This window comes from Oncorhynchus keta, chromosome 28, assembly GCF_023373465.1.
Source record: "Oncorhynchus keta strain PuntledgeMale-10-30-2019 chromosome 28, Oket_V2, whole genome shotgun sequence".
Taxonomy (NCBI): domain Eukaryota; kingdom Metazoa; phylum Chordata; class Actinopteri; order Salmoniformes; family Salmonidae; genus Oncorhynchus; species Oncorhynchus keta.
In genome coordinates this window covers 38,822,038-38,966,216 of record NC_068448.1, presented here as the reverse complement: position 1 = coordinate 38,966,216, position 144,179 = coordinate 38,822,038, and the positions used below count along the sequence as shown (strand labels likewise).

The window sequence follows — 144,179 nt, the reverse complement described above, 5'->3', positions numbered from 1 at the left end:
AATTTTGGATTGGAGATGCTTAATGTGAGTCTGGAAGGAGAGTTTACAGTCCAGCCAGACACCTAGGTATTTGTAGTTACCCACATATTCTAAGTCAGAGCCGTCCAGAGTAGTGATGCTGGATGGGCGGGCAGGTGCGGGCAGCGATCGGTTGAAGAGCATGCATTTAGTTTTACTTGCATTTAAGAGCAGTTGGAGGCCACGGAAGGAGTGTTGTATGGCATTGAAGCTCGTCTGGAGGTTAGTTAACAGTGTCCAACGAAGGGCCAGAAGTATACAGAATGGTGTCGTCTGCGTAGAGGTGGATCAGAGAATCACCAGCAGCAAGAGCGACATCATTGATGTATACAGAGAAGGGAGTCGGCCAGAGAATTGAACCGTGGCACCCCCATAGAGACTGCCAGAGGTCCGGACAACAGGTCCTCCGATTTGACACACTGAACTCTATCAGAGAAGTAGTTGGTAAACCAGGCAAGGCAATCATTTGATAAACCAAGGCTGTTGAGTCTGCCAATAAGAATGTGGTGATTGACAGAGTCGAAAGCCTTGTCCAGGTCGATGAATACGGCTGCACAGTAATGTCTCTTATCGATGGCGGTTATGATATCATAGGGGACCTTGAGTGTGGCTGAGGTGCACCCATAACCAGCTCTGAAACCAGATTGCATAGCGGAGAAGGTACGGTGGGATTCGAAATGGTCCGTAATCTGTTTGTTAACTTGGCATTCGAAGACCTTAGAAAGGCAGGGTAGGATAGATATAGGTCTGTAGCAGTTTGTGTCTAGAGTGTCTCCCCCTTTGAAGAGGGGGATGACTGCTGCAGCTGTCCAATCTTTGGGAATCTCAGACGATACGAAAGAGAGGTTGAACAGGCTAGTGATAGGGGTTGCAACAATTTTGGCAGATCATTTTAGAAAGAGAGGGTCCAGATTGTCTAGCCCGGCTGATTTGTAGGGGTCCAGATTTTGCAGCTCTTTCAGAACATCAGCTATCTGGATTTGGGTGAAGGTGAAATCGGGGAGGCTTGGGTGAGTTGCTGTGGGGAAGGCAGGGCTGTTGACCGGGGTAGGGGTAAGCCATGTAGAAAGAATGGCCAGCCGTAGAAAAATGCTTATTGAAATTCTCAATTATAGTGGATTTATCGGTGATGACAGTAGGCAGCTGGGAGGAGGTGTTCTTATTCTCCATGGACTTTACAGTGTCCCAGAACGTTTTTGAGTTTGTGCTACAGGATGCAAATTTCTGCTTTAAAAAGTGAGCCTTAGCTTTCCTAACTGCCTGTGTATATTGGTTCCTAACTTCCCTGAAAAGTTTGCTCACCTTCCAACAGCACACAGCCAAGACAACGCAGGAGTGGCTTTGGGACAAGTCTCTGAATGTCCTTGAGTGGCCCAGCCAGAGCCCGGACTTGTGCAGCGACGCTCCCCATCCAACTTGACAGAGCTTAATAGGATCTTCAGAGAAGAATAGGAGAAATTCCTCAAATACAGGTGTGCCAAGCTTGGAGCGTCATACCCAAGAAAACGTTATGCTCTAATCGCTGCCGAAGGTGCTTCAACAAAGTACTGAGTAAAGGGTCTGAATACTTATGTAATATTTAATTTAGACATTTTTTATAAATTAGAAACAATTTCTTAAACACTGTTTTTGCTTTGTCATCTTGGGGTATTGTGTCTAGGTTGATGAGGACAATAAAAAATAAACATTTTAGAATAAGACTATAACATAAAATGTGGAAAAGGTCAAGTGGTCTGAATACTTTCCCAAAGGCACTGTAGCTACATTCTTGTGTATTTTATTCCTTTTGTGTTAATATTTTAACTCTACATCTTTGGGAAGAGCTCGTAGGCAAGCATTTCCCTGTTAAGTATACACCCGTTTTATTCGGCGCTGACAAATACAATCCGATTTGATTTGATCTACTCAAGTAATTTGTATAATTGGCTCAAATATGTACAATTATATGGCCTAGGACCCACTGAAGTATTGAATCATTGGTGACAGGTGACCGGGGCTGAGGGAACGTGGGGCTGAGGGCTTGGGGTACTGAGGGAACATAAGGTTGAGGGAACATACTGTAGGGCTGAGGGAACATGGGGCTGAGAGAACTGAGGGCTTGGGGTACTGAGGGAACATAAGGTTGAGGGAACATACTGTAGGGCTGAGGGAACATGGGGCTGAGGGAACATAAGGTTGAGGGAACATACTGTAGGGCTGAGGGAACATGGGGCTGAGGGAACTGAGGGCTTGGGGTACTGAGGGAACATAAGGTTGAGGGAACATACTGTAGGGCTGAGGGAACATGGGGCTGAGAGAACTGAGGGCTTGGGGTACTGAGGGAACATAAGGTTGAGGGAACATACTGTAGGGCTGAGGGAACATGGGGCTGAGAGAACTGAGGGCTTGGGGTACTGAGGGAACATAAGGTTGAGGGAACATACTGTAGGGCTGAGGGAACATACACATAGTCCCAACATCAGAAGTTAACTTTAGTTATTAGGAAACCCACAACTGCAAGTGCTTGTGAAGTTGCTCACTGAAGTTGTTTAAATTGGGTTAAAGGCTGTAACTTCACAATACCCCTGTGCACATTATATTTTCGACTCCCTTATGCCCATGCCAAGGAATATTATAATGCATTTAATATCTTCGGCCCAGACACGCCACCAACTCGTTGAAGGCACGCCCTGTCATCCCACTTCTAACACCAAGTAGCCCACGGGTCACACAAATCTGTGAAGTTTTTGCTTTCCAATTTCTACACCAAAATGTTGATAAGTCTACAAGTCGAAGGCTATGGTTGCTACTGTACTGTCAAATAATATGCACAACAGTTGTATCTTACCACTACAGTCGGCAGTCCACTGCTTTCCCAATCAGAACCATGGCAACAGAGTATTTTCTGCTGTCAAATGGTGTTTCTATAGGATGGAGTTGGCAGAAATCATTTGAAGGAAGACAACATAACTTTTCTGGCTGAATCCTAAAGGAACTGCAGCTGGTTCCCAGTAGACTAAGGGTTAAGGGCTTTAAAACCGCCTTTAGCATCCCCTGCCTTCGGCCAGCGCCTCACAAGGATAAAGCCTTGCAACAAAAAAACAAAAAAATCTTGACCCCTGTAAGTCAGTAAGTCAGCCAGTTGGAGGGGTAGACTGCCTGCATAGTCCTTCCATTGAGTCAAGCTCCAGAACTGCGGCAGTGGGTGTTTCCCTGTATCCCCACTCCTTCGTTGCCTCTCCCTAATATTTCTCCATTTCATCTGTCGCTTACCTCTCTGTTGTGATGGTATAGCCTATTGTTTTGTGCTTCCCCACGAGTAACTCTATGAAAGTTGGACATGCTCATTTGGAAATATGTTCTTTTGGGGAAGATGATAAGGATGAAAAACGGAGACTTCTGCAGTGTTTATGTACACCTGGCTGACTATGGAGGATGGTGGAAGCACTGTGTTTTGGTACCACATCATAGGCCCCACTGTAGTATCCTGATTTATCCCAGTTGGTTTCCTCTCAGGGCAGACAGTGCAGTGTGTGCAGTTCTCGAGAGGAAGATGTGAGGTGACAGAGGATCGAACCCCAGGCTCCCTGTTGCCCCTGGCTGTCCACAGCTGCTCTCTCTGTGCTCAACCAGTGCTGCCTGCCCTGTCTGCCGCGGGATGTGTGTAAGGCTTCGCTAACGGTGCTGCTGGTGCAAGGCTCTGCTTTACTTACCATTTGACTAAATCACTAACATGCACCTCACTCAGTTTGGCTCAGTTATAGGCTACATCCTTGGTAGTAGGCTATAGCCTAGCCTAACCAGAAGCAAGCACAGTCCGCTTTTCACCTGGAGTGATATACTCCTGCCTCTTTACGCAGGATTGGTTCCAGAAGGGAAATGGGTTAATCCTCATACTCGTGGTAGATTTGTGCCTGACTGGATTGAACAGGAATAGGAGTGTTGGACAATACAGTAATCTCTCCAGGTATTTGTTAGAAATCGGGGTCCTTATCACATGGGTTTTTATCACAGCTGTAGATAAACATATGACTCAGGGTTTTCTGAATCATTTGTACAAAACTACACAGGGACACAATGCTCAAATAGCCTTTGTGGCTTAAAATCACCCATGTTGGTTTTGTTTGCATTTGTTAACTATAGTGACCGTTCTTCGTTCTCCTGCCAGTTGAAGCCAACATTTACAAAATAAATAGGTTAACTCATCCTCAACTCGTACTCACATTGAAATGATTGGTAACCAGACTGCCATAGGGCTCACCAGCTTGTAGTCCTAAAACCTGCAAATAAGTTAGCTCTGGTTCGTTCAGCCATTCCTTTGGGGAAAATGAATGGGGAAAGAATAGGGTTTTGGGACAAACTTAGAAAATAAGGTCTGAGGTTGACACAGGCTTAGGAGATCTTATACATTTTATTCTATGGGATAATATCAGTCACTTAACATGACCTTTATGAATTATGAAACCTTTATTGTGCTTTATATGCTTTTTTAAAATGACATAAATGCTTCAAAATTCACAAAAAGTGACGTTAGCTGATGAAGATGATCTCATAGAACAAAACGTGTCAGATCTCCTAAGCCTGTGTTTACCACAGACCTTATTTCCGGTGTTTAACCAAAACTCCATTCATTTGCCCATAGGCTTTGTCCAACGAATGATGGCGTAGTTAGTGCCGACAAAAAGAGGCCATTACTATTGCTCTCTATTGACAGGTGGATAAAGATAAAGCACATGGGGTTGTAGAGGTCATTGAAAGTGTGACTTTTCTCCACTTCTCATGTGAAATCTCTAAAGCTGCTTCTCCCTCTCTGATCCGTCCTCTGGAGGGGTGGTCAGATAGGCTTAGTATATTGACTGAGGTTACCAAGGGCACTGCTTAATTCAATTGGAATGTGCGTTGCCTTGGTCTGCACTCCAGTGTACATGTATTCTGTAGAATAGGACAGGGGTTCTCAAACTTTTTTGGTGCCGCGGTACTCTTTTGTGACAGCAAATTCAGAACACAACTCAAGTAAAAAATAATAAAAAAACATTTAGAAAAAGCATGCAATAAGTTTCTCTATGACTTCGGCAGTCCATGACTTGACAAACCAAGTCACAGGCCCTCGGTAGGAACATTTTAAGAGCCCGCCTCTAGGCATTGGAGAGAAAGACGGGCATATTTCAAGCTAATATCCTGCAATTCTTCACATTTTGCCACGAGGCAGAGAGAGTACATAGCAGTTTTAAAGTTTAAATTACAGTGCATTTATGTTAAATAAAATTGTTTTAATTATACAAGTATTGAGTTGAAAAATGTATAATTGGTGGAGGACTGCAGGGGATACCAATACCCCTGTGAGCATCCCAGGCCCATGATGTTGCCCAGGGTTAAAAACATAAATTGTAGATTCATAACATTACATTGTATTGTATTACACCCTCTAAATTTATTCCACGGATCCCTTGTCCAAAATTAGCTTATTCTGTTGTTGTTAGTAATATTCATTAAAAAACATTTTTTTAAATAAAAATACTTTGAGAACCCCTTGAATAGGCTACCAGGGTAATCATGCCATGGCATGGTAATGTCATGTCGGTTAAAGCATGTCCTTTTGAATTTAAAAAAATCTTGATTCACTGTTGACAATGTTGACTGGTAACTGAGGCACTAATTCAGAGAGTACTCGCTGAGAGAGAAGAGTAGTTGTCACCCTTTCCTTTGTGGAAGAGTGTGTTCATATCTCTGTGTTTGAGAGGATGTCAGGTTCCTGAAAGCAGCCACCACAACCGAACCCATCACATTCAGTAAACCTTAGTTTGTGGAAGGAGATCAGGGGATTTCCTCCACTGTAATGAAGTCGCGCATTCATGTATTTGAGAAGGCGACGTATAAATATGTATGACCGTGATTGTCAGACTGAGAAACATATCTGAATTCACTACATCGGCCGTCTGTTCCTATCAGCATCAAATGAAGCCAGTCGGCTTCTCCGAGGTAGAGCTGAAGCCTTGTTGTGGGGACTGTCAGCTAGTCAGACGGTGCTCATCAAGAGGAACTGTTGACGTTTTGTGTTGTGATGTGTTGCTTTTAACTCCTTCAACCGGAACACTTACAGAATGACAAACAAGCTCCGTGTGGGAAATCTCTAGGACTTGGATATTTGTTTCTCATTGTGGGTTATTGAAAAGACTTGTGTCTCCCTGTGGCTGTATTGTCTGTCAGTTATGTTTAGCACCATATTAATAGCAAAGACTTTTTCCTCTGTTTTTTGTTGTTCAGACATGGTTAACTGAAGGTTCTGCCAATCTGAAGTCAGTCAGGAACAGGGACCAAATTGTCTTTTGTCACAGTACTAGGGCTGGCACAATTACTGTATAACCTTGTATCCCCGGGGTTCCCAAACTTTTTCACGCAGGTCCCCCTTCCAGCTTTGAGGAACGTCCCGCCCCAATTTCCTGCAATTCTACACATTTTGTCATAGGGTGCAGAGAAAATGTTGCCGTTTTAAAGCACATTTTCTTGCAATTCTATACATTTTACAATGCCTAATGTGTATTCATGTGATATTTGATTGACTCAACAAAATCTATGGGCTAAAAAAACCTGGCTACATTATTTTTTGCTGATATGGGCTAGTTTATCTGGAATTCTGATGATGCACTACCCAATTTCAAAATGGCATCTTATTACAACTTTAAAGAGTTGAAAGCCAGACTGAGTTCCTTTAAAAAAGTTTGGGAACCACTGGTGTAACCGACAGTTATGGATGAAGACCGTCATAAAAATAAAATAACCTTTGTATTATTTATTTATATTTTTGGGGCGAACCAACCCCTGACTGAAGACGGGGTAGCTGGGCATTCATGCAGTTGAGTCCATTTCTGCTGTACTTTTGTATACTTTTTAGCCAATAGTTCTGAAAGTAGTGCTCCTGAGCCAAAAGGGGTCCCCGAAAATTGCGTGCCGATATGTGCATCACGTCATTGCTCTCTCGCTTTGCTGTGTGTGCATCTTGCTAGCTGTCACTCAAATGGCGAGGGGCTGAAGCTCATTGGCTAGAACTCAAATTGCCAGGGGCTGGCTCACGTGGGGGAAAATGTAGGGAAAATGGCACAGCACAGGTGCCAAAAAACACAGTAATTCTGCTCATAGATTATGCATGTATGAACTACACAGTGACACATCCATGCCAAAGTGGGAGGTTTCAAAAATAATTAGTAGTCGCCAAAGTTCCAGAGGATGCCTTTAACAACATGATAAATCTTTGTTACCCCTTGCTGAAACAAGCAAGGTGTTGTAGCACATAATGAATAGAATGGACTTGGATCTCTAACCCTGGCAATTACTGGTAAACTCATGGGTGCACTCACAATGGCTGCCTGGTATTGTGATGCAATAATTTCCATGATAATGCAGAATGTTCATTCAAATGATGTTAACTGATGTTGCTCATGCAATGGAATGCATTTTTTGTAATGTCAGTTGAGTTGAATCAACAAATCACATCCCATATTGATGGGTACACTTCCTGCTTTTACTTCCTGCTTTGCTCCTATATGTACACTCGCAATGGTCGCCAGTCCACCAATTACGTCTTCATTGACTTCAATGGGGACGCCCATCCTATTCATTCTATTTCTATGGCAGCACATGCGGTCAGGAGCGGAGGAAAGGAGAAAATGTCAGTCAAAAAATGTTATTCCAACGATTATGATGGAGACTGCGGTCTTTGGCTGGCCAATTACCGTCATTCAAAATTCCCTGACCATCAAAGCCCTATTGGGTACACCAATGCTTTGAGCTAGCTAGAGGAAGCCTGACCAACCACAAGGTTACAGGTTGTGTTCACTATGATTCAGAACGTCCCCTGCACACAAGCTCAGTCTCTTGATGGGGATAGAATTTTTGGTTGGCATTTCATCAGGAGTACGGTCTGGTGTCTCAGAGAACTAAATTAGCTCTGTAGTGAGCTCCTCGTAGCTTATAACCAGACATGAACAGTCATGTGGAGCTACAGCAAAGCAGAGAGGAGATGGACAACTAGCCTCTTAAGTCCCTATCTCCATCCATGGTTAATTTAGGAAAGGCCACCGGAGGTCAACAACACAACGGGATGCATGAGTTTTCTTTCGATGCGATGTGATTGGAATGAAGCCAAATCTGGCTTCCCTTGATACTTTTCTTTTGTTACGCAAGGACCATTCACAGTTGAGCTAACTCAGTTTAGCTCAATGCTGATGGGCTATTATTACATTTTTATTTTTTATCAAGGGAGACCAAATGCTCGCTGGCTTTCCTTGCATTCAATGCTACGGGCGGCAACAATGTCATACTCTTTTGGACCAGACAGCATTAGATAGACGGCCTACACAACTCTGTTTCGCTCGCACGGATGCTTTCTCCGGTGAGATACATTCAGCCTCTTGCGAATTGACGGAAAATTATAAAACACAGGCAGACAAAAGATACATTATTTTTTATGTTTATATGGTACAGTTTTAGGTGAATCCTGACTTCCTGTGGCATCTATTCATACACGCCACTGGTTCAGGCAGATACTAATTGGAGCGCTCACTATTAGTAAACGTTTCTAGTATATTTTGTAGTATCTTTGTCTTGTTATAGCACATGATGTACTTCATGTAGGCCTGAGTTAGGGACCCCAAAAAAACATGTTTCTGGGTGTAAGCCTATCACCAGAAACATGGTTTCATTCACCAGAAACATGGTTTCCCTTCTCTATTTAGCATCAGGGGCTCGGGCACCATATCAGCAATGTACTGTAATTAATAGGCTCGGAGGCATGACATTTATGGATTTGCTTTCCTCTTGGTCATCTTGTTTCTTGCCATCTGCTTTCTGTCGCTGGCTGTACATTGTGCAACTAGAGGAGCATCCTCTCTGTCTATGGCCTTGCCTCTGTCTATGGCCTTATGGGACACCGTTCCCAACGTCAGATTCCGCTGAGACTCTGAAACACAAGTCGCGGATCGTTCCGATGCCCTGTAGTCTGTTGCCTTTTTTTTTTTACCCCTCACGTTTTCTGTTGTCAGACAGCACTGGATAGAGTAACATGCAGTGGCAGTGTAATTGACTGCAGAGATATAGTTTCAGAAGCAGTTTCCCCCCTCCTCAGCTCCAGCCCAATCTCACAGTGGGACTACCAGCCCTACTCTGTTAGCTGTGTGACAGCTGAACTCAACAGCCACAGAAATAGCTTCTCACCAGGCTTGGTGGCTGATCAATTAAGGTCCGTTGGAATCACTGATTATTGTCCATCCGGTCTTCATAGTAATAGAATACTTTTTATTTGCCCTTTGGCGGACAAGCCTAGTGGTTTAATATCGTGCAACAGACATCGATATTCATCTGTCTGTGTGTCCATTACCTTGGCTATTCCAATCCTCATCCACTTTTTAGCTATCTTCAGTTTGCATCATTTTTGTCTTTCTGCCCCTGTTACACTGTAGGTGCATACAAACGTCTGCTATCTGTGTGTAGTGAATGGGTGTGTGCGTTTTTGAGTGTGTGCATGTGTGTTCATGTGTCAGTGGTGGTATTTTCCTCTCCCCGCGGCTGGTTTTCCTGTGCGATCAATACTCTGCAGTGGAGGCTTGTAGTCTGCACTTTGTTAATCCTCCCAGGTCTGCCTGGGACTGCGAGGTGTGTGTGTGTGTGTGTGTGTGTGTGTGTGTGTGTGTGTGTGTGTGTGTGTGTGTGTGTGTGTGTGTGTGTGTGTGTGTGTGTGTGTGTGTGTGTGTGTGTGTGTGTGTGTGTGTGTGTGTGTGTGTGTGTGTGTGTGTGTGTGTGTGTGTGTGTGTGTGTGTGTGTGTGGATTTACATTACTCCCCAGCCAACAAATGCCACACACTTATCAATATCCTCACCTCTGTTCAGAAATGATACACTCTTCCTGCTGCTCCCCCAACGTCCTCATTGATTTCTAAGAAAAGGGGGTTGCCTGTTAAGTTAGCTAACATTCTCTCTTTTGTTAAAAATAGGTCCGTGACGGTTCTAGAATTTGGGATGATTGTGTTGGCCAGCCAAATGAGGGTGGTCACTGCTCATTTTCTCCCCTCCTCCGCTCCTGACCACATGTGCCGCCATAGAAATAAAATGGGTGTCCCCATTCAAGTCAATTATAGTATAATGGATGGAGTGTACCCATAGGAGCAAAGCAGGGAGTAAAAGCAGGAAGTGTCCCCATCAATATGTGTTGTGATTTGTTGATTCAACTCAACTGACATTACAAAATATACATTTCATTGCATGAGCCAGCCACATCAGTAAACATAATTTGAATAAACATTCTACATTCCAGCAAGGAGCAACAAAGTTCCATCACGTTAAGAGTCCATGTTACCGCAGAAACGGACTCAACCGCACAAATGCCCCACTGTCCTGTCTTCAGTCAGCTGTTCGTTGATGGTTATGACAGTTATTTTATTTACATGACGGTCTTCATCCATAACCGTCGTTTACACGATTATACTATCTGAGCAGCTAACCGTTCGCTGCAGCTGTACATAGTCCATCGGTAAATAGCCCACCCAATTTACCTACCTCATCCCCATACTGTTTTTATTTATTTACTTTTCTGCTCTTTTGCACACCAGTATCTCTACCTGCACATGACCATCTGATCATTTATCACTCCAGTGTTAATCTGCTAAATTGTAATTATTCGCCTACCTCCCTCATGCCTTTTGCACACAATGTACACTGCTCAGAAAAATTAAGGGAACACTTAAACAACACAATGTAACTCCAAGTCAATCACACTTCTGTGAAATCAAATTGTCCACTTAGGAAGCAACACTGATTGACAATAAATGTCACATGCTGTTGTGCAAATGGAATAGACAACAAGTGGAAATTATAGGCAATTAGCAAGACACCCCCAATAAAGGAGTGGTTCTGCAGGTGGTGCCCACAGACCACTTCTCAGTTCCTATGTTTCCTGGCTGATGTTTTGGTCACTTTTGATTGCTTGGCGGTGCTTTCACTCTAGTGGTAGCATGAGACGGAGTCTACAACCCACACAAGTGGCTCAGGTAGTGCAGCTCATCCAGGATGGCACATCAATGCGAGCTGTGGCAAGAAGGTTTGCTGTGTCTGTCAGCGTAGTATCCAGAGCATGGAGGCGCTACCAGGAGACAGGCCAGTACATCAGGAGACGTGGAGGAGGTCGTAGGAGGGCAACAACCCAGCAGCAGGACCGCTACCTCCGCCTTTGTGCAAGGAGGAGCAGGAGGAGCACTGCCAGAGCCCTGCAAAATGACCTCCAGCAGGCCACACATCTGCATGTGTCTGCTCAAACGGTCAGAAACAGACTCCATGAGAGTGGTATGAGGGCCCGACGTCCACAGGTGGGGGTTGTGCTTACAGCCCAACACCGTGTAGGACGTTTGGCATTTGCCAGAGAACACCAAGATTGGCAAATTCGCCACTGGCGCCCTGTGCTCCTCACAGATGAAAGCAGGTTCACACTGAGCACATGACAGACGTGACAGAGTCTGGAGACGCCATGGAGAACGTTCTGCTGCCTCCAACATCCTCCAGCATGACCGGTTTGGCGGTGGGTCAGTCATGGTGTGGGGTGGCATTTCTTTGGGGGGGCCGCACAGCCCTCCATGTGCTCGCCAGAGGTAGCCTGACTGCCATTAGGTACCGAGATGAGATCTTCAGACCCCCTGTGAGACCATATGCTGGTGCGGTTGGCCCTGGGTTCCTCCTAATGCAAGACAATGCTAAATCTAATGTGGCTGGAGTGTGTCAGCAGTTCCTGCAAGAGGAAGGCGATGATGCTATGGACTGGCCCGCCCGTTCCCCAGACCTGAATCCAATTGAGCACATCTGGGGCATCATGTCTCGCTCCATCCACCAACGCCACATTGCACCACAGACTGTCCAGGAGTTGGCAGATGCTTTAGTCCAGGTCTGGGAGGAGATCCCTCAGGAGACCATCCACCACCTCATCAGGAGCATGTCCAGGTGTTGTAGGGAGGTCATACAGGCACGTGGAGGCCACACACACTAGTAAGCCTCATTTTGACTTGTTTTAAGGACATTACATCAAAGTTGGATCAGCCTGTAGTGTGGTTTTCCACTTTGAGTGTGACTCCAAATCCAGACCTCCATGAGTTGATCAATTTGATTTCCATTGATAATTTTTGTGTGATTTTGTTGTCAGCACATTCAACTATGTAAAGAAAAAAGTATTTAATAAGAATATTTAATTCATTCAGATCTAGGATGTGTTATTTTTTTTCTACTGTGTTATTGACCTGTTTATTGTTTACTCCATGTGTAACTCTGTGTCGCTGTCTGTTCACACTGCTATGCTTTATCTTGGCCAGGTCGCAGTTGTAAATGAGAACTTGTTCTCAACTAGCCTACCTGGTTAAATAAAGGTGAAATTAAAAAAAGTTTTAAAAATATGGTAATTGTGCCAGCCCTAGTTAAAAATATATTTTTATTTTGGAACTTTATTGAATTTATTGCTGTTGACATGAATGTGTAGCTAGCTCCATGTTCATTAGGAGATGTTAGAAAGAAAACACCACAATTTGCACGGAAGCCTGTTATGTCTGATTCAGTCTTGTCACATGGCCCCAGGCCTCTCTAATTTGGTCAATCACATCAGTTGGTTGAACTGGGATTTATCCTGCTGAACATATCTGCATTACATTGCCTGGAGTCTGAATCCTCCTTGTATTTTAGCCTTCATCTCCAGCAGTCGTACTGTGCGTAATTTCTCTCCTCTTCAAATTGCTCAGAACAAGAATGGTTCAGAATCAACTTCATTTCCAAGGCTACTGTTCCTGATCAGTTTCCATGGCAGCCAATAAACATGCTCTCCCTTCCTCCCTATTTATAGACAGAATGCATTGCTGCTACTGCTCCTGTTGAAATACCAGCATCCATGCAGCATGCATCCATGTGATTGGAGGAGAAGAGGAGAGGAGGAGGTGTAGGAAAAGTGCAGGATAGGGAGGGGGCAGGTGGAAGAATGCCAATTTCATCAGGGAGGGTCTGTTGCTCACCTGTCTGCTCCACACTTTAACAAAGAGAACAATAGACAGAGTCTAGAGAGCTGGCTGGATATGAGAGCAGAGCAGACAGGTCTGGCTGCTAACTGCATTAGCTTGAAAACTACTTTCTCAGTTCCGGCCTCTGTGATAAAAGCACTTCAAATGGGGGAATTTCGCATCATCTACTTTCTTTACATTGGAGTGTGGCTGGGGCTCGGACTAATTGTCTTGGTAAATACATACTGCTTTCTGCTGTTGAATTAGAAATAAATGGGATGGAATTTAAAACCTTGGTGCAGACAAGCCTGTGCTTTAGAATATGTTTTTTTTTGTGTGTGAATTACTTTCCTTAGGTAGAGTGCCAGTATGCAAAGCATAGCCTATGACTTTTGTTTGACGGCACATCAATCATTGAACTTACTGCATTTACAGTCCCGTATTTAATGTGGAGCTTAGCAAGATGCCATATCAAGGCAGTGTTTTCATAGAGCTGGCCCTCCTCCATTATGCTGTGCTTGACACAACTTCATCTCTGCAGTCCACTTGCCTGTGATATGGAAGAATGCACATTGGAAGCTTTTTACTCTTCCACCGTGTTAAAAATAGAAATGGAAGCACTCCCAGTTAATCATTTTTAAAAATATATGTTTTTTCTCCTATCTCCTTGCACTGTCATTTAAACAGACTCATTTTGCTAGGCCCTTCGGTGGAGGCAGTGGCAAACTGTACCATGATTTAGAAGAAATTCAGAGAGCACCACGACCAATGGTAGCCTACGAGATTTTGTAGTTCATTCAGCTCCTTCAGCTTTGCGACAACTGCTGATGTCAAACAGGCTTTATAAAATAAATCAGGTTTATTGATTGATTGATTGAAACAGAATGTGCTTGGAGCCAAGTAAGATGGATCTCCATCTCAACGCCCCAGTCATTTACGAAGCTGGTTAAACCCGAGTCACTCATTCACACAATGTGAAGTGTTAGGTTGGATCTTAATTAGCCTAGGCTTAGATCTTCAAACATAGGCTTTTTGATGTTGTGCAGGGAAGGGAGTGGTGCTGTTGCATTTCATTCAAGCCCAAAGAGATCACACCCGGGCTGTGATTTATCAGGGAGGGATATCTCTCTTCTTTCATCTGCATGTAGATGAGATGAGAGCGTTAGCGAGGGATCATTGATTAAAAAATATTTAAAAAATCTACACGAATAAAAGGAAGGGCAGCAGCCAGGATTGAGCCGTGGGGATAAAATGAATGCAGACAGATGGAGTAATACTGTAGGTAACCGTTGTTATGCACTGGACTCTCTCCCCGACCGACACACAATGACGGACCAGTTTGTGTGGTTTTATATGATTGTAATTGAAATGGAGTTAAGACGCAGATTAAATGAAGGTCGTTTAGGATCCCTCACTTTAAGTAAATTCATGTGCTAACGATATTGGCCAATGTGTTATAGATGTTATACTTAGATCTTCAAGTCTATTTTCTCGTCAAGGCCTGTACTGACTGCCAACCAGTTAATCCACAACGAAGCCTAGCTTTATGTGCTCGTAAGCCTGTTGAGCTCAGACGTGTGTGTGTAAACCTAACTCTTTGTAACTGTGGAAGAAGAAGACATAAGCCTATAGTGAGACCGTGATGATGTCAGCTAACAAATACTTGCAGCCCCCAGTGTGAGTGAGTGCTATAGGTAGCTGAGAATCCAGCTGGCAGCATCAGAATGCTGATTATGTACTCCTCTGATCTGCTTGACCTCAATAGGACATACTGCCCCTGACCCCTCCCACTCTCAGTGAATGATGACCCAGTGACCCCTCTATCTCCTCTCCACTGCCTAAGGACATTTGTTCTTTAGGTCCAGTGTGACAGCAGTCACAATCTAATGACAGTCTTCTTCTACAGTTTCTTCATATGGGCCACCGGTTCTGTACTTAGATCCTGCCCCTTGTCTTGATGCCTTCAACTGTGCCATGTTGTAGGGCTGCACTTGAGTTGACTTAACAGTGGACCAGTTCGTTAGGTAGCCTGTATCTCTCTGTGCACAACAACGGATCAATAGGTCAATAGGTCAATTTGCAAGTGAAGCAAGTTAACCAATAACGGATAAAGATGGCAGCACCCATGCACTAATCACAAATTCCAGTTCGGCGTGTTGTACATTGCTCTTCGCTACTATTTTGTTTGGTATGGGCATTAGCACAGTATATTTGATCCCAAATGTAGGATTCAAGACGGCTGCAATTTTGACAAAAAGAAAAAGTAGATTGTGTTGATTTATTGATATATAGAACCATGTCGCGCGCCGTAGTTTTAAAAACTCTGGATAGTGCTAAAACAATGATGTCATATCTGAATTCTTCCATCTTTATGCACGTTCGCCATTGGAGTGCGTGCTGGGCAGCCAGCATGGGGACAGATGGTGACTGGCAGGTTCTGTGGGCTATGTATGCGGGGGTGGGGTGGGGGCTCAAAACCAGCGGGGGGGGACACACAGCCCAAACAGTGTGTGAAAAAACTGTTTCATCACTGCCCTTCTTCCAAAATCAGTACAGGTTAGTTTTAGTCTGTTTCACCTTTAGTCCTTTCCCCTAACGTTGCTCAATCAGAAAAAAAAGTATCTGATTAGGCTAGAAGTGGTCGTAGGCTAAATGGCCTGTGTGTGCGGGTGTGTATGTGTGATATAGTCCTATGACGTGTGTGTGTAAGCCAGGGTGACTGTAAGCCAGGGTGACTGTAAGCCAGGGTTCCCCAACTGGCAGCCCGTGGGTGCTTTTATTTATTTATTTATAAACAAGGTTAGAAATTATGTTTTAGTCAAATGTTATATCTGTTTGAGGTAATTGCCATCCATTTGCAGTCTACAAATGATGTGTAATTATGTTCTGGCCCCCTGACTATCCTGCTGTAGGCTAAGTGCATGTGTGCGCTAATAAGTGTGTGGAACCAAGGGGGTTAGCAAGTGATAAAGAGCAGTGCAATGGATGGGTCTGAGGTCTGAGCTAAAGGCTGTGTCTTGTCAGTCTAGCTGTTGTGTTGCCTGAAAGGCAGCTAGCTTGCTGCAGCACTCTGGACCTCATTACAGGGAGTGGCGGCTCTCAGATCCTCCTAGGGCTTTGCTGCAGCCGGCGGAGCCACACTGACACAAGCAGGCATAAAATGAATACCCACCAAATGCGGGTCGATTTATGTATTAGCGGGTAATAATGTCTACTTCACCAGCCACGTTGGTGGGTGGTCAATTTGCAGGGCTCTACAGTGCAAGCATTACATTTGCTAATAAAAATAGTCAAGTAAGTCAAGTATGAGCACATGGTAGGGTTAGAAAAATGCTGCAGTAGCTGTTTTCAAAGTATTTCTGATGTTTTATTTCATAGCTGCTAATTGCACAAGGAAATACGAATCCTATACCATATCCAACCTTGTGCAGCAACACTGCCTGGAAGGAGAGCTGTGTGCAATGAAGTTAAGTGCTGATATTGATTCATTTTTGGAGGCGCTGCGCACAGGCCTAAAAGTTGGTCTAATTTACTCGAAAGTCTACAAAGTCAGACTTTGTCCTTGTGTTTCTTGGCTATTTAAATTGTTTTGTTCATAAGCTTGGTTGTTTTTCCACGTTAGTTTGAGCCTGCTGCTTCGACTGAAAGCGAAGAGATACCCTAACCTAGTCTTAACTCACATTTCACACACACACACACACACACACACACACATACACACACACACACACACACACACACACACACACACACACACACCTTAACAGGACTCGAGTGGCCATGTTACCATGGTAACCTCCCACCCTTAAAGGGGCAAGCTGAACATTTTGTTGCTGATATTTTGGTTAAAAGACTCACAAAAAATGAAATGAAATTGAGCAACATACCACATTACTTCTTACTAATATTAAAATACAAAAATATTTTTTCTGGCAAAAAAAATCTGAGTGGCGGGAAGATTTAAAAAATCTATTGTACCTGCCATAGTGGCTGGTGGACCAAAAAGTTGGACACAAGTCAAACAAACACATGTGGAATGAATGTTGAATGAATGTAGAATCAGCTCTGAAATGGAAATGAAGACAGGTGCCTCAATCCTTATGGGGTCATTAGGATGGTTGGTTCTGGGCCTGGGTTTGGTCAGGCAGGGTCATTGTGCCTCAGCTGATCTGCTAATGCTTAAAGACTCTTAATGCTTCTAGACTCTTAATGCTTCTTATGCCTGCTATGGGTCTGCTGATAAAGGTTACTGGTAAATCAAGTTCTTAATGGGTTTCGTCTGTAGTCCCAGGGACTTCACAAATTTGAGACAGTTGACAAATCACATTTCACATGCGGTTTTGTAGGCCCAGTGATGCTCTGCAGCTCCTTGCTCAATGTGGTGACTAAAAAGGGAGAGATATTGAAATGACTGATGCATCCCACTGGGCACATACCTCAATTCAACATCTATTTCACGTTGGTTCAACATCATTTCATTGAAATGAGGTTAAAACTGCATTTATTCAACCAGTGTGTGCCCAGTGGGATATCACTTTGCTATATTGAAAATGTGCAACGACAGGCTGTCTTTGAGTTTCTTCCATTTTCGCACACTTTCATCATAGTGAATTGTTGCCAGTTATGTCATTTTTATTTATACCAAATAGGCCTAACACTTTGTAGTCCAGACACGCACCAAGTGTCTAACTGCAAAATGTAATCCCCATTTAGGTCTCCCTGCTGTCACAAACAAGGTAGCCTCCCTCTGCCTCTTTTGGCAACCTCTCTGATGTCTGAGATCTGGTCAGTCATACCTTACGTCTGATATCTTCCCTTCTCTTTATTTTCTTCCTCTTCCACCTGTCTAAGCTGTCCACGGAATGACATGACTGACTCTCTCTCTATTTCTCTTTCTCTCTCTCCCTCCCGGTCTTTCTCCGACAGGATGAGAGTTCAGTGAGCAGTGAGGACTTTGATATGACCGACCCCACATGGATATCAGCTGATCACGGCCCTGCTTCCAACCTGAGTCCCCCGAACCACGGAGAGAGAATGCACAGCCCTCAGAACTCGCACATTAAGGAGGAGGACGGTAAGGAAGAGCTACTACTGCTGCTTTCTCTCTCTCTCTCCTCTGATCTCCCTTCTCCTCTCTCCTCTCTCTTTGATTGAAATTACATTCCTCATTGGTATGGTTTGTGGGGGAAACGGGGAGTATTTCCAATGTCACTTCCCACACTCACACTCACACAGTCAGTCAATGTGTAAGTTAGGCTGGGAGAGAGCAGGCTTGTTGGACTGTGATGTGAGTGGAGTGGAAGGCCAGGGTGAGGCGAGAGAAGATGTTAGAATACATTTAGATCAAGCGAGCCTCACCCTGCTGCCCCGCTCTCTCTCTCTGCTTCCGGTGTGGGGGAAGGGCTACTATTCCCACCCCAGGGAGGAAGGGTGTGAACGGAGGGGGTTGGACGTTATGGATAGAGCTGGGGAAAGAGGGGCAGGGAGCCTGGTCAGGTCCTCTAGGCCAGCTAGAGAAGGCCTCAGGAGATGGGTAAAAAGCCACTACCACCACCTGAATGGTGTTACCCTTGAACTCTGTGTAGAGTCATGACAAAAGGGTTGACGTATTCTAATACTCACTCTGTAGCATCCAGGTCCTTCTGTAGCTCAGTTGGTAGAGCATGGCGCTTGTAACGCCAGGGTAGTGGGTTCGATTCCCGGGACCACCCATACATAGAATGTATGCACACATGACTGTAAGTCGCTTTGGATAAAAGCGTCTGCTAAATGGCATATATTATTATTATAAGTATGACTGGTACTGAGCAGAGAAACATTTCCCCCTTAATACGAGTACGAGTGTGTTTTACTATGCACCTTAATGCCTTTCCATGGCTCCATTTTTCAGTGGGCTGTAGAGATGCTTGGCTGTTGTGGGTGACGAAGCGTTGCCTGCTGCAGCTGCAGCTGCCAGGTAAAAGTGCAGAGGTAATCTTCCCGGAGAGAGCCATCATTACATGTCCGCTCGTGGCAAGCAGCAGCAGATGGGTCCTGGAGGCAGCATCGCACCCGGCGGATGGGATGCACCGCCGAAAATAAGCTAATAAATCAAATAGTTAACAGCGGAGAACACTGCCAGCCATGCTCTCTCCTTCGCTAACTCTTTAGCAGACAAATATTGTCTAAATCATTTTGGCTATCCTTATATGCAAAGTCGAAACGTCTATACAGAAATGGTTTGTTGTGTTGGGGGGAGGGTCACATTTTGACTTGGAGGGCTGTGCCTTGTTCCAAGAGGGCCCCAAGAGGTTCTCAGGCCCTGTGGTTAAGCGTGGCTATGATTTCACTGGGGCTCCAAAGGGAACCAAGAGGGGCTCCTAATGCACTGACTTCCCGAGCCTGAGAAGCTCCTCAGGCAGTTGGCTGAGCTGTGGACTGGCCACTCGCTGGAAGGGTCATTGGGCGGGTGTCTGTGACAACAATATATACTACTCTGTAGTACCTTAGGCACTAGGCACTCCGTCCCTCACCAGGGATCATTCTTAGTAAAATGCTTTTCTCATCCAAATACTCCCATGGTTCCTGCTGCTGCAGAACCTAGAATGTCCATTACAAGTGATTTAGGAAGTTAGTTTGTTTCTGTGTGTGTTGCCTGCTTGTAGACGGCACACTAAGATAACAGAGCACTACTGTACTTGTTTAGCTAGCTACTGTGATTTCCCAAACTGAAGTACAGCACTGTACCATATAGGGATTGTGGTGGGAAACACTATGCCAAATGAGGACAGTGAACCAGGACTACATGGTCCATGTCTTGTGTGTAGTACTAGGGCTAGCTTTGAGCACACACACACACACACACACACACACACACACACACACACACACACACACACACACACACACACACACACACACACACACACACACACGCTAAACTGGCTGTGGGCTTTAGGAACCATCAGACTGGCTGAGTCATTTCCCTACATTTCTCATGACTGTACAGTGTTTATGTCCCTTCTTCCCCGCCTGGACTAGAGGCAGAGAGAGAGCGGACTACCACTACCATTACCACTACAATGCTGCAGCCTCTAGGCCAGTGGCACACATGATAACCTAATGTGTTTGAAGTCATGGAAAGTAGGCCAGTTGAAAATGACAGGAGGATTTTGATCCTCTTCCCCCCCAGAGCTAAGCGATCGAGGTCAACTGTTCCAACAAAACACATAGATGAGAATAGCAATGCTGGATTATCTAATAGTCAGCGTAATGAACTGAGGTGGCCCGGTGGCAAAATATACTTGATGTATAGATGTATATATGGACAGCTGGAATATGAGTATTGTTGTTAGGTAATGAACCCCCGCTGCTCCAAAACACTCTTAATTGGACAATACCGAATAAGACCTAGCCAATACTTGTTATAAGCACCACAGACTCCTTACATCAGTATCGGATAGTGTAACAGAACAACAGTTATCCCTGAGAAAATTACATGATAACATATGTACAGTACTGTGCCAACCAGAGAAATTCCTTGGACAAATTAGCACATTTTGATTGATTGATGAGGTTTTCAAGGTAATGGCTTCATGTTATGTGTAATGAACAGGGATTTGAACTCAAGTGTATTGATCTTTTTTGAAAATATAACACATAGGGAAAAAAACTGCCACAGCTGGCCTTCAATAACAGAGGAAAACAAAGTGTTAGGATAAAGGCACAATTGGGATTAAAGATGGCCGACCCATTGGAAACGTCAGTGTGTTTGAGTGACAGCGCCATGAGAAGCCTCATTAGCGTCAGCCGTGTCAGGTCCATTTACGTGGTTTCTCCAAGCCAGGGATTCCTTGAGTACTGTCTGTCCCTGACCGTAGTGCTGAGTTTAAGACGCAAGCTAGGAGGCCATCTTTATAAACCTGCCTCTATTGAGAAGAAAAGTGGTTGCATTCCAAAAGGCACCCTATTCCCTATACAGTGCACAACTTTTGACCAGGGTCATTAGGGTGCCATTTGGGCTCTGGTCAACAGTACTGCATTATATAGGGAATAGGGTGCAATTTGTTACGAAACCAGTATTTCTACAACTGCCACACGCATACAAGGGGAGGTTATACAAATCGTGGCGATAATCGCGTGATAACCTAATGGAAATACTCTAAAATATTCAGCGTGGTTAACATATGATATTTCACAGTGTGTTCTATTTGATTATGAGTGTGTTTGCCAAGTTCATCTCTGGGATTTGGGGCTCGAGCAACCGCACGAGCACGAGAGAGAGGCTGCAGAGTGAAGATAAAATCTAAAGGCGTCTTCAGATGAACTATGGGGAAGGAACGGGATAGGAGGACTAGGCTGCTCTTTTGTCCAGCTAAAATATACCCCCACCTACCCCCAATTGCACATGCTTCGGAGAGATGCCAACTACCCAAAATGTATGCACGCTAGCATACGTGCTGGCGTGTGGTGTGGGAGGATGTCTACCACTAGTTGTGTCCTCATTTGTGCAGGGGAAGGATGCTTTCCACTGAGATAGGGCCAGAAGCCTGTTAATTATTAACAGCACCCCCCTCCACGACACACACAAAAAAATAATAAGGCAAGTAAATTAATTATTACAAGCAAAAGCTCACTCGCAGGGAGAGAGACGGGTAACAATTTGTTTTGTTTACAGGAATGAACACCAGCTGTGATTGAACGCCTGCCTTCCTGTTGGTGTATTTATAATCAGTGTGTGTTTCTCGGGGAAATTGCAATTAGATGCCTGACTTTTAGCAGGAACAGTGTCTCCAACTTGGTCTTAATGAGGCAGTAGCAGCTTTGAGTGACTGGCTGGATGCTGCCTCAGAATGTTGGGACTCTCCCTCCTGGCTGGCTGCCATAGAGGATAGAGAGGTTTAGTGACCTCCATCTGCCTTCTTCCCCCTGCTAGCTAACTGCTAAGCTCTTCCCAGTCCCATTCCATGGCTGAGTACAAGGTGTGTGTGTGTGTGTGTGTGTGTGTGTGTGTGTGTGTGTGTGTGTGTGTGTGTGTGTGTGTGTGTGTGTGTGTGTGTGTGTGTGTGTGTGTGTGTGTGTGTGTGTGTGTGTGTGTGTGTGTGTGTGTGTGTGTATTTTTAAGACCTTGGGATCACTCCCCACCCATGTCTCATATTGTTTTATGGGAGGGTAGAAGGGTGCATTTCAGAGAACCGGCGTAAAGGTTGCCCCATAAATCTAAAAAATCTGGAAGTTTGTACCTGTCCGTATCAGTCACTCTCCTGGTTCACCCCACGCCCAACACCCAATTGGACGCCTCAGATAAGATAAGTTGCGACGACAGAGTGTCTGTTTGTCTTTCTAAATTTTAAAGGTGGTTCCTCAGCAGCACCCAGTGACCCGAGGTATTGTGACAGCTCAGCAACATCAACAAAAGGGTTCAGAGCAGTTAAGCAGCACCCTTTCATTGCTTCACTGGGTTAGTGTGAAATAGCTGCCTGTTTCACACAACTAAGCTTGCTACGTATGGCTAGAGTCAGCATGTTAGGCTGCTACCTACATACAGTGGAGTAGAGTGCAGTACAGTAAAGTACAATACAGTGTATTACAATAGTACTGTACAATATGATGCGGTGCAGTGAGTGACTAGGTCTTCCTACCTACACTAATGGAAATGTTCAGTTCAGTCGAGTACATGCTTAACTGAATGAATGACAAAGACGGAATTGCAATATGACATTTTATTAAATAGTTTGGGGAATGGCCTTGGAGCCAGATGATGTGATGGCATGTAGCCCTATGCGGTGCTGCTGGCATCGAAACCCCCCGCTGGGGAAAATGAGTTCCAATGATGGGCCTTCAGGTTATTATAGCTGGTAGTGGTGGGCAAGGGGATGGTTGTCAAAAACTGTTGCTGTGAAACAGCAAATGAGAGAACGATGGTAAGTTGACATATAAATACATCCCAAGATGTACGCCCATTGGTTGAGAGAGAGGAAGGTGATAATTGCAAGAGTGAGCCCATAGGCTAAACAGCAAATATGAGGAGTGTCCATTATTGTGCTTATAGACGATAAGTTAAATAGGTGAATGACATTCCACACATGGCTAGTGAGAAAGAGGAGAAGAAATAAGACGAGATGATAATATGTTTGTATTCATTCCCACAATGCCTGTAGAATAGGAAACCAAGTGAATTATGTTATGCTTACTGGATGACGTTAAGCGAGCATTCAGACCAGCCTTCCTGATTTGAACTGTTGTGAACTAGATTTGTGTTTGTCAGTCTTAACATAGCCCGATGATGGTGTATGCCCCATCCCTCCACAGTGGGGAATGGGGGCAGAGTAGTTCCCGAGTTTACAAGATGAGACAGATGTTTCCAAGAGAGGGATATGAGATTACCCAGGAACCCAGCTGCCGGGTTAAGCCTACTACACTGCCTATTGACGTGGATAGGGCTGTGGCGGTCATGAAATGTTGTCAGTCGGTGATTGTCAAGCAAATAACACAGTAATTGCGGCACAGCAATTGGCCGTTAATTAACATAAACACATTTAACATCTCCAGGCTTCCACACACAGCCTACAAGCCACTGATGCAGACCTTTGGAACATCTACATTTTAAAAAGTCTTAATAAATTGAATAGCCTACACCATCACAATAAATACATTATTTATTTTAGACAGGTCTAAAGAAACATGATATGAAGAAAATGTAGTCTATTTCAGAAGAACAGAATAGCATACTCTGAGTTGTCCTTATGTTAGGCCCTGATATGGCCATGCCATATAGCTGTGGGCTACACTAGTTCATTTAGCAGACAACATTTGCTTAGAATCCCATGCCATTCATTTATATTGTTTTATAGTATGAAGAATACAATTGAACATAGCTGAATAAAATAGAAAGGATGTTTTCGCCAAACAATTTGAGGGAGCGAGCACATGCGGCTATCCTGTGTTGATCGGTTGACAAAGAAACAGGTACTCCTATATTCTTCATTTAGAGTTATTTATTTAACTTTAGTTTTGATACAAATGTTGGGTTATTTGTTTTGATTTTTAATACGTTCTAAGGCTGCATGATGCGACTATGATTTTTAAAAAGTATCTTGAAATGCATGAACTCCGTTTAGTTTTTTTGCACAGGCTGAACACACTTCATTAGTCTCATTCACAATTTGACAAGCACTTGATAATGCGTTGAATTTCCTGGCTGCATCCCCTTTGTGTGTCCGTAATGCCCCCTAAAAATGCCCTTTGTGTGTCCGTAATGCCCCCTAAAAATGCCTTTTGTGGCCTTTCGGCCCTTGGGCTGAATATATTCATTTTAATTCCCTTTTCCCGGCTCCATCCCGAAGCACCTCTCACTCACATGGCTCCCAGTCACATGATCGGGTCTTTCTCACTGCCTGCAAGTGAAAACAGACGCAACTCCGCGCATCCTTATCCAATTCCAAGGCGCGTATTGAAGATATTGGAAGAATTGTCCACATTTACTTTTCGTCAGCCAACAAGATGAGTAGGCCTAACAAACAGCAAAAGCACTAGCATATGTCAATCTACTATCCCCCGTAGTACAAACGTTGACCTATTCTGTGCGAGAAATACATATTCCAAACATAGTCTGGGACAGTTGTGAGATGCGATAGATCCCAAATGAATACAACCACTAGCAATGAGGCTGATGCAACAGATGAGAACGTTTAGCATAAAACGTTGATAAACTGTCAGGCTATTTCTTCACATTATAAGCGCAGCAATGCGCACACGGCATTAACAGGAAAACACCATTATCAAAAGTGACCACAAATGCGATTATGCATGTAATGCTTTTATTATGAAGGTACATTCTTATGGTGAAAATGATCAGCCTCAAACTTGAAACTCACGCGCTGCGCTGCGTATGTATGCCAGTTAGGGTCTACACCCATTGTTGAGCGGATTAATGTGCTTCATTTTAAGAAGTTATTTGGCCACTTTAGTTGCGATACAAACCATATCAAAACATATAGGCCTATGGGCTAAGCTACATGATGTGTGCGACTATGATTTTGAAAAAGTTGCACAAAACAAAAGCATGCACGCTGTTTGCCTTAAGTTGGGCATCATTCACAAGTGATAATATTGTAATGAAACAGGCAGGGAGCAGGTCTCGAACCCTCAACCTTCTAGCCCGAGGTCCGGCGCGCTATCGACTGTACCGCAAAAGCATGCTCGTGCGGCAGGGTCGATATCCGCACTTATAAACCCAGGGTCGTTACAATATCATTAGGGTGGGAGGAGCTCTGGGCCACAACGCTGACAAACCCTCCATAGTCCCGACGGTGAAGATTAGCATGCTCTCGTAGCCATATTTACACTTTGCATACAGTAGGATCTTAATTTGTTCACTTTTTAGTTTGCTGCGAATGTTCCTGCAGGAAATGCGAACTTGTAGTGTATTCAAGGTTTAAAGGTAGCCTCAGCGAAATGATGTTGCCACGACCAGAACTGCAGATATTGAGATGAGCGAGATGCATGCATTTGCTCTTGCACAGTCACACACAGTATCTGTATGTGTTGGTAGCCAGAGCACCAAAACAGTGGAGAAGTTGAGCTTCGCACTTCAACGCTCTTAGTTGTTGCGGAAATCGACCCACTATGCTGTTTACTTTTTAAAATGTCAGACTTATTTTGCCCTAACAAAAAATGTACAACCCGACAAAACATTTCCATGAATTATAATCCACATAATAATTCAAATTTGCTCTTGCTACACGATTATTTTTCTACTGTAGCAAACTGGCTTTCCCTCAATCCCTGAATAACCAAGGGTTTCGCATCAGTTAGAATATAACCGTGCATCAGATAGAATAGAACAGTGCATCAGATAGAATAGAACAGTGCATCAGTATGAATAGAACAGCGCATCAGTTAGAATAGAACAGCCCATCAGATAGAATAGAACAGTGCATCAGTTAGAATAGAACAGTGCATCAGTATGAATAGAACAGCGCATCAGTTAGAATAGAGCAGTGCATCAGTTAGAATAGAACAGTGCATCAGTTAGAATAGAACAGTGCATCAGTTAGAATAGAACAGTGCATCAGTTAGAATAGAACAGTGCATCAGTTAGAATAGAACAGTGCATCAGATAGAATAGAACAGTGCATCAGTTAGAATAGAACAGTGCATCAGTTAGAATAGAACAGCGCATCAGTTAGAATAGAACAGTGCATCAGTTAGAATAGAACAGTGCATCAGTTAGAATAGAACAGTGCATCAGTTAGAATAGAACAGTGCATCAGTTAGAATAGAACAGCGCATCAGTTAGAATAGAACAGTGCATCAGATAGAATAGAACAGCGCATCAGTTAGAAGATAACAGCCCATCGATTAGAAGATAACAGCGCATCAGTTAGAAGATAACAGCCCATCAGTTAGAATAGAACAGCACATCAGTTAGAATATTAGTGTTAGGAATCCTTTCATCTATACAATTTTGTAACTAACAGACCAATTATTTTTGCTTTCCCCAATAACATGCAGAGCAGAACAATGCTCACCACATGTAGTGGTTTATCCTATCTTCTTTTCTCTCTTGCCTTTTCCTGTTTGTCTCTTTTAAGGAGCTCTAGTCTGCATATATCCCCTGCCCTCCCGAACCCACCCTTCCCTGTCCTCTCCCTCACAGCGCTGCTACTGCCTGCTGCACCCTGTGAGCAGTCTCATTCCCTGCCCTCTGCCTTCCCTGTGGGGATTGGGTTTTTGCTGGAGGGAAATGAGATCAGATAAAGCTCCCTCCGGCTCTGACTCTAGCCCTGGCCCCACAGTATCCTACACTCCAGTCACTCACACAGCCACAGCCTGATACTGCTGTGCTGCACTTGCTGGCCATGGAGGGAGACAAGGCAGACAGGACAGGACAGGACACGGCATGGCTGGGCCTGAGGTGGGACTGGGACTGGGCTCTACTGAGGAGATGCTGCCACATGAATACTTAGTCAACGTCATGCTTACTAGCTAAGCTAACGTCCACGGCCATCAGAAATATGGTATCATTCATATCAGGCACAATATATAAGATAAACAGTGTTACTCTTGTGGCCCACGTTACTCTTATACAGCACATTTCCAAATCCTTTTCTTTCCCCAAGATACTCCCAACATGGCCACTTCCACTTGGCTATTTGTGCATGAGATGGATTAAGGCCAGAAGAGGAAGTGGAAAGTGTTACCTACCTGGGACTTCTAGCTCCCATTCTGAGCAACCCTGAGGTCATCATTTACACTGTACACAGTTTTCTGTTTCTGTACACAGTTTAAATGTTTACATTCACGGGTCAATTTTCTCATTCTCCTAACCTTCAACCCCACTCTTTTATGCCCCTCCTAGCCATGAGGATATTGCCTGGCTGTGTTGGGCTGGCTGATGGAGGAAGGGGGAGTCAGGGCTAGGGGTTGGTGCCGGGGCTGCTGGGAAGTAGGTGAGCTTTAGAGTCTGCCTGCTCCAGGGACAGGCACTCCCTGATGATGACTGGAATTGGCTATGTACAGTACACTATGTACTGCGCTAGGCTAACCCCAGACACTGAGACACAGTCAGACTAAGCTATACAGTCTGGCTGTACAAACATGATACCCTCCCTTTCCTGCTCCGGTCAGACTCTTTCTAGGCTACGTGGTGCTTGTCTCCTGTTTTTCCCCTCGTGTAGAGCTCAGTCATTGACATACGGTAGGTCTAACTAAAGTCAGTGGGCAGTGCAATATCAGTATTCTATGTGTGATGTTTGTTTGATCCATACGTAGAGAGACATGTTCATGGTTAATGCAGAGAAAATTCAAATATGCCTTGGAAACGTGCATAACGGGCGAGTTTCCGACTGGCACGATGTCAATGTGTCGTGTAAATGGCCAAAAAGAGTAGAAACAGCTCACCTGTTTTTACACTATATGCAATGTTTCTTTTGAATAAAACATATGTACACCTTCCTAATATTGAGTTGCACCACCCCCCTCTTTTGCCTCAATTCGTCGAGGCATGGACTCTACAAGGTGTCCAAAGCATTCCACAGGGATGCTGGCCCATGTTTTGGGGTTAACTCCAACGCTTTCCACAGTTGTGGCAAATTGGCTGGATTACCTTTGGGTGGTGGACCATTCTTGATACACATGGGAGACTGTTGAGTTTGAAAAGCCCAGCAGCTTTGAAGTTCTTGGCAAAAACCGGTGCACCCGGGCACCTACTACCATACCCTGTTCAAAGGCACTTAAAACTTTTGCCTTTCCCATTCACCCTATGAATGGCACACATACACAATCCATGTGTATCAAGGTTTAGCCATCCTTCTATAACTTGTCCCCTCCCCTTCATCTACACTGATTGAGGTGGATTTAATAAGGGATCGTCAATAAGGGATCACAGCTTTCACCTGGATTCACCTGGTCAGTCGATGTCATGGAAAGAGCCTGTGTTTTTAATGTTTTGTATACTCAGTGTAGTTTCACCATATTAAAACGAAAGTCCAGTCCACATAACAGGGTTGACCTTAAAAAAGTATTTTTTTCCTTTCTTAAAATGTATCACATAATAATAATCTTCAGAGATGTCTTTGTCAAAGCAATAAAAATAACCAGGGCTTCACCATGATGGTGAAAGCTTGGAGAAATGTTGCGATTAAGTGGGTTAAAATCTTAGAAGTCATAGAGGATGCACAGAGGGACATGTCAAAAAGCAATATTTGTGCACAATTTCTACTTAAGATATCAGAGGTACGCAAAAAGCACTCATTTCGTGGAATGACCCTCTGCTTATTGTTCAGAAATATTTTGGAGTGTTATTTGTACTGAAAACAAAGCGGCAGAAAAACGAGACAATGCTGGTGGTTGGCTTTGAACTCGGGAGCAGGGGAGTTGGTTGTGGGGTGGGGGAAGATAACGTGTGTGTGTGCGTGTGTTTCTGCGCGTGTGTGTGTGCATATAGGCTACAGCATTTGTGTGCTGGCTAGTGAGATCGGGAGGGGAGGCACAGTCAGAGAGTGCCAGCACTTAACTCCAATGAAGCTCCAGTGGCTGGTACTGCCTCCATCTTGTGCAAGCGAGCATAAAGTTCAATGAGAACAAAGGTCACACACAGACAGAATCACACAGAAAAAGTTATAAGGGTATAAGGCTGTGAAGGTGCTGTCAGAGTGGGCTGCTGTTAATGAACCGTTGAGGTCCAAAATAATGAGCACGACACAGCACCCTGTGGCCACCCCTGTATAACACACACTGGCTCACACACCTCTTTCAAGGGTGATCCCTCAGACATGGGATAATCACACTCACCGATATGCGCTTCACTCTTCGCTCTTATTTAGTAGCCTACATCAGTGTGCTTAAGCAAGGTAGGAACGGCTTTGTCGGAACAAAATGGGTTATGTTTGTTGTTGTGTTAATTGACCAAAATTAGCTTCAGACACAGATCATAGCCTACACTCTTAGAAAAAAGGGTTCCAAAAGGTTCTTTGGTTGTCACCCCTTCTGTGGAAAGCAGTGGAGGTTGCTGAGGGGAGGACGGCTAAAAGTATTGTCTGGAATGGACTAAATGGAATGGTATATAACACGCGTTTGATAATATTCCATTCATTCCATTTCCAGCCATTATTATGAGACGTCCTCCCACCAGCAGCCCCCACTGGTGGAAAGGGCTCTACATGGAACCAAAAGGGTTCTTACTGAAACCAAACATGATTATCATATGGGGACAGCCGAAGAACCCTTTTAGGTTCTAGATAACACCTTTTCTTCTAAGAATGTAATCATACTTTGTTTCCAGCAGTGTGCATGTGCCAGTGCTACCTACCTCTTCCCCCTTCCCATCATCGTTATTCATTAGGCTAGAAAACCCCCATTGGCTATTAGCCAAGAAAAACGGAGAAGTGTAGAGTCTTTGTGCAGCGCTTCCCGGACAAAATAAAAGGCAGCTGCTGACTCCTCCTCCTCCTGCGCTTGTATCGATAACCAGCAGCCCTCCAATCAGCACCTACTCCCCTCTCCGCATCCAGCAGCCAGCCAGCCAGCCCAGCCACCCACCCTGCCTCTGCCTGCCCCAGTCTCCCAGAATACAAGTGACAATGCCACAGAGCACTCAATCCCATCACCATCCCCACCACAGGCCCACACAACTGGGGCAGCCTCTCCTCTTTTGTCTCTCTCCATCCCCTTTCTGTCCCCTTTTCTTTGTGGCAGGCCTTCAGTTGAACGTTTGCATTCTCCAAAATATGATAGAGTAAGCCTACAGTAGGCCCTATGTGTAGGCTACTATGTGTGGATTGTAGCCTAGTGCCAATGTCAATGTTATTCGTAGGAGAGGAACTCTGAACGAGATGTGTGCGCTTGTCCAGATGTACGAATCATGAGCATCAGGCTTCTTCTCAGAAAATGGCTCCTGTTAATGAGGTGCAGTCTGTGGGAAGGCTGTTGACACCAGAGATGTGTTCTGTCCTATTCTATTCTATCCCTTCCTCTAATGTTAGTCGTGGGGGTTGGAGTGAGTGGGAGATGAGGCACTCTTCCGCGCTCTCTCTATCTCTCCCTACCCCCCATTTAGTACTGGATGAGGGATGCCTGTCATGGTCACCTCCTCTCCTCACCTCCACTATCTATTCCTGGTTGGGTTGAGACTAAGCCTGCTCCTCCTCAGTACCTGCAGGCCTGTCGTATTGTACAAGCATGTCATTCTGTGGACACCTCATTTTGTGAATGCGTCACTCCTTGACATAGCTGTCCTGTATCTGAGTCTCCTGTCACTCCCCATCATCACCGGGAGATATGTCATCACTGTGCGGCAGACAGCCACACGCGCATGCGTGCTCACACACACACACACACACACACACACACACACACACACACACACACACACACACACACACACACACACACACACACACACACACACACACACACACACACACACACACACACACACACACACACACACACACTCTTTCTCTATACTTAACTATGAGAGCACTCTCCCAATACTGTTTCCTGGCCCTCCATCCTATGTAGGATGCAAAAATGCCTGAGCTGCCTTCTCTCTCCACCGCTCCCCGAGCTGCCAGACGGAAATGTTTATCCCCTTGTCTTCCTCTGGTCAGGTTGGACTACTGATGGTTGGTGTGTGAACTAGGTGGTATGTGTGTTGGTATTGTGTATGCCAGGCTTGGAGGCAGTGTGTAGGAGCGGGGCCAGGTGGGGCTCCACAGTCTGGCCCTCTGTGTGGCTGCTGTGTGGGAGGGAGAGCAGGAAGGAGGGGGCTTTTCTCTCTCTCTCTCCTCTCTTTCTCTGTCCCTGTCTCTCTCTCTTCTCCTCGGCATTGTATTTCGCCTCTTAAGGCCAGAGACAACACATGCTGCAGGCAGCACCTCAGACAGTCCATGCAGCGCAGTGGGAGAGACATGGAGAGGGGGAGGACTGTGCCACTGACAGAGGGAGGAGGGAGGAGGGAGGAGGGAGGAGACAGTGGGTGAGAGAAAGGGAGGGAGGACTGAAATGATACAGAGAAGGAAGAGGGAGGACATTAAGGATACAGAGAAGGAAGAGGATGGGGAGGACATTAAGGATACAGAGAAGGAAGAGGAAGGAGGAGGATGTTTAGGATACAGAGAAGGAAGAGGAAGGGGGAGGACTTTAAGGATACAGAGAAGGAAGAGGAAGGGGGAGGATGTTATGGATACAGAGAAGGAAGAGGAAGGGGAGGATGTTAAGGATACAGAGAAGGAAGAGGAAGGGGGAGGATGTTAAGGATACAGAGAAGGAAGAGGAAGGAGGAGGATGTTAAGGATACAGAGAAGGAAGAGGAAGGAGGAGGATGTTAAGGATACAGAGAAGGAAGAGGAAGGGGGAGGATGTTAAGGATACAGAGAAGGAAGAGGAAGGGGGAGGATGTTAAGGATACAGAGAAGGGAGGGGGGATGTTAAGGATACAGAGAAGGAAGAGGAAGGGGGAGGACTTTAAGGATACAGAGAAGGAAGGGGGAGGGGGAGGATGTTAAGGATACAGAGAAGGAAGAGGAAGGGGGAGGACTTTAAGGATACAGAGAAGGAAAAGGAAGGAGGAGGATGTTAAGGATACAGAGAAGGAAGAGGAAGGGGGAGGATGTTAAGGATACAGAGAAGGAAGAGGAAGGGGGAGGATGTTAAGGATACAGAGAAGGAAGAGGAAGGGGGAGGACTTTAAGGATACAGAGAGGAAGGGGGAGGGGGAGGATGTTAAGGATACAGAGAGGAAGAGAAAGGGGAGGATGTTAAGGATACAGAGAAGGAAGAGAAAGGGGAGGACTTTAAGGATAGAGAGAGGAAGAGAAAGGTGAGGATATTAAGGATACAGAGAAGGAAGAGAAAAGGGAGGACTTAAAGGATACAGAGAGGAAGAGAAAGGGGAGGACTTTAAGGATACAGAGAAGGAAGAGAAAGGGGAGGACTTTAAGGATACAGAGAGGAAGAGAAAGGGGAGGACTAAGGATACAGAGAGGAAGAGAAAGGGGAGGACTTTAAGGATAGAGAGAAGAAAGAGAAAGGGGAGGACTTTAAGGATACAGAGAGGAAGAGAAAGGGGAGGACTTTAAGGATACAGAGAGGAAGAGAAAGGGGAGGACTTTAAGGATACAGAGAGGAAGAGAAAGGGGAGGACTTTAAGGATACAGAGAGGAAGAGAAAGGGGAGGACTTTAAGGATACAGAGAGGAAGAGAAAGGGGAGGACTTTAAGGATACAGAGAGGAAGAGAAAGGGGAGGACTTAAAGGATACAGAGAGGAAGAGAAAGGGGAGGACTAAGGATACAGAGAGAAAGAGAAAGGGGAGGACTTTAAGGATACAGAGAAGGAAGAGAAAGGGGAGGACTTTAAGGATACAGAGAGGAAGAGAAAGGGGAGGACTTTAAGGATACAGAGAGGAAGAGAAAGGGGAGGACTTTAAGGATACAGAGAGGAAGAGAAAGGGGAGGACTTTAAGGATACAGAGAGGAAGAGAAAGGGGAGGACTTAAAGGATACAGAGAGGAAGAGAAAGGGGAGGACTAAGGATACAGAGAGAAAGAGAAAGGGGAGGACTTTAAGGATACAGAGAAGGAAGAGAAAGGGGAGGACTTTAAGGATACAGAGAAGGAAGAGAAAGGGGAGGACTTTAAGGATACAGAGTAGAAAGAGGAAGGGGAGGACTAAGGATACAGAGAGAAAGAGAAAGGGGAGGACTTTAAGGATACAGAGAAGGAAGAGAAAGGGGAGGACTTTAAGGATACAGAGAGGAAGAGAAAGGGGAGGACTTAAAGGATACAGAGAAGGAAGAGAAAGGGGAGGACTTTAAGGATACAGAGAGGAAGAGAAAGGGGAGGACTTTAAGGATACAGAGAGGAAGAGAAAGGAAAGGGGAGGACTTTAAGGATACAGAGAAGGAAGAGAAAGGGGAGGATGTTAAGGATACAGAGAAGGAAGAGGAAGGGGGAGGATGTTAAGGATACAGAGAAGGAAGAGGAAGGGGGAGGACTTTAAGGATACAGAGAAGGAAGGGGGAGGGGGAGGATGTTAAGGATACAGAGAAGGAAGAGGAAGGGGGAGGACTTTAAGGATACAGAGAGGAAGGGGGAGGGGGAGGATGTTAAGGATACAGAGAGGAAGAGAAAGGGGAGGATGTTAAGGATACAGAGAAGGAAGAGAAAGGGGAGGACTTTAAGGATAGAGAGAGGAAGAGAAAGGTGAGGATGTTAAGGATACAGAGAAGGAAGAGAAAAGGGAGGACTTAAAGGATACAGAGAGGAAGAGAAAGGGGAGGACTTTAAGGATACAGAGAAGGAAGAGAAAGGGGAGGACTTTAAGGATACAGAGAGGAAGAGAAAGGGGAGGACTAAGGATACAGAGAGGAAGAGAAAGGGGAGGACTTTAAGGATAGAGAGAAGAAAGAGAAAGGGGAGGACTTTAAGGATACAGAGAGGAAGAGAAAGGGGAGGACTTTAAGGATACAGAGAGGAAGAGAAAGGGGAGGACTTTAAGGATACAGAGAGGAAGAGAAAGGGGAGGACTTTAAGGATACAGAGAGGAAGAGAAAGGGGAGGACTTAAAGGATACAGAGAGGAAGAGAAAGGGGAGGACTAAGGATACAGAGAGAAAGAGAAAGGGGAGGACTTTAAGGATACAGAGAAGGAAGAGAAAGGGGAGGACTTTAAGGATACAGAGAGGAAGAGAAAGGGGAGGACTTTAAGGATACAGAGAGGAAGAGAAAGGGGAGGACTTTAAGGATACAGAGAGGAAGAGAAAGGGGAGGACTTTAAGGATACAGAGAGGAAGAGAAAGGGGAGGACTTAAAGGATACAGAGAGGAAGAGAAAAGGGAGGACTTAAAGGATACAGAGAGGAAGAGAAAGGGGAGGACTTTAAGGATACAGAGAAGGAAGAGAAAGGGGAGGACTTTAAGGATACAGAGAGGAAGAGAAAGGGGAGGACTAAGGATACAGAGAGGAAGAGAAAGGGGAGGACTTTAAGGATAGAGAGAAGAAAGAGAAAGGGGAGGACTTTAAGGATACAGAGAGGAAGAGAAAGGGGAGGACTTTAAGGATACAGAGAGGAAGAGAAAGGGGAGGACTTTAAGGATACAGAGAGGAAGAGAAAGGGGAGGACTTTAAGGATACAGAGAGGAAGAGAAAGGGAGGACTTTAAGGATACAGAGAGGAAGAGAAAGGGGAGGACTTTAAGGATACAGAGAGGAAGAGAAAGGGGAGGACTTAAAGGATACAGAGAGGAAGAGAAAGGGGAGGACTAAGGATACAGAGAGAAAGAGAAAGGGGAGGACTTTAAGGATACAGAGAAGGAAGAGAAAGGGGAGGACTTTAAGGATACAGAGAAGGAAGAGAAAGGGGAGGACTTTAAGGATACAGAGAGGAAGAGAAAGGGGAGGACTTTAAGGATACAGAGAGGAAGAGAAAGGGGAGGACTTTAAGGATACAGAGAGGAAGAGAAAGGGGAGGACTTTAAGGATACAGAGAGGAAGAGAAAGGGGAGGACTTAAAGGATACAGAGAGGAAGAGAAAGGGGAGGACTAAGGATACAGAGAGAAAGAGAAAGGGGAGGACTTTAAGGATACAGAGAAGGAAGAGAAAGGGGAGGACTTTAAGGATACAGAGAAGGAAGAGAAAGGGGAGGACTTTAAGGATACAGAGTAGAAAGAGGAAGGGGAGGACTAAGGATACAGAGAGAAAGAGAAAGGGGAGGAGTTTAAGGATACAGAGAAGGAAGAGAAAGGGGAGGACTTAAAGGATACAGAGAGGAAGAGAAAGGGGAGGACTTAAAGGATACAGAGAAGGAAGAGAAAGGGGAGGACTTTAAGGATACAGAGAGGAAGAGAAAGGAAAGGGGAGGACTTTAAGGATACAGAGAAGGAAGAGAAAGGGGAGGACTTTAAGGATACAGAGAGGAAGAGAAAGGGGAGGACTTAAAGGATACAGAGAGGAAGAGAAAGGGGAGGACTTTAAGGATACAGAGAGGAAGAGAAAGGGGAGGACTTTAAGGATACAGAGAGGAAGAGAAAGGGGAGGACTTTAAGGATACAGAGAGGAAGAGAAAGGGGAGGACTTAAAGGATACAGAGAGGAAGAGAAAGGGGAGGACTTTAAGGATACAGAGAGGAAGAGAAAGGGGAGGACTTTAAGGATACAGAGAGGAAGAGAAAGGGGAGGACTTTAAGGATACAGAGAGGAAGAGAAAGGGGAGGACTTAAAGGATACACTGAGCGAGGGAGGAGGAGAGAGTATGGGACGACTAAAAGAAGACACGGTTTGTAAGGCCTAAATGTTAGAAGGGGATGAGCTAGAGGGAGCCTGAAAAGATACTGATAACAAACATAGAAGTGTGTATATGGGCCTACACTTTTCTATTGGCTGAAGAATGGTAACCAGTGTTTTTGACAACTACGACTACAGAGTCTTCTCTTCAATCCAGGTTTTTATGAAAGGAACTGAAAATATTGAACATTTTGAGTGGAATCACTGATAAAGTGAATGACATGCACTGTCAGTCACTCCATGAACCGGCCTAAAAATCCCCAATTGGTTATCCAGTGAAAAACATTAGCCCAGACCCTAGGTAATAGCCTACATCTCTACTAGCTGTGAAAAGTGTTCCTGTTTTGCCTCAAAGAAATACTAATACTAATAATAAAGTCAACAATGGAAATATGTTCATGGATAGTATGGGAAGTGTTGTTTTCTACCTCTGGGGGTTCTTTGTTAGCCTCCCTGAAGAAACACCCTACGCCTGCTCCCTTCTACACCTAGAATGTACATTTCATCCCCAGGTGTATACGCCTTCGCCTAACTGTTGCAACCGGCCCCCGGTGGCCAGCTTTAAATGACTATAGCCCACAGTGATACATTGGCTGGTATGTCTAGAGACTTTCTCCTGGCGAGCCCAAGGGTGCAATTTCACACTTCCTGTCGTGCATTAAAAAGTATTAGATTGGTGTGTTAGTATTGCCTGAAGAGGGAGTTTCTACCATTGTTAAATCTTTGACAGTAAGTTTACAAGGGCACACCTCAGGCCAAAAAACCATGATTCACCGTTCCCCTATCTTAGAATAGGGTGCCATTTCAGACATCTTTTAAAGACAGCCAGGGATCATGGAGGAAGGGCAGAGTGGCCATCTGTAGTGTGGATGAAATGAGGCAGACACCTTGGTGTGATGGTGATTAATGGACTCTACAGTATGTAACAGTATATCCGCTGCTGCACTCTGTAATGAGATCATTGTATTAAAGAAACCGCAGTGAACTGAGAGAATATGACTTTTCCCCCTTGAAATTGGAGCTGAATTCAGCATTTAAGCCCTTAAGTCATTTGATGTGGTGTTTCTGGATGCATTGTGTGTGTGTTCCACTTTGGGGTGATGCTTGGTGATTCCAGTAAAGAGCCAGTGAATAACCGTAGAGTATTTTGCAGATATCTTTAAGTCTGCAAATTGTCTGACTAGCTAGCCTGCAGTTGTTGTGTACTTTTATTAATTTGTACGTTTTGTGCAAAGAAAGCCTAAACATCATTCTGTGTGTATAGTAGGTCTCGCCAGCCTCGCCAAAGGTGATGATTGAAAGCTGTAATGAGCTGAATCATGTATTCTATGGAAATAGCTGGCAGTTCTTTTCACTGAGGACTGTGAGAGAGTGTGTGGTCTCGAGTTTAATGAGAAGGGGTTTGTGGTTACAACATCACCACTTCCTCCCCGAGCAGACTTCTTTCCCCTGAAGGAAGTCAGTCAGTCAGGGAGAGATGGAGAGATGGAGACACAGTGAGCAGCAGCACTCCTCTTGATAGACAGAGAGAAAGACAGAGACAGAGAGAGACAGAGACAGAGATATAGAGAGACAGAGGGAGACAGAGAGAGAAAGAGAGAGAAAGAGAGAGAGAGACAGACAAAGATAGAGAGAGGGAGACCGAGAGAGACAGAGAGACAGAGGGAGACGGAGAGAGAAAGAGAGAGAGAGACAGACAAAGATAGAGAGAGGGAGACCGAGAGAGACAGAGAGAAAGACAGAGAGACAGAGGGAGACAGAGAGAAAGAGAGAGAGACAGAGACAGACAAAGATAGAGGGAGACCGAGAGAGACAGAGAGAAAGACAGAGAGACAGAGGGAGACAGAGAGAGAAAGAGAAAGAGAGAGAGAGAAAGAGACAGACAAAGATAGAGAGAGGGAGACCGAGAGAGACAGAGAGACAGAGGGAGACAGAGAGAGACAGAGAAAGAAAGAGAGAGAGAGACAGAGACAGACAAAGATAGAGAGAGGGAGACCGAGAGAGACAGAGAGAGAAAGAGAGAGAGAGACAGAGACAGACAAAGATAGAGAGAGGGAGACCGAGAGAGACAGAGAGAGAAAGAGAGAGAGAGACAGAGACAGACAAAGATAGAGAGAGGGAGACCGAGAGAGACAGAGAGAAAGAGAGAGAGAGACAGAGACAGACAAAGATAGAGAGAGGGAGACCGAGAGAGACAGAGAGAAAGCGCAAAAGATGAAAAATAGAAGACCCAATTAGTCCAGAAGGGGAATGTGTCTTAAGCAGTTCCCCCCCCCAAAAATCGCAGAGTGAGTGCAGCAACGGAGAGGCTTAGTGCTAAATCCCACTGCAGGCACGGTGTGCACTGGCCCACCAAGCGTAATGAGCATGAGAGGCTGCATATTAAACATTCTCAAAATCCTAATGACATGCCTTCGAGGAGAGTGACCACGCTATATTTCAGTGACCCAGATTGAGATCATCTTCCTGCTGAATCTTTTATGCGGAAACAAAAAATGTTAACAAATTGTATCTACCATAGCCAAGAGATGTATGGTAACGGAAAGTGTGTGTGTGTGTGTGTGTGTGTGTGTGTGTGTGTGTGTGTGTGTGTGTGTGTGTGTGTGTGTGTGTGTGTGTGTGTGTGTGTGTGTGTGTGTGTGTGTGTGTGGGAGGGAGGGAGGGAGGGTGAGTAGGGGAGGTAGAGATTTGGAGTGTCACAGGGAGAGGATACGATTTCTCGCCGATATGATTTTCACGTTGTCTCTTGGGAATTGTGTCCCGTGTTAGGTTGACATGTTGACAAAATTCTGGTCTCCCCCCCCCCCATATAGAATATTCTGATATGGAAATCTTGCCTATACCTTCTCTCATTTTTACCCCCTGAATCCAATCTGTATCAATATGCAGTGAGAGAGGAAAGCGATATGGAAACTCAGCAGTCTGTTCCCAGAAGGCATTGGAGCAGGGAAATATTTACTTTATGCACACAATTAAAGCAGCGATAAGCGGCTGGAGAATTAGTCTCCGTGCTTTCTGCATTAGGTGACAGTAAGAGTGAGAATACACCTTTCTGTGTCACAGACTGTGTGATAACACACATGCACATAGCAGGATAAACAACCGTCTTATCAGTGTAGATGTTTAACTACACCAGCATTCTCCTCAATGGATAGCAGTCAGTAGCTAGGTTTCCATCCGATTGGTGATTTTCATGCGAATGTTCTAAAAATCTGCATGAATAAAATATGAGCGTTTTTTCCAACCAGTGTGACTTGTTGCGGATTGGGAAGACAAAAGAACAGCTCGTGACGACGTGGTGCACACCAAATGTACTTTTCCACTGAAGTTTTCATTTAAAGTGTGCTTCCATCGCATTTTCAACTCTACCGATAGTTTTGTCACACGAACTGTTGAGTTAAATAGCAAACGTTGCCCACTCTGGTCTTGACAGGTGTGCTCTAGCCAACAGCTGGCAGATACAGTGTGGGTATGGCTGTACGAGTAGGCTCGTCCACATGATGAGATTATTATGGATAAGAGCGAGAATATTTGTATTTGTCACACGCCAGTCAAGCATAGATCATCATGTCACCCGAATAAGATCCTCCGTATTCATTGGAAAGTAGCATCAAGGTCACTGTACAATTTCACCACCCTGTGAAGTTCGTAAGTCATTTCACCCGTAGCCTAATGAACTGCATGGTTTCCCAAGTCGTAGTGGGAGGACCACACACCACATCATCACGTGACTCCAAGTTTACTTTGATATAATGGTTATTATATCAATATTTGCACTTGTGGTGTTTCCACTTCCACTTTCCCACATAATAAGTTTTACTGACGCAAAAAGAGCCCACCATGTTGAACGAACCAATTATCTGGCGGCTTTTATCAAATCGTACCGAAACCTCCTGTTTCCATCACAGATTTCATAAGAAAATATATAGGGTATGACTTACTCGTATATAAACTGTAACATACTACATTTTTGTTTTTCCGTCGCGAACCGTTTTGCTACACATTGCCCTAATGAACATGACCCAGAGTGAGGTCCTGAGCAGCAGCAGAAGAAGAAAGTCTGTGGAGCTAACGGGATTTTTCTCTCCGTCCTGTCTTACTGTTCAGCCTCTCCTCTCTCTAAAGGGGCTGAGCCCTCTATCTTCTCATCTCCCCTCCCGGGACACCACATCAAGTCATCCTCGCAAATAGGTCAGTCAAGTCCTCTGCTTGGCTGGGGCAGACAGCAAATGGCCACGGACAGTCGGGAAGAGCTTCCCTACCTCAGGCTCTTAATAGTAGATCAGTCAGTGCAGTCACAAACAGTCACACAAGTCGGCTGACAGGGCGTCACCGTTGAAGTCCCAGATCAGCTCTGAGGGATCATCTATCCTTGGACACGCCAGGGCGAGGTTAGGGCTAGGTGCTCTCCAGGGCAGCCAGGGCTTTAGTGAAAAGCCCAGAGGTCGTTGATAAGTGCAGTTTAAAGTAACGCTAGGCTAAGCGGCTTTGAGACCGATGAATCACTGTCGGAGGATGTTGTTCCCGTAGAGCGGTGTTGAGCGCCAGAACCACACCCACCAGTCCAAAACCCCCGACCCCCAGTCCCCCTGCAACCATTTTACTCACATATGCGCCTAAATATTTTTGCTGTGCGACCTAGAATTCTAATTTAGGAGCACCAGTGCGCCTAGAAAAAAATCGCCCAGATGATAATTGTTGCAGTGATTACTTCACTGTACCACAGCCCCCGAGTGCCATGGCTCTGAAGCAAATGCTTTGCTTCCGTAGCGCTGCAGTAGGCCTAGCTGTCTGTGTCTGTGTGAGGTGTTGGGTTTTGCAGTGCTCTAGTCCTTTGGGAGGAAGCAGACCGCGCAGAGCTGGTTCCGCAGGGTGGAAGACTGGGTAGGTGGACAATTCTAATTTAGATGTGACTCATCACACGCACACACCTCATTGTGAGGAGGGGGGCGGGAATGTGGGCTCTTTAAATAGAGCCACGTTGAGTCATGCGGTAATTGGCCTGGTGGACACTACAGGTTAGTATGTGTCTGTGCATGTGTGTGTGTTATTTTTTCTATGTGTATGATCTTTCAGCACAGGCATAGAGAATGTAAAATACTTTGTAGCAGAAATACTCTGTAGCAGAAATAGTCTGTAGCAGTATTGAAGGAGTGTGGTTACTGTACTCAGGCTCTATTGTCCAAGGCACTGTTCTCTGTGGAGGTCTCAAGCATTCAGTACAGTCTCTCTCATCCTGACTGCTGTTGACTGAAAAGTCCACATTCCCTCTAGGATTCTCCTTCCTTCAATAATCCATTCTGTTCAAGGTTTGTGAGGGGAGGGGTGAAATAAGCAAGGGGAAACCCGTCATCAAGCCCGCCGCCAAGCCCACGAACGCTATAGCGATAATTCTGTCCATCCTATCGTTCAATTGGAGCTTTATCCCCAAAACTGAACATTGACTGAGGGAAGGTCAAAGTGCAGTAGGATTTTCTATTTGCCTCCGTTTTGCTGTATTCAAAGTATTCCTCTTCTTACGATACAGTACACCAGTACCAGGCCAGTCAAATCTATTCTGTGTGTGTGGATTCTTTAGCACAGAGATGAGGACAAAAGAGAGGCCTCTTGGGTTCAGGTTGTGAGAAGAAAAAAATATGGCACTCTGGTATTGAATCTCCTGCATGCGAGTGAATGCTTTTAGCCAGGAAATATTTGGTATCTGCAGGCAGAAAAGGCATTTGCTTGGTTCCCCCAACCCCCTCTCTCTCTCTCCTTCCCTCCCCCTTCTGCTTGCAATTTGTCTCTTCTCCTTTGTCCAGCCTCTACTCCCTCTCTCTCTCCATCTCCCTCCCTCTCTCTCCATCTCCCTACCCTCTTTCCCACACTCTTTCCCTTTCTCACTCACTCACTCACTCACTCACTCACTCACTCACTCACTCACTCACTCACTCACTCACACACTCACTCACTCACTCACTCACTCACTCACTCTCTTCTCCCCATTTGCAAAAGGAAGATGGTTCCTTTAACACCACACATGTTCCTCTCAGGCCCTTCCCCCAGCCCTCTGAGTCCACCCCCATCCTCTGCCTTTCCCTCTCTCTCTCTCTGCTTTTTTGCTCTCCCTCGCTTTCCCTCTCCTCTGCTTTGAAGCTGCAGTTTTAGTCCAAAAGGAGCGGCCCGTTGTTGCCACCCCACCCTCTCCTGATATCCTCTCCTCTCTGTGGCCATTCTGTTCTGTTCTGGCCAGATGACTTCCAGGGCGTGTGCATCTTGACAAGACTGATACACTTAAGAACACTGTAACTAGACTGGCTGCCAGCCTCCTACAGCCTTTGTATCCAGTCTTAGTTCGGTCTTCGGCTGCTTCTGACACACTAACGGGTGACCTAACACACTACAGGGAAATGCCTTTATCGTGGTGCCCCCCACCCATTCCTCCTCAGAAAGCTATTTCATTCCATATTGTCCCTCTCCATGAATATTGGAAATCATTCAGTCTGAGAAAGATGACAAGCAAAATGCACCAAATGAATGGTTGTGTGGCTCTAAAGAGAGGGGGGGCCTGGGTTACTATTGTAACCTATCTGTGTGTGTGGATTCTTCTCCCCACTTTTTTCAGGCACATACATGATGCAATATTTATTTGCTTTGGATCAGAGGAATGAAAGATGTGAGGTACGGTAGCTACTAGTTAGTGTGTTAGATAATTATGGACAATCTAGTATTCTATCTCTTCCTTGCTTCTCTCCTCCTCCCCTCATCTTCCCTTGGGAGAGCAATACTACAGATGCAACAGTAGATCAGTGGGCCTGAGTGACGGGAGAGAAGTAGAAGAATGGCTAATGAGTCATTAAACATTGGGGGTTTTCTGTAAATCAGCAGATATCCAGCAGGTTCTTTATAGATCATCTTTAGGTGGCTCCCATTTGGTTTAGAAAACCAGCATGTCAATATAAGGTACTATAATATACTTGGGGACTCAAACACTCACAGCAGTTTTTATAGTGGACGTGGTATTTTGCTAGAATAGGCCCAATTGCATAGGCTAATTACTACATCCCTATTTGTCTCATAACCTATACCTCAGAATAGAATATTTAATGTTTCTTATTTTTGTTTGTTACATTTTTGCAGATTAGTGTTGATATGACAATTGGTTTATTAATATGTTTACTTCATCGGCCTGCTACAGCCCATGTTATTCAACACACTACAATATGAGTAAAGAGATACAGACGTAAACTGTATTGAGCTGAATAAGCTCTCTCTCCCTCCCTCTCTCTCTCAGTGAGCGAAGGGAGGGAGGCATGGGACTGCAGAGCGTGTGATTTGTCATCCGCTTCTCCTCTCCCCTCGCTCTCCTCTCTTCCTCTGCATTGCCGTCCATTCCTCCTTTCACAAGGCCATTAAATGGGCTTTTTGTCTCTCCCCTTTTAAAGCGTACAATCATGTCGATTCAGTAGGGAGACCTAGTCTAGCCTATCCCCCTGTTCTCTTCTGTTCGCTGCCTGCCTGCCTGCCTGCCTGCCTGCCTGCCTGCCTGCCTGCCTGCTCCCCATCCAGGCCCCAACCTAGGCCTGGGACTCTGGTAACTATCCAGCCTGCCGGCCGTGCTTTCACGCTATTCCCGCTGGGGCAGCATCCACCCCGGAGAGAGAGGCACGCAGAGAGATAGTAGTAGTAGTAGTAGTAGTAGTAATACTACTAATAAACAATACATTTGTTTGTTTAGAATGTGTTCTTTCAATATCATTTGGGCCTGAAGAGTAGAGATCCTGATGTTATTGAAATCATTAATAAGACAGACATTATAATATTGACTGAAACATTGTGTTGAGCCAATGTCGCTACACTGTCCCTGTAATGAGAGCGATATCATTGTACAATCACAAAAAAAATGAAAAACACAAGACAGGGTAGAGACTCAGGGGGGTTAATAGTTTGGTACAAATCCAAAGTTCATGATTAAATACCCTAAACCCTAAAAATGGGAAATTAATTATATTTGGTTGAAAATCTAAAAATAATTAATTATCTCACAGAGATGTATGTATCTCTCTCCATACTATTCAGGTAACATATTCTCTAGAAAGCCCTTTTGAATTGAATTGAGACACAGAGAGAGACAGAGAGAGAGAAAGAGAGACCTTAACTGGATGAGAAAAATGAAAGTTATTATTAAGAGGAGAAAAGGCCAGCAGAGAGAGTACCCTGTTCTGTACCCTGCAGTCACTGTCACTCAATTCTCCCTACTGTTTCAGCCTCCCTCCATGCTGCTGGCATCATTGTTTACTACTCAGCGCTCGTCATCGTATCCTATTATGTGTTGACTGGTTGCCCAGACTCCGCATTTGCAGTATTTTGCAAGCAGCTCAACTGTGTAATGCCGTGCAGTGTTTTATGGTATTATTGTCCAGAATCCTAATAATTGTTGTGACTGTAATGATTATTTCTATCTTTTGTGGTTTCCTGAATAGCCATTGTTATCCCTTTTTGTCCCTAAGAAGTCATGTTGAGTGTATGTGTGCTGTTGGTGTGGGTGATACTGTAACACTAAATGGTTGACACTTGGATGTGTCGCTTCTAAGGCAACCAGGCAGACGGACACACTGTCCTCCCCTGTGGCTTTGTGCCTCTCCGTGATCCCTCCTCCCTCAAAACATGACCCAGCCAATGCTGCCACTGTCTGTGTGTCATCCAGAACAATGAGAGGCTTTCTCCCGACCCAGTCCCTCCAAGGCTCTTTTCACTGACACCCAAAGAACGGACCATCCACCACCTGCCAGACCTCCAGGAGAAGAGAGAGGAGGCTGGGCTTTTGTTCCCTCTTTCAAGGAGACTGTTGTTCCCCCCTGCTGAACTGTATTGTAGGTATAGCTCCTGCTAAGTCATGTTCCCTATCATGGTGGAGTCAGAGCTGAGGCTGAGGCCCCTAGCTGTGGTTGGCCTGAGAGTGAGGTATTAAAGCTATAGGGAGAGGGCTCCACGGTAGAGCTGCACGAGGGGCCCTACTGAATCTGGAGGGAAAGGGCTTCACGGTGGAGCTGCACAACGGGACCTACCCGCTGCACTGCAGGATGCCAATTAGGAAGACCCAAGGAGGAGGAAAACTGCGGAGCTTTGCAAGCCCCATTCTTCAAAGACAAGACACCTCAGTGGTGTGAAGGAGAAGTGAGGAGAAGGGTGTGTGTGTGTGTGTGTGTGTGTGTGTGTGTGTGTGTGTGTGTGTGTGTGTGTGTGTGTGAGGACTTTCCCTTTATTAAAGATGCTGTTCGGAGATGATGATGATGAGCCTTCCTCATCATTCCTCTATCAAACTGATGATGGGCCCTTTAACTTTCAATCAATCTGATTACACTCCATGTGATCACATTCAGCGGCAAATAGTTAAATAGAATGAACTAAACTGTTTGCTGTGCTATGATATGGTGGTGTGGTGTGTCCAGTGTGTTTGCCTGCATGTGTGTGACTGCGTGCTCGCATGCTTAAGTGTGTGTGTGTGTGTGTGTGTGTGTGTGTGTAACATGTGCCGTATTATGTACATGTTAGTGTCCAGTGTGTGTGTCTGTGCACACATGGGTCTCTCAGCGCAGTGCGGCTCCTGTTCCCCAGGTGTTAGAAGTGAAGATTATTGGCTGTGTCGGGGGGCTGCTGAGACAGTAGAGGACAAACCCTCCTGGTCTGCTCGCCACTCTTCCCCCCTCTTTTCCTCTTTCACTCTTACACTTTCTACCTTACTCCATATATATATATGTTTTTTTTTACAATACAAACCATACACATATAAATGACAAGAAACAGACGCTCACAAACATCTACAACATCACCCCTGCCCAGACCGCCTTGCTCACACCCGCATCACTCTCCGGTGACGTGGCCTCAAACGTCACCATTTTGTTTCTCTCCGTCACCCACGCACTTTCAACGTCTAGATAATGAAGCGTTTGACTTTTCCATTGAGTAAACGATGGCGGATTGGTTGATTTTTTTTTTCTTCCAGTTTTTAAGTAGACATTTTTTTCAAGACGATTGAGGAGAAAAGTATCGTCCGACCCATCGGGTACCTCACTGCACCCTCATATAAGCCACGTCTTGTAATATGTAGACAGACGGATTAAAAGTACATTTATATTCTAATACTTCTGACAGCCAACTTTCTAACTCCATTCATAACGTTTGGACTTCATAGCATTCCCAGAAGGCATGGATTATTGAGTCATTGTTAGTTTTACATGACTCTGCCCGTTGTGCTGTAGAATTTGTGAATTTTGTCTCACGTGTAATAAATTGTATACATTAGTTTATAAGTGTTTCCTCATCAACCAATTAGTATTCAATTAGTAGGCAATGCCTACTCATAATTGGTTAAAATCACACGATGCACACAGATGATGTCATTGGAAACACTTTATCTTCCTCTATCTTTTTTTCCCCACAAAACATAGAAAGGTGACATTTTCAAATATGTTGATGTTGGGGTGATGCTGGAGATGATGAATATGAAGTTTTTAAAAAATGGTGACATTTCCCTTTAACTGTAATTTCGTTAATTATGTTCCAATATTAATATTAATTCTGTCATGAAAACACATTTATTTCCTATTACCAAGTAATTTACAGTTTCTATACTTTTAGTTTTCCATGTGGACCAATTTATCGGTGAATTCTGAAAAGCTACCCAAGGATTGTTCCATGGGGTTGTGTTTTTAGAGAGTGATATTGGTTATTGTAGAATACATTTCATTTTCTTGTTATATAGTGTTCTTAACCATGAAGTTGTTATTGTTAGCTTTGTCCTTTGAAAATATACATGTCAAAATGTCCATCTTCAATTTTCCTCTTTAGTGCATTTAACAACATGTCACAAGTAAAAGCCCTGGGTAGCGAGTTGATACAATTCCAAGTCTGGAAGGCTCAGAATGTCTTCAGTGGGGTAATTGGTATTACTGAGAATAAATATGAAAACATTGGGAGCCATGCCATTCTGCAGCGGTTTATTCTGCCTGTAAGATGCATGGGAAGATGAATTTAATTACTGTAGATCTGCTTGCATATTGTTGAGTAATGGGATAAAGTTTTCTTCCTCTCCTTCATTCTCTCCCTCCCTTTCTCTCTCACACACACGTCCTTCTGGTCTTTCTCCCTGGTCTCCTGCTCTCCCCTACCTTGTCCTTCTCCCTGTAGCGGTGCTCCTTTGTGATGCCCCTCTCCCGCTCTCTCCCCCCTGCTCCCTGCACCCTGCTCCACACCCTGGGTGGGCCGGGCTTTCAGAGGGGGACAGCTGTCACTGCTGCAGCAAAAGGGGGAGGGGGGCAGAAAAGAGGTGACAATTGCCTGCGCAGGGGAGGGGGAGAGAGATGAGGGGAGGTGGATGGAAGGAGGGTGGCAGCGGGGAATGGCTTGTTGCTATGGGGATGCCAGGGCCTTGCGCAAGCATGGGGAGCAGCTCGTGCCACTTCTTAGTGGGATAATCCATTGTAATCCCGCAGAGGGGAGTCAGTGCACCCCCCTCACCCTCTCTCATCCACCATTCCCCCCACCCGCCTCGGGGAGATTGGAGAAGTGGGAGTGAAGGAATTAGCATCTGTTAATGTTCGTGCTCAGGTCAGCTCCGCTGAGGGGAGAAGGAAAAAAAGCCTCAAGCTGTCAGAACGTACTGGAGCCACTAATGAAAAACGACAGGCCGCCCCATTAGAGTTCCTACCCCTCTCTCCCACCCCTCCCCTGCTCCTCTCCATCCAGCACCCCCCACTGGGCCCTCCCATCGGCCACCACCACACCTGTCTAATCAACACCTCAGCTCTGCTAATGACGGAGAAAATCGATTCGTCCATATTAAAAACCAAGGGGATATTTGTATAACAGTAATAGGACGAACTGCGGCAAGTGATATTTTTTGTCCGGCCGGGTCACATGTGATTAGCAGTGTCTGAAGGAGAGAAGCGAGCCAGCTGAGGTTTGGCTATGGGATGTTCTTTAGTGTTGTAAACACACAGGCTTGACCTGGCACAGGTACAGATGGCACAGGAACCACAGGAGTTACCGCTGCCTGTGTTTCAGCCTCTCCCTCTCTTTGCTGTAGCTGGCCCCTGGGGGCCTGTTGTACACACAGGGGTATATTTTTAACACGCACAAGCATGCATGCACACACATATACACACACACACAAACAAACAAACACACTGGTTGTATCACTAACTGGTATGGCAACTGCTCGGCATCCGACCGTAAGGCACTACAGAGGGTAGTGCGTACGGCCCAGTATGCACTACATCCGCCACTCTGATCCTCAACACAGGGGCCCCTCAGGTGTGCATGCTAAGCCCCCTCCTGTACTCCCTGTTCACTCATTACTGCATGGCCAGGCACGACTCCAACACCATCGTTCAATTTGCCAATGACACAACAGTGGTAGGCCTGATCAACGAGACAGCCTATAGGGAGGAGGTCAGAGACCTGGCCGTGTGATGCCAGGACAACAACCTCTCCCTCAACGTGATCAAGACAAAGGAGAGGATTGTGGACTACAGGAAAAAGAGGACCGAGCACACCCCCATTCTCATCAACGGGGCTGCAGTGGAGCAGGTTGAGAGCTTCAAGTTCCTTGGTGTCCACATCACCAACAAACTAACATGGTCCAAGCACACCATGACAGTCATGAAGCGGGCATGACAAAACCTATTCCACCTCAGGAGACTAAAAAGATTTGGCATGGGTCCTCAGATCCTTAAAGGGTTCTACAACTGTACCATCGAGAGCATCCTGACTGGTTGCATCACTGCCTGGTATGGCAACTGCTCGGCCTCCGACCGTAAGGTACTACAGAGGGTAGTGCGAACGGCCCTGTACATCGCTGGGCCAACCTTTCTGCCACCCAGGACATCTATACCAGGCGATGTAAGAGGAAGGAGTCAAAGACTCCAGCCACCCAAGTCATAGACTGTTCTCTCTACTACCGCACGGCAAGTGGTACCGGAGCGCCAAGTCTAGGTCCAAGAGGCTTCTGAAATAATTCTACCCCCAAACCGTAAGACACTTGAACATCTAATCAAATGGCTACCCAGACCCCTCTTTGACGCTGCTGCTACTCTCTGTTTATGATCTATGCATAGTGACTTTAACTACTTTAACGTTACCTATGTACATATTACCTCAACTAACCTATTTTGCACTTAAAACGTATTACAAAAAACCAAATCTTACAAAAAAACAAATCTTAACTTCTTAAAGCATTGTTGGTTAAGGGCTTGTAGAAAGCATTTCACTGTAAGGTCTACAACTGCTGTATTCGGGGCATGTGACAAATTGTATTTTATTTTATTTTGAAAACATATCAGTGTGTACAGTGCATTCGGAAAGTATTTAGACCCCTTGACCTTTTCCACATTTTGTTATGTTACAGCCTTTTTTTAAATGTATTAAATAAATAAACAATCCTCAACATTCTACACACTATAATGACAAAGCGAAAAAAGGTTTGAGACATTTTTGCAAATTTCTAAAAGAAGAAAACTGAAATACCTTATTTACGTAAGTATTCAGACCCTTTGCTACGAGACTCGAAATTGAGCTCAGGTGCAGCCTGTTTCCATTGATCATCTTTGAGATGTTTCTAAAACTTGATTGGAGTCCACCTGTGGTAAATTCAATTGATTGGACATGATTTGGAAAGGCACAAACCTGTCTATTTAAGGTCCCACAGTTGACAGTGCATGTCAGAGCAAAAACCAAGCCATGAGGTCGAAGGAATTGTTGGTAGAGCTCCGAGACAGGTTTGTGTTGAGGCACAGATCTGGGGAAGGGTACCAAAGAATTTCTGCTGCATTGAAGGTCCCCAAGAACACAGTGGCCTCCATCATTCTTAAATGGCAAAAGTTTGGAACCACCTAGAGCTGGCCGCCCGGCCAAACTGAGCAATCGCTAGAGAAGGGTCTTGGTCAGGGAGGTGACCAAGAACCCGATGGTCACTGACAGAGCTCTAGAGTTCCTCTTTGGAGATGGGAGAACCTTCCAGAAGGAAAACAGTACTCCACCAATCATGCATTTATGGTATACTGACCAGGCGAAAGCCACTGCTCAGTAAAGGGCACATGACAGCAGGCTTGGAGTTTGCCAAAAGGCACCTGAAGACTCTCAGACCATGAGAAACAAGATTATCTGGTCTGTTGAAACCAAGATCGAACACTTTGGCCTGAATGCCAAGCGTTACATCTGGAGAAAACCTGGCACCATCCCTACGGTGAAGCATGGTGGTGGCAGGATCATGTTGTTGGGATGTTTTTCAGCAGCAGGGACTGTGAGACTAGTCAGGATCAAGGCAAAGATGAACAAGGCTAAGTACAGAGAGATCTTTAATGAAAACCTGCTCCAGAGCGCTCAGGACCTCAGACTTGGGCAAAGGTTCAGCTTTCAACAGTACAATGACCCTAAGCACAGAGCCATGACAACACAAGGAGTGGCTTCGGGACAAGTCTCTGAATAACCTTGAGTGGCCCAGCCAGAGCCCGGACTTGATCCCGATCTAACATCTCTGGAGAGACCTGAAAATAGCTCTGCAGCAACGCTATCCATCCAACCTGACAAAGAATGGGAGGAACTCCCCAAATACAGGTGTGCCAAGCTTGTAGCGTCATTTTTAAATCAATTTTAGAATAAAGCTGTAACCTAACAAAATTTGGAAGAGTTCAAGGGGTCTTGAATACTTTCCAAAGACACAGTATACATCAAAACCCCAAACTGTCTGCTCGGAGAAGTAACACACACACACACACACACATACAAGCTGAAACACACAATGTAGCCCATAGATACATATGTGAGCTTTCCCTGGACCTGGCTGAATGAAGACGTTTGTGTGATTGGTCGTGCTTTTGTCACAGAGCTCCACCATGTGACCATCCTCAGCCACTGAAGTCACATGGTCTCTGAGGGGCCAGGCAGAACGCTGCTGTGATCCCTGTGCAATAGATTGACTTGACCTTCCTCTTCAGTGACCCCTCCTGCACACTTCTCTACTCTCCTCTCTAGACTCTCGTCTCTCTCTCTCACTCACTTTCTTGTTCTCTCTCTCTCTCTCTCTCTCTCTGTACTCAACTCTCTGCACTCTCCTTTCTTTCCCTCTCCCTTTCTTTCACTTCTTCTCTATCTTTCTCCCTCTCTCACCATGTCTCTCCCTCTCAATTACTCCCTCTCTTTCTCTCCACTAGCCTTTACTCTGTGCTCAAACACTTTCTTCTGATGAATCTCTCATAGCTACACAATACCCTGTTCCCACGCTCTCCCTCTGCCTTTATGACAGGCGGCTTAGCCTTTTAACAAATGTCAAATGTTAGCATGCCTTTTTACAAGGGTCTTATCACTGCAGGGCTCTGCGATGCGACCAGTTTACTCGCATTTGCACCTAAATATTTTACCGTGCAACCCAGAATTTTAATTTAGGAGCACTAGTGCTCCTAGAAAACTTAAGGATTCTAGCTTTATTACCTCAAATATTTTTTACTGTGCTCCCAAATTTCTTTGTGAGCGACTATGTTAACCTTGTAAAATAAAATATTTAAAAAAGGTTAGCATGGAGCCCTGCACCGTCTGTGAGAATAAAGGGTGTGTAGTGTTGGTTATTATGTAGGCTAGGACTGTGTTGTTGTTGCCATGTCATGCTTCCATCTGTTCATCTCCGAATGTCTTAGCACATGTACGCCAGCAAATGAATGTGCTTTTGTGTGAGCGCGTTTGTGTCAGTGGCTCGGGACGCTACTCGCCGCTATTCTGTGTGCTTGTACGTGCACTTTACTCTGTGGTTACTGGTTTGTGTGTGTGCGTGCGCACGCCCATGCGTGTGTGTGTGTGTGTGGATTCTCCTACATGTCTGTTCGTTCGTAGTCTGTGTGCTCTCCCTCATGGTTGAGCAGTATTTCTTTCTCCCTGTAGCTTCATGCTTTAGTTGCTCTGATGCAGTCGAGCTGATTGAATCGCGGACAGACATTGTGTCTCTCTCCCTCTCTCTGCACAGTGTGGACCAGAGAGCTGTCACTGCCTGTTTTGTTTAATTTATCACTACATTAAATAAATAATCCCCTTAATTAATGCCAGGTTTTAATCTGCCCGGTTTATTTAAATCAATGTACAAGAGGCCAACTACAATAGAAACATTGATTTACGCACACGGTCTGGGAAAATATGGAATTGTCGCAACAGATTAAATCATATTGATTCAAATGTTTCTTTGTCATTTCTGACCAGGTGGGGTTGTGATATATTGCTAACTTTTTGAATAAACGAGTTGTTTCTCTCAGCTCTAACCTCTGTAGGAATGGCGGCATATATCTTCTGTTCAATTCGAAATTGGTAGATTACTGGCAATGAACATTGACTTGACTTAAAAGGCTCACACTGGGATTGTTTGAAGGTGTCCACCTGTCTGAAATGATCAACGCTGCTATATTACTCTCTGTTGTCTCTGGTGTGCGAGAACAGTTTGAGATGAATGTTGTCAGGATGGCTGATGTAGCATCCTCCTCCTCTTCTCTTCCTGTGTCTGTCTGTCTGCTGTAGAGCGCCGTGACTGGCTCCCTCCCTGCCTCCCAGGGAGGAGCATGGGTAAATCGTTGATTGACTGTCTCACCCCCACCCTCTCCTGTCCCTGCCTTGGTCCCCTGAGCCTGCCTCTGCCCTGGCGGCTAGAAGGTGCAAAGGCTTTTTAAGCGTGTGTGTGTGTGCAAGCCTGTGTGTGTGTGTGTGTGTGCCAAGCGCTCTGAGACCTTTTCTGCTAGAAGGCGCAAAGATCTTTTTAGGGGTGTGTGGTCGTGTGTGAGCGAGCACCTGTCCTTGCATGCATGCGGATGAGACCTTGGCGCTCAGAGACCTTTCCTCTCTTAAACACAAACAGTCTACTTTGTGCCCCTCGGCCTGCTAAACACTCCCATGTATCAAAGTGACATTCCAAATTCACAGGGGCCTGCTGCGCGCCACTGCGACTCCTCAGGAAAGGGAGAGCTGAGGAAAGAGAGAGCTGAGGAAAGAGAGAGCCGAGGAAAGAGAGAGCCGAGGAAAGAGAGAGCCGAGGAAAGAGAGAGCCGAGGAAAGAGAGAGCCGAGGAAAGAGAGAGCCGAGGAAAGAGAGAGCCGAGGAAAGAGAGAGCCGAGGAAAGAGTGCCGAGGAAAGAGAGAGCCGAGGAAAAAGAGAGCCGAGGAAAGGGAGAGCCGAGGGAAAGGGAGAGCCGAGGAAAGGGAGAGCCGAGGAAAGGAGAGCCGAGGAAAGAGAGAGCCGAGGAAAGAGAGAGCCGAGGAAAGAGAGAGCCCGAGGAAAGAGAGAGCCGAGGAAAGAGAGAGCCGAGGAAAGAGAGAGCCGAGGAAAGAGAGAGCCGAGGAAAGAGAGGAAAGAGTGCCGAGGAAAGAAGAGAGCCGAGGAAAGAGAGAGCCGAGGAAAGAGAGAGGAAAGAGAGCCGAGGAAAGAGAGAGCCGAGGAAAGAGTGCCGAGGAAAGAGAGAGCCGAGGAAAAAGAGAGCCGAGGAAAGGGAGAGTTGAGGAAAGAGAGTGCTGAGGAAAGAGAGAAATTTAGATATTTCTGAGAAGAGGAAAGACAAAGGTAGAGCAGAAGAGCAGTGTTCAAAGCAGGCATGCATGAGAAAATCAGCCCAGTCTCATTGAAGAAACTGGTTCATCAGAGTATTGCTGCAATTGACACTGTTCTCTCCACTATGTACTCTGTCACTCTCTCTCCCCCTCCCTATCTCTTTCTCTCTTCTGTCTTCTTATCTCTCACCCTCTCCTTCTCTCTCTAGCTCTCTCGCAAACTTTCAAGGAAATTAGCGTAACTTGTTGCTCTGCTGTCCTCTGCTTTTAAAGCCACTTTAGCCTCTGGTGGACAGAAAATTCAGTATTGTGTTGATACCTAATTGTTGGTTAGATTGGAGCGAAACACTATGGCTGTGCCCCAAATGGAAACCTTTTCCCTACATAGTGCACTACTTTTGGCCAAGGTCTGTATGGAATAGTGTACAACCCAATACCCATATCTTATCTGTTGTCTTTTGCCCAGATGCCTTGTGTCCTCTTATAGCCTATAGCCTGCTGAAGCTTCCCATGTTATTTCAAGGGCACTTACCGCACTTGTTGTGTCCAGTGTTTGTGGTCCTAGCTGCCTGGTAGCACAGCACATCGATGTACTGTAGCATTGTGTGGAGACTGGAGAGGTGATCATATGTACTGTGCTGTACCTTCAAACAGTATACATTTTGCCCATGCTGAAGAAAAAAACAGCATAGACTAACACTGGCTTGTCGTGCTGGTGATCAGCCTTGCTGTGTTTTTGCTGGTGACTTCCAGCCTTTGCTGTGTTTTGGACCAGCATGGACTAGCTTGGTCACAAGCATACCAGCATCCCCAGCATACGCTGGTCACCAGCATCCCCAGCATACGCTGCATTACCAGAATCCCCAGCATACGCTGGTCACCAGCATACATGCATCCCCAGCATAAGCTGGTCACCAGCATACATGCATTACCAGCATCCCCAGCATACGCTGGTCACCAGCATACTTGCATTACCAGCATCCCCAGCATACGCTGCATTACCAGAATCCCCAGCATACGCTGGTCACCAGCATACATGCATCGCCAGCATACGCTGGTCGCCAGCATACATGCATTACCAGCATCCCCAGCATACGCTGGTCACCAGCATACTTGCATTACCAGCATCCCCAGCATACGCTGGTCACCAGCATACTTGCATTACCAGCATCCCCAGCATACGCTGGTCACCAGCATACATGCATTACAAGCATCCCCAGCATACACTGGTCACCAGCATACATGCATTACCAGCATCCCCAACATAAACTGGTCCCCAACATACCAGCATGAGCTTGTCACCAGCCTCACCAGCTAGACCAGGGATGGGCAACATGACCCGGATCCAGCCCGCGAGCACATTCAATCCGTTCTGGGGAAGTTTGAGTAAAAATACATATATATTATGTTTTGTGTTAAGAAAACACTCCAGGGCTCTCTTGAACGTATAAAACTAGATAGAAAGTAATTATTATATTACATTTATATTACATCATTATAATACATTTTCAAATAAATGCCCTTTTTCTGACCCGCAAATTGCTTTTGATGAACAAATCGGTATGGAAAAAATCTGTGTGGTCTGTGAAATCCTGATGTGGCCCTCGAGACTAAATTATTGCCCACCTCTAAGCTAGGACTAGCATAGACCAGAATGGACCGGCTTGAAATTTAGGCTGGTTTTCGCTGTATTTCTTTCTGCAGGAACTGGCTAGGCTATATGGTTAAAAATTGCATCCAATTCCCTATATAGCGCACTACTTTTGACCAGGGTCCATATGGGTCTAGTCAAAAATAGTGCACTATGTAGGGAATCGGGTGCCACGAGACTCAGCCTATGTCATTAGTAGACATTAAAGCTGTGGGTTGGAAAAAGCAGTCCACTGTCTGTCAGTGTCCGCTCAACTTTACTTTTGCAGCATGTCTGTCTGTCTGTCTGTCTGTCTGTCTGTCTGTCTGTCTGTCTGACTGACTGTCTGTCTGTCTGTCCATCCGTGGACAACTAATAGCTTCGGCCTAGTGGTAGTCTGCCATAAAGTGGGGAATGAAACAAAACCTGCTGTGTGTTTTCATCTGTAAGCCTATGCGTGGTACTCTCAGTCCTGTCTGCCTGTCTCAGCAGCTAGATCTTCTGTCGTGCTATACTGAGTAAACTAGGCGGCAGGGTAGCCTAGTGGTTAGAGCGTTGGACTAGTAGCCGGAAGGTTGCAAGTTCAAACCCCCGAGCTGACAAGGTACAAATCTGTCGTCCTGCCCCTGAACAGGCAGTTAACCCACCGTTCTTAGGCCGTCATTGAAAATAAGAATTTGTTCTTAACTGACTTGCCTGGTTAAATAAAGGTTACACGTATGGTTTCGTTTAATAGGGACAGGTCGCCTACAAATTCATTGACACGTTGAATCATCCGATGTGTTGCTCCCCTAGATCGTTGCTGCTGACAGAACAGTAGAGTACAGTACAGTACAGGAAGGACACCAAGGTGTTGTGTGCCTTTAAGAGCAGTAGAGGAGCGTGGCTCCCTCAGCAGGTGACCACACAGTCTTGATGAGGGGGATTTGTGTTGAGCTGGCGGGAATTAGGCCTTACTCTTCATGCATGAATACTTTTTATACTCTAGTAAATACACACCGCCTGCCTCCCTTTCTACACTGCCGTAACCCACCACCACATCCTCTCTATCTTTCTCTCCCTCCATCGCTCTCCCGTTCTCCTCTTCTATCCTCCCAGTCCTGCCTTTTTGCTTTTCCCCTTCCTTCTTCTCCCCTCTCTCTCCCTCCCCTGTCTTGCCTGTCCCTTTCTCTCAATCTCTCTTCATCCGCCTCAGCCCCTGCCTCACATACCCTCCTCCCACTCTATCCCCCTCCTCCTGCTCTCCCTTGCTTCATCCTCCCTCCTCCTCTTTTGCTCTCTCCCTCTCCCTGACCTGCTCTCTACCCCCCACCTCCCTTTGACCTCTCATCTCCCCTCTCTATCCCCACGCTCTGGTCTCTACTCTCTACCTCTACCACCCTCAACCATGGACTAACCAACTCTCTCATCCCTCTCTTTCTAAATCTCTACCTCCTCGCTCTCCCTGCCCTTGCTTCTGGCCCGCTCTAGCCCCACCTCCCCTCTCCCGCTCTCCTCTCCCTCCCCCCTCCTTCACGGTCATTGACCTGCTCTATGGCTCAGGCTCTCCCCCCTTCCCCCTCCCTCAGTGGAGGCTTTGGAAAGCTGACCCCAATACTGCCCTTACAGCACACACGCTCTCCACGCGGCACGCAGGCTTTAAGTCCAAATTTACACACACATGCACTGGGAGAGGTATATGAACCCCTCTCAGTCCCACTCGGAGGGTTATGCATACAGGCCAGGCAGTGTGTCTGTGAGAATGGGGATCTGTGTGATGAGCACAGGCTCTCCCCACCCCACTGCCACCACAGCACTGCTCTCAGCTGCACAAGAGACACTACAGTCCCTACTCTTCCTAGTCATAATGGGGCTGTGTGTGTTGATTTTGTGTGTCGTGTGTGTGTGTCTAGTGTGTGTGTGTTTGTCTGCACGTGTGTGTTTCTGACAGAGACGGGAACGAGGAGGACTGTGGGGGGGGGGAAACAGGCCATCTATCAGTGTGTCTCAGTGGCAGAGCCGTGCACTAAACAATCACTTATTTACTAGCTGCCTCTGGTTGAGTTGAGGATGGGGAGGGGACAACTTTCCCTGTTGTGGAGAGAGGAGTGTGTGTGTGTGTGTGTGTGTGTGTGTGTGTGTGTGTGTGTGTGTGTGTGTGTGTGTGTGTGTGTGTGTGTGTGTGTGTGTGTGTGTGTGTGTGTGTGTGTGTGGAAACAAGTCGACATGCTCGGCTCATGGATGGTCAGACTTGGTATTAGTTTACCCTGGTACTATGATGTACGCCGTTGTACAGTGTAGCTTACAGTGTGTGGATGGGATACAGGGGAGGTGGAGTGCCATGCTCTCATGAATAAGTATCACTGGCTGCCTACCTGGCCCCAGTCCAGCTCGGATGGCTTTAATTAACTAACAGAGCACAGCACCACACGTCCCTCTCTGCCTCTTTGCCTGTCTGCTTCTCTGCCTACCGCTCGGCCTGCCTGCCTGTCCACCTCTCTGCCTGTCTGCTTATCTGCCTGTCCGCCTCTCTGCTTCTCTGCCTACCTCTCTGCCTGTCTGCTTCTCTGCCTACCTCTCTGCCTGTCTGCTTCTCTGCCTACCGCTCTGCCTGTCTGCTTCTCTGCCTACCTCTCTGCCTGTCTGCTTCTCTGCCTGTCTGCTTCTCTGCCTGTCTGCTTCTCTGCCTGCCTCTCTGCTTCTCTGCCTGTACTCCTCTCTGCCTGTCCGCCTCTCTGCTTCTCTGCCTGCCTCTCTGCCTGTCTGCTTCTCTGCCTGTACTCCTCTCTGCCTGCCTGCCTCTCTGCTTCTCTGCTTCTCTGCCTACCTCTCGGCCTGCCTGCCTCTCTGCTTCTCTGCCTGTACTCCTCTCTGCCTGCCTGCCTCTCTGCTTCTCTGCTTCTCTGCCTGTACTCCTCTCTGCCTGCCTGCCTCTCTGCTTCTCTGCCTGTACTCCTCTCTGCCTGCCTGCCTCTCTGCTTCTCTGCCTACCTCTCGGCCTGCCTGCCTCTCTGCTTCTCTGCCTGTACTCCTCTCTGCCTGCCTGCCTCTCTGCTTCTCTGCCTGTACTCCTCTCTGCCTGCCTGCTTCTCTGCTTCTCTGCCTGTACTCCTCTCTGCCTGCCTGCCTCTCTGCTTCTCTGCTTCTCTGCCTGTACTCCTCTCTGCCTGCCTGCCTCTCTGCCTCTCTGCCTGCACTCCTCTCTGCCTGCCTCTCTGCTTCTCTGCCTGTCTGCTTCTCTGCCTACCTCTCTGCCTGTCTGCTTCTCTGCCTACCTCTCTGCCTGTCTGCTTCTCTGCCTACCTCTCTGCCTGTCTGCTTCTCTGCCTACCTCTCTGCCTGTCTGCTTCTCTGCCTGTCTGCTTCTCTGCCTGCCTCTCTGCTTCTCTGCTTCTCTGCCTACCTCTCGGCCTGCCTGCCTCTCTGCTTCTCTGCCTGTACTCCTCTCTGCCTGCCTGCCTCTCTGCCTCTCTGCTTCTCTGCTTCTCTGCCTGTACTCCTCTCTGCCTCTCTGCCTGTACTCCTCTCTGCCTGCCTCTCTGCTTCTCTGCCTACCTCTCGGCCTGCCTGCCTCTCGGCCTGCCTGCTTCTCGGCCTGCCTGCTTCTCTGCCTGTCCGCTTCTCTGCTTCTCTGCCTACCTCTCGGCCTGTCCGCCTCTCTGCCTGTCCGCCTCTCTGCCTGTCCGCCTCTCTGCCTGTCCGCCTCTCTGCCTGTCCGCCTCTCTGCCTGTCCGCCTCTCTGCTTCTCTGCCTACCTCTCGGCCTGTCCGCCTCTCTGCCTGTCCGCCTCTCTGCCTGTCCGCCTCTCTGCTTACCTCTCGGCCTGTCCGCCTCTCTGCCTGTCCGCCTCTCTGCCTGTCTGCCTCTCTACCTGTCGGCCTCTCTGCCTGTCTGCCTCTCTACCTGTCTGCCTCTCTTCCTGTCGGCCTCTCTGCCTGTCTGCCTCTCTACCTGTCGGCCTCTCTGCCTGTCTGCCTCTCTACCTGTCGGCCTCTCTGCCTGTCTGCCTCTCTACCTGTCGGCCTCTCTGCCTGTCCGCCTCTCTACCTGTCGGCCTCTCTGCCTGTCCGCCTCTCTGCCTGTCCGCCTCTCTGCCTGTCCGCCTCTCTGCCTGTCCGCCTCTCTGCTTCTCTGCCTACCTCTCGGCCTGTCCGCCTCTCTGCTTCTCTGCCTACCTCTCGGCCTGTCCGCCTCTCTGCCTGTCCGCCTCTCTGCCTGTCGGCCTCTCTACCTGTCGGCCTCTCTGCCTGTCTGCCTCTCTTCCTGTCGGCCTCTCTTCCTGTCGGCCTCTCTTCCTGTCGGCCTCTCTTCCTGTCGGCCTCTCTTCCTGTCGGCCTCTCTTCCTGTCGGCCTCTCTGCCTATCTGCTTCTCTGCCTACCGCTCGGCCTGCCTGCCTCTCTGTCTCTCTGCCTGCTGCCTCTATTTCTGCCTGCCTCTCTGCCTGTCTGCCTGCCTGTCTCACTATGGCTGTAACACTCTGCTGACTGCGAGTGCAAATAGAGCCACACCACACCAACACACTGAGTGTTCCATGTGTATTCTTACTGACTACAACAGCTCGCTCTACTGCTAATCGATGGTACTGACACACTGAGGCCGTGGCTGGGTTGAGTGTGGGATTCACACTCAAGGTGTGATGTAGGCTCCACTTTTGATTTCCCCAAGCTCTCATTGACTGAAATATGTGGTTTTACATCTCTAAATACCATCTCTATGTGTTGTGCGTGATGTGATTCTACCAGTCTAACTGGTGTCCCTCCGTGTGTGTTTCCACAGACGACTCATCCTCAGAGAGCGGCAGCGGGAACGGCATGCACACCATGACACCTCCGTCCGCGGGCGGGGCGGCCCCGGGGTCGGAGGGGGGAGCGGGTGGACCCCCTTACAGGGAGATGGTAAACGGCAATGGGCCCCCGGCCCCGCTGGACTTCAGCACCACCTCCTCGTCCTCATCGTCCGAGGACCAACAGGCGCCGGTCAACCTGAGTGAGACCAGGCTGCCCGGGACTGCCCTGATGGGCCCCTTCCAGCCCGACCCCCCAGATGAGCTGCGCAGGAAGTACCCTGTCAAGCCCCTCCCCCATGCCGTTGAGCTGCGCCTGGACAGAGACTCGATCAGGGACTACGGCAACAAGGTGAGGCCTTCTGCTCACACCTGGGTATGAAATGATTGCAAATACTTTAGCTGAGATTTGATTGAGCTTATACAATACAATGCAACTTTCCTGGTACAGTGAACCAATAGAATAGTCACAAAACTGCAAGCGCTGCCCACCTGGCACTCCAGGCAGACTTAAGTAAACACAAAAAAAAGAAGATCTGACGGTAATATATTACACACCAAGTGTTGAGCAGTGAGCCCACCAGGACTGTGTGAGTAATAGTCTGAAAGCTCAGCGTGACCATTGTTATAGATGACCACTGTCTTGCTATGACCTGAGGTATATACGCAGGAAGGTGAGGTTCATTGGCAGGGCATTGGACAAAGCTGAGAGAGGTTTCCATTGAGATCCTGCCACACTGCAATTACCTGTTCAGTCTCGGCTCGGGAATCCAAGACATTATTCTTGACATGAAACCAGAAAGAGAATGTGCATGAGCGCAGCGAGTGTGGCTGTGCCACGGGAAGTAGTGTGTTGCTGTGCTTGTGATGAGCTGTGGTGAACATCCGTACAGGAGTCAGTGGAGGACAGTGCTATTGGGCCTGTATGAAAGGAGACTGGGGATAAAAGGTTCTTCCTTTCTGCTCTCTGGCTATTGAATGAGACACACACTTCACCATGCTCTGACAATGCAGCCTTGTCCTTGAAGGCATCTTCTTTGCCGCGTTGTCACAGACGTGCGCCATTGGAAGGATCTGACAAGTAGAAAGGTTTGAGCACAAAAACGGCTAGCAGTTTTTTTCTCTCACTGTAATCAGTGTACCTCACGATTGAGATTTTGCCGGCTGCTTTCAATGTGAAGGGAGCATACAGACGGAATGAAAACCTTACCGCGGCTTTGTATCTCTTCTTCTATTTATGTGTTTGTTCTCTCTGTGTGTGTGTGTGTGTGTGTGTGTGTTTGCTTATGCATGCACCTATGTATGTGTGTGTGTGTGTGACAGTCTCCTCAGTACAGTTCAGGAAGCTACGACTCATTGAAGATGGAGACGTGTGCCGAGGACCTGACCCTGACCAGAAGTGCGGCAGCAGCCGAGGACGATGACGATGACCATGAAGATCACGACGACAATGACAAGATCAACGACACGGAGGGCGTGGACCCCGAGAGATTAAAGGCCTTTAACGTAAGAGCTGCTCTCACCTCAGCTAGACATGACCGAACACACACACACACACACACACACACATACACACTGTACACTACACATATTAGAGCTCCTCTCACCTTCACCTCGGGAACACAGCAAATAGCGAGCAGAGCCGACACACAAAGATTCTTCTTTTCAGATGTTTGTGCGTCTGTTTGTGGATGAGAACCTGGACCGCATGGTGCCCATCTCCAAGCAGCCAAAGGAGAAGATCCAGGCCATCATTGAGTCGTGCAGCCGCCAGTTCCCCGAGTTCCAGGAGCGTGCTCGCAAACGCATCCGCACCTACCTCAAATCCTGCCGCCGCATGAAGAAAAGCGGCATGGAGGTACATACCGTGCCTCCCATACTTCATCCTTCTCTTATTCCTACTCTCTTTCCTATTCCACCTCTGTCTTTCTTATTTCTCTCTCATTCAGTGTGTCCAGACGTACCACACCTACCGTACTCTCTCTCCTCTCTCTCTCATCCCTTTCTCTTTCACCCCTCTCGCATTCATAACCCCTCTATCGAATCAAATTTTATTGGTCGCATACACATTTTTAGCAGATGTTATTGCGGGTGTAGTGAAATGCTTGTATTTCTAGCTCCAACAGTGCAGTAATATCCAACATTACACAACAATACACATAAATCTAAAAATAAAAGAATGGAATTAAGAAATATATGTCCGGAATCCGGAGTATAAGTATACTGAACAAAACGGCAGGGTAGCCTAGTGGTTAGAGCGTTGGACTAGTAACCGAAAGGTTGCAAGTTCATATCCCCGAGCTGACAAGGTACAAATCTGTCATTCTGTCCCTGAACAGGCAGTTAACCCACTTTTCCTAGGCCATCTTTGAAAATAAGAATGTCAATAAGAAGTCAATCAATTGAAAAAAATTAATTAGGCCCTAATCTATGGATTTCACATGACGGGAAATACAGATATGCATCTGTTGGTCATAGATACACTATATATACAAAAGTATGTGGACACCTCTTCAAACTAGTGGATTCAGCTATTTCAGCCACACTCATTGCTGACAGGTGTACAAAATCGAGCACAAAGCCATGCAATCTCCATAGACAAACACTGGCAGTAGAATGGCCTTACTGAAGAGCTCAGTAACTTTCAATGTGGCACCGTCATAGGATGCCACCTTTCCAACAAGTCAGTTCGTCAAATTTCTGCCCTGCAGAACGCTGCCCCGGTCAACTGTAAGTGCCGAAAACATAGAGGAGCAACAACGGCTCAGCCGCAAAGTGGTAGGCCACAAAAGCTCACAGAACGGGACCACCGAGTGCTGAAGTGCGTAGTGCATAAAGAAATAATCTGTCCTCGTTTGCAACACTCACTAACGAATTCAAAACTGCCTCTGAAAGCAATGTCAGTACAAGAACTGTTCGTCGGAAACTTCCCGAAATGAGTTTCCATGGCCGAGCAGCCGCACATAAACCTTAAGACGACCATGCGAAATGCCAAAGCGTCTGATAGAGTGGTGTAAAGTTCCCGGCTATTGGACTCTGAAGCAATGGAAACTAGTTTTCTGGAGTTATGAATCACACTTCACCATCTGGCAGTCCGACGGACGAATCTGGATTTGGCGGATGCCAGGAGAACGCTACCTGCCCCAATGCATAGTGTCAACTGTAAAGTTTGGTGGAGGAGGAATAATGGACTGGGGCTGTGTTTCATGGTTCAGGCCCCTTAGTTCCAGTGATGGGAAATATTAACGCTACAGCATACAATGACATTCTAGACAATTCTCAATGCCCGTGCACAAAGCGAGGTCCAGACAGAAATGGTTTGTCAAGATCAATGTGGAAGAACTTGAATGTCCTGCACAGAGCCCTGACCTCAACCCCATCAAACACATTTGGGATGAATTGGAATGCCAACTGCGAGCCAGGCCTAATCGCCCAACATTGGTGTCTTCACCTACTTCCGTAGGCTGTCTAGTCGTTATTGGTAATCAGGCCTACCACTGACACATTGGTGTCTTCTGCAAACTTGATGATTGAGTTGGAGGCGTTCGTGGCCACAGAGTCATTGGCAACCATTGCGAGTGTACCCCATAGCAGAGACAGAGGCATTCCACTCACATTTTCTTTCTGGTTCATATAAGGTCATTGAACTAAGCAGATCAGGCCCAGGTGCTAATACCTTGTGAGAGCCACCCCCTCAAGCAGACAGGAACTGACCATCTTTTATTTTGGGGGGGGTAAAAGGCCTGAATGGGACATTTTCATTCATGCACCATTTGCCCATAGGAGAAAAGCAGGAAGTAAAAGCAGGAATCAACTCAACGGACATCACAAAAAAAATACATTCCATTAAGTGAGCCATAGAAATGTTGTATCACCATTGTTTATTACATCAGGATATTATACTTTCATTTGGTTCCTTACCTGGTGAAATATTCGGGTGAAAATGTAGTGCTGTTCAGTGCTCATGTATCTGGTTAGGAATGATACTATCTGAAATAGAGGAGTTGGTATAACTTTGTGTAATGAGCAGGTGCAACTGAACATATTGTTTGTGTAATATCTTCTGTATTATTAATGTTGAATATGCCCCCTGTGGTCAATGTGGGTACTCTGGCGTGGGGATGAATTTGTGCTGATTGTCTCTCCCTGCTAGACACGACCCACACCACCTCACCTCACCTCAGCCATGGCTGAGAACATCCTGGCAGCCGCCTGCGAGAGCGAGACACGCAAGGCTGCCAAGAGGATGCGGCTGGATGTCTACCAGGCACATGTGAGTGCTCTGATGGTGTGTGTGTGTCTGTGTGCACATCGGGGTGTGTGTGTGTATAAGTGTGTATCTTTTCAGGTGGGTGGATGTACTGTGTATGTCTTCTAATAGCCCATGGCAAAGTTTGTTCTTAACCTTGAGTATATTATATACATGGAAGTGGGACTGAAAACTCTCTCGTCTCCACCTCAGGAAGAGCAGATAGCACTTGACAAGCCAAGTTCTCGCGAGCCGGCCTCCCTGGCCCACTCTGCCTACTCCCTGGCCGCCTCGGCCTACTCCCAGGACCAGCTCTACACCAACGGTGGGCTCAACAATAGTTACCGTGGTTACGGGGGTCTGGGAGCTAGCATGCAACACCCAGTCTCCCTGACAACCGCCACTGCTCAGAGCAACGGTGAGAGAGCATGCTTCGCCTCTTTATATGGCCAGAGAATGGCAGCTTAGAGTAGCAGCATACCTTAGCTTACCTGAAGCATGTTGCTCGTACTGTAGCAGCATCACTGGGCGAGTTTAGAACAGACTGAGACTTATTGAAACTTATCGAGAAATCCAATTCTTGACCATATTTGGACGTAGAAAACTTTAAAAAAAGTTTAATACAGGTGGAACTCATCTAAAATATATTTCCTACAGTGGACAAGAATGCATATTTATGTTTTTCAATAGTTACAATTATAGTAAAATGCCCCCATTATGTGTCTTCATTTGAGTGTGTTGTCTTTCCCCCAGGCCCTACTGACCTCAGCATGAAGTCCCTGGGGTCAAACTCTTCATCGGCCAGCTCAAACAGTCACGGGCGGAGTGCTGGTGTCATAGGTGGCGGGGCCTCGGCACAGCTCAGCCCAACAGAGATCACGGCCGTGCGGCAGCTCATCGCCGGCTACCGCGAGTCGGCCGCCTTCTTGCTCCGCTCGGCCGATGAGCTGGAGACACTGATCCTGCAGCAAAACTGAGCCGGAAACTCCTCCTCCCCGTCTCCCTGCTTCTCCCTCTTTCTCTCTGACTCTCCCACACGACCCCTAACCAACTACTCTCCCACTCACCAGATCCATCTGTCTGTGTTTCGTCCTCCTCCACTGACCTGTATATTCTCCCCGTCTCCAGGAGGGAGGCATGCAACAGTGCTACCTTCCTCTAGTCTAATATTCTAACCCCCCTGATTGTTTTAACATCAGTGCGTGGAGAGAAAGAGCACTGTCTGCGACGACTTGGGAACAGCGTTTCTCCCCCTCTTGAACCACCTGTAAAGGAACATGCTCCCTCCCAATCATAACAGCTCTGCCTCACTTCCACAGCTCTGTGGGAAGAAGAGGGGTAACAGGGAGAGAGCCGGAAATGAGTCTGTGAGTCTGTGCAGGAGAGTGGTGGGGCTGGAGCGCTGGAGAACACTGCAGGGTTGTGCTGTGATGAGGAGAGAACAGCACCCCCTTGTATGAGGAAGAGAAGTGGATCATTTTGGTGTGCCAGTAAGCTCAATGTGTTACTGTACACAGATCCCCTCAACAAGCTCGCCATCCCTAATAACAATGAAAACAAGACTGTCTGAACAGTAGTAACAAAATGTTTGTTAATGACAAATACTTTTGATTTGAGATCTGAATTTGTTTGTTTGACTACAAGAAGACATTTTGAACCACTTTTTGGATGAACAGAGGCTGAAGAAGGCTGGAAAGAAAGAGACAACTTGTTGCGCTCGGTGTAAATAAACTCTGTGTCCTAAAGCACTTTCCCATGATTCAGACCTCACCTCCCCATTGAGTAATAAAGAACTCGATGTGCCCGGGAGCAACACTTTATCTTATGCATTATGGAGATGCCATCTATTCCACATGGAAATACCTCAGATCTATCAACCCACCGTTCGAATACTTCATTCCTACTTGGGTGGCGACGTCACACAACGCTCATCACACAACACTCACCCGTTACTACCTGATGTGTTCCGTGTTTTCATAGACCTGCAGGAAGCAAAGTCTTAACCATTTCAAGAAGTTTCCAGAGTAAATATTGTAACTATAGTTCGAATTTAAAACAAAAAAAAAGTATTGTTTGCCATGTTATTTGTGTACTGTAAATACTCAGTCCATATTTGATTCTAGAAACACCATGAAGAGAACACGAAAAAGCATCAGTAAAGTGAAGGACTGGGGGCAAGGTAGTATTTTCCGTGGGAGACTGAACCTCTCTGACGATAGCTGGTAGTTTTCCTTTTTTGGAGTTCCCCATTTTTTCCAACCCTCTTGTGGCTCATTGCTCTCCCATCAATTCCAGGTTTTGGTTTGTCCCGACTCATCACTCGATGATACCCTGTCTTTGTCCGTGTCCGGTTCTGCATTCCTCTCTCGAACCTATCCCCCCATCTCCTCCCTGACCTGAGCCCAGTCCAGCTCGGTTCTGGGAGGGATAACGTATGTCTTTGTCTATTGACTCTTTGAGATGGCCATTAATCCACGCTGCTGCTATATGTACCGGACTTTTGCCACAGACCTGTAACCTCAAGTCAGGACGCCATCCTCCTGCACAACCAGAGCACCTCAAGACAACCACACAAACAAAAAGAAGCTAAAACTACTCAAAACCGATAAGAGACTAAAATCTTACTTTTAAAAACGACATGCCATCCCAGTCAGTTGTTTCTCTTTGCTACTAGGCACTCTGGTTGATCTTTTTGTTCTTTCATAGGGCTGTGTTGTTTGTACAGTGACCTTTTTCTTTTTTGCTTTCTTCATGACTTTGAATCTCTGGAGGCATATAGGGATCAACGTGCTCCTCTTGCAGCCACTCACAAGGGTGCTCTGGACATATCTATCTTACTGTGCAGTCAAAGTCTGGGAGGTTTGTACCTTTTAGAATGAGTGTGAGAGAAAAAAAAAATGTAAAATGTTTCTTCAAGAGGCAGGCCTGAAGGGGCTGACTGTTGTGTCACTGTAATTTGCTCCCTTTTGCACACTGAAGCAACTGAAATCTGTGACGGAGGCCCTGCTTGTTCAGGGCTCCATCTTGCACTGGCGAGGTGTGCCCTACTAAAGGAAAGAGGAAGAGTATTTGCAATGCAGTTGATAATCATCCTGGCCCTTGACAGCATAGTGTTAACGAAAAATAAACATAGTGTGGGTGCTACGATGTTTCACAACCACCACTATGGGGGGGGGCTTGTGTAAATGAAAGCCATTGATGTAGGTGTGCTACCTCCATGGCCTGAGATTGAACGGAGCACTGTGCTCACTGGTGACACACTCTGAACCACAGAACAACACCTTGATAAAGCCACCCAGCATACATGTGCAATGTCAAATCCAATCTCCATAATGAGTACACATTGATGTACAAATATTTAATTTATGGAAATATTATGGCTAGATAGAAAGTAGAAAATGGACTCCCAAGACGTTCTATTTATCTCTGAGCAAGCTCTTGATTAGATCTGCGTGGTGGGTAAAAACGACACAAACACAAGAGAAATATGCAAAATGACCAGTCAAGAGGAAACCCCTCACTGTGTTCTCTCGCAACGTGGCTGTGAGGGCTTCAAAATGTGTTTTCTTATTAGTATCACCCTCATTTCTGCAGATCCATCCCTCACTCTGCTCCTGCCCTGGGGTCTTAGGCTACAATTACCTCAGCACATACAACACAGCAGTGTATCAGTACAGTAACACGGTAGAGGAATTACTGTATCACAGGTAGTTTTTTTTTGTGGGAAGGGGCTAACTTAGTAGGGGATCTGTCTTATTCACTTCCATCTTAAAACTGCCTTTTTTGCCACTGAGTTTTCAAATGATTGCCAGACACGCAGTGCTGTGGCCAAACTGTACATAGTGCTGTAAGTGTTTGTGATCTTACAGTGCGGACGCTAGAGCCAGTGTTGTCGTCCTACGTGTTTCCCTATTGCCCCGGGTCAACACAGTGATGGTTTGATGGATCGAGCCTCTTTAGAGATGACTGCTGGATATTGTAACGTCGCATGCCACAACACATCTGCTATATGGTTTTGTGAAGAAGAAGAAGAAGAAGATTGTGACAGTTATGCATTTCTAATATAGACAAGGGACAGTTAAATGTATCTGTACAAAGGGAGTAAGAGATGCGATGATATAGTATAGTAAAGAGGATCTTGCTAAATACGACTCCCTCTGTTTGCACCCTTTGGGGTTTGCTCTGTAGTTTCTCATAGATGGCTACATACGTTAAGAAAACATACTGTAAAAATAGGCAAAGACAATCTTGGAAAGGTGCAACTTGCTCACGGTTTGATTTCCATTCCTTTTCTGTGTGCAGCTATTGCATACAGTGAGTCTTGGAGATGACAAGAGTATTTTAGCCATAATCAGAGGATTCTTACTCAAACTTCTGACTCCTCAAGCGCGGTTGGAGCACTCATAGTGGCCCCACTGTCGATACACATTTTTATCTGATTTCTATTTTTATTATTCATTTTGTTATTATTTTATATATATTTTGTAGTGCAAGTAAGTGGTCTTTTCAAATAATATTTTGTACAAAAACCAACATCTCAAGTGAAGTTACTCTGTATGCCTATACTGTACATTCCAAACAAGGATGTCAACACGTTTAACAACCGACCTGACCAGCATCCCGTTTAGTGATGTGACTTCAGACCAGAGGGAGTGCCCTCTGTTAAGATTAGCATTGTTGACCTTGTGAATAGCGTCAAACATGTTGTTGATTGGAGCCATGATTATTTTCCTGCTTAGGGCCAACAACACTTTACATGCCAGGGAATGTGCCAACCAAGCACAGACCAAGTCTACGCCCTTAACCATGCCCTTCATGAAACTCCAACTCCCAGACTACTGTATGCATCTCTACCCCGGGGAATGCTATGTGGTAGTGTCAGCATTTCAGTGGAGGGGAAGTGTTTTGAGTGACGAGCAGGGGTATTTTGCTGTGGGAAAGGTGTGATTCCCTTTATTATACCGTTTTTAGCTCCAGCTGACATTGGATTACATTGGAACTCATTGACTTTACAAATGACGCCCCCAATAGCAACGGTTCCATTCGGACAGGTGCAGTTGTGGTGCTGGTCAGGGTACCGTGAATGAATACACACTTAAAAAAATAAATATCTGCTTTGGTCAGATGTATAGTTCGACACAACAACAACAAAAAAACATAGAAGAAGAAAAAAAGTTTATTTTTCTATCAGGGCAGTGTACAGCTACAGTCAAATCAAAATGGTTTTTCCAACCATAGTCTGTTTTATTTAATCATTTGGTGGTGCTTTAGATTCCTTGGTTCTGTTTTAGGTTTTCCTCTTTACCTACTGTACCAGAAGCTGATTGTCTTTTTCTCAGTTTTGATTTGTACCTAATACCAATGTGAAACTGTATTTTCCTCCTGAGTTTGGACTCAGTGGAAGTGTGATGTTTACATGTACAGATTTGTTTTTGTAATTTTATTTAATTTGGTCATTTCTCTCCTCCTCCCCACTCTGTTAATCTAATATCTTGTACATTGATGGGAAATGGGACCGTGTCGAAATAAGGTTAATGTCACATTTAGAAACTGGTTGTTGGGAGAGCTGTGTGCTTGGCTTAAGGAATGCCCTCTCCTTAGCTGACCTGATACACACAAACCAGGGGTCACAGTGAACTGACACTCTGGTGTGACTACTTTACCAATATATGAGAATTTGTTCCACAGTGAATGATAAGCCATTGACATACCCTTTGCAGGGTTTTCTAGACTATTAGTATATTTAGCACGAAAAAACTAAACTGCAGACAAAAACCTCAGGAAAGGACATCACTTTTTTAACATGTCTTACTGAAGGGCCCATTTCCCTCTTTGATACCATATAAATTATATTAAAAATAAGTATTCTTTTTTTATATTTATTGTGTTAAATATATAACAGTGGATACCTTTTTTCCAGTACATGTGGCTAAATATTTGAATTATTTAGAAAAGTGTTGATAATATATGTAAAGCAACTTAAAGATTGAAAAAAACAACGAGAAAAAAAACGATTTCTGTTTGTTTAATGCGAAACAGCATGGGTGGTTATTTTACCTAACATATCACTTTGATTCATGAAAAACCAATGATTTCAAATTAAGCTTTCTTCGGTGTGATGTCACTGCTAAAGTAAAATGTTTTCAAATTTAAAAAATGATACTTTTTTTCTCCCAAGCTGTATGTCACAAGTCTAAATATACTAATAAAACAGTGTGCTATCAAACAGAAACCGATGTATTTTTGTATTTTGTCAAGGTTGTAATAAAGGAAAGGTTGTTCTTGTTCTTACAAAACATATATTATCGGTAAATACCTTTAATGGGCATTTTGTTATTGCATAGTATGTTTACATTAGTACTATTGTGTTCATTGTACATGATGTAATAGATCTAAACCAATGAGGAATTGGTGTAAGCAACACCGATACCATATTTCTATACTATAGCCTACTTCTACATAATACACTGACCAACCAGCAATAGATTATAATTATGTTACCAGAAGCTTTTTTTAAACTAGAGCAAAAAAAAGTCAATTCATTTGCTAAGGGAAATGATGCATAATTAGATAGGGAATATAAAACGCTGTGTTGCCTATACGTACTGAGTAGATCCCTTGCACCATAGTTAAGGGCGTATATATAGATACATATATGGACATATAGGCCTACCCTCTGCGTTGTTGATTTAACCGCCAAGCAGGAGCAGTGGGCAGACAGGTTCACGGATGTAGGGACAGCGGGAGCTGTCGAGTGTTCCAAACCAAAACCCTGGGACTATAAGCATGTCGTGGTCCTGGCTCAGCAAATGCAGTTCAGGTGTTGAACGTAATTCCAGAGAGATGCGGTATTTGGTTATCATTCGTTGGAGGTCAAGTATAGGTAGGGGTATTTTTTTTTTAGGCGTACTTTAAATGAATCAAGGATCAATGTGGGCATGGATATCGTCTCCTCTCCCGACAATATATCGTTTCCGCATTCCCGCAGCCATAGGTATTGTGTCCCTGATTAATCGCAACACAAAACCGGTTTCTCCTGATTGCCAGCCTAACTATCGCTGATGCTGCACTATGCATGTTGTGAAGGGAGAAAAGGGAGATCGAAGACGTCTCAACTGTAGGCTAATAGGCGTCCCTAAATAGGCACATTTGATTTTCGCGTCGAATTTGTCGCGGTTCCCTTCAAAAACCTGGGATACCTCGGCGTAGCTATTGGTTTGGGATGGAGGGTTGTTGTCGTTGTTGCATGCCATGTTGTAGTCGGCTGTGGAACTGGATATGGCCCGAATTCCATTACCCAAATATCACCCGATCAGCCGAAATCCCCACTATTTCAGGTGATATCCGTGCTCCGTCCCCCAAGAAGAAACCGACTCAGCTCTATGCGGCTCTGTTTGATTTCGAAGCCAGGAGCGAGGAGGAGCTGACTATCAAGGAAGGTGACAAGCTGTCGGTAATAGAAAAGAGGGGGGATTATGTGCTTGCCAAGAAACTTACAGGTTCGATGGAGTCCGGACTGGTCCCAGCTACTTATGTGGCCATTCTACAGGACGAGTTTGCTAATCACAAGTGAGTGGCGCTTTGTGTGAGCGGGAGCAACCTCAATATTGTTTCATTCATAATATGCTTTTGAGATTTCACCATGTCCAATATATTGTGTACAACCTATCAAGAAGGTAGGCTATCTTCAACATAATGTTAATTGAGCCTGCAAAAATAAGGACAGTGTTGACAGAAAAGTGACAATGCAGCACCAGACAGTGCACAACATTGTAGTGTATAACAATCACACTGTATTACGTTTCTGTAGGCCTATGTGCCTACACAAATAGTTCCTGCTTTTGTGGTCAGATTGGTGCAAGTGCAGCCAAGTTGTAGCTTTATTAAGAACTACGCTAGGTACAGCAGTCGATACACAACTTTTGGCAACTATGGTAAGCGTTCCACTCAGCTCACACCCACACCTGACCGTTTCAGGTGAAACCTGACCATGGAAATGTGCATAGCGTTTGCTGAACAGCACAGGCGCACCCATTCTTGATAATAAATGTGAATATCCTTCCTTAACTATTTGGCTGCAGTCTAGCCTATAAACCCCACCTACTTTTCCACTCAAAGCAGCTAGAAGGGTGTTTTCACACACAGACCTCTATTTAAAGTGAACTCTGGGGTAAAATAAAACGCTAAATAACTTTTGTCTTTGTATTCACACTGCCCTTGTCTTTGAATGAGGACTCAACTCTTTTGCCAGTTCATGTCACCTATTTTGTGGTCTGAATCTTCTTTGCATTCACATTGAGAAACTAACCAATATCTTTTTCCAACGTTCACTCAATGCACTCTGGGTTTTTCAAATCAAATTTTATTGGACGGACACATATTTAGCAGATGTTATTGCGGTTGTAGCGAAATGCTTGTGTTCCTAGCTCCAACAGTAATATCTAACAAACAACAATACACACATCAAAAAAAGTAAAATAATGGAATTAAGAAATAGAAATATTAGGATGAGAAATGTTGGAGTCTGGAGTATAAATAAATATTATATACAATACCAGTCAAAAGTTTGGACACACCTACTCATTCAAGTGTTTTTCTTTATTTTTACTTTGTTCTACATTGTAGAATAATATTTGGGTTAGGCGGATGCCAGGAGAACACTACCTGCCTGAATGTATAGTGCCAACTGTAAAGTTTGGTGGAGGAGGACTAGTGGTCTGAGGCTGTTTTTCATGGTCCGTACTAGGCCCCTTAGGTCCAGTGATGGGGAGATATTAATGCTACAGCATACAATGACATTCTCGACGATTCTGCACTTCCTGCTTTGTGGCAACAGTTTGGGGAAGGCCCTTTCCTGTTTCAGCATGACAATGCCCGTGCACAAAGCGAGGTCCATACAGAAATAGTTTGTCGAGATTAGTGTGGAATAACTTGATGGACTGCACAGAGCCCCTCCCTCAACCCTATTGAACACCTTTGGGATGATTTGGAATGCCAACTGCGAGCCAGGCCTAATCGCCCAACATCAGTGCCCAAACTCACTAATTCTCCTGTGGCTGAATGGAAGCAAATCCCCGCAGCATCTAGTGAAAATCCTGCCTCCACCATGCTTCACCGTAGGGCTTCCTCCAGACGTGACGCTTGGCATTCAGGCCAAATAGTTCAATCTTGGTTTCATCAGACCTGAGAATCTTGTTTCTTCTCCCCCATTGCTCAGTTTGTCCAGGCGGCCAGTTCTAGGAAGACTATTGTTGGTTCCAAACTTCTTTCATTTAAGAATGATGGAGGCCACTGTGTTCGTGGGGACCTTCAATGTTGCAGAAATGTTTTGGTACCCTTCCCCAATCTGTGCCTCGACACAATCCTGTCTTGGCGCTCTACGGACAATTCCTTCAACCTCATGGCTTGGTTTTTGCTCTGACATGGACTGTCAACTGTGGGACCTTATCTGGACAGGTGTGTGCCTTTCCAAATCATGTCCAATCAATTGAATTTACCACAGGTGGATTCCAATCAAGTTGTAGTAACATCTCAAAGATGATCAATGGAAACAGGATGAACCTGAGCTCAATTTCGAGCCTCCTAGCAAAGGGTCTGAATATTTATGTAAATAAAGTATTCCTGTTTTTAATACATTTCCCCAAAAAATCTAAACTGTTTTAGTCTTTTTTTATGGGCTATTGTGTGTAGATTCCTGAATTGTATTTAATCCATTTTAGAATACAGCTGTAACGTAACACTGAATACTGTTTTCCGATGGCACTTTGTATTTATGGTACCACTCAAAAGTTTGGACACCTACTCATTCAAGGGTTTTTCTTTATTTTTACTATTTTCTACATTGTAGAATAATATTGACGACATCAAAACTATGAAATAACACACATGGAATCATGTAGTAACCAAAAAAGTGCTAAACGAATCAAATATATTTTAGGTTCTTCAAAGTAACCACCCTTTGCCTTGACAGCTTTGCACACTCTTGGCATTCTCTCAACCAGCTTCATGAAGTAGTCACCTGGAATGCATTTCAATTAACAGGCGTTCCTTGTTAAGTTTAAGAAGAAATTACACAAATTATGTGTTTGAGCCAATCAGTTGTGTTGTGACAAGGTAGGGGCAGTATACAGAACATGGCTCTATTTGGTAAAAGACCAAGTCCATATTATGGCAAGGACTGCTCAAATGAGCAAAGAGAAACATTCCTTTTAAGACATGAAGGTCAGTCAATCTGGAACATTTCAAGATTTTTGAAAGTTTCTTCAAGTGCAGTCGCAAAAAGCATCAAGCGCTATGATGAAACTGGCACTCGTGAGGACCGCCACAGGAAAGGAATACCCAGAGTTACCTCTGCTGCAGAGGATAAGTTCATTACAGTTACCAGCCTCAGAAATTGCCCAAATAAATGCTTCAGAGTTTCAGTAACAGACACATCTCAACATGAACTGTTCAGAGGAGACTGTGTGAATCAGGCTTTCGTAGTCGAATTGTTTCACAGAAACCACTACTGTAGAATCATGGGACACATGAACACGAAGAAGAAGAGGCTTGCTTGGGCCAAGAAATACGAGCAATGGACATTAGACTGGTGGAAATCTGTCCTTTTGGTTTGATGAGTCCAAATATGAGATTTTTGGTTCCAACCGCCGTGTCTTTGTGAGACGCAGAGTAGGTGAACGGATGGTTTTCGAATGTGTGGTTCCCACCATGAAGCATGGAGGAGGTGTGATGGTGTGGGGGTGCTTTGCTGGTGACACTGTCAGTGATTTTTATTTAGAGTTCAAGGCACACTTACTTAACCAGCAGGGCTGCCACAACATTCTGCATCGATATGTAGAAAGCTGCTTATTGGGACATATTTGTTTTTCAACAGGACAATAACCCAACACACCTCCAGACTGTGTAAGGGCTATTTGACCAAGAAGGAGAGTGATGGAGTGCTGCATCAGATGACCTTGCCTCCACAATCACCTGAATTCAACCCAATTCAGATGGGTTGGAATGAGATGGACCACAGAGTGAAGGAAAAGCAGCCAACAAGTGCTCAGAATATGTTGGAACTCCTTCATGACTGTTGGAAAAGCATTCCAGGTGAAGCTGGTTGAGAGCATGTCAAGAGTGTGCAAAGCTTTCATCAAGGCAAAGGGTGGCTACTTTGAAGAATCTCAAATATAAAATATTTTTAGATTTGTTTAACACTTTTTTTTGTGGGGTTACTAAACTCAGCAAAAAAAGAAACGTCCTCTCACTGCCAACTGCGTTTATTTTCAGCAAACTTGTGTAAATATTTGTGTGAACACAAGTTTCAACAACTGAGACACAAACTGAACAAGTTCCACAGACCTGTGACTAACAGAAATGGAATAATGTGTCCCTGAACAAAGGAGGTCAAAATCAAAAGTAACCAGCTGCATTAAGTACTGGAGTGCATCTCCTCCTCATGGACTGGACCAGATTTGCCAGTTCGGACAGATTTGCAAGTTCCCAGACATTTCTGGGGGGAATGGCCCTAGCCCTCACCTTCTGATCCAACAAGTCCCAGTGTAACGCGCATTTTTTCCCGGCAATAAACGCGAATCCGACCATCACCCCTGGTGAGACAAAACCGTGACTCGTCAGTGAAGAGCACTTTTTGTCGGTCCTGTCTGGTCCAGTGACGGTGCATTTGTGCCCATAGGCAACGTTGTTGCCGGAGATGTCTGGTGAGGACCTGCCTTGGAAAAGGGATGTTTCTTTTTATGTGTGTGTGTGTGACTTCCGGCGCCGACAAAGATGGCCGCCTCGCTTTGCGTTCCTAGGAAACTATGCAGTTTTGTTTTTTTACGTGTTATTTCTTACATTAGTACCCCAGGTCATCTTAGGTTTCATTACATACAGTCGAGAAGAACTACTGAATATAAGATCAGCGTCAACTCACCATCAGTACGACCAAGAATATGTTTTCCGCGACGCGGATCCTGTGTTCTGCCTTACAAACAGGTCAACGGAATGGATCGCATGCAGCGACCCCCCAAAAAAAACGACTTCGTAAAAGAGGGAAACGTAGCGGTCTTCTGGTCAGACTCAGGACACGGGCACATCGCGCACCACTACCTAGCATTCTTCTTGCCAATGTCCAGTCTCTTGACAACAAGGTTGATGAAATCCGAGCAAGGGTAGCATTCCAGAGGGACATCAGAGACTGTAACGTCCTCTGCTTCACCGAAACATGGCTCACTGGGAAGTTGCTATCCGGGGCGGTGCAGCCAACGGGTTTCTCCACGCATCGCGCCGACAGAAACAAACATCTTTCTGGTAAGAAGAGTGGCGGGGGCGTATGCCTCATGACTAACGAGACATGGTGTGATGAAAGAAACATACAGGAACTCAAATCCTTCTGTTCACCTGATTTAGAATTCCTCACAATCAAATGTAGACCGCATTATCTACCAAGAGAATTCTCTTCGATTATAATAACAGCCGTATATATCCCCCCCCCAAGCAGACACATCGGTGGCTCTGAACGAACTTTATTTAACTCTTTGCAAACTGGAAACCATTTATCCGGAGGCTGCATTCATTGTAGCTGGGGATTTTAACAAAGCTAATCTGAAAACAAGACTCCCTAAATTTTATCAGCATATCGATTGCGCAACCAGGGGTGGTAAAACCTTGAATCATTGTTACTCTAACTTCTGTGACGCATATAAGGCCCTGCCCCGCCCCCCTTTCGGAAAAGCTGACCACGACTCCATTTTGTTGATCCCTGCCTACAGACAGAAACTTAAACAAGAGGCCCCCACGCTGAGGTCTGTCCAACGCTGGTCCGACCAAGCTGACTCCACACTCCAAGACTGCTTCCATCACGTGGACTGGGACATGTTTCGTATTGCGTCAGATAAAAATATTGACGAATACGCTGATTCGGTGTGCGAGTTCATTAGAACGTGCGTTGAAGATGTCGTTCCCATAGCAACGATAACATTCCCTAACCAGAAACCGTGGATTGATGGCAGCATTCGCGTGAAACTGAAAGCGCGAACCCCTGCTTTTAATCAGGGCAAGGTGTCTGGTAACATGACCGAATATAAACAATGCAGCTATTCCCTCCGCAAGGCTATTAAACAAGCTAAGCGTCAGTACAGAGACAAAGTAGAATCTCAATTCAACGGCTCAGACACAAGAGGCATGTGGCAGGGTCTACAGTCAATCACGGACTACAAGAAGAAACCCAGCCCAGTCACGGACCAGGATGTCTTGCTCCCAGACAGACTAAATAACTTTTTTGCCCGCTTTAAGGACAATACAGTGCCACTGACACGGCCTGCAACGAAAACATGCGGTCTCTCCTTCACTGCAGCCGAGGTGAGTAAGACATTTAAACGTGTTAACCCTCGCAAGGCTGCAGGCCCAGACGGCATCCCCAGCCGCGCCCTCAGAGCATGCGCAGACCAGCTGGCCGGTGTGTTTATGGACATATTCAATCAATCCCTATACCAGTCTGCTGTTCCCACATGCTTCAAGAGGGCCACCATTGTTCCTGTTCCCAAGAAAGCTAAGGTAACTGAGCTAAACGACTACCGCCCCGTAGCACTCTTCCGTCATCATGAAGTGCTTTGAGAGACTAGTCAAGGACCATATCACCTCCACCCTACCTGACACCCTAGACCCACTCCAATTTGCTTACCGCCCAAATAGGTCCACAGACGATGCAATCTCAACCACACTGCACACTGCCCTAACCCACCTGGACAAGAGGAATACCTATGTGAGAATGCTGTTCATCGACTACAGCTCGGCATTCAACACCATAGTACCCTCCAAGCTCGTCATCAAGCTCGAGACCCTGGGTCTCGACCCCGCCCTGTGCAACTGGGTACTGGACTTCCTGACGGGCCGCCCCCAGGTGGTGAGGGTAGGCAACAACATCTCCTCCCCGCTGATCCTCAACACGGGGGCCCCACAAGGGTGCGTTCTGAGCCCTCTCCTGTACTCCCTGTTCACCCACGACTGCGTGGCCACGCACGCCTCCAACTCAATCATCAAGTTTGCGGACGACACAACAGTGGTAGGCTTGATTACCAACAACGACGAGACGGCCTACAGAGAGGAGGTGAGGGCCCTCGGAGTGTGGTGTCAGGAAAATAACCTCAACGTCAACAAAACTAAGGAGATGATTGTGGACTTCAGGAAACAGCAGAGGGAACACCCCCCTATCCACATCGATGGAACAGTAGTGGAGAGGGTAGCAAGTTTTAAGTTCCTCGGCATACACATCACAGACAAACTGAATTGGTCCACTCACACTGACAGCGTCGTGAAGAAGGCGCAGCAGCGCCTCTTCAACCTCAGGAGGCTGAAGAAATTCGGCTTGTCACCAAAAGCACTCACAAACTTCTACAGATGCACAATCGAGAGCATCCTGGCGGGCTGTATCACCGCCTGGTACGGCAACTGCTCCGCCCTCAACCGTAAGGCTCTCCAGAGGGTAGTGAGGTCTGCACAACGCATCACCGGGGCAAACTACCTGCCCTCCAGGACACCTACACCACCCGATGTTACAGGAAGGCCATAAAGATCATCAAGGACATCAACCACCCGAGCCACTGCCTGTTCACCCCGCTATCATCCAGAAGGTGAGGTCAGTACAGGTGCATCAAAGCTGGGACCGAGAGACTGAAAAACAGCTTCTATCTCAAGGCCATCAGACTGTTAAACAGCCACCACTAACATTGAGTGGCTGCTGCCAACACACTGTCATTGACACTGACCCAACTCCAGCCACTTTAATAATGGGAATTGATGGGAAATTATGTAAATATATCACTAGCCACTTTAAACAATGCTACCTTACATAATGTTACTTACCCTACATTATTCATCTCATATGCATACGTATATACTGTACTCTATATCACCGACTGCATCCTTATGTAATACATGTATCACTAGCCACTAACTATGCCACTTTGTTTACTTTGTCTACATACTCATCTCATATGTATATACTGTACTCGATACCATCTACTGTATGCTGCCCTGTACCATCACTCATTCATATATCCTTATGTACATATTCTTTATCCCCTTACACTGTGTATAAGACAGTAGTTTTGGAATTGTTAGTTAGATTACTTGTTGGTTATCACTGCATTGTCGGAACTAGAAGCACAAGCATTTCGCTACACTCGCATTAACATCTGCTAACCATGTGTATGTGACAAATAAAATTTGATTTGATGTATGTGTGTGTGTGTGTGTGTGTGTGTGTGTGTGTGTGTATATATGTAACGTGTGTATGTATGTATGTATGACTACCCAAAACTAAACAATTTAAAGGTAGTTCTACCAAATACTAATTGAGTGTATGTAAACTTCTGACCCACTGGGAATGTGATGAAAGAAATAAAAGCTGAAATAAATAATTCTCTCTACTATTATTCTGACATTTCACACTCTTAAAATAAAGTGGTGATCCTAACTGACCTAAGACAGGGATTTTTTACTAGGATTAAATGTCAGGAATTGTGAAAAACTGAGTTTTTAAATGTATTTGGCTAAGGTGTATGTAAACTTCCGACTTCAACTGTAAGTGGGTAAAACAGTATGTAAACATTATTTAAAGTGACTAGAGTACCATTTCTTTTTTAAAGTGACCAATGTTCCATGACTATGTACATAGAGGCTGCTGCCCTAAGGTGCATGGGAGAGTAACTGAGTGGTAGCCGTCTCGTGACAGTGACTAAAGTTCAGTGCAGGGTACTGGGAGGGGGGGCAGCAGCTAGTGGTGACTATTTAACAGTCTGATGGCCATGCACTAGAAACCCCAAACTGTAGGACAAGCCATTCCATCAGAATGTGTTATTGAAATGCTACAGTAGATATACCTACTTACATTTTGGACGCTAATAGATTGCATTTAGTTACAAGATGAGACATAATATTTGTAATCAGAAGATCCAGTACTATTAACATGAACAGATTATTGTTAACAGAATAAATAGCAGAATACTAACTCCAGATTAAATAATGCTGTAATAGGCTATTGCTCCTTTAAGAGCTAGAATTGATTTTGTACTTTTGATTGCAATTCTCACCAAACATCTTAAACTATTCAAACCCCACAATTGAATAAGAAGCTTTCTTAGCCTATAGATGACATACTGTTCACACTGCACAAAAAAATGAAGCACCACGTCAAGTCCACATGAGTGACAAAACACTGAGCCAATCATGGCACAACGCTCCGTATTTTCTGCTGGCTTGCCCCACCACCACAGAAAGCACTGCGCTAGGCGGAAACACCTGCATTTTGAGCTGCCTTACTCAAGAAAACAACAAAAAAGAGACCATGTTTGTATGTGGCTTTATTAACCCAATGATATATTTTTTTAAACTTTGTTTGCAAACTGATATGTGTCACGTATTAGTTCTCAATTGATAACATGCATTGGTCAACTCTTCACACACTTCTGTTTCGCTTGACTGTATGTGGACCAAACTGTGAATCATTTTATTGCTTTCACACAATGCTTTCAATGACCACATTCTCCGAAATCCATAACCTCCTTTCTCATTCATACTCCACCTGCTAAACCTTCTAAACTATATCCACCTGCTAAACTATATATTTGCAGCACGTTTTCAACTGCCAACACACTGGTTCTAAAACTGTTAAAAACACATTCAAAACAGAATGATGGCAAATGTCGTACATTTCTGTAGTAACCTGATTGAAACAGAGAATCTCACGGGAATATTTAATCATTCCAAACACAGCTGGTTGCAATTTCAGCTGAAAGCCTACCCCAAGTGTCCTGTTTTTAGTCTCGTTACCAAACAGACAAAGGAGGAAGGCTTCGGAAATGATTTCGTTTGGAAACATGGCTCAAGGAAGACCGGTTTGGTGGGAAAAGAAGAGTGGCAGGTAGAGGGAGACAAGCGTGGAGGACCAGGAGAGGAAGACCAAGCACGGTGGTCTCTGAGATAAGCATATAATATATAGGCTCATTTTATTTTCTGAATGACCTGCATATTCGACTTGTGCCAGCGGAGGAGAGGGGGGCAAGAAACACCCCTACCTTTTTGTTGTGTGGGATAATGTGGCATTTCACTACTCTGTGGCAGTCAGACTGGTTTGCTGCACATCCCAGAATGTCAGTACTATTCCTGCCTCCATACTCCTCGTTCCTAAACTCCTCTATGGGGTTTTTCTCTGCGTGGAGGTGGAAGGTTTATCACCACCATCCAGATGCCCTTGCTGGATGCAATGAATGTGGGGTGTGGAGACACTTCTCCTGAAGACTGCCAGGGTGTGGAGACACTTCTCCTGAAGATACTTTCCAAGATGCTTCGCCAGAGAAGACATAAGATGTGATGTTAATGAGAACTTGTGGCCAAATGCAGGAGAGCGAGAACTAGATCTATCACAGTACTGTACAGTATGAGTGCTTATACTATACATGTTGATGTAATTATTAATACAGCCCTGGAATTTTGTTTTGTTTCAACTCTTTATTTTTCACAAGTAAAATACTATATGCAAAGATATAGAAAAAAATAAAGGCTATTGAAGCAAATTGCTGCATTTCCGATTCATTCTTTTTACATATACTTTAGGACAGTCAAAGTGAAAAGGTGTTATTCTTATTTTATACCGATTTGTGAAAAATGATTCAAACTTCAAAGAAAAAAGTTCATTTATTTTATTGCTCCCTGTTAGTGGTTTTTTATGTCAGTGTGTTGTGAGTGACAATGTATGCTATCTGAGTGAGAATTGTTGCCAGTGTTGTGGTTGAACAAGCTTATTTTGAGACATGTATAAAGTGTTTTGGTGGTTTGAGTGAGTTTGAGGTGAGATTATCTGTTTGGCCAATATGCATGTTGGTAATGCAGACTGTGTGAAGAGTTTTGAAAAAGTGGTTTCAGTATTGACCGACTCTTGTTAGCAATTGAAAATACTGTAATGCCAAAATAACATGTAAAACAGGCAAGCTAAAAATGTGGGTCTCAAAACAGTTTGTGCTCTGCCCTACCTGCCCTGAATGACAGGTCGCCACTGCTCATACCCAGGAAGACTTGAGGCTGTAATTCCTTAGTAAAGGGTCTGAATACTTATGTAAATGTATTATTTATTAAACAATAATAAACCATTTTGCGAACTGCACCGAGTTCACACAAATTGGCTGAAAAGGACAAAGTGTGAAACCACCTGAGCCTACCTCATGTTCAGCCTGTCATGGGTTTGTGTTGCTGTCGGCGTGTGTGTGTGTGTGTGTGTGTGTGTGTGTGTGTGTGTGTGTGTGTGTGTGTGTGTGTGTGTCTGCTCGTGTGCAATTGTGCATGTCTCTTTTTTTTTTTTTATATACATTTTTTAGTCTGTGACTGACTGTCTGCGTCTTTCCCTGTCTGTCTGTTGAGGTGGTACTATGGGAACATTAACCGGGTGAAGGCGGAGAAACTGCTCCTGGCCCCTCAGAATAAGGATGGCTCATTCCTGGTGCGCATCAGCGAGAGCCACAGCGACGAATACACCATCTCAAGTAAGCCAATATTGCATGGTAACATGATAATGACTATGTTAACATATTAAGCACATGCTAGTTTCTTTTGGAATTCATTAACACAAGCGCCACAGGCACCGTATGGTAGCCTACCCACTCTGTTGAATTCATTGTAGTAAATACCAGAAAGAGCCCATTGTTACCCATAAAGATCCTATTCAATTGCATTATTTAATTGATAATGCCCTCCAAGCCGGTGTTGGACATAATCACTTTTAAACAACGGGTTAACAACATATTCAATAAACATATCTACATATTTTCATTCAATGTTATTTTGGATTTAATTTATTCGTACTATTTCATCCTTCCACAAAGATATAGTCCTGACACAAATCTAGGGTTGCTAGAGACGCGACCCAGATGTTTTGTTCTTTTTGTTCTATATCTGTGGACGCGACCCAGTCATTCGTTCTAAAGGTTCCATTGCCATCCTGACTTGCAACGTTCTTATCCCTGGCCCTGCTTTTACAGTCACGTCAAAAAAGTGCAGCCAGAACAAAAGCGAAGTAGCTGCATTTGTTTAAGCTGTTTCCTAGTTAAGATTTACTTCGGTACCTCCATAACAATTAACTTATTTATTTGAGCTGATTTTAATAAATGAAACATGTATCTTTGTTATCCGCCACAGCTGACATAGCTACTTGTTGTATGTCACATTTATCTGTCGGAGTCTGCTACTACTTCTGCTGCCCTGCTTCAGCCTTTTAGGTGTTGATGGTGCTACAGTGTTCTCTTTGTTTTTGGCCAGGATGTTGTCAGTGACGGACGCCAGTAGCTGTGGAGCGAACCTTCGCACCGATGCCCTCTCACTGACATAATCTCCCTCGCTTCTAAACCAGCATTGGCCAGTTTCTGGACTGTCGTGGTCCTGATGTTGTGATTTGTGTATGTCGTTGTTCCTGCTGCCCTGCAGATCTTGGGTAGAGGTGCTGCCATAGTTCACGCCCATCGGCTCTGACGTCTGCCAGATCGAGTCCCGGATACACTCTCCTCTCCTTGGATGGAGATAAAAAGGCAAGGCCGTTCTCCGGGCGTTTCGATAGGGATTTCTCCAGTGATGACACCGGACATAATGGGTTCTCTGGCTGCTCGAACATGAATCCCCTCTTGGACTCCCTGCCCTTTTCCCTTGGGTCCAGATTCTTTGTGGCCTTGTTATATGCGAAAGTGGCGTATCTGAGAGAACGTGTTGTTATATTGTTTTCCAGTAGCCTAATTACGAGTGCAACTTAGAAATAACACAAACAGGCTATGAACAACATACCGTAGACTGTTCTCGTCTGTTTTTACGAGGAATGAGTTTGGCTTTTGTCTGTTCCCCTCTTTTCCTCTTCGACCCAGATGTAACTGGAGGTCAAACCACACTTTCTGGACCAGACCCCTTGGTGTACCGGGATTCAGAGCCTGGGAGTTTTGGAGCTGGGCCATGTCTTTATCAGTGATGGGAGGGTGGCTGTTTGTGATATGAATTACTTGCCGCCTTAGCTGTTTGATTTTGCCCAGAAATGCATGATTCGAGGTGGTAAATTCAGTGTCCTTCATAAGGCACAAGTTGCAACCGATGGGTGGGTCATTTAGAAACCGGTTGAGCCCACTACGGAGTGCCAGGTAGCTACTTATGCTGTACGGCTCCCCCTTCCCATTTCATACATTTCCATAAAAGTGTCGGAGGATGTTCAACTCTTCCTTAGTGACAGTTTTGTAGTCAACTACGTTTTCTTATTCTCTGCTATCCAGCCCTCGAAGCAACACACAGCCCATTTTGTATTCTGAACGGTGTTTTTTCCGTTCGGGCTTTTCTCTAGGTCATTCAATGCAGTATCCTCCAAATCTGCATGCCTGGGTATTATTGGCATCTATTTTTCCCCATTCAGCCATAGTCATGCCGCCGAAAAGATCAAAAGAAATGTTCCACAGTTTTCGCAACAAAGTATCGATTTAGCCAGTCAACTGAAAAGTGTTGTATGTTGCTATGACAACCAGCTCAATGTCGTTCGGACACGTTCACTTTCGATGGGACGGTGGAGATTGCAATTCAATATTGAAAAGGTCGGCGAGACAGAGCAAGGTTTATACAAATCTCTGCTGTTGAAAACCAAATGGGAGGAGATGTCTAGATGCTTTTTATTGTGCAGATCAAGTTCATACATTTCCTGGCAGGGTTGATGAGACCGTGGATTGCGCATTGAGATGGAACAGAGTAAATGTCATATTTAGCTGGTGGTAACTTGTGAAATAGACACCGGTTGGAATGCGGTTTTAACCAATCAGCATTCAGGATTAGACCCACCCGTTGTATAATACATTACATTAAACGGAGTTCTAATATGTAATTCTATGCTGTTATCCCACCATTCCTTATTAAATCATCTGAAAATACCAGTGGAAACAATGGTGTAAAGGGACGTGCTACCGTTCATTCACCAGTGGGTGGCAATGAAATACTTCTTTAGTTGCAAACCTCCTACGTCTCATCACCCACTGTACTGTAAACCGAGAGAGCGATCTCTCAGTCAATGCTTATATGTCAAGTTGTGATTCATTTGGTCAAGTGTGTGAGACATGTACAGTTTAAAAATAAATGCTTTTGGAGTTTGTCACCACTGTCTTTGAAATGTGTAAAAACTATTTTAAAAAGTCTAATCATGTTGGTCTTGTCCATAGGCAGAAACAATGGGAAAGTCTTCCATTTCCGAATCCAGCGTTCATTGATTGGGGCATACTTTGTGTTGGACAAGGTTTCCTTTACCACTCTGGAGGAGTTGATCCGATACTACCAGAATAACTCCAGGAGTCTAGGAGTGCCTCTGGATGAGCCATGTGCACAGCAGGTGTGTGTGTGTGTGTGTGTGTGTGTGTCAACCAATTCTCTCACACTTTGTGGATACCATTCACAATCCAGTTATTTTGTGGATGGTGAATATGTTAGTGTTTGGGCCACATATTCCCCCAAAATCAAATCATATTTGTTAGAAATATGTGTTTTACTTTGACATCATTAGGGAATCAAGAAAATGTAGTGTAGAGGCAGCGATCAGGCTGTTTTTAGTGGAGGCCTCTCAGTGATTCCAGTCTCTTCTCTCTTCCTTTCGAGTGGAGACGATGAGACTGAATCCGAGGCCGTGGAAAGCCACACAGACACACACGCTTGCCCTTCACTCCAGGCCCTTTTTTAGTTCACCATTTTGTTATTTCAAAATGTTCTACTTTTCATGCTTTTCTACTTTTCAATTTAGTTTTTTTTAATAGTGTTAGCATTTATATTTCTTAGCTGTTAGACTGATACTGTTGAAATTTCACACACAATTTGATTGTAGATGTAGTTCTATTGTATCCAAAATGATTTCTGTCCTACATGTTCAATTTGACCAACTCGGTGGCCTTGTGGTTAGAGTATCCGCCCTGAGATTGGAAGGTTGAGAGTTCGATCCCTGGCCGATTCATACCAAAGCCTCTAAAAATGGGACCCAATACGTCTCTGCTTGGCACTCCGCATTAAGGAGATAGATTGGAGGTAAGGCCTTGCATTAGACAAGCATCCTGTCCAAAGGGTGTACTTGTACATGAAGCTTCCTCACGCTACAGAAACAGGAGATGGGCACCTGCTCCTATGAGCTCTTCTGGCTTGCACAAGGCTCGTGCAAGGCTACTTTTTATTTTTATGTTCAATTTGACTAAAGAGAAGAGTACATGAGAAGCTCATACTGAGACTAGTTGACCTCTTCATGAGATTGAAGTTAGTTTCTTTTTAAAAACATTGTTTATACATTTGTGTTTTCTTCATTGCATTATGTTGTGTAGTTAGATGTTCCAAGACAATCACAATGCTAATTCCACAGTAATTAAAGTATCTAAAGATCAGGGATCATCAACAAGATTCAGCCATAGGACACTTTTTTTTTCTGAGCGGATGGTCGGGCAGCCCCGCAAGAAGCCCCGCAAGAAGCCCCGCAAGAAGCCCAAACTGATATAATGTTTGACTAAAACAAAATATATTCATACCTTGCTTACCTTTGTATACGATCGCTATTATGTGTGAGAATACTTTGGAACCGATTTCCAAAATTAAAATCACTTGTACCTGACCTGTTACATAAAATACTGGACAACAATGAAAATGCAAAGAAATATATACAGTACCAGTCAAAAGTTTGGACCCACTTACTCATTCAAGGGTTTTTATTTATTATTACTATTTTCTACATTGTAGAATAGTAGTGAAGACATTAAACTATGAAATAACACACAGAATCATGTAACTAAAAGTGTTAAACAAATCAACAACAAAAAATGGATTCTTCAAAGTAGCCCGCTTTGCATACTCTTGGCATTCTCTCAACAAGATTCACCTGTAATGCTTTTCCAACACCCTCGACGGAGTTCCCACATATGCATACTCGGTAGCTGTGAGTTCTGTGTGTCTAACAGTGTTGTGGTGTCCTCAGAGAGAGCTGTTTGACATGGAGCCTTGGGAGCGTCCTCGGGAGGAGTTTAAACTGCACATGAAGCTGGGGGAGGGCCACTTTGGAGAGGTGTGGGAGGCCCTGTGGACCAGCCAGAAAAAAAGGGTGGCCATCAAGATGCTTAAACAAGGTAAGCATGCTAGCTCTTTTTGCTATCATATTAACTACAGTGATATACATTATTCCGCACACTACAAGCAGAATTTTGATATAGTCTTTCTGGGCATGATCACTGATCAAATTCAACTTGACGAATTGATGAGGGAATTATTTTCAACAACAGTGCAGATGGGCAAATGCTACTACAATGGTAAAAACGTTATTGCAGGCAAACACAATTACACACTCGCTCACCAAGTCAGTCCATTCAGGTCAGGGCCCTCACATTGTTCATAAAGTGATTTATAATGCGTCATGGTCAGTCCTTATCTCACACCTGAAGAGCACTGTTCTCAGCCTCGCTCTGTCTTTTTGTCTCTCCTGCAGAGGACACTAAGCTGGATGAGTTTGTGAAGGAGATCCAGGCCCTGAAGAACCTCCACCACCCCAAGCTCATCCAGCTGTTGGCCCTGTGTTCCAGAGGAGAGCCTGTCTACATAGTCACTGAGCTCATGACCAAGGGCAGCCTCAAGTCCTATCTGGGCAGTGAGTCAAACACACCCACATGTTCGGCTGCATGCAGTGTATGCTATGTGTTCACAGATGATTCTGCTTGACCAATAACATATGTAAGTCGACACACACACAACTTTTCATAGGGTGATGAGATGAAAAAAATGTCTAGGGCTCAGGGCTTGATTGGTCCAACAGTAACCTAACCAAGATCATTTTGGTATCGAAAACCGGTGAAGGTATGTGTTGGCGCAATTGAGTAACTATTCAGACCCTAACCAGTCTGCTCCCTGTGCTGTTCCAGCGCCGGAGGGTCAGGTGCTGACCTCTGCCCACCTCATCTACATGGGCAGCCAGGTTGGTGAGGGCATGGCCTACCTGGAGGACAGACATATCGTGCACAGGGACCTGGCGGCCAGGAACATCCTGGTGGGAGATGACCTGGTCTGTAAGGTGGCTGACTTTGGCCTGGCACGCATCATTAAGGTAAGCATGGAATGGATGTGCCGTGAATGTGAAATGTATGGGGAAATGAAGAGCAAGAACAGCCAATAAGTAAAGTTTTTAAAAATGCTGTAGAGAAATATACTGTATGTTGGGCTGACCTATCTGGGTAAAGGAAACAATGTTCACTCTCAGATGAAGCAAGGAAAGGTCTTGCTTAAAAAGCCATTTTTATCTGGACATTTCCAAGGGAATATGAAAAAAATGATGTGTGTGTGTGTGTGTGTGTGTGTGTGTGTGTGTGTGTGTGTGTGTGTGTGTGTGTGTGTGTGTGTGTGTGTGTGTGTGTGTGTGTGTGTGTGTGTGTGTGTGTGTGTGTGTGTGTGTGTGTGTGTGTGTAGGACAGTGTGTACACTGCCAGTAGAACCACTAAGATCCCAGTGAGATGGACCGCCCCTGAGGCTGCTCTCTATCAGCGCTTCTCCGTCAAGTCTGACGTCTGGTCCTTCGGTGTGCTGCTCTACGAGATGATGTCACGAGGAAAGATGCCATACGACGGTGTGTCAAACCTTTTCAAGACTATATTCTCTGGTCTTGATTTTTTTTTTTACAATTATACACCACGTGATCACAAGAGGAACAGTCAATCCTCATGACAGTTCATCTATTACCTCTATATGTAAAAATGCTTTTCAATATTTCCCTCTGACGGATATTTCTCCCTCTGATTTAATATGTTTCTTCTCCCTCTTTCTTTCTTTCTTTCTCTCTCTTCTCACACACACACACACACACACACACACACACACACACACAGGGAAGAGCAATACGGAGGTGCTGGAGCTCCTGTCGACAGGCTACAGATTGCCCTCTCCCACTAGGTGTCCCCCCAACATCTATCGCATCATGTTGGAGTGCTGGAATGCCGAGGCCTCCAACCGGCCCTCCTTCCACGCCCTGCACAGCCAGCTTGACACCATCTACACCCGCATCTACTTCAAGACCATTGAGGTCTAGGGCTGAGGGAGGAGGCCAAGGTGTGACTGCACTGACATAGACACTACAAAGCAGAGGGAACTGCAAGACATTGTCTGAAATGGTGATGATCCCTTTTTTAACAGGCTTTAGTCTATTTTGCCAGTTCTCTTGGTTGTTTTTAAATCAAGGTTATGTGCAATATAAAGCTCTTCCTGGAGGAGGGCAGGAGAAGTGGGGCCACTGTTAGGGCCTCCGTGGGCTTATGCTACAGTATGCCAAACGGCCAGTCCTACAGAGAGTGCCTATACACTGACTATACAAAACATTAGGAACTCCAGCTCTTTCCATGCCATAGACTGACCAGGCGAAAGCTATGATCCCTGATATCACCTGTTAAAGCTACTTCAATCAGTGTAGATAAAGGGGAGGAGACAGTTTTAAGAATGATTTTTAAACCTTGATACAATTTAGACATGGATTGTGTATGTGTGATTAAGGCAGCCCTTCGGTCCTTTCTGATTTAGGGGGGTTGGGTTAAATGAGGAAAACACATTTAATTTGAATGCATTCATTTGTACAACTGACTAGGTATCCCCCTTTCCCAATCAGAGGATTAATGGGCAAGACAAAATATTTTAAGTGCCTTTGAACGGGTTAGGGTAGTAGGGGCCAGGTGCACTGGTTTGAGTGTGTCAAGAACTGCAAAGCTGCTGGATTTTTCACCCTCAACAGTTTCCTGGGTGTATCAAGAATGGTCCACCACCCAAAGCACATCCAGCCAACTCGACACAACAGCGGGAAGCATTGGAGTCAACATGGGGCAGCATCCCAGTGGAACGCTTTCTACACCTTGTTGTACATGCCCTGATGAATTGAGGCTGTTCCGAGGGGAGAAAGGGGGTGCGACTCAATATTAGGAAGATGTTCCTAATGTTTAGTACACTCTGTGTATGTTTACACTACACAGACATGGCTCATAGAGACTTTGCTCACACAGTACACAGTGATGGAGGACATGGCCATTGAGACTCGAGAGTGATGAGCCATAGAGGACATCATCTGGGATTTACTGCTCTACCAATGGAAGACAACTTTTTGAACTGTCAACGCATGATATTTAGAGATGTACTAATACAGTTTGGGAAATATGAGCCATAAATGTCCTTTATTCTTCCTTGATTTTAGTTTCTTCCATATTTTTTAGGTGTCCTCTTGACTACGCCATTGGGTATTTAACAAAAATTATAATAAAATATTTTTGGGGATAACTGTCCTGTTTTCATTGTGTGTGGCCAACCAATATATTTTTCAATCCTCCATATGATATGGGGAAAGCCACACTGACCTTAGCTGTCCATTACTGCTAATCATTTTGGTGAACTCATATGAATAGGCCTATGCAGTTAATCTTTTAGTGATAAGCTACTTGCTGAAACTGAAAACAGCTGTATAAACTAAACAAATTAACAGTTTACAATTTAGGCTATCTATACACGCTTTTATGAATATTTTGTTAAAATTCCCATAATTGAATTATATGCACAAATGTGGTTATTACATACTGTAGATAAGATTAATGATTTATACATACACTAGATGACTACCAGTGGGTGCTGTTTTGAAGCCACTGGGCTTTCATCTTGGCACTCCCCCACCATTGTAAAAACATTTTGGAACTATAGAAATACATGTAATATCTACATTTATCTTTTGCCACGTTTATTCTATTACAGACACCTTAAAGTATAAATATGCATAAATCTTTCTGCCATTTCCTGGTTGCTAAAATTGTAATAGTTTGCCTAATTTCAGTTTGCGACAAAACAAGCAATGTACAGTGTGGAGAATCATTGTATCTAAACCGCGGTGAAAAATCTTAAATCTTAAACATAAAAATGAATACATATTTTATTTCACCTTTATTTAACCAGGTAGGCTAGTTGAGAAAAAGTTCTGCGACCTGGCCAAGATAAAGCAAAGCAGTGCGACACAAACAACACATGGAATAAACAAACATACTGTCAATAACACAATAGAGAAAGTATATATACAATGTGTGCAAATGAGGTAAGATAAGGGAGGTAAAGGCAATAAATAGGCCATAGTGGTGAAATAATTACAATTTAGCAATTAAACACTGGAGTGATAGATGTGCAGAATATGAATGTGCAAGTAGAGATACTGGGGTGCAGAGGAGCAAAAATAAATAGCAGTATGGGGATGAGGTAGTTGGATGGGCTGTTTAGATGGGCTATGTACAGGTGCAGTGATCTGTGAGCAGCTCTGACAGCTGGTGCTTAAAGCTAGTGAGGGAGATATGAGTCTCCAGTTTCAGTGATTTTCGTAGTTCGTTCCAGTCATTGGCAGCAGAGAACTGGAAGGAGAGGCAGCCAAAGGAAGAATTGGTTTTGGGGGTGACCAGTGAAATATACCTTCTGGAGCACGTGCTATGGGTGGGTGCTGCTATGATGACCAGTGAGCTGAGATAAGGTGGGGCTTTACCTAGCAGAGACTTTTAGATGACCTGGAGCCAGTGGTTTTGGCGACGAATATGAAGCGAGGGCCAGCCAACGGGAGCATACAAGTCGCAGTGGTGGGTAGTATGTGGGGCTTTGGTGACAAAACGTATGGCACTGTGATAGACAGCATCCAATTTGCTGAGTAGAGTGTTAAAGGCTATAGTCAGTTTTACGAGGGTATGTTTGGCAGCATGAGTGAAGGATGCTTTGTTGCGAAATAGGAAGCTGATTCTAGATGTAATTTTGGACTGGAGATGCATAATGTCTGGGGGTAGAAAAAAAATATATATATATAAAGTATCCTTAAAGTATCCTTTTTTGACAGTTCTGTCCACACTGCAAAAAAAATGACAAAGTAATTTTGTCCTTGAAACATTTAATTGAGCACCACAGTGAAAATGTCATAATACTCTTAAAACCTAGTGGTCAAACACGGAAATGCTTCCAATCATTTGTCCACTATTCATTTTTCCCATAGGGGATTTTAGAAACACTTCAAATGAAGTATGTGTTTGGTGTAGACTTACCATGGCATGAAGTTTGGATAACTGTGTAATTCTCTCTCGGACAAGGTGAGTTTAATCAATATAAAGTGTTGGACTTCTTCTGTCCCCTTTCTCTCTGTCTTAGTTAGCCACTGACAACACTTTAGCTAGCTCATTAGCAGAGCACTAGATCAAATATATATATAGGTTTTACTTAGCCTAGATAATTGTTTGTACAGTATGTCCACTTTGATGTCTATTTCAGACCTTATGGCATTTTTCAAGGATGAGCACTAAAAGAGGAGAATGCCACTATGTCTGGTCATGTGGAGAAGACCACTAGAAGTATGGCCATGTGGAGAAGACCACTAGAAGTATGGCCATGTGGAGAAGACCACTAGAAGTCTGGCCATGTGGAGAAGACCACTAGAAGTCTGGTCATGTGGAGAAGTGCAGCTTATAGTGAGGGGCAATTTCCTGGTTGGTCAGGGCCAGCATTAGGGATAATCCTGTGTTGGTGTGTACATTCTCACTCAAAATCAACATTTATTTGGCATATTCACAAGATATAGTGGGGTGTATAAGGGAATATGACATTGCATTGTACTGTGTACTATTTAAGTAACTAATTGTTTTATGCTTTCCCACAGTGCCAACAACCCCCACAGAGACCTTGTGTCCCACTACCAACCAAGCAAGAGTTTTTCCAGGAACATCCGTGCAAAGGGCTTGGTAGGAAACTTTGTTCATACAGAATGGCAGACATTACGCTCGTTACAAGTATTTTGAGTATACTTGAGAAATGAATATACAATTACATTGAGTTAGAATATTTACCTCCCTCCTCACTCAGGTGAGACCATGGCCCGTGTGTTACCAAGCATCAATCCATTGATGGTTAAATTAATAAATGGTGTGTACATTCTCACTATAATTGACCCATATTCCATCAATATTATGTTATCAAAAATCAAAATCTATGTTTATTTGGCAAATGCACAGGATACAGTGGTGTGTGTATACTGGAATATGACATCACATTGTTCCGTGTACTACGGAAGTAACTATTTGTTTTATGTTTTCACACAGTGCCAACAACCCCCAAAGACTCAGACTCGTCCCTCCTGTCCCACTACCAACCAAGCAAGAGTTTCTCCAGGAACACCAGTGCAAAGGACTTGGTAGGAAACATTTCTTCATACAGAATGGCAGATATGCTCGTTACAAGTATTTGACCTTTTCCTGATGAAACTTGAGAAATTAATACAACAGTTCATTGACATTTGCGAAAATAAGTGAGTTCAATACATTTCAGTGATATGATTCTTTTTTTCTCCCAACAGCTTCCAAACCACTGTAAAATATATTTTCCTTAACTAAACATATTGTATTTTCAGCTGTCTGAAGCTGGTGTACAAAACCCCAAAGGTAAAAGAAGCAAAAACGAAACTTAACAGGAAGCATGTTGCAGCTTTAACCGAGGCAGTGTTGTTCAGTACTATTTGGTGACCGATTCGGCCATAACTAGCTAGTACCACCACAAGCTAAGTTTAGCTAGCTAGTTGTGTTAGCAAGCTAGCTGACTAGCCTCAGTGCCTCTCATTAGGTGCAAAACTGTAGAAATGTTTTGACAATAAAGTCAGAGAGTGAAGGAAAGACTTTGGCTTAATGACTCGTATTCGTCTTCGAGTAACTATATCTGTATGTTGTAGCTAACTAGCTAACATGTCTGTGAGATGTCGCATATTCTACACTATGCCACTACAGTAGGAATACAGAGAACACCACTTGTGGCAAAGGTTTTCCTAAGAATGCTGAGCTGAAGGAAAAAAAATCACTATGTGGATGGTACATTTCTTCTGGGATGGAGTGAGAACATTCTATAACTGTCTGTGCCATGCTGAGAGAGAGAGACAGGGACAGCCCTCCCTCGGCCTTAACATCAGCACCACAGGTAACTTCCACAAAGTTGTGAACGATCTGAGAGACGATGCCTTCTATGACATCAAAAGGAACATAAAATTCGACATACCAATTATGTCGAATCAGTTATAGAAACCATTGACCTTAATGGTTGTGAGGTATGGTGTCCGCTCACCAACCAAGAATTGGGAAAAACAAAATGGGAAAAATACCAAATTGAGACTCTGCATGCAGAATTCTGCAAGAATATTCTCGGTGTAAAACGCCAAATAATGCAGGCAGAGCAGAATTAGGCCGATACCGGCTAATTATCAAAATCCAGAATAGAGCAGTTACATTCTACAAGCACCTAAAAGGAAGCGATTCCAAAACCTTCCATAACAAAGCCATCACCTACAGAGAGATGAACCTGGAGAAGAGTTCCCTAAGCAAGCTTGTCCTGGGGCTCTGTTCACAAACAAACCCCACAGAGCCCCAGGACAGCAACACAATAAGACCCAACCAAATCATGAGAAAAAGTAAAGATAATTACTTGACACATTGGAAAGAATTAACAAAAAAACAGTAAACTAGAAAGCTATTTGGCCCTAAACATAAGGGTACACAGTGGCAGAATACCTGACCACTGTGACTGACCCAAACTTAAGGAAAGCTTTGACCATGTACATACTCAGTCAGGATAGCCTTGCTATTGAGAAAGGCCGCCGTAGGCAGACCTGGCTCAAGATAAGACAGGACATGTGCACACTGCCCACAAAATGAGGTGGAAAGAGCTGCACTTCCTAACCTCCTGACTAATGTATGACCATATTAGAGACACATATTTTCCTCAGATTACACAGACCCACAAATAATTTGAAAATAATCCTAATTTTGATCAACTCCCATTATCTATTAGGTGAAATCACAGCAGCAAGATTTGAGACCTGCTGCCACAAGAAAAGGGCAACCAGTGAACAAACACCATTGTATATACAACCCATATGTAGTGGTTGTATGTTCCTTTTTTACTTGAACTATTTGCACATTGTTACAACGTAGTATATAGGCATAATACGACATTTGAAATGTCTTTATTATTTTGGAACTTTTGTGAGTGTAATGTCTACTGTTCATTTATTGTTTATTTCACTTTTGTTTATCTATTTCACTTGCTTTGGCAATGTAAACATATGTTGCCCGTGCCATTAAAGCCCCTTGAATTGAATTGAGAGAGAGCATCTAAGGATGGGAGAGCCATCACTTCTGACAGATCTCCTTGCTGAGGGTGTCATTAAACATCATGCAGCCATTGCTTTTCCTTTACTTTTTCCTTAACCTTTTTAAATATTGGAAGTTAGTAATTCCACTAAAACTGTTTGGCTAGCTAGCTGACGAACAAAGTCTGCAGATACATCTTCAAATTCATTGTTGTAAACTATTGTATCATATTTGATGGGTTACTGACCTGTCCGTCCTCAGGCTCGATCTGCTGTCATCTCTACAACTGGACGGTCACCCTCGCATCGCACTGGAACAGGATGTCCATGCACCGGATGGCCTGAGGGATGCACTCCTGTTGGACTGGAAAACAAAGAGGCATTTGGTCCGTGGTTGTTTTTTTCCAATGCATTGTAACCATCTTTATCTGTACAGGAAATGCATTGTTTATCATAACACAAACACACCTTGGACAATGAGACAAGTGGTCCCTCAACACCCAATCCTCGTGCCTCATTGTTTGTTCTTGTTTTCCCAATCAACAGCTACGAGTGGGTCTTGGAGGTTTACAAGTCTGCACCAGCACATTACTATAACAACGCAGATAAGGTGGGTTGAATCTCAGGATTTTGAAATCTTTTCGTCGAGCATTTGCCATCTCAACATGGATCCTGTTTCTCTATATGTCTTTTGTGAGATGTATCTCACTCTCTGTTAACCTGCCCGGGGTTCAGAAATGGAGGAATGTTCACAGTGACTCCTGCAGGCATTAAGCTCTGGATCAAGAAACCTTTGTATGCCAAAATCATGTCTCCAGATGTGAAGATCTTCTCAAACCCTGACTTCTAGACAATGGCTTTGTCCGACACTGGTCCTGAATACAGATCGCTGCAGTATGTTATCACCGAATTAGGTGCAACTCCCAGGAGTAGCTTGAAGGAGCGCATTGAACGGTACACAGAGTAGGTTTGCATCTGCAAGTCCATCTGACCTGGAGTAGCAACTTCTATGTCAGTACAGTCAATGACCATCCTCCAGTTTTTGCTGGACCTCTGAAAAGAAGCAGACAAGTACGTTTGGTTCTTCTCCTGACTTTTAACAGTCGTCATGATGCTAATGAAAAAAAGATTGTGGATCACGTGAATAAAAGTGATGGTGACATTGCTGACTGCTTGCACTACAACAGAATAGTTGAGCCAGGTACAAGTTGGTGTAACTGTGACCCAACTTCATAAACTCCATGAACACTTAATCCTCAAATGTCAGCACCTCAACCCTCCACTTGGCAAAGTATACGGCACAGTCCTTGTAACGTTCCAAGTAGTCAACAACAATGTTGAACATGTCTTTGACTGGAAGTCCTGTTTCCATCCTAAGTACTTTATTAGACAGCTGTGATGCTGAATACCTGTTGCGGGTATACAGCTGATTTTCCTGTAGAACCTTCAACTGCACCAATGTTTCCTCACGATTACACCTCAGTGAAAACATTCTGCAACTGTGCAGACAGCAGCCTCCTACATTCTTCAGCGGCCAAGAGACCTGGAACTTCATCGTCTGCCATGGTGGATGTGTCTGGATCGTCCTCTTCTGCCATGGTGGATGAGATACCGTTTCTGGTAAATACAGGGCTATCTCTCTTTCCCAACAGAAAATGTCAGCACCAGACCTAAGAGCGGCCAAGAGACCTGGAACTTCATTGTCTGATATGGGTAACATTCGGGTCCTAAATCTGTGGAATGCGATGATATCATTTCTTCAAACAATCAGTCTTTATTTGATTTAGTACCCCATTGATTCTGAGTTGGGGCTTGTCTTATTGAGTGTGGCTGAGGTGCACCCGTGACTGGCTCTAGTTAACGTTAAACCAGATTGCACAGCGGAGAAGGTACGGTGGGATTTGGTCAGTGACCTGTTTGTTGACTTGGCTTTAGATAGGCAGGGCAGGATGGATATAGGTCTGTAACAGTTTGGGTCCAGGGTGTCTCCCCATTGAAGAGCGGGATGACTGCGGCAGCTTTCCAATCCTTGGGGATCTCAGACGATATGAAAGAGAGGTTGAACAGGCTGGTAATAGGGGTTGCGACAATGGCGGATAGTTTCAGAAATAGAGGGTCCAGATTGTCAAGCCCAGCTGATTTATACGGGTCCAGGTTTTGCAGCTCTTTCAGAAAATCTGCTATCTGGATTTGGGTAAAGGAGAACCTGGAGAGGCTTGGGCGAGGAGCTGCGGGGGGTGGAGCTGTTGGCCGAGGTTGGAGTAGCCAGGCGGAAGGCATGGCCAGCCGTTGAGAAATGCTTGTTGAAGTTTTCGATAATCATGGATTTATCGGTGGTGACCGTGTTACCTAGCCTCAGTGCAGTGGGCAGCTGGGAGGAGGTGCTCTTGTTCTCCATGGACTTCACAGTGTCCCAGAACTTTTTGGAGTTGGAGGTACAGGATGCAAACTTCTGCCTGAAGAAGCTGGCCTTAGCTTTCCTGACTGACTGCGTGTATTGGTTCCTGACTTCCCTGAACAGTTGCATATCGCGGGGACTATTCGATGCTTTTGCAGTCCGCCACAGGATGTTTTTGTGCTGGTCGAGGGCAGTCAGGTCTGGAGTGAACCAAGGGCTGTATCTGTTCTTAGTTCTGCATTTTTTGAACAGAGCATGCTTATCTAAAATGGTGAGGAAGTTACTTTTAAAGAATGACCAGGCATCCTCAACTGACGGGATGAGGTCAATGTCCTTCCAGGATACCCGGGCCAGGTCGATTAGAAAGGCCTGCTCACAGAAGTGTTTTAGGGAGCGTTTGACAGTGATGAGGGGTGGTCGTTTGACTGCGGCTCCGTAGTGGATACAGGCAATGAGGCAGTGATCGCTGAGATCCTGGTTGAAGACAGCGGAGGTGTATTTGGAGGGCCAGTTGGTCAGGATGACGTCTATGAGGGTGCCCTTGCTTACAGAGTTGGGGTTGTACCTGGTGGGTTCCTTGATGATTTGTGTGAGATTGAGGGCATCTAGCTTAGATTGTAGGACTGCCGGGGTGTTAAGCGTATCCCAGTTTAGGTCACCTAACAGAACAAACTCTGAAGCTCGATGGGGGGCGATCAATTCAGGGCACAGCTGGGAGTTTAGGGGGGTCGATAAGCAGGCGGCAACAGTGAGAGACTTATTTCTGGAGAGAGTAATTTTCAAAATTAGTAGTTTGAACTGTTTGGGTATGGACCTGGAAAGTATTACATTACTTTGCAGGCTATCTCTGCAGTAGACTGCAACTCCTCCCCCTTTAGCAGTTCTATCTTGATGTGTGCATACATTCTACGAAGATGTTATGGCGTTGCGCCATGCTCTATGGAAATCTCTGAAAGATGTTTGAATTTTTGGTGGCCTTCCTGAGCCAGGATTCAGACACGGCAAGGACATCAGGGTTAGCAGAGTGTGCTAAAGCAGTGAGTAAAACAAACTTAGGGAGGAGGCTTCTGATGTTGACATGCATGAAACCAAGGCTTTTTCGATCACAGAAGTCAACAAATGAGGGTGCCTGGGGACATGCAGGGCCTGGGTTTACCTCCACATCACCCGCGGAACAGAGAAGGAGTAGTATGAGGGTGCGGCTAAAGGCTATCAAAACTGGTCGCCTAGAGCGTTGGGGACAGAGAATAAGAGGAGCAGGTTTCTGGGCATGGTAGAATATATTCAGGGCATAATGCGCAGACAGGGGTATGGTGGGGTGCGGGTACAGCGGAGGTAAGCCCAGGCACTGGGTGATGATGAGAGAGGTTGTATCTCTGGACATGCTGATTGTAATGGGTGAGGTCACCGCATGTGTGGGAGGTGGGACAAAGGAGGTATCAGGGGTATAAAGAGTGGAACTAGGGGCTCCATTGTGAACTAAAACAATGATAACTAACCTGAGCAACAGTATACAAGGCATATTGACATTTGAGAGAGACATACAGCGAGGCATACAGTAATCACAGGTGTTGAATTGGGAAAGCTAGCTAAAACAGTAGGTGAGACAACAACAGCTAATCAGCTAGCACAACAACAGCAGGTAAAATGGCGTTGACTAGGCAACGGGCCGACAGATAAAACAAACAAGCAGAATGGAGTACCGTGATTAATGGACAGTCCAGCGTGCATCAGCTATGTAGCCAAGTGATCAGTGTCCAGGGGGCAGCGGTGGATGGGGCAGGGAAGCTGGACTGGCGAGTGTTATCCAGGTTAAAAAACTAACAATGACTAAATAGCTTGTAGCTAGTTAGCTGGTTAGCTTCTGGAGGTTCTTGAGTGTGTTCTAAAAATTAAAAATAATAGTGATTCCGTATCACATTGGGTGAGGCAGGTTTCCGGAAGGTATAAACAAATTAAAAATCGGAAAGAGATAGAAAGTACATATGGGTCCAGTGAGTGTTTGGGACGCGGCGATGCAGACGGTTAGCAGGCCTGTGCTAACAAGCTAACAGTTAGCAGGCCGGGGTAAACAAGGTAGCAGTTAGTTAGCGGACCAGGGCTAAACAAGCTAGCAGTTAGCAGGCCGAATTAGCAAGCAAGGAGATAGCAAGGGCTAGAGAGTTAGCCTTTGGGGGACGTCGCGATGGGGTGAATCTGTTTATTCCTCTTCATGCGGTGTCATCGATAGACCGGTCGTGGGCCCGGGTATTGTAGCCCAGGAGTATGCTACAGTGGTAAGCACAGGTGCTCTGGCCGGGCTAGCTTCAAGCTAAGTGGGTGGAAATGCTAGCCAGGAGTAATCATCCGGGGTTGCGGTTTAGCTAGATAGCTAGTTGTGAAGATCCAGCTGAAAAATGTTCCGTTTGCGGTGGGAATCCGGGGATAAAAAATAAATAGGTCCGTTATGCTCTGGTTAGCGTTGCGTTGTTCGAACTGGCGAGAGCTTTCCGAGCTAAAGGTTAGCTGATGACCGGTTAGCTGAAGACCGCTAGCATAGCTGGTGGTTAGCTGGCTAGCTTCAGTTGAGGGGTTCCGGTTCCGAAGTAAATATAAATACTTTAGGAAAAAGTAGCTACATTGGGTGAGGCGGGTTGCAGGAGAGTATTTGGAAGCTTAGGTTTAGCTAAATGTTTTTAAAGATATGCGAAGAAAAGTATGTAAAAACGAAAAAGAAACGATATATACAAGGGACACGATACGACAGGACGACTTACTGCTACACCATCTTGGACGTTAGCTTATCTTTTGTGTAAGACATTTCCCCAGATCCCACATGCTAGTAAGTCTGCCAGGGCAGGGATATTTCATGTTCGCTAGATAGCGCTAATCGCTAACATTAGGCACATTCGCTAGCATTTCACCGTCTGTTGAGAAAGTCTGACAACACGGTGATGATACGGTGCAACGTATGTAGCTAATGTAGCTAACTAGCCAACCAAGGTGGCTAACTAACTAACACCAGGTCATATTTAGCTAGTTTTCTAGTTAATATTAGCTCACCGTTCATGTAGTCAGACTTTTCTATGTGGCGAAAATGCTAGCTAACTAACTATCCTTTCCCTAGTGTTGGGCTTGCATTAGCTAGCAAGTCTGACTACACGAACGGCAAGTTAACTAATCAAAACAAATGTATTCATAAAGCCCTTCTTACATCAGCTGATGTCACAAAGTGCTGTACAGAAACCCAACCTAAAACCCCAAACAGCAAACAATGCCAGATGTAGAAGCACTAGCTAGCTAACTACATAATACCTGCCCTGGGCAAGTGTTAGCTAGCATCTCACCATGTGGAAAAATATGACTACATGAACCCTGAGCTAACGTTAACTAGCTGGCTAGTGCACAAAGGATTTGCCAATAATAAAAAGGTAACAACTGTCATTATGCTAGTCTACGCTGGTTTCCTTTTATTTGTAAGGAAGGTAATGTGCGGTGTCGTGGAAATATTGAATCAAATATTTCTCAGATGCCGGTGCTTGTGAATTCAAATAGACTTTATTACAAAAAGTAACAAAGCCAAGCAATTCCATGGAAGAACTGACTCTCCATTCTCATTATGTTGCTTTTATACAGTCTTACCCTTACATAACATTGTCACCCCCCTTTCATGTAAATTATTGATACCTTCTAGCCTTGGCCACCCTAATCTTGCTGCCTTTCCTATTAGGGCATAGATTCTATTGGTGGCGTTACACACAGACATGCACACATACTGCAGGTCTAATGGTGCCTATAACTGATTAGTTAATGTCCCTGTCCAAAGGTCTTCACAAGTTCAGGCCAATGTTGCCTTCACAAGATCAGAAATGGCCCAGACCAGTCACGTCTTGTTGGTCTACCTTGTCTCATCCACACGGATTCTGCTTATGTTTTGTTCTTTACATGTCTAATATTTAAACTTATATCAATTCTAAGTTCTACTTCAAAGAGAACAGTATAGGTATTGAAAATCACCAGATGACTGGAAATTCTCTGACAGCGGCAAGTAACTACAGTTGGTGGTTACCAAGCTAATTTTCATAAGCACCTAGCTAGCTAACCACGGATATTTTACCTACCCAAAATAGCTTGTTAGCAGCTCGAAAAAAGATCTTTTTACACGGCTCCAGCGACGGAAAATTATAAAATGCATGTGTGCTTATTAGAATAGTGGGTACAATCCGGTACATAGCACTGAAACATACTTGCTTCTGATCGACGGAGATGCCTAAGGTTAACGAGTTAGCTACAAAGGCTAAGATAGGTCATTTGAAAAATGCTAAACAATACAAACGAGAAATACACAATATAAATTATTTAAACGAGAAACTACAAAAACGCTATAATAACTAATAGTTATTCTACTTAATAGGTTATTTTCTACTTGTCGATGAGAGTTTGCATGGAGATGGGGACTTTTTTCCTACCCTGCAACACTGCCTTGAGTTATGATGTCAAAGCTTGCTGAGGATGTGTAGTTCTATGATAGCCACATTAGCGGCTAATTATCATTTCATTTCGGGGGTAAATACAGGCAAATATGTTGATAAAAGTGAGAGATGTACACTGTTATCAAAACATCACGCCAGGGTAAAGCCTACATGAAAGACAGACCTTATTTGAAGTGGTTTTAAAATACCCTATGGGAAAAATGAATGGTGGAAAAACGATTGGAAACATTTCCGTGTTTGACTGCTAGCCTAGGTTTTATGTGTATACTGAAATACTGTAGAATTCCATTCATTCTTATGGAGGACTGCACTTTCTGGGAAGTGCCAATATGGCCGACTGGTGGCTTCGGAGCCTCTCACTTACCAATACATCAGCAATCCAGGGTGTATCAGGGGAGATTGTAGAAGAGAGTGCGGGGCGAAGGGGCGGAGAGGGTGTTTTCGTTTGGCTGTAACATGATTACCAGTAACGGGAACACAGCTATGGGACAGTAGACATATCGTTGATTTCATGCATTTCGGCGGTAACGCTATCTGGTTCAGTGCTAGGACGACTATCAAAAAAGGATGGGTGGCGCAGAACAAATGAATGAAGGCGAATGATTTTGGAAAAACTAGCAGCAGCAATTGACAGAGAAGTTGCGCAGGCTACATAGCCTAGGGCTATCAGAATAGCCTAGTAAACCGTTTTACATGGAGATGCATTCACATCAACAGCATCATGAATAAGGTGACATATGGCGTTTATGTTTGTGTCGTGTCTACGTTCCTACTTTGTCTAAGTTAACACAGTGACACGGCGTTCACAGCAAGATTTGTAGACGCATAAAATAATTTCAAAGAATCACTTCATCGCGGACCTCAGCTTGGAGGATTGGCCTATTTTTACGGTAGGGCGGGGGTGAAAAATCCTGTAGTACGCTAGTTGAAGTTGACCCCTCAGAATACCGGGAACATTTTCAGTGGAATGTATTGCTCATTTAACTCAAATAAAATGATGAATTCCATGGTCTTTGCTGAGGCTTTGCCATCTTCGGGTGCCTCTGCGTTCCCAGTAGGAGCGCCAGCCTCTGGTGCTAGGGTGTCTAGTGCCCTACGGAACGATTTGGGTTCCAACATTCATGCCTTGAAAACCCTTAACCTGCGATTTCGATGTTTTCTAGCTAAAGTTCATGAATTGGAGCGTAGAAACAAGTTGTTAGAAAATCAACTACAGCAAGCTGTAGAGCAATCCCGCTACAGAGCCTACTTTAGCCGAGAACAAGCCACCCAAACGGGCTATTTGGACTTTTTTCTGGCTCGGCCACGGGTACCCGGTACGATATGGAGCTTTACCCACACAAGGAGGTTTGGGGACCGAATCGAGACTATCCACAGCCCCGGGGTGTCATGGATGCAGCCGGATGGTGTTGGAATTCAAGTCGACACCGTCACCCCTGAACTGCGAGCCCTTTACAATGTGTTGGCTAAAGTCAAAAGAGATAGAGATGAGTACAGAAAAAAGTAAGTGATGTCACTTTCTTGTAGCCCTTAAAAATGTTAAATTGTCAATCAAGCCATTGTCCACGTGTCTGATAGGTTGTTTTTACTCAGACTATTTCACAGGTTGTTCAGAAACTTGTTGAACTTGGTTACAAGTTGTTGACAAGGTGTTGCTTACATTATTACATTTACATAGCAATAGACCTTCGGTTCAGAGGTTTGAGCTTCTTGGTGTAATGCCTTAGACTTTGGCTGATGGTCCCAGGTTCAACTTTTTTTGAATAGATTTTTTAATTTAACCGTTATTTAACCAGGCAAGTCAGTTAAGAACAAATTCTGTTTTGGCTACTCCCTGATATGCTGCATTAGTGTCAGAAGTGGGGTGGCTATGTTGGTAGGCCAATGTAATCATGCCTCATTGTTAAGAGGCGAAAGGGTTTTGTAATAGTGAAGCGCAGGATGCGCTCTCAGAAATTAGACTGGTAGTTAACCTCAAAACACCTAGAACTTCGTTAAGAGGTTTGAGCCCCTTGGTGTAATGGCTACGGTGTTGGTCTGACAGTTAGAACACAATCCCTAAACCCTGAATTCACTATGTGCACCAAATAATAGCATTCCTATTCCCACTACTATGCAATTACACAATTACTATGGGACATGTTAACACAATGTTTTAACTAGTGTAATTCCAATGTTATTACACAAGTCTGAATGTCAGTTAGTACCTCAAAAGGTTGAGTCTGTATCTTCTACCCATGCCATATTTTGTATATTGATTTTTTAAAAATACATCAGCAAGTGTACAAAATGTTTGTCATAAAGAAAGACTGTGTGTGTGGGGTGGGGGTACCTCCACAGTACCCAAATATACACGGTTCGAGAGGAACTATAGTGTGCCTTATCAGTTTTCACAGTTAATCCTAAGGAAATTAAACAGTGAACATTCTCATCTCTGAGGAATTCTGTCCTCATTGTGAGAAGTACCTCCCATTATAATCAGAGGATGTGAGTCATGCTATTTTTACACTTGAAAAGTTGAGGAATGCTTCTTTAACAATATGAGGCAGTTTGCCTTGAGGATGTTACCCATTTGTTCTTGTCTGGACTGGGAATGAAAAGGCAGCATGCCATCAGACACTCGTCAGCCCAAAATCTCACTCACCCACACACCCACCCAACTCTCTCTATCTCTCTCTCGTGCTCTCTATCTCAAGGGAGTGAAAAACAAGGATTCCTAACGAAATTGCAATTCCAGACTGTCATGAAAGTATGTTCTTACTAAGTGGAAGGGACTATACGTTGGATAATAAAATAAAATATATATATATATATATATACCAGAACTATTGAATATGATACACAATTTACCCCAACACCAGAATGTAGCCTAGCCGTAGTAGCCTTTTGTGCAACCCATAACACGAGAAACAATTCACTGATCATCTGACCAAATTATGCTACTGAAAATACAGTAAATGTTCTTGACCCTACATATATACTACAGTTCAAAAGTTTGGGGTCACATAGAAATGTCCTTGTTTTTGAAAGAAAAGCTTATTTTTTTGTCCATTTTAAAATGACATGTCAGAAATACAGTGTAGACAATGTGATGTTGTAAATGAATATTGTAGCTGATATTTTATGGAATATCTACATGGGCGTACAGAAGCCCATTCTCAGCGACCATGTAGATATTCAATTTAAACATTTTTTTAAGGCTATTCCATGCGAGAAATTGCCAAGAAACTGAAGATCTTGTACAACACTGTGTACTACTCCCTTCACAGAACAGCGCAAACTGGCACTAACCAGAATAGAAAGAGGAGTGGGAGACCCCAGAGTCACCTCTTCACTGTTGATGTTGAGGCTGATTTTTTGCGGGTATTATTTAATGAAGCTGCCAGTTGAGCACTTGTGAGGTGTCTGTTACTCAAACTAGACACTCTAATGTACTTGTCCTCTTGTTCAATTGAGCACCGGGGCCTCCCCTCCTCTTTCTATTCTGGTTAGAGCCAGTTTGCGCTGTTCTGTGAAGGGAGTAGTACACAGTGTTGTACAAGATCTTCAGTTTCTTGGCAATTTCTCGACCGATTGTGATTTTTCAACGCCGATACCGATTTATTAGAGGACGAAAAAAGCCGATACCGATTAATCAGACTACTTTTATATATATTTTCTTATTGTTATTTATTTATTTATTTTTTGAATTTTATATCCAATTGTTGTTTTAGTAGCTAAAACAAGAGAGACGAAGGTTGAAAGTCATGCATCCTCCGATACACAACCCAACCAAGCCGCACTGCTTCTTAACACAGAGCGCATCCAACCCGGAAGCCAGCCGCACCAATGTGTCAGAGGAAACACCATGCACCTGGCAACCTTGGTTAGCGCGCACTGCGCCAGGCCCGCCACAGGAGTCGCTGGTGCGCGATGAGACAAGGACATCCCTACCGGCCAACCCCTCCCTAATCCGGGCGACGCTCGGCCAATTGTGCGTCGCCCAACGGACCTCCCGGTCGCGGCCGGTTACGACGGAGCCTGGGCGCGAACCCAGAGTCTCTGATACACAGCGCCCTTAACCACTGCGCCACTCGGGAGACCGAACACTTTTATTTTAACTTAATATAATACATCAATACAATCAATTTAGTCTCAGATAAATATTGAAACATGTTCAATTTGGTTTAAATAATGCAAAAACACAGTGTTGGAAAAGAAAGTAAAAGTGCAATATGTGCATGTAAAAAACCTAACGTTTAAGTTCCTTACTCAGAACATGAGAACATATGAAAGCTGGTGGTTCTTTTTAACATGAGTCTTCAATATTCCCAGTTAAGAAGTTTTAGGTTGTAGTTATTATAGGAATTATAGGACTATTTCTCTCTATACCATTTGTATTTCATATACCTTTGACTATTGGATGTTCTTATAGACACTATAGTGTTGCCAGCCTAATCTCGACAGTTGATAGGCTTGAAGTCATAAACAGCTCTGTGCCTCAAGAATTGTGAAGAGCTGCTGGCAAATGCAGGAAAGTGCTGTTTGAATGGATGCTTACGAGCCTGCTTCCTACCACCGCCCAGTCAGACTGCTCTATCAAATATCAAATCATAGACTTAATTATAATATAATAAACACACAGAAATATGAGCCTTAGGTCATTAATATGGTCAAATCTGGAAACTATCATTTCGAAAACAAAACATTTATTCTTTCAGTGAAATACGGAACCATTCCGTATTTTATTGAACAGGGGCAACCCTAAGTCTAAATATTGCTGTTACATTGCACAACCTTCAATGTTATGTCATAATGATGTAAAATTCTGGCAAATGAATTACTGTCTTTGTTAGGAAGAAATGGTCTTCACACAGTTCGCAACGAGCCAGGCGGCCCAAACTGCTGCATATACCCTGATGCGAATGCGCTTTTGTTAAATCATCACCCGTTTGGGGAAGTAGGCTGTGATTCGATGATAAATTAACAGGCACCGCATTGATTATATACAACACCGGACAAGCTAATTAAACTAGTAATATCATCAACCATAGTTAACTAGTGATTATTTTAAGATGGATTGTTTTTTTATAAGATAAGTTTAATGATAGCTAGCAACTTACCTTGGCTCCTTGCTGCACTTGCGTAATAGGTGGTCAGCCGGCCACGCAGTCTCCTCATGGATTGCAATGTAATTGGCCATAATCGGCGCCTTTCACTCTCATACAGGTTTAGTCGCAGGTCATTTCACTCCACACTGACCCATGCTTCCTCTGATAGGTCTGGAATAATATAGTAGGTCGGAGGAGTAGAAGTATCCCATTGCCTCTCTGCTGGGCTCAAGTGCCCCTTGCCCTGTCATTCTCCAGTGGAATGCATTCTCAGGGTTATTTATCCCTGGGTAGGAATTCCACTGCCAATGTCATTCACATGTTTTTATTCATAATAGAGGATATTTATTAAAGCATTAAAGACACACACACGTAAACACACCGAGGTGTATTAATCAGATATTATGAACGAGGGGTCTCTTGTTTTCCCTCTCTGTGCCTCTGATGATTCAAACCTAATTGACCAATGGGTGTTCATGGTCGATTTCTCTCAAAGTGCCCGTCAATAGGAATAACCAGGATACAGGTCCTATTTATAAACTTGGATTGTGGATACTAGTTGTTATGCAATGCATGGGCATTCATCGATGTAGTTTCTGTCGTAACTGTATGGGCTAACACACCATTGGCATATGATGTGCCAAACTGAACATGGCGGTGTGGCTCAGTTGGTAGAGCTTGGGGTTTGCAATGCCAGATTTGCATTTCCAATTCCCATTGGACTCAACAATACAAACATGTATGCACACACTACTGTAAAGTACTTTGGATAAAAAAATATCTGCTGAATGGGCTTCATTTGTGTTTGAAGGTTTGGAGCCATATGTACTTCAGAGTTGTGGTGTGTTCCACTCATTAACTTTGTGAAGCTTTAACAGGGGCCCATTGTTTCAACAAACAGAGAAGCCTGTGTTTTAAAAATAAAGAGTGCTGAGAGAATGAGCTGACTTGGATGACAAAGTGTTATTGTGAGTGCTACCAATTAGGTTGATTTGACAAAGAGGGCATTGGAGTGGCAATGTTGACCTGTGAACAGTGCATTTCAGGTTCAAAGTGCAAACACAATTTTGTTTGGATGTTGATGTTGTACCCTTGAAATGTTTTTTTTTGTTTTGTTTGAATCCTGTTGATATTCTTTAGGATTAAAATTGGCTCAATGCTTTCAAGCAACTGAATTGGAATGTTCAGGTAGTACCGCCCTGTTTCACTCTGTTTTTAAAGGTCTCCCTAATGAACACGATAGTGGTGCGAGGGTTAGCTCTTTGTTCACCTGCACCGGCCTGCAATTGCTAATAACCAATCCATAACCACCCAACTATATGGATAAAGTGAAAACCTGAGGCCAGCACCCCACCCTAACCCGCTAATATACAAAATACACTGTAGACTACAGTAAGAGACGGCAGAACCGTTTTTGGACAGGGGGTGCAGGATTTTTTTGTTGCCTAATTTAAAAATGTTTCTGTTTATAATTTCTGACATTTTGGTACGGAATGTGTTAGTCAACGTGTCTAATTAGACACAGTTGAAGTCGGAAATTTAAATACACTTAAGTTGGAGTCATTAAAACTCGTTTTTCAACCACTGCACCAATTTCTTGTTTACAAACTATAGTTTTGGCAAGTCGGTTAGGACATCTACTTTGTGTATGACACAAGTCATTTCTACAACAATTGTTTACAGACAGATTATTTCACTTATAATTCACTGTATCACAATTCCAGTGGGTCAGAAGTTTACATACACTAAGTTGACTGTGCCTTTAAAAGCTTGGAAAATTCCAGAAAATGATGTTATGGCTTTAGAAGCTTCTGATGGGCTAATTGACATCATTTGAGTCAATTGGAGGTGTGGATGTATTTCAAGGCCGACCTTCACACTCAGTGCCTCTGCTTGACATCATGGGAAAATCAAAAGAAATTAGCCAAGATCCCAGAAAAAAAACATTGTAGACCCCCACAAGTCTGGTTCACCCTTGGGAGCAATTTCCAAATGCCTGAAGGTACCACGTTCATCTGTACAAACAATAGTACGCAAGTATAAACACTAGGGGACCATGCAGCCGTCATACCTCTAACGAACCTCGTCCTCCTCTTCTGAGGAGGAGAAGCGAGAAGGATCGGAGGACCAAAACGCAGTGTGGTAAGTGTCCATAATGTTTATTTTAAACATAAACTGAAAACTACGAAATACAAAACAATAAACGGGAAAGGAACGAAACAGTCCTGTGTGGCGACAAACACTGACACGGAAGACAAACACCCACAACCCAAAACTGAAACCCAGGCTACCTAAGTATGATTCTCAATCATGGACAACAATTGACAGCTGCCTCTGATTGAGAACCATACTAGGCCGAACTCAAAAACCAACATAGACTGCCCACCCAACTCACGCCCTGACCATACTAAAACAAAGATAAAATAACAGAACTATGGTCAGAACGTGACAATACTGCTCAGGAAGGAGACGCGTTCTGTCTCGTAGAGATGAACGTAGTTTGGTGCGAAAAGTACAAATCAACAGAACAACAGCAAAGGACCTTGTGAAGATGCTGGAGGAAACAGGTACAAAAATATGTATATCCACAGTAAAACGAGTCCTATATCGACATAACCTGAAAGACCGCTCAGCAAGGAAGAAGACACTGCTCCAAAACCGCCATAAAAAAGCCAGACTATGGTTTGCAACTGCACATGGGGACAAAGATCGTACTTTTTGGAGAAATGTCCTCTGGTCTGATGAAACAAAAACAGAGCTGTTTGGCCATGATGACCATTGTTGTATTTGGTGGAAAGGGGGGAGGCTTGCAAGCCAAAGAACACCATCCCAACCGTGAAGCACGGGAGTGGCAGCATCATGTTGTGTGGGTGCTTTGCTGCAGGAGGGACTCGTGCACTTCACAAAATAGATGGCATCATGTGGATGGAAAATTCTGTGGATATATTGAAGCAACATCTCAAGACATCAGTCAGGAAGTTAAAGCTTGATTGCAAATGGGTCTTCCAAATGGACAATGACCCCAAGCATACTTCCAAAGTGGTGAGCCAAAATGGCTTAAGGACAACAATATCAAGGTATTGGAGTGGCCATCACAAAGCCCTGACCTCAATCCCATAGAACATTTGTGGGCAGAACTGAAAAAGCGTGTGCGAGCAAGGTCTACAAACCTGACTCAGTTACACCAGCTCTGTCAGGCGGAATGGGACAAAATTCACCCAACTTCTTGTGGGAAGCTTGTGGAAGGCTACCCAAAACATTTGACCCAAGTTAAACAATTTAAAGGCAATGCTACTAAATAATAATTGAGTGTAAACTGACCCACTGGGAATGTAATGAAAGAAATGAAAGCTGAAATAAATCATTCTCTCTACTATTATTCTGACATTTCACATTCTTAAAACAAAGTGGTGATCCTAACTGACATAAAACAGGGAATTTTTACTTGGATTAAATGTCAAATATTGTGAAAAAAATGTATTTGGCTAAGGTGTATGTAAACTTCCGACTTCAACTGTACATGCAGCTTCTCTTCTGTCATTATATGTTGCCCTAGATGACTAAATAAACCCTTGCTCACCAGAATAATGTCATAAATCGATAGAATGCATGCTTAAATCTACAGTAGTTGACATCTCTACTTTTTTTCTGTAATCTCTGCTTCTTTCGAGAAGCAAAGACGTTTTAGGGACCAGGGATGAAATGCAACAGTACAAAAGCGGGAAAGATTTTCTATGCAAAATTCCCAAATTACATCAGTTTGACCACTTGTAAGGAAATAGAAAGCTATGAAAACGACCCACGACCCAATATTTCAGTTCAGTTTGGATGCATGTTTTATGTGGTTAAAATACTATCAGCTTTTATTCTGCTGATAAAGAAAGCACCTCTACAGATGGTATCTAATTGCACATTGGCATTCTCTCAAGATGCTGAAATAAATAAATCATACTCAATCCTGTTCCTGAGTCAACATTTTGCCTACATTTGGTGTATCATTTTACCTCAAGAAATTCTTAATTATTAAGGAGTACATATTAAGGCTGTGCGAGAAGTTATAGACCTGCAGTCAGTGTCCAGATTTAAGTTTCCATTAAACCCATCCAAACAGTAGGTTACAGTCCCGCCTCACAATCATCACACATAACATAACACTGCTATCATCTTCATTTACCACTTCACCAAATCTTTCGCAAACATGACTTTTCTGGCCCTCCCTTCTCTTTATTTTAAACTCTCCATTTCGCAGCTTTACTCTTATTGAATTAAACACCGACATGGACTTATTTTGCCTCCGTGGGTTGACGTTAACTTTTTATCTGCCTGTTCCCAAAGCATTTTGCGATTGGCGTGTCGGCTATTTAGTCTGGTCCTAAAGTGTAGACTTACGCACTGACAGCCAGATAGCCTAAAATAATGGGGGGTAAACTCTATGTGGCCTATAGAGATAAACTGCACCAGAATTAGACATTTATCTATTTGTTTTAAGGTATTTTTATTTTTATTCAACACGCCCACCACCCGCCCTTCATCCACCGCTGATATAATCAAATATGACCTTGTGAACATCGACACCACTCTGATCTGACCATGCCTGGCGTATGCCAGTGTGTTGCTGATGGGCTGCACAAAGAAGCAGCAAGCCACACTGGGTAGGGTACAGAAAAGAGCAAGCAAGATAATAACAAAAAAACTGAGACATCCCATTGACCCTTCCACCACCACAGGCACAGCAGTAAGATTGGTCACTGACATGCACCGACCTGACCACCCTCTCTCTACATGATCTCCTACCACAGAGAAGGGGAGACAGCGATGGCAGAGTCCTCCGCAACCTGAACCAACTGTCCAGCATCAAAGCAAGAACAAATAGTCTGAAAAATGTGTCCATAGCCACTGACATCAGACTTTTTAATAACCAAATTGACTTTTCAACTGTAATTGGTTAGGACCTTTTCAAGTGAATGTAGTATCCTGTGTATTTTAAGCATTTAACTAAGTGTAACTGCATTCTGCATAATTCAGTCTCGTCGGCTGCAAGCATGAATGAAATAAATCAAAACCAGGGTTATGAGTCAAACCGCGCATCACTAGAACACAACCCTGATCAAGGACCACATAACTACAGTAAAAAAAGAATAAAAAGTAACACAATACAATAACAATAATGAGGTTATATACAGGGGGTACCGGTACTGAGTCATTGTGCGTGGCTACAGATTTGTCAACTTAATTTGTACATGTAGTTAGGGGTGAAGTGACTATGCATAGATAAGAAACAGTGAGTGGCAGCAGTGTACAAAACAAATGGGGGCAGTCAATGTAAATAGTCCGGTGGCCATTTGATTCATTGTTCAGCAGTCTTATGACTTGGGGGTAGAAGTGGTTAAGGAGCCTTTTGGTCCAAGACTTAGCGCTCCAGTGCCACTTGCCGTGCAGTAGTAGCGAAAACAGTCTATGACTTGAGTGACTGGGGTCTCTGACAATTTTTGGGGATTTCCTCTGACACCGCCTAGTATATAGGTCCTGGATGATAGGAAGCTTGGCCCCAGTGATGTACTGGCCCATACTACCCTCTGTAGCGCCTCACGGTCAGATGCCAAGCAGTTCCCACACCAGGCGGTGATGCAACCGGTCAGGATGCTCTCGATGGTGCAGCTGTAGAACTTTTAGAGGATCTGGGGACCCATGCCAAATCTTTTCAGTCTCCTGAGGGGGGAAATGTGTTGTCGTGCCCTCTTCATGACTGTCTTGGTGTGTTTGGACCACAGATAGTTTGTTGGTGCTGTGGACACCAAGGAACTTGAAACTCTGGACCCGCTCCACTTCAGCCCTGTCGATGTTAATAGGGTTCTGTTCGGCCTGCCTTTTCCTGTAGTCGACGATCAGCTCCTTTGTCTTGCTCACTTTGAGGGAGAGGTTCTTGTTCTGGCACTACACTGATAGGTCTTTGACCTCCTCCCTATAGGCTGTCTCATCGTTGTCAGTGACCAGGTCTACCACTATTGTGTCGTCAGCAAACTTAATGATGGTGTTGGAGTAGTGTTGTTGTCAACGCAGTCGTGGGTGAACAGGGAGTACAGGAGGGGACTAAGTACACACCCCTGAGGGGCCACAGTGTTGAGGATCAGTGTGGCAGATGTGTTGTTGCCTACCCTTACCACCTGGGTGCGGCCCGTCAGGAAGTCCAGGATCCAGTTGCAGAGGGAGGTGTTTAGTCAGGCTCCTTAGCTTAGTGATGAGCTTCATGGACACTATGGTGTTGAATGCTGAGCTGTAGTCAATGAATAGCATTCTCACATAGGTGTTCCTTTTGTCCAGGTGTGAAAGGCCAGTGTGGAGTGAGACTGAGATATCTTCATCTGTGGATCTGTTGGGGCGGTATACGAATTGGAGTGGGTCTAGGGTATCCGGGAGGATGCTGTTGATGTGAGCCATGACCAGCCTTTTAAAGCGCTTCATAGCTACTGATGTGAGTGCTAGGTTGCGGTATTCATTTAGGCAGGTTTCCTTCGCTTGGGCACAGGGACTATGGTGGTCTGCTTGAAACATGTAGGTATTACAGACTCGGTCAGGGAGAGGTTGAAAATGTCAGTGAAGACACTTGCCAGTTGGGTACACATCCTGGTAATCCGTCTGTCCCCGCGGCTTTGTGAATGCTCACATCCGCTACCAAGAGCGTTATCACAGTCGTCCAAAACAGCTGGTGCTCTCATGCATGCCTTAGTGTTGCTTGCCTCGAAACGAGCATAAAAGGCATTTAACTCGTCTGGTAGGCTCGTGTAAATGGGCAGCTGGCGTCTGGGTTTCCCTTTGTAGTACGTAATAGTTTTCAAGCCCTACCACATGCAACGAGTGTCAGAGCTGTTGTAGTAGGATTCAATCTTAATCCTGTATTGACTCTTTGCTTGTTTGATGGTTTGTCTGAGGGCATAGCGGGATTTCTTAAAAGCGTCCAGGTTACTGTCCCTCTCCTTGAAGCGGCAGCTTTAGCCTTTAGCTCAATGCGGATGTTTCCTTTAATCCATGGCTTCTGGTTGGGATATGTATGTACGGTCGCTGTGTGGGGACGACGTTGTCAATGCACTTATTGATGAAGCAGAGGACTGAGGTGGTATACTCCTCAATGCCATTGGATGAATCCCGGAACATTCCAGTCTGTGCTAGCAAAACAGTCCTGTAGCGTAGCATCCGCGTCATCGGACCACTTCCGTATTGAGCAAGTCACTGGTACTTCCTGCTTTAGTTTTTGATTGTAAGCAGGAGGATATAATTATGGTCAGATTTGCCAAATGGAGGGCGAGGGAGAGCTTTGTATGCATCTCTGTGTGTGGAGTAAAGGTGGTCTAGAGTTTTTTTTCCCTCTGGTTGCACATGTGACATGCTGGTAGAAATTAGGTTAAATGGATTTAAGTTTGCCTGCATTAAAAACCCCGGCCACTAGGAGCTCCGCTTCTGGATGAGCCTTATAGAGTTGGTTGAGTGCGGTCTTACTGGCAGCATCAGTTTGTGGTGCTAAATAGACGGCAACAAATAATATAGATGAGAACTTTCTTGGTAGATAGTGTGGTCTACAGCTTATCATAAGCTACTCTACATCAGGTGAGCAATACCTGAGCAATACCTGAGGTACCAGCTGTTATTGACAAATAGACACACACCCCCACCCCTTGTCTTACCAGATGTAGCTTCACTGTCCTGCCGGTGCATGGAAAATCCCACCAGATCTATATTATCCGTGTCGTCTTTCAGCCACAACTCGGGGAAACATAAGATATTACAGTGCAATCTACCTGATGATTGCCTCCTCTAAACACATCCCATATTCTTCCAAAAAGGCGTAGCCTATATTTTATTTGTTAAAATTGTCAGAGTGCTTGAAATATTACAGATGGTTCTTAAGAGTGACCAATATTCTAACCCTCAGCACATGTCCCATCCTCATCCAGTGAATGGTGATATTAGGGATGGATGTGTTATTTTGTTAATGTTAGTGGAGTCCAGCCAGCACTGCATCCTGGCTCCCGGCACAAGGACTTGCCTCCTAATGGGATTGGTGTCTGTCTGTGTAACCACCATGCTCCCCTCCCCACCCCAGGCCATCCTGCAGAGTGAGATGGAGGCTGCACTTCTTAATTCAACCCCCATCCTATTTTGGAGTCTTTGTGAGTCATCACATATAGATGTGTTAGGAATTTACCATCTGTGGAATGCTTGATATCACGTTCCATGTACTTTGAAAATGAATGTTTCCGATTGTATAATCAGCTAAGCTTATGCAGGCGCTTTAAACTTTTTGAACTACAGTTTTGACCTCGCTAGTTTACTGAGTGGGTGGCAGTAGTTAAACAATATGATGGCACGCATTAAAAAAAGGTTCCCTACACCAAAGGCAACTTTGCAGATCAAAAAGAAGACGATATGCTTAATTTTGTGTTTTCAGTAACATTTTTCTTTGAAGATTATTCACTACATGATCAACAACATTGAACATCTCATTCCAAAATGATGGACATTAATATGGAGTTGGTTTGCTTTGCTGTAATAACAGCCTTCACTCTTCTGGGAAGTTTTTCCACTAGATGTTGGAACATTGCTGTGCGGACTTGCTTCCATTCAGCCACAAGAGCATTAGTAAGGTTGGGCAATTAGGCCTGGTTCACAGTCGGCGTTCCAATTCATCCCAAAGGTGTTTGATTAGGTTGAGGTCAGGGCTCTGTGCAAGTCAAGTTATTCCACACAGATCTCGACAAACCATTTCTGTATAGACCTCGCTTTTTGCACGGGAGCATTGTCATACTGAAACAGGAAAGGGACTTCCCCAAACTGTTGACACAAAGTTGGAAGCACAGAAGCGTATAGAATGCTATTATATGCTGTAGCGTTAAGATTTCCCTCCACGGGAACTAAGGGGCCCGAACCATGAAACACGGCCTCAGACCATTATTCCTCCTCCACCAAACTTTACAGTTGGCACTATGCGTTCGGGCACGTAGCGTTCTCCTGGCATCCGCCAAACCCAGATTCTTCTGTCGGACTGCCAGAGGGTGAAGCGTGATTTACCACTCCAGCCGACGCTTGGCATTGCACATGGTTATTTTAGGCTTCTGTGCGGCTGCTCGGCCATGGAACCCCATTTCATAATGCTCCCGACGAACAGTTCTGGTGCTGACTCGGTAGGGAGTGTTCAGCACTCGGTGGTCCCGTTCTGTGAGCTTGTGTGGCCTACCACTTCGCGGCTGAGCCGTTGTTGCTCGTAGATGTTTCCGCTTCACAATAACAGCACTTACAGTTGACCGGGGCAGCTCTAGCGGGGCAGAAATTTGACAAACTGACTTGTTGGAAAGGTGGACAAGTTGAAAGTCACTGAGCTCTTCTGTAAAGCCATTCTATACCCATGGTTTTGTCTATGGAGATTGCATGGCTGTGTGCTCGATTTTATACACCTGTCAGCAACAGGTGTGGCTGAAATAGGCAAATCCAATAAGTTGAAGGGGGGGTCCACATCATTTTGTATATATAGTGTATATAAAACGGTACCATTGAAGTCAAATGGCCTTTGTTAAACAAATTAGCGTGGTGGACGTGTAGCTCAGGCAGTAGAGCATGGAGCTTGCAACGCCAGGGTGGGTTTGATTCCTGCTAGGGCCACCCAGACATAAAATGTATGCACGCATGACTGTAAGCTTTGGATAAAAGTGTGTGCTAAGTGGCATATCAACGTAGTATAAGCAAGCAGATCCATGTTAACACGTTAAAAACAGCCTTGGTGTTTTTGGATGAGCTACAGAATATCTTACACATTTTGCCTCAAGGTTTTTTTCATTTTGTTCACAAGCATGGGGACCCACAGGGGAGAATCTCAGTCACAGTTTGACTGTATATTTACAGAGTCAACAGCCATCTCTCCACTGATCTGCTCTCCAGAAGAACAAGGAGTTCTTCAACTGATAAAAGTCTGTGTACTAAATGAGACAAGCCTACAGATCTAGAATTATGGCCTGGCCATAGAGTAGCCTAACGGTGTAAATGGCAGAAAAAGAGAGAGAGAATATCTGAAATGCATGTTATGCCAAAACAACACACTCGTGTAACTGAATCAATGGGCGATTCTTGGCTATCCCTGAGTCGTTGGCATATGTGGCAGTGGCAGCCTATGTTTGTCATATCTCAGCTATCTTTACATGCATCGCTTACCTACCACACACAGGCACACAAATCAATATATTCTCTTAAACTACCCCGTCTCCTGATGCTTCAAAGTGATAGAGGGCCACTGAGTGCATAGTGTTGACAGTGAGATCATGCTCTTTTCCTTGTCCACTTTGTAGCGTTCCTCGAAAGAGAGCCGCCGTTTTCTGTTTCTCGGAGACGACAGGGATAATTGTCTAGCATGTGACATCTGTGACAACCCGATGAAGGCATTACGTTGAAACACTCGACACACTTAAATGATGCGCTAAAGAACAAGGACCATATTGACAACAGGCCTTTTGATGATGCAGGGAAATGACGTGTTTGAGAACATTGAATGGTTGACATTGTAACTGAGCAAAATAAAGTACGGCTATCGTGTCTTTACGACCCACCCCTTATCACTTTTATTCTCCCAGTCGCTGTAAGTAATTTTGCCCACGGGATGGTAAATAGTTATTGCAAAGAGTACAGTCCAATGGTATTTGCTTAGTAACCTTCCGGGTGTGACCTATCTCTCTCTCTAAGTCGACATAAGATGCTGTCATCACTGTCCGTACCAGGCTTATTGCACTGCTATTAAAGCAGATGTACATAACCTAGACAAGTTACCTCGTCGATACCTTTTTGACGTATGACTGGTACAGTGTAATAATTCATCATGACTTGAGCATTTGTCTTAAAGTTGGTCACATTGTTTCCGTGACTCGGTGAGAAGAAGGCCAAAGGTACAGTAGGCGTCAACCGCGCCTGTGTGATGAGGAACCTTGCCAGAGACCTGAAACTCCCAGTGCTAATGCCTAGGTTTTTAGCTCATCAAGCTAACACGGTCTTGTGTTGCGCCGGAGACCTGAGTTCGAACCCAGTCATTCCACATGGTCTGTTGAGCCTCAGCCAAGGCGACTCTCCATTGAACAGCAAGACTAGACAGAGGAAAGCACAGTGTTTACTACATAGCAACAAAGCTGTGGACAGTTACAGACTTCCCTGACATTGTATCACTGTCCTCCATGCATTTAGTGGACAAGAGAGAACAAAGAAAATGGCTGAATGAGTAGGAAAGACTTTCTGGCTTCCAGGTTGATGATTTCACATGGTTAGTTGATTGCTTGCGCTACTAGGGTGATTGTGGGTAAACAGGCTACAGGGGTGTCTGCTCAAATGATCTGTGTTAGGATTTATACAGGGCTGACCCTGGGACTGCACTAACCAAACCGTGTCTGTGTGTGTGATGTGCTCCAGATGGGAGGAGGAGCTGTCTAGGCGCCAGCAGATGGAGGCCATGGTGGAGACACTACAGGAGGTGAGAGCTCGCCATTTTAAATCATCACACCCGTACCATACTCCCTAACCGCATCCCAATACTTCTCCTGAAGTATCCAGGCATGGGAAAGAGGGAGATTTCAACATATTTCTTAGAATGGTAATTTTCCTTTTAAATCCAAAGTTCAAATGTCATTGGCCATTAAAGCTAGAATCCTTAGTTGCTATCAGTACACACATCCCCCCGGCCTCAGAATAGCCTCAATTCGTCGGGGCATGGACTCTGCAAGGTGTTGAAAGCCTTCCATACTTTTTTTTGTCTTTCCAATTCACCCTCTAAGTGGCATACGTTATTCTAATCTATTTCTCAATTGTCTCAAGGCTTGAGAATCCTTCTTTAACCTGTCTCCTCCCATCTAAAATGATTGAATTGGATTTAACAAGTGACATCAATAAGGGATCATAGCTTTCACCTGGATTCACCTGGTCAGTCTGTGTCATGGAAAGAGCAGGTGTTCCTAATGTTTTGTACACTCAGTGTATCCTCATTGATTCTTGATGAATATAACTTATAAATGCCTAATGAGCCTAGTTCGTACCCCATCAGAACCCCAAATATAAGCTTGTTTTACTCTGTTGTAAACAATAGAAATATAAACAAAGACTGTATAGCCACAAAACATAACATCTGTCATTTTGATTTCATGGATGGTCCGTTCTTACATCCATAGCTCTATGTATGAATGGTCTCTAGCTATGAGTGGTTATATTTCTCTAGGCCCATCCCTCAGCTTTTTACCAACACAGAGGCAGGGTGGCTGCTTTGGTATTGTTTTAATAAAGGATTCTAGCTTTCATTAAGGGACATCCATGAGGGCAAGCAAGTGAATAAGTGCACACATACAGGTTCTTGGGATGCGTCTGCTAAATGGCATATATTATTATTATATTATGCAAGCTCAGCCTCTGTGTCATGTTTGTGTGTATTTTGCATGATTGCCAGTAAGCTCCCTATTCAGCAGTTGCGATAACATATCTCCGGATGCCTCTGACGTCTTGCAATGTGCTGTGTGTCTGTACGCTGTTCTACAGAACAGAATGGGAAAGTTCATGATAGAAAACAGATATGGGTGGGGACTTCACATGCTTTAGTCCCCCTGTGTATATGTTAGTCAGTGGGAACAGTGGTGTGTTAATGTGTTTTAAACCCCCCAAAGACCCGAGATCACATTTACCCCCCAAAAAAACAGCCAAGATCACTGACTCTCCCTGACTAACTATGCCTCGACTGTTCCTGCTAGCTGCATTCCAGATTACTTTTATTGGAGCTCTTGGCCCAGAACCCAAGACTCAATCCACTTTGGAATGTTGTTGTTGTGATGCATCAAATGAGTGGATTGTAGAGTGATTAAATGACTTTTCAAACATGTTATGCAGAAAGGGGTGCTCTTATAATAGGAGTTGAACTTCCGTTTTTTTTTAATGTGTTTTAGGACACATTTTCTAAGCACATGCCTTACGCATGGTTATTCGTAAATATGTGTAAATTGTATTGAGCCATGGTATGTCAATAGATTAGTTGTAGAGTGTGATGTGTCTGTCTGTTCCACGGTCTGCCCTCTCCAGAGTGCCCAGGAGTCTGAAGTGGTTCAGGGGCAGCTCACTGAGAAGGTGGAGAGACTCAAGACAGAGCTGGTGGTCTTCAAGAGCCTCATGACTGACAATGTAAGTATGACACTCAGGCTTTCTTCAACAGTCCCTTATTCTCCTGGTATTTACACAGAAATGTCATGGTAAAAGGTTAAGTAAATAGTAATCACTTAGTAGTTTTGTGTGCTCCATTTAAACTAGAAACACCCAACCAACTTTAAATTGTGCGGACTGGTTCAACTTACTGTAAGTTTGCAAAGCTTTTTGACACTATTTATACTTTGTTTTTAAAATCACACCCATTTATTGCCACCTACCCAACGTAAATCTATTCATCCATCCACCCACCTCTTCTGCAACTGATGCATGCTACCACTCTCTCCTGTCGGTGATATGTACAGCCTGGCAGTCAGAATGCTCAGCACACATTTTTGTCATACCACACATGGACAGTCTCCCTTGAACCCTGAGGCTAAGAAATTCTTTTGGAATTTTTTTAGAGGCAGGCAGGCAGAACAGCAGGCAGGCACAGGCAGGCAGACGAACGGATGGGTGGCCGGGCGGACAGACACAGGCAGAGTAGGAGTGAGATGAGAAACCCCTATGGCTCGCCTCACACAGCCTCCGCCTATTCTTTGAGGCTCTGTGGTTTTGGCCTGCTTTCTAATGAACTCCAGCTGGGCTCCGGACTCGCCCAGTCTGTGGTCTGGAGTAGCTACGTTCACAGATTAGCCAAAACCCGGCCCGACTACTGTTTCACACGCAACCACACTTTGCCCTTCCCAGTCACTTTTGAACCCTTTCAAGTTAATTTGTTCTTTGTTTAAAAAATGGCACTGTCTGTTAAAGGGGAAGTTTACCTTAAATCCAACATTACCTATGTGATTCCATACATTGAAACTATACTGAACAAAAATATAAACTCAACATGTAAAGTGTTGGTTTCATGAGCTGAAATAAAAGATCCCAGACATTTTCCTTAGCACAAAACGCTTATTTATCTCCAATTTTGTGCACAAATTTCTGTTAGTGAGCACTTCTCATTTGCCAAGATAATCCATCCACCTGACAGATATGGCATATCAAGAAGCTGATTAAACAGCACGATCATTACACAGGTGTTCCTTGTGCTGGGGACAATAAAAGGCCACTCTTTTTGCCGTTTTAAACACACAACACAATGCCACAGATGTCTCAAGTTTTGAGGGCGCGTGCAATTGCCAGAGAATTTCTCTACGATAAGCTGCCTCCAACGTTGTTTTCAAAAATGTGCAGTACGTCCAACCGGCCTCACAACCGCAGACCACATGTAACCACGCCAGCTCAGGACCTCCACATCCGGCTTCATCACCTGCGGGATCGTCTGAGACCAGCCACCCGAACAACTGATGAAATTGTGGGTTTGTACAACCAAATATTTTCTGCACAAACTGTCAGAAACCATCTCGGGGAAGCTCATCTGCGTGCTCATCATCCTAAGCAGGGTCTTGACCTGACTGCAGTTTGGCGTCGTAACCGAGGTAAATGCTCACCTTCGATGGCCATGGGCACACTAGAGAATCCAGGTTTCAACTGTACCAGGCAGATGGCAGACAGCATGTTTGGTGTTGTATTGGCGAGTGGTTTGTTGATGTCAACGTTGTGAACATAGTGCCCCCTGGTGGTGGTGGGGTTTATGGTATGGGCATAAGCTACGGACAACAACCACAATTGCATTTTACCGATTACAATCTTAATGCACAGAGATACCATGACGAGACCCTGAGGCCCGTTGTCGTACCATTCATCCGGCCACCATCACCTCATGTTTCAGCATGACAATGCACAGCTCCATGTTGCATGGATCTGTACACAATTCCTGGAAGCTGAAAATGTCCCAGTTCTTCCATGGCCTGCATACTCGCCAGACATGTCACCCATTGAGCATGTTTGTGATGCTCTGGATTGACGTGGACGACAGCGTGTTCCTGTTCCCACCAATATCCAGCAACTTTGCATCGCCATTGAAGAGGAGTGGGACAACCTTCCACAGCCAAAACCAACAGCCTGATCAACCCTATGCAAAGGAGATATGTCACGCTGCATGAGGCAAATGGTGTCTACACCAGATACTGACTGGTTTTCTGGTCCATGCCCCTACCTTTTCTAAAGGTTTCTGTGACCAACAGATGCATATCTGTATTCCCAGTCATGTGAAATCCATATATTAGGGCCTAATGAATTTGTTTCAAATGTACTTATATGAACTGTAACTCAGTAAAACCTTTTTTAAATTGTAGCATGTTGTGTTTATATTTTTGGTCGTGTAGTTAGGTGTAGTTTGCCTTCTCCCCTTCTCTCTCCCTGCAGTCTAGAACTGGAAAGTTGTATTGCTAGCTCTGCTCTGTTGTCAGTAGACACATTTTATTGAAAGCTTACGTCCTAATGAGACATTTTTTTAAATCAAAAGTACTATCGGTCAGGAAATGTGTACTTCTCCAACTAAAACAATTTCGATGATTTTATATAATTATTTTATGTGGCCGACTGCAACAACACCAGAGATAGGTAACAACTGTGCATGTGCACTCTTGTGAGGAAATACCTTTACATAAAAATGGCAGATTAGGTATGCGAAGTAAAACAACAACCTACAAACATGTCTGACGACTAAATACTCGCGAGTAATTAATTAAACTACTGGACGGGCGTTGATGGTGTCGTCGAACCGTATTTATTTGAGCCTGAGTTTTCTGACAAAGAATTGAGGAAAATTGAGCTTCACATGGCCGCTGTCGCTCTTGCCACCGAGGCCGCAGCAGCAGGACCACAGCCCCGGCCTCTCCCAGAATGAACGCAGATTGGTGGTGCAGTTGTGGTAACTGTGCATCAATGTTGATGAATGCTTATGCTGCAGAGAATTTGATGATGAGGAGCAGTTAGTTTGCTTTCCCAACCACAGGTATTTTGCTGTCCATCAACTCTGGTGCCTGGAAACATTTTTCAGTATCCCAAAAAGAAATTGGAGACGCAACTCCGTTCCGGCTGGGCCAAAAGGACAGTTATCCAACAAGTAGCTGAACTTTACTCAATGAGCTGGGCCGTTGTGGGTATATCTTTTTATATTAGCCCAAACACTGTCTTGATATGTTTTCACATTATCACAATGCTATTTGAGTAAGATATAGGAAATATAGGCCTACATAATTGAACTTGAAATAACAGCAACAACTACGAACAGAAAATAAGAACCTGTTTTCATATTGTCAAGAAATAAAATGTTATAAGTACATGGCTACTGCTCCAGATTCTCAAATCCACTTTGTCCTTTGATTTAAAATTGTTATTCCAGGCCGTTCAGACTGGTCTTCTACCGCATCGTTTTCGAATGGGTCCTCTGTGGCGAGACACTGGGTCCAGGAGTCTGGATTCCTCTCCCATCCTGCGTGTTAAATGCCATCCTCACTAAATATCCATCACCCTATGGCGTCTACACTGGTTTTTGGGAAGTGAAAGACTCCCAGGGCTTGTAAACAGTTGAAGTTAATGGTTTGTGCTACTCCCAGCCTGTGATGTGTGACAGGTTAGGTACAGTTGAAGTCGAAAGTTTACATACACTTAGGTTGGAATCATTCAAATTCATTTTTTCAACCACTCCACAAAGTTCTTGTTGAACAAACTATAGTTTTGGCAAGTCGGTTAGGCAAGTCTACTTTGTGCATGACACAAGTCATTTTTCCAACAATTGTTGACAGACAGATTATTTAACTGTATCACAATTCTAGTGGCTCAGAAGTTCACATACACAAAGTTGACTGTGCCTTTAAACAGCTTGGAAAATTCCAGAAAATTATGTCATGGCTTTAGAAGCTTCTGATGGGCTAATTGGCATCATTTGAGTCAATTGGAGGTGTACCTGTGGCTGTATTTCAAGGTCAACCTTCAAACTCAGTGCCTCTTTGCTTGACATCATGGGAAAATCAAAAGAAATCAGCCAAGACCTCAGAAAAAATTGTAGACCTCCACAAGTCTGTTTCATCCTTGGGAGCAATTTCCAAACGCCTGAAGGTACCACGTTCATCTGTACAAACAATAGTGCGCAAGTATAAACACCTTGGGACCACACAGCCATCATATCACTCAGTGTCACGCCCTGGTCAAAGTATTTTGTGTTTTTCTTTATGTATTTGGTCAGGCCAGGGTGTGACATGGGTTTTTGTATGTGGTGTGTAGCTTAGTGGGGTGTTCTAGGAGAGTCTATGGCTGTCTGAAGTGGTTCTCAATCAGAGGCAGGTGTTTATCGTTGTCTCTGATTGGGAGCCATATTTAGGCAGCCATATTCTTTGGTTGTATTGTGGGTGATTGTCCTGAGTGTCTTGATGTCCTTAGTCTGTGTTAGTTTGCACCAGTTAAGGCTGTTTCGGTTTTCACTACGTTTATTGTTTTGTAGAGTTTGTGTTTTGGATTCGTGTTACGTTGTGTAAATAAACATGGATCACAATATACGCGCTGCAGTTTGGTCCGACTCTCCTTCACCATTAGAAAACCGTGACACTCAGGAAGGAGACAAGTTCTGTCTCCTAGAGATGAATGTACTTCTGGTGCGAAAAGTGCAAATCAATCCCAAAGCAACAGCAAAGGACCTTGTGACGATGCTGGAGGAAACAGGTACAAAAGTATCTATATCCACAGTAAAAAGAGTCCTATATCGACATAACCTGAAAGGCCGCTCAGCAAGTAAGAAGCCACTGCTCCAAAACTGCCATATAAAAAACATTCTACTGCTTTCAACTGCACATGGGGACAAAGATGGTACTTTTTGGAGAAATGTCCTCAGGTCTGGTGAGACAAAAATAGAACTGTTTGGCCGTAATGACCATCATTATGTTTGAAGGAAAAAGGGGGAAGCTTGCAAGCCGAAGAACACCATCCCAACCATGAAGCATGGGGGTGGCAGCATCATGTTGTGGGGGTGCTTTGCTGCAGGAGCGACTGGTGCACATCACAAAATAGATGGCTTCATGAGGAAAGGAAAATTACGTGGATATATTGAAGCAACATCTCAAGGCATCAGTCAAGAAGTTAAAGCTTGGTCGCAAATTGATCTTCCAAATGGACAGTGAACCCAAGCATACTTCCAATGTTGTGGCAAAATGGCTTAAGGACAACAAAATCAAGGTATTGGAGTGGCCATCACAAAGCCCTGACCTCAATCCCATAGAAAATTTGTGGGCAGAACTGTCAGTTACACCAGCTCTGTCAGGAGGAATGGGTCAAAATTCACCCAACTTATTGTGGGAAGCTTGTGGAAGGCTACCCGAAACATTTGACCCAAGATAAACAATTTTAAGGAAATTCTACCAAATGCTAATTGAGTGTAAACTTCTGAATGAATGATTTTCGTGTCAAGTGGAGAACCCATTGTTTCATACGCTATGTACTATGCAGAACTAAAATGTCCCTTAAAAAAATATTGATTACGATATGAATATAATTTATTATGATCTGGTTATAATTTCAATTACCTATATGTCGTAAATTTAGCGGAGTAGCCAGCCAGGGCTGTCATTCCTTCCATCACCACAGATGTGCACAGCTTTGCCTTCATTTCCATCCTGAACCATAGTGGAAATGATCTTTTCCCCTTTTCAGTCTGTCTGTAATCCTGGGTTGTGACGGGTAGGAAGTAAGAGGACTAAAAAGTATGTTGTTTGTGAAGGGAACTGTATTGGACATAGTTCAGCCTAGTAATTTATGTCTGTGAAAGTGTCACCAGTGAACAGCACAGAAGATGGTGCAACGACATTAGCCTGTGACATCCTTCTAGCATTCGGGAAGATTCCCAACTCCCCATACATCCTTTGATGCGCTCTGCCAGTTGATCTCGATTTGTCTTCCTTTTAATATTTTGCTGGTGTTGATTATGGCAGACCAACACTTTTGGATAAGCTTAATGAGATCCATGATCTTGGACTCCATGCACAGTATACTTCCGTTGGGTCCACTGATCACGGTTTGTTTAAGATGTGGTTGAGTCGAACTCAAGACTCCAGACTTGATTTGGTGGATGTTGGAGGTACAGTATGTCGTCAGAGCCCTGGTCCTTGTAATCAGGGGAGCTAAAGCTTGTGTCCAGCTGGGAAGGTGGAGATTGTGGATTTTGCGCAGGACGATGTGAAGGAGGCTGCTGTAGCTGGATGCAGTTCCCTGATCCTCCTTAGAAAGACAATTCTCCAATATGACCTTAAGAGTTCAGAAACTATAACAGCACATACGGAATAAGACTTTGCTATATGGAATCATAGAAAATATGTCAATTGTCCTAGGATACTTACCGAAGACTCTTGGATCCTTTCTGGTGAATCTGAAGCTCTGGACACAGTTGCAAAGCCCATGGACTCAAGACGCCGAGAGAAGATTGACCGCATTATGACACATTTAAAGCAGCTTTACCGTCACCCATTTGAATCAAATGTGAAATGCATGTTTTCATAATGCAATGCCAAGTGCCAAATACAGAGCTGGTTACCTCCTGCCTGGTCTTCTTAGTGGTAGGGGACACATGGGTAGAAGGTCCAGAGCTTTAAGAGACGGGTAGGGGACCAGGATGCCTGAAAGACATCAGGCCCGGAGCTTTGACTTGTTGATGCAGTCTTTCATAAAACAAATGTAATGCAACATTAGCATTCTGTCAGTTCATACAGTATTTATATACAAAAGGAAATGTGACAGGGATTAATAGTTGATATAGTATGGGTCATATGCCAAATTATTATCGTTATGTGTATTGACAAAGAAAACTGTCCACCCTAACACACAAGTGATAGCATGTTTACTAACCCGTAAAACATATGGCCATACTGCAAAAAAAAAAGTAATTATACCCGTAGCCCCTATTGACGATGTGAGGTGGGGCTTACAAATACACAATAGACAGACTATGGACAATCATATACCACAGGTGGTTCCTCGGGCCAGGTATTCCACGTAAGGCTATACAGTTGCCTGAAGTTTGTCACGCAAATAAGCCATAGCTAGCCAACACATCAGACATTGGGAAAAAGTGTGAACATTTCCAGTCGACAACATCAACTCACATGGGTGCCAGAGGAGCTTGAAGTTCTTTGGGGTCCTTTGAAGACCAATCCATTGAGCCCAAAACCTGCCGAGTGAGCTGTGGAAATTGACCTCACAGTTATTTGTGACACAATGGAAGTTCCTGATACATACAATTCTAAACGTGAAAACTATTGACAGTTGATATCGTATGGGTTATATGCTAAATGACTATTGTTATATGTATTGACAAAGAAAAACTTCCATCCTAACGGTTGGATTCTAATTTCTGGTACAATAATCCCGACCGACTCCCAAGTAAAACTCCAGCTTGATTTATTCACAACACTGGGTGTTACAGCTGCAAAACCACCCCTACAGGTCACACAAGCACATATATTTATACCTTCCGATTAGGCGGAGTGACCTTGTTGTATTTCTGTGTTAAACAATCAATCTCTGTTGCTGGGCAAGAACTGAGTCTGTTCCTCCCGTTGGTGTTATCGTGTCCCAGCCTAAATCCAGAGCTTTCGTATTCCTCCGTGCCTTTCACGGGTCTTCTTGTCAGTCAGGAGAGGCCTTGAGTTATTGGAAGTACACATTCCTACTGCAGACCACTAGATAATTACACTTCTCATACACAAAGAGCTTAAACCTAGCACTAATTTCAATCTCTAAGAATATATAAAAAGGGTACATTCACACCAAGTGTATATAATGATATAAAACAGTAAAGATATAAGAAAGTGTCATAGATGAGTAATTATGATCTATCAGCGCTAACTCCAGGCACATGACTGCTATTCAACCCTTGTGGAATCATTCTTGGCCTCAAGAGACAGGCCCCCTTTCCCTCTGCCCAAATACAATGCACATAGATCATTCCATCTAACCCATAACACAATAATTACTACCGCTACAAATTTAATGCACATAGATCATTCCATCTAACCCATAACACAATAATTACTACCGCTACAAATATAATGCACATAGATCATTCCATCTCAACCATAACATGATAATTACTACTGCTAGGCTAATTATAGAATTATAAATAGATTAACACGGGATCAAGTCAGATAGTCTCTAACAGTAACACACAAGTATAATGTGATACCACGTTTATAATCTGTAATAAAAATGTTTTGTGTCCATGGGGCTAAAAGTAATTAAATTGTTATGATACTCATGACCACTATCGACAGTAGAGGTGGGGGTTACAAATACACAATAGACCAGACTACATGCGGCCAAATAGGCCTACCCCAGGTGGTTCCTGGGGCCATGTATTTCTTGCAAGGCTATACAGTTGTTAAAGCATGACATGTTCTCATGCAAATAAACCATGGCTAACCAACACATCAGACACTGGAGATTATGATTATGAATAAATGTGACTAGACCTGATCATAAGTAATTAAAATGCAACAACACCTTTCATTTTTATTCTGCAACGTAAAATCACACAATTAATGTCTGTTACAATGTAAAATGACACAATTACTGTCTATAATCTCCTCAACCCCATTGTCATAAAGACAAGGCACATATGCTAACCTGTAGAGCGCCTAGGCTATGGTTAAATAAAGGTTCAATTTAAATTAAATGTCCACATGATATGGTGCAATGGTTACAACACAATAAGATCTACTCGAACTGCATTGATTAGACTATATACCTCCGCACAACATTTCTTGTTATTCTGTATGTAAATCCGAGACACCCCATTTAGTTATGATATGTTACGTTTTGTATGGTATGTATTCATTTGTGGATGTCCATAAACCATTTCATATATGTTACAAATTGCAAGTCATATGATATGTTAGGAATACAATTCGTACAATACTTTACGAATTGCATTTCGTACAACATTTTACGAATTTGCAAAAAAAGTACTGTATGTTACGAATTTGCTAAACTTATATGTTACGAATTCCAATTTGCTGTGGCTAACGTTAGCTAGGTGGCTAACGTTCGGGTTAAGGTTAGGAGTTAGGTTAAAGGGTTATGGTTAGAGTTAGGATTAGCTAAAAGCGTTTGGGGAAGGGTTAGCTAACATGCTAAGCAGTTGCAAAAGTAGCTGAAAAGTTGCTAATGAGCTAAAATGCTAACGTTGTCCGTGATGAGAACACATAACCTTTAGGTTGCTAGACGTTCGCATCATACACCAACACATCCACCTCGACCAACCACCCTCCTTTTATTTTTGCGTTAAGTAACCCCTCTAATTTATATAACCATATCAAACATAACTACAGTATATCATACTAATTTGAGTGTCCCTGATTTACGTTTACTGTTACTGTCTAGTCTATGAGACCAGTCTGCTCTGCACACTCGCTTTGGTGCTTTCCCTTCTCAAACGCTCTTCTGTTTTTTGGCATGACACGAGATCCATTCCATGGGTATACAGAATGAACAGCTGTGTCTTTGAGTTTTCTTTGGTGTTTTGTTCCGATTGTATATCTCTTTTGCCGTCATTTGTCGATTAAATGCTTACTACAGACACGTACATTAGCAAGATCGGCTGTAGGAGTGTTTACATCTTATTTACTTGTTTTTATCTCTACTTCTGCATCTGTCAACGGAAACAGTGATATTTATTATAGTTATTATATAATGTGCAGCCAGGGACCGAACACCAGCTTGCTCTTGCTGCCATCTCTTCGGATTTTCACTTTTCAGAACTAACTTTAGGCTATCGTTGATAAATTGTTCAACTTTTTCGCCAGTTCCTTCTCCCCCATTTGCTCCAAATAAGGGCACAGAGTTTGCGCCACAATAGCGCACGTGCAGATCTCACCCATCTTCACTATTGTTGCAGTCCGTCAGGTTGTTTACTTCGTACTTATTTATCTCTTGCATCTGTGATTGTGAATAAGGGCGGTAGATTCAGTTTTTAAGCACAGGAGAGTTACCCATATCTCCTGCTTTTGCAGTCTTCACATAAAATGATCGCAATAGTTTTATGTGGAAAAGTATACATTTCCTGACTCAAAATCGATAGTACTTTTTTAAATATATATTTTAATGTATGTCTCATTCGGCCGTAGGCTTTCAGTAAAACAAAAAAATTGTCCACAATTAATCATTCGTTGACTGACAACAGAGCAGAGCTAGAAGTGCACAAAAATACGTCACGTGACCCGTTTTTGCAGCTTTCCAGTAGTAGAATGCAGGGAGAGAGAGGGAGGAGGCAAACTCTGCCTAACTATTTTCAATGTATGGAATCACTCAAAAAAAATATTCTTATACTTCCCCTTTAAGTGAGTTTATTACTTTTAAACTGCAAGTCACTGCCTCGAGATACTATGAGATTAGCTAAAAAATGGGATGATGATGTTGAGGTCCTGCCTCCGAAAACTGTACACTCTTACTTGCAGTATTGGGCAAATAGTAGACGGTGACACAGCTCATGGGTATAATATTCTCTGATCATCATAACCAATGTAATATTTATTGTAGGAAATGTCGGACTTGGACACTGCGATCCAGAAGAAGGCCATGAAGGTGGACATGGACATCTGCAGACGCATTGACATCACGGCCAAGCTTTGTGACGTGGCTCAGCAACGCAACTCAGAAGACATGAGCAAGATGTTCAACATGAGCCCACACATGAGCCCCTCCAGAGCACCCCCAGAGAGCAAAGTAACTGGATAGCTTTTCATATGTACCCCTTGTGTAAATTGCTCATTCCATGTGGAAAATGGGACACAAATGTCCATTAAATGTTTTTTCCACACACACACACATTTTCACCCTCGTTCACACACAGCTGACTAGTGTGTGGTTTCACAGGGGGCTGCATCTTGCAGGAGGAAAGAGCGTAAGGCTGTCTACGAGGAGAGGAGTCCTGAGATTGAAAGTGAGTCTGGTGGTGGAGAGGAGGATGAAGAGGAGGAGAAGGAGCAGGTCGTAGAGTCACTCAACATCACAGACGAGATGAAACGCATGCTCAATCAGTTGTGAGTGGCCGAACCTTTGACCTGTGTTATGTAACTTGTTTAGCCTCAATTGCTAATGAGTGCCAGCTGAACGACTAGAGTCGATATGTTATCCAACTAACTGTGTTGTTTGTGTCATATGATATCAATCTGTGAATTAAATCCCCACTGTCGGCTGTAGCGTTAGATAGCGTCGCATAGTCAGTTTCATGTGTGCTTCATTACTTTGTGATGTTTTCATCTCTGTCAGTCACTGTCTCTGTTGTTTTCTCTCTTCCCTGTCCTCTTCATTTGCGACCCCTTTTAAAATGTGCACGCCTTTCCATTTGGTTTTGGTTTTCCTCCTTTCTTTTTTTGTCTTCTTTCTTTCCTCCCCTCCCTTTCCACCTCTGTGTCTCCACTCTTTCTCTCTGTCCCTCCCTCTTCCCTCTTCTCCCTCCCTCTTCCCTCTTCTCCCTCCCTCTTCCCTCTTCTCCCTCCCTCTTCCCTCTTCTCCCTCCCTCTTCCCTCTTCTCCCTCTTCCCTCTTCCCCTTCTTCCCTCTTCCCTCTTCCCCTCCCTCTTCCCTCTTCTCCCTCCCTCTTCCCTCTTCTCCCTCCCTCTTCCTCTTCTCCCTCCCTCTTCCCTCTTCTCCCTCCCTCTTCCCTCTTCTCCCTCCCTCTTCCCTCTTCTCCCTCCCTCTTCCCTCTTCTCCCTCCCTCTTCCCTCTTCTCCCTCCCTCTTCCCTCTTCTCCCTCCCTCTTCCCTCTTCTCCCTCCCTCTTCCCTCTTCTCCCTCCCTCTTCCCTCTTCTCCCTCCCTCTTCCCTCTTCTCCCTCCCTCTTCCCTCTCCCTCCCTCCCTCCCTCCCTCTTCCCTCTTCTCCCTCCCTCTTCCCTCTTCTCCCTCCCTCTTCCCTCTTCTCCCTCCCTCTTCCCTCTTCTCCCTCCCTCTTCCCTCTTCTCCCTCCCTCTTCCCTCTTCTCCCTCCCTCTTCCCTCTTCTCCCTCCCTCTTCCCTCTTCTCCCTCCCTCTTCCCTCTTCTCCCTCCCTCTTCCCTCTTCTCCCTCCCTCTTCCCTCTTCTCCCTCCCTCTTCCCTCTTCTCCCTCCCCTCTTCTCCTCCCTTTCCCCTCTTCTCCCCCTCCCTCTTCCCTCTTCTCCCTCCCTCTTCCCTCCCCTCTTCTCCCTCCCTCTTCCCTCTTCTCCCTCCCTCTTCCCTCTTCCCCTCCCTCTTCCCTCTTCTCCCTCCCTCTTCCCTCTTCTCCCTCCCTCTTCCCTCTTCCCTCCCTCTTCCCTCTTCTCCCTCCCTCTTCCCTCTTCTCCCTCCCTTTCCCCCTTCTCCCTCCCTCTTCCCTCTTCTCCCTCCCTCTTCCCTCTTCTCCCTCCCTCTTCCCTCTTCTCCCTCCCTCTTCCCTCTTCTCCCTCCCTCTTCCCTCTTCTCCCTCCCTCTTCCCTCTTCTCCCTCCCTCTTCCCTCTTCTCCCTCCCTTTCTTGTTTGCAGAACTTGCTCAGATGATAATTCCTTTGTCACCAGGAGAGAGACGTTTGACTTTGATGACGACTGTGACAGCCTAACTTGGGAGGAGAATGAGGAGACACTGCTCCTCTGGGAGGACTTTGCCAACTACAACACCCCCTGTGCTGCAGCCAGTGCTGCTGCAGCAGAAGGACAGGGGGAGGGCCCTGGGCAGGTTAGTGCTGCCCCCTACTGCTCATCCAAAAGCAGTGTCTGGGAACTTTTCAAATATGTCAGATACAGGTAACTGCCAAATGACTCAAGTGGTTGCTTTATTTTGTCAGTTACCTGTATGTCTCTGTCGAGGATTTTGTTTAGGCCTTCTCTCTGATTTCCTAATTTTTAAAATAACTTTATTTAACTAGGCAAGTCAGTTAAGAACAAATTCTTATTTACAATGATGACCTAGGAACAGTGGGTTAACTGCCATGTTCAGGAGCAAAATGACAGATTTTTACCTTGTCAGCTCGGGTTTTCGATCTAGCAACCTTTTGGTTACTAGCACAATGCTCTAACCACTAGGCTACCTGCCTCATGCCCTTGTACTGTAAGACATTTCATCTGAGTGGCCTCAGAAACTGTTAAGGAATATATGTAAAAAATACAATTGTGTCGTTATTTATTTGAATTGATTGTTTGTCTAATTGTGTGTTGGTGTGTGTATTGCTAAATTGTGTGTTCGACCGATCCCACTGGGCAAAAACTGATTGAGTCAACGTTGTTTCCACGTCATTTCAAACGAAAAACTCAATGCGATGGTGTTGAATCAATGTGGGGAAATGATTGGGTTTGAAAAAAAAGTAATCAAAGGGAATTTTTGTATTTTTTTTTTACCAAACTTCAACCTAAATCCAATGAGATGGTGAAATGTTTTGCTCATTTCACGTTGAATTAATGTTAGTTGACAACTCAACCGAATGTCAATCAAAACTAGACATTGAACTGACGTCTGTGCCCAATGAGATGTTTATCTACCTTATCTATCCATTTTACAACTGTACGAATGTAAACTTTATGAAAGTGTTTATTGTCGATAACGGTGCCTCCAAGCTGCAAAGTAAAGTCTACCACTGCACTTTGAACGTTGCTACAGTACACATAGTTTACATGGGTCTGTTGGGGATTGTTAGGCCTCTCAGGATGGCAGTTTGGGCAGCCTGATCGACGAGACCGAGATGCTTTTCCAGAACCGAGAGAAGGAGTACCAGGAGACCATGGGTCAAATAGAGGTAAGAGACCAAGAGAAGAGAGGTCAAGGTTCATGTGTGCAACTCACTCTCCTGTGTGAGTCATCAATTATTACTGCAGAGGGTCTTTGCCCCTCAATCTCTGCACCACTTTCTCTTTTCAATCTCCCTCTCTGACCCACCCTCTCACATCTCCTCCCACTCTTTTGCTCTTACTCTCTTACATTGTTCACCTATTTTACTCTCCTTTTGACTCCTCCTCTCTCCCACATCTTGGATTCTCGCTCTCTCCTCAGTATGAGTTGGCTACAGCTAAGAGTGATATGAACCGTCACCTACAGGAGTACATGGAGATGTGTTCTATGAAGAGAGGCCTGGATGTTCAGATGGAGACCTGCAGGAGACTCATCAAGGGCTCAGGGGGCACCGGCAGGTCAGACACACCTCTTTCTCCACTCATGGCAAACAATGGCATTTCAATGCAATGGTGCATTGTTCCACTGAGACGTGTCTTGAGAAAGGCCTTGCTACACAGTAGGCATAATCACACAGATATCAATGACTGACATCTGTCCTTGTTTCCCCTCTCTCTGGTGTAGGAACTCTCCATCGTTCAGCTCGGTAGCGAGCAGCGACTCAGGGAACAGTGATGAGATCCAGGAGGAGCTGGAGAAGGACGGAGAGGCAGTAGGAGCAGACCCTTGACCCTTGACCCTCCGGCCCCTGGCTACCCCACCACCTGACCCGGGGAAGATGATGGAGGAAATGCCTTTGTTCCTCAATGCTGTGGTCCCCCTTTTCTTCAGCAGGTTTCCAGTTGATCTAAGAGGAGCCCTGTGGAAACTATTGGTGCTTCACCGGTTTACCCATATAGGGATGAACTTGTATTCCACAATAAGGTGCAGTGTTGGTTCCTCCTCACTGTTCCTTATTGGCCTACCACTGATCAGAGCGGTCACTCCTACTAAACACAAGTATCTCCACACACACTCAACTTACTGTACGCCTATGGTCATTTTACTGTGTATTCACCCCAGTATTCATCCTAACCATGTTAAGATCAAGGAAACCGGACATATTCAGCCATTAGTGATCTAGCAAAGCATTCAGTGGTCCGTATGATATATTTAAGCAATAAGGCCCGAGGGGATGTGGTGTTTGGCCAATTTACAGTTAAGGGCTGTTCTTATGCACAACACAACGTGGAGTTCCTGGATACAGCCCTTAGCCATGGTATATTGGCCATATACCACAAACCCCCGAGGTGCCTTATTGCTATTATAAACTGGTGACCAACGTAATTAGAAGAGTAAAAATAAATGTGTTGTCATACCCGTGGTATACGGGCTGATATACCACGACTTTCAGACAATCAGCATTCAGGGCTCGAACCACCCAGTTTATAATTCAAAATAAGGGCTAGGTTCTATCAGATCCACGCTAGCCGACATTTGCATAGCAGTTGTTTTGGCGGTGCTTGAGGTGGCACTGCATTAGAACTGTCAAATCCACAAGCGGCTCCAAGCATTATACCTAAAGCAGACATCACCATTAGCTGTAGAGAGTCGCATGGACAGAAATCCCATGCAGCGTTGTTTACAAATTGGAACACTGAACCGTGAGATGGAATCTACACCTGGATTAGGCTGATAGAAATCCTCATTATTCAGTTTAATGATTTTCAATTTGAGCATCATTATTTCTACATCCAGTTGAAGTCAGAAGTTTACATACACTTAGGTTGGAGTCATTAAAACTCGTTTTTCAACCACTCCACAAATTTCTTGTTAACAAACTATAGTTTTGGCAAGTCGGTTAGGACATCTACTTTGTGCGTGACACAAGTAATTTTCCCAACAATTGTTTACAGACAGATTATTTCACTTATAATTCACTTGTAATATCACAATTCCAGTGGGTCAGAAGTTTACATACACTAAGTTGACTGTGCCTTTAAACAGCTTGGAAAATTCCAGAAAATGATGTCATGGCTTTAGAAGCTTCTGATGGCTAATTGACTGACATGAGGAAGGAAAATTATGTGGATATATTGAAGCAACATCTCAAGACATCAGTCAGGAAGTTAAAGCTTGGTTGCAAATGGGTCTTCCAAATGGACAATGACCCCAAGCATACTTCCAAAGTTGTGGCAAAATAGCTTAAGGACAACAAAGTCAAGGTTTTGGAGTGGCCATCACAAAGCCCTGACCTCAATCCCATAGAAAATTTGTGGTCAGAACTGAATAAGCGTGTGCAAGCAAGGAGGCCTACAAACCCGACTCAGTTACACCAGCTCTGTCAGTAGGAATGGGCCAAAATTCACCCAACTTTTATTGTGGGAAACTTGTGGAAGGCTACCTGAAACGTTTGACCCAAGTTAAACAATTTAAATGCAATGCTACCAAATACTAGGATTACATGTCAGGAATTGTGAAAAACTGAATTTAAATGTATAAGGCTAAGGTGTATGTAAACTTCCGACTTCAACTGTAGCCTACATTTTTTCATTCAGAACTCTGGCTTAGTGGCAATGATCACAAGAGCAGCTGCTCCCCTATTTGACAGCGTCAACGCAGTTACACCTCCGACACTGGCAAAATAGCATCTATGAGGGTGTTGGCTATCGCCGTTTAAAGCTTGATCTGATTGAATCTAGGCCTACGCGTTGACAGGGAAAATGCATTTCACGTACTGGACACGAGGTCAATCTTCACTCACTGAAGTCAGATTTAGGTTCGTTCTGAGATTGCCTTAATGTAGACGCCATTGCTTATGCGCATACAAAGAAGGCCTAGAGTGCCTTTGCAGGTACTGTATGAATTGGTAGAATTGAAGTTCCCCATATCTGGACGTAGCCATCACAGGAGGGGTAAAACTGAGTTTGAAGTACTGTACTATGCAATAAGCAAGCCTTATTTTTCTGGACTAACCTCCGTTACTTGTCTTAGTTTTTTTTGCTGGGAAATGATGATCTGTTTGTTAATCTGACAGCCTAGAAGACTTGGGGCCAGATATACTTATAATTTGCACCAGTGCAAATTTGCACCTTTTATTTTCAGAAGGGAATCAAAGAGACCAAAATACAAAGCTAAAAGCTCTTTACCTTTTTCCTAACTTGTTTTGTTCGAAAATATGTTCGAAAATGAACCGGTTTCAAACATTGCACCAGTGCCAACGCTCAGCACATCTGGCCTCAACGTGGTGTGTCAGATGACTCCACTCTCTCTGAGGAATGGTGTCACTCAGTATTTTCAGAGGGTAAATATGACCAAATATGGTCATCTAAATAATACCCGTGTGCCTACTGATACACTAGCCTGGTCTCAGATCTGTTTGTGCTGTAAAGCCAACTCCTATGGTCGATTTGGCATTCGAACAAGCATAGGAGATGGCAAGACAGAGCAAACCGATCTGGGACCAGGCTACTCATATGCTGGACTCAGAATCAATATGAATTGCCTTATTACATAGTTTTATTTTTGTTAAAATGCTACTTTAGCACTAACATTTATGAATCATGATACACACAGCCTGTTATTGATGTACTGTATGTCTAGATTTCATTATAGTTTGTATGCTCTCCAAAAATGGAAGAGCAATTTTGAATCATATAAAGGGATAATCATGTGTAAATTGATTTTTGACATTCGTATTTGAATATATCTGTTCGTTTCTTTGGGAACAGTCATGGGTGCCAGGGATTTGCTAGCTGCAAGATTCATATTTGTATTTTATGTGCAGAATGTTGCTAAATGCAGATGCTTGCAAATCTACTGTGTGACTGAACCATATATTTAATAAACATTGTTTTAATAAAAAAGACTGCTCTTTATTTTAACGTTATCTCTTGGGGCAGATTGTCACGCCCTGACCTTAAGAGGTCCCTATTATTCTCTGTTTGGTTAGGTCAGGGTGGGACTCAGGTGGGAAAGTCTATGTTTTCTATTTCTTTGTTTTGGCCAGGGGTGGTTCCCAATCAGAGGCAGCTGTCTATCGTTGTCTCTGATTGGGGATCATATATAAGTTGTCATTTTCCGTTTGGGTTTTGTGGGCTCTTGTTTTATGTTTTGTGTTTTTTGCCTGACTGAACTGTCTCCGTTTGTTATTTTGTTTGAGTGCTTTTGAAATAAAAGAATCATGAACATGTTCCACGCTGCGCTTTGGTTCACTCTTCCTACCACCAACGAGAGTCGTTACACAGATAGCAAATTGACAGCCTACTGTGTAAGATTTCAATTTGTGCTTCTCTTGGCTTGATGACAAATATAATGAATCTGAATTACTAGAATGTTGCTACACATTTCAGACAGTTACATTCACCACTGTGTGAAATATTAGATAGAAAAGATATACTGTAACAAATATATAAATACAGCATGCAACAATTTCAAATATTTTACTGAGTTACAGTATTCTCACATGACTGGGGAAAGAGATAATACATCTGTTGGTCACAGATACCTTAAAAGGTAGGGGCGTGGATCAGAAAACCAGTCAGTATCTGGTGTGACCATTTGCCTCATGCAGCGTGACATCTTCGCATAGGCTGTTGTCTGTGGAATGTTGAACCCACTCCTCTTCAATGGCTGTGTGAAGTTGCTGTATATTGGCGGGAACTGGAACACGCTGTTGTACACTTCGATCCAGAGCATCCCAAACAAGCTCAATGGGTGACATGTCTGGTGAGTTTAGGCCATGAAAGAACTGGGACATTTTCAACTTCCAGGAATTGTATACAGATCCTTGCGACATGGGGCTGTGCATTATCATGCTGAAACATGAGATGGCGGCAGATGAATGACACGACAATGGGCCTCAGGATCTTGTCACGTTATCTCTGTCCATTCAAATTGACATTGATACAATTGTTCGCTGTCCGTAGTTTATGCCTGCTAATACCATAACCCCACCGCCACCACGGGGCACTCTGTTCACAACGCTGACATCAGCAAACCGCTCTCCCCACGACACCATCTGCCCGGTACAGTCGAAAACGGGATTCATCTGTGAATAGCACACTTCTCCAGATTGCCAGTGGCAATCGAAGGTGAGCATTTGCCCACTGAAGTCGGTTATGACGCCGAAATGCAGTCAGGTAAAGACCCTGGAGAGGACAACAAGCACGCAGACGAGCTTCCCCGAGACGGTTTCTGACAGTTGTGAAAACACAGAGTTTCATCAGCTATCCGGGTGGCTGGTCTCAGACGATCCTGCAGGTGAAAAAGCCAGATGTGGAGGTCCTGGACTGGCGTAGTTAGATGTGGATTGCAATTGTGAGACCGGTTGGACATACTGCCAAATTCTCTAAAATGACATTGTGTTGTGTGACAAAACTGCACATTTTAGAGTGGCCTTTTTATTGTCCCCAGGACAATTTGCACCTGTATAACGATCATGCTATTTAATCAACTTCTTGATATGCCACTGCTGTCAGATGGATGGATTATCTTGGCAAAGGAGAAATGCTCACTTAACAGGGATGTAAACAAATTTGTGCACACAATTTGACAGAAATAAGCTTTTTGTGCGTATAGAACCTTTCTGGGATTTTTCACCTCCTGAAACATGTTGCGTTTTATATTTTTGTTCAGTATAGAGAGAAAAGACCAAAGCTACAATTAGATAAATGAAATTATATTTAAGGAGTTCATAATTAGACTTCCTCCACAACGTGTCAAACTCATTGTCACGACTTCCGCCGAAGTCGGCTCCTCTCCTTGTTCGGGCGGCGTTCGGCGATCGACGTCCCCGGCTTTCTAGACATCGCTGCTCCATTTTTCATATATCCATTTGTCTTGTCTTGTTTCCATACACACCTGGTTTTCCTTTCCCCATTTAAGCTACTTGTATTTAACCTTCTGTTTCCCATCATGTTTTGTGTGTAATTGTTTTCATGTTAGGTGGTGTTAGTTTACGCGCTTTACTTTTACGTGCTTTACTTTTACGTTGTTTTTTTAGCGCGTTTGATTTATGTAGCGCTCTCGTTTTTGGAACTATAATAAAAGTGCACCTGTACATTGTACTCTGCTCTCCTGCGCCTGACTTCGCCTCCAATATAACTTTTGACACTCATTCCACGAAGGGCCGAGTGTCTGCGGGGTTTGGCTCCTTTTTGCTCAATGACAACTTAGACAAAATATTGTTACATTTTTTTAAAATAATAACAACATTTTAACCAGCACCTCTGTATATCTCTTGTCTACCTTAGAGTTGATCTTGAACATTTTTGACAGGAAGCTGAACTTCCCCCCCCAGGACGCAGTAGGTATGAGAACAGGGAGAAACAACCTCTTCACTACCTCCTCAGTAAAGTTATAAATCGGTTCAGAGGAGAAAAGCTTCCCTCATTGTTTTAGCCTCATTTAAAATGTCGATAGGACAGTGTCTGAAACCCTTTTCCCAGCTGCCAACGATACCAAAATAAATGGTTGTTAGTGCTCCATAATTAGGTTCTTAAGTTCATTGACCAGTTGATCATAAGACATAGAGCAAACCTACCCCTGGGCAATTACTTCCTCCAGTCTCTTGAAAGCAGAATCGATATGAACCTTCTGGCTGGATTGACAATGTCGACAAAGTACGAAAACTTTTGCCCTCACTACTGTAAGATGCTCTGGGTAAGAGTGTCTGCTAAATGACTAAAATGTAAATGTTAATAGTTGCACTCTTAACAATTGGACAACTATTGACTGGTACCTCCGTTGGAATAAGGGTCCCTGGGAGTGAAGTCTTAGTCCTAAAGACCTTGATAAGGAGGAAGTGGTCCTGGGTGGCTTGTACTCCGGATCTCCATTGCCTCCACAGTTAAACATTCTGACGGTTTCCACCATAGTAGCCACAATATTTGTGGCAAGCTCCCCTGCAGTCTTCATGTCGTCGAACATGGACATGTCCTCCTGGTCAGTAAGATTTGACTGATACTTTTTTGGGGCATTAGCCACAGTAACACTGCTTTTGACAGCTCTCACTAAGCATTTACCGACTGCGATGTCTTTTTTACGTCTTTTTTTGAGACCGGACGTCTGGTGTATTTCAAGTACTCTGAAATTTGGTCCAGACCGGACCAAATCTGAACCAATCATAGATGTCCAGACCGGACCAAATCTGAACCAATCATAGATGTCCAGACCGGACCAAATCTGAACCAATCATAGATGTCCAGACCGGCCTTTATTTGGCCAAAACATAGATCACACAGGCAGCCCAATTCTGATTATTCTTTTCACTAATTGGTCTTTTGACCAATCACATCAGATGTTTTCACATCAGATATGTTTCAGAGGGTATCTGATTGGTCAAAAGACAAATGAATGAAAAAAAGGATCTGAATTGGGCAGCCTGTGTAAATGCAGCCATAGACAGGTTCAGATTTGGTCCGGTCTGGACCAGCCTTGATTTCAACGTCCACAGACATCCGGTCCGGACCAAACCATATTTGGCCCAAACATAGGTCTCTATAATTGGTTCAGATTTGGTCCGATCCAGACCAAAAATCAACATTGTTGAAATCATGGCCGGTCTGGACAGCACCATAAAAAAATCAGACGGCCTGTCCCGACATGACCAAAAAAAGACATTCAAAAGACCAAATCTGAACCAATCATAGTTATCTGTTTCACAACTTTGGACAGGAAAGCACAGTACAATAGAATAGAGCACAGTACAGTACAGAAAAGTAGCGTATAGTACAGAAGAGTACAGTAAATAAAAGCAAAGTATAGTGTACTGCAATATATAGTGTACTGAGATGGAGCTCATTTGCACAAGTGTTTGTTTTCACGTTTACATTTTGGTCATTCAGCAGACGCTCTTATTCAGAGCGACTTAGTCAGTGCATTCAACTAAGGTAGATAAACAACAACATATCACAGTCATAGCCAGAAAACAGAATCTGTAACCGTTACTGAGAATGTTATTGTAGTTTGAAGTGGTCTGTCTGTTGGTTTATTCTGTAGGTTGGACTACTTTGAACATCATTGCTGCCAGTTTAAAAGCTAACTTAAGGGCATGTGGCAGATGGGAGCAATAATAAATATTGTGCTTACTCAGCTGGCTTCTTAAGATTAGAGACAACCCCCCAGCATTATCTGTACTCTTGTAAACAGTCTGAGTTACAGACCAAATCTTAATCTCAGACACAACAACACTAGTTTGTGAGTTTGTGCAACACTACACGTAGTCTTTTCAACCCTGGAGAAGCAAATATTCGTAGGCCTTAGAGGACAGGTTTTATTTGTCACATGCCCCGAATACAAAAGGTGTAGACCTTACCGTGAAATGCTTACTTACAAGCCCTTATTCAACAATGCAGTTCAAGAAATAGAGTTAATAAAATATTTACCAAATAAACAAAAGTAAAAAAAATTGAATCGGTCAAAAAGTAACACAGGAAATGTACATAACAATAAAGAGGCTATATACAGGTGGTACCAGTACCGAGTCAGTGTGCGGGGGTACAGGTTAGTCCAGGTAAATGTATTAAGTGACTATGCATAGATAATAAACAGCGAGTAGCAGCAGTGTAAAAACAAAGAAGGGGGGGGGGGTCAAAGTAAACAGTCCGGGTGGCCATTTGATTAGTTGTTCAGCAGTCTTATGGCCTGGGGTTAGAAGCTGTTAAGGAGCCTTTTTGTCCTAGACTTGGTGCTCCGTTACCGCTTGCCGTGGGCTAGCAGAGAGAACGTACTGACAGAGGTGATTGAGTCCAGGTGAGTCCAATAATCGATGATGCGCGTGACGGGGGAAGGCAGGTGTGCGTAATGCTGGGGAGCCTGGAGCTCTCGAGCGCCAGGGGGAAGCGCGGGAGCAGACGTGACAGACTTGGGTGACTGGAGTCTTTGACAATTTTTTGTGCCTTCCTCTGACACCACCTAGTATTTAGGTCCTGGATGTCAGGAAGCTTGGCCCCAGTGAGAGTGAGCCCCTATCACAGAGGGCAAAGCAAGAGTTATGTGACGAATCAGTTCATTAAGAAAAACACAGAAGAAGTCATCAGCCAGATTCTGCTCTTACATCTGAAGTCAGAGGTAAGAAAGGAAGAGTGGTCATCCTCTGGGGGAAGAGGAGTCACTAGAAACAACATAATTTGACTGTTTCTATGTCCTCATCTTTACAGAGTCTGTGTGTTTCCTCACATGGAGTTATTGGTGAGCTTTTGAATGATGAGTTTCAGAGGCAGGCCACTCAGCGAGTGAGTAGAGTCCTCACCAGTAGGGTCAGCGGCAAACCGTTTTTACAGGGTACCCCCACTACATTTTCAACCGTTCGCTGCCTGCACCCGCACGCCCGACTAGCATCACCACCCTGGATGGTACCGACCTAGAATATGTGGACATCTATAAGTACCTAGGTGTCTGGCTAGACTGTAAACTCTCCTTCCAGACTCATATCAAACATCTCCAATCTAAAATGAAATCAAGAGTCGGCTTTCTATTCCGCAACAAAGCCTCCTTCACTCACGCCGGCAAACTTACCATATTAAAACTGACTATCCTACTGATCCTCGACTTCGGCGATGTCATCTACAAACTAGCTTCCAATACTCCACTCAGCAAACTGGATGCAGTTTATCACAGTGCCATCCGTTTTGTTACTAAAGCACCTTATACCATCCACCACTGCGACCTGTATGCTCTAGTCGGCTGGCCCTCGCTACATATTCGTCGCCAGACCCACTGGCTCCAGGTCATCTACAAGTCCATGCTAGGTAAAGCTCCGCCTTATCTCAGTTCACTGGTCACGATGGCAACACCCACCCGTAGCACGCGCTCCAGCAGGTGTATCTCACTGATCATCCCTAAAGCCAACACCTCATTTGGCCGCCTTTCCTTACAGTTCTCTGCTGCCTGTGACTGGAACAAATGGCAAAAATCGCTGAAGTTGGAGACTTTTATCTCCCTCTCCAATTTTTGAACATCTGCTATCTGAGCAGCAAACCAATCGCTGCAGCTGTACATAGTCCATCAGTAAATAGCCCACCCAATTTACCTACCTCATCCCCATATTGTTTTTATTTATTTACTTTTCTGCTCTTTTGCACACCAGTATCTCTACCTGCACATGACCATCTGATCATTTATCACTCCAGTGTTAATCTACAAAATTGTAATTATTCGCCTACCTCCTCATGCCTTTTGCACACAATGTATATAGACTCTTTTATTTTTTCTACTGTGTTATTGACTTGTTTATTGTTTACTATATGTGTAACTCTATGTTGTTGTCTGTTCACACTGCTATGCTTTATCTTGGCCAGGTCGCAGTTGTAAATGAGAACTTGTTCTCAACTAGCCGACCTGGTGAAAT

General features: G+C 44.4%; 3 protein-coding genes and 1 long non-coding RNA gene across 8 annotated transcripts in view; 3 read left to right on the top strand and 1 right to left on the bottom strand.

Moving 5' to 3' along the window:
* LOC118361295 (nucleolar protein 4-like) overlaps positions 1–69,158 on the top strand; it is a 161,904-nt gene extending 92,746 nt beyond the window's left edge. Inside the window, exons 5-11 of one of the 3 annotated variants that reach the window (XM_052482976.1) lie at positions 17,940–18,087; positions 59,717–60,075; positions 61,047–61,229; positions 61,393–61,581; positions 63,877–63,996; positions 64,186–64,390; positions 64,726–69,158. In XM_052482976.1, the coding sequence (XP_052338936.1) occupies positions 17,940–18,087; positions 59,717–60,075; positions 61,047–61,229; positions 61,393–61,581; positions 63,877–63,996; positions 64,186–64,390; positions 64,726–64,949 (1,428 nt within the window). In that variant the 3' untranslated portion in view covers positions 64,950–69,158. The remainder of the gene's footprint in view (positions 1–17,939; positions 18,088–59,716; positions 60,076–61,046; positions 61,230–61,392; positions 61,582–63,876; positions 63,997–64,185; positions 64,391–64,725) is intronic. The other 2 variants (XM_052482975.1, XM_052482974.1) reach the window with 2 other exon arrangements.
* Positions 69,159–70,815: 1,657 nt separating this feature from the next.
* On the top strand, positions 70,816–90,282 carry LOC118361296 (tyrosine-protein kinase Srms). Its single transcript, XM_035741125.2, has 8 exons — positions 70,816–71,541; positions 82,372–82,493; positions 85,182–85,348; positions 86,963–87,110; positions 87,467–87,625; positions 87,897–88,078; positions 88,438–88,594; positions 88,854–90,282. The coding sequence occupies exons 1-8, from the start codon at positions 71,195–71,197 to the stop codon at positions 89,051–89,053; spliced, it is 1,482 nt and encodes a 493-aa protein (XP_035597018.1). The 5' UTR covers positions 70,816–71,194; the 3' UTR covers positions 89,054–90,282.
* Positions 86,914–102,516, bottom strand: LOC118361297 (uncharacterized). Its single transcript, XR_004820971.2, has 3 exons — positions 102,375–102,516; positions 95,389–95,504; positions 86,914–87,061 (listed from the first exon to the last, which is right to left on the bottom strand). It is a non-coding gene; the product is annotated as an uncharacterized LOC118361297 (long non-coding RNA).
* On the top strand, positions 102,446–138,020 carry LOC118361293 (intermediate filament family orphan 2-like). Of its 3 annotated transcripts, none has more exons than XM_052482978.1 (10): positions 102,446–103,513; positions 118,537–118,597; positions 120,184–120,282; positions 120,409–120,453; positions 130,714–130,899; positions 131,050–131,216; positions 132,706–132,862; positions 133,818–133,916; positions 134,216–134,307; positions 134,474–138,020. In XM_052482978.1, the coding sequence occupies exons 1-10, from the start codon at positions 102,978–102,980 to the stop codon at positions 134,577–134,579; spliced, it is 1,548 nt and encodes a 515-aa protein (XP_052338938.1). In that variant the 5' UTR covers positions 102,446–102,977; the 3' UTR covers positions 134,580–138,020. The 3 variants fall into 3 exon arrangements, with proteins under 3 accessions (XP_052338938.1, XP_035597011.1, XP_035597014.1); XM_035741118.2 differs by having other exon boundaries at positions 102,452–103,513; positions 134,171–134,307; XM_035741121.2 differs by lacking the exon at positions 120,409–120,453 and having other exon boundaries at positions 102,460–103,513; positions 134,171–134,307.
* Positions 138,021–144,179: the final 6,159 nt, after the last annotated feature.

Bases quoted from the DNA above. Each gene is read 5' to 3' on its own strand.
- LOC118361293 (XM_035741118.2), top strand. From the start codon at position 102,978: ATGTATTGCTCATTTAACTCAAATAAAATGATGAATTCCATGGTCTTT. The intron at 130,900-131,049 runs GTAACTGGATAG...GTGGTTTCACAG, and splicing joins GAGCACCCCCAGAGAGCAAA to GGGGCTGCATCTTGCAGGAG. The intron at 133,917-134,170 runs GTAAGAGACCAA...CTCTCTCCTCAG, and splicing joins AGACCATGGGTCAAATAGAG to TATGAGTTGGCTACAGCTAA.
- LOC118361296 (XM_035741125.2), top strand. From the start codon at position 71,195: ATGGAGGGTTGTTGTCGTTGTTGCATGCCATGTTGTAGTCGGCTGTGG. The intron at 82,494-85,181 runs GTAAGCCAATAT...TCTTGTCCATAG, and splicing joins CGACGAATACACCATCTCAA to GCAGAAACAATGGGAAAGTC. The intron at 85,349-86,962 runs GTGTGTGTGTGT...TGGTGTCCTCAG, and splicing joins ATGAGCCATGTGCACAGCAG to AGAGAGCTGTTTGACATGGA.